The following is a 139,074-nucleotide window of genomic DNA, read 5'->3' on the forward strand; positions in this document are numbered from 1 at the left end:
TACAAAATCCAGCTAAGTCATTGATTCCAGATTTTGAAGTTGACTGAATAAGCAGTTGCACACAACTGTGTCTGCTCACACCCCTGGGAAAAAAACAGCTTAATTTTTAAGGGATGCAGCAAAGACACTGTTCCCCCAACACACACAAACACAACTGCTGTTGCAACACACACACAAGCACGCCTATTGCTGCTATTCCCCTTCTCTCTTCCATCCCATGTTGAACCAGATGCAATGCTGTGTGTCAAAACTGGGCCAGTCCTGGTTTTCATTTTTTAAAAGAAATGAAAGACAAAAACCCAACCTTCTCCCACATAAAAATAAAAAAGTTCCCTTCAAACGGCAAACAGGGACACAGAGAAATGGGTTAATTTATTACAGATGGTTTTTTTAAGATGTTTTTTTTATTTATTGCACATGGTTTTATTACAGATTTACGGGGGGGGGAGAGAGAAGGGTGTATGTGTGAAATGATGCCACTGTGCAAAATGCGTCAAATCATCTCTTGCTAACTTGTAGCACCATCTCCCGCTCGAAAAATCTCTCGCTCAAAGCAACCAGGGAAGAGGGGTTTTGTTTTTTTCCAAGCCCGTAAAGGCAAAGGCTGTTTTCCACCCGAACTTTCTGTCCAGTAAAAGTTGACCTTTTCTCCAGCGCCAAAAGTGTAAATCTCTCTTCTTCCCCGCCCCCCCCCGCCAGTTTCTGCCAGCAAATAGCCCCAAGATCAAAACAGCTCGCCCGTTGCCAAGTTCTCTCCCTCCTTTCCCGCCAAGGAGGACCAAAGCCTCTTATTGTCAATTCTCGGAGAACAAAAAGAATATCCATCTTGGCGGAACCCAGGAGTTCTCAGCCCGTTTCCGCAAAAGGGCCTTGGCCGGACTCCAGGCCACGTGACCGCAACCCGATGTTTTCGCTCCAAACTGAATTTGGGTCTCGGCTTCAATTTCTCAAGAGGGCTGGGGAGGCTCTTTGTTTAGGAAGGCAGCGGCGTGGAGAGCGGAGATTTGGTATGCAAACAGCAGCACCTCGGGCAGAAACCTGGCAGCCTCGCTGGGAGGGGGAGCGGGGCTTGGGTGGTCAGGGAGCCCCCTCGGAGGCGAGCGCTCCCTAGGAAAACATCATTGCACCTCCGGTAGATGTGCCCCGATCCAAGCCAGTTCAACTCTGCGTTTTGCCTTCGATGGGTTTTTTTTTTGAGAGGTTTAAAAAGGGGAACTGCCACAAAGAAGAGAGGGTCAGGTTGTTCACCAGAGCACCGGAGGTAAGGATGAGAAACAATGGTTGGAAGCCGATCAAAGAGAGAAGCAACCTGGAATTAAGGAGAAACTTCCTAACAGTGAGGACAGTCAACCAGTGGAACAGCTTACCTCTCCCCCCCCCCCCCGAAATCATGGGTGCTCCATCGCTGGAAGTTTTTAAAAAGACTGGACAATCACCTGTCTAAGATGGTATATATGTCCTCCTGCTTGAGCAGGGGGCTGGACTAGAAGACCTCCCAGCTCCCTTCCAGCTCTATTCTATTCTATTCTGTTCTAAATTCAGGGAGGATAGTTAAGGACCATTATGGGACTACAGGTAGTCCTCGACTTAACAACAGTTTGTTCCGTGACCGTCCAAAGTTACAAGGGCATTGAAAGAAAGTGACAGTTTCACAGTTAGGACCGTTACAGCATTCCCATGGTCATGTGATTTACATTTGGATGCTTGACAATTGGTTCACTTTTGGGATGGTTGCAGTGTCCTGGGGTCATGTGACCCTCTTTTGCAAACCTTCTGACCAGCAAAGTCATTGGGGAAGCCAGATTCACTTGACGACGGTGTTACCAATTCGACAACTGCAGTGATTCGCTTAATAAATGTGCAAGAAAAGTCGTAAAAAGGGACAAAACTCACTTAACAAATTTCTCACTTAGCAACATAAATTCTGGGCTCAATTGTGGTTGTAAGTCGAGGAATACCTGTAGTTCTGGTGGCTGTTTTCTAATTCCTGATTCATGGGAGCCATGCCTTAAATACAGAATCACAAGGCAGAAGATGTATTAGTTTATTTTCCTGCCCATCCTTGTCGACTTCCTGGATGCTCCTGATTGACACAAAATGGTGGATTAAATGCCACCTTGGGTTAATGGAACAAAGTTATGCAGTTAATGTTTTATGACACTTTGTATTATGTCATAAACTGTTTTATGATTTATATGTCATAAAATGTTTTCTAAGTTTGCCAAATTCTAAATCTGTGTTCTGGATTTTTGATGCACTCTGTAAATTAGCCCATCTGAGGTACCTTGCTTGAAAAGATTCTGTCCTATGGGGTACCATTTCACTCAGTTAAAGGTTACAAGGTGTTCTGTACCAGCCTGCTACCGGCCCTGCAGAAAAGGCAGGGACAACCCCTTTACAAACGGCAAGAGGCTGGAATTAAGCCTGCCAAATTTATTAAGATAAAACAGAGCAAAACAAGACACCAACCATGAAACAGGAGCTATGAAACAGGAACTAATCAAGAGGTTGCCTTCAGCAAACCAGCCCTCTCACGCATTTCCCTTTTATACAGTTCAGGGCGTGGCTTCTCTCTGCCTCCTTCCGAGGTGCCCCATTGCCTTCCTCTGTTTACTCCTGATTGACTGCCTCCTGCGTCGGGTGTCCTTGAACAGGGCCAGCTGTGGGTCATCTTCATCCACGCTGTCAGGCTCACACAGCTGGGTCTCCGTCATGACCAGGTGGGAGGGGCCTGGCTGAGGGCTCTCATCAGCAAGATCTTCAACCCCCTCAGCAAGCTCTTCAACACCCCCCTCCTCCTCTGAGTCATCCGACCCAACTGCCGAACCCACAGGCTGACCCTGAATCACAACACAAGGATTAGAGTTTAGTAATATATAGATTAAGTGTGTGGCCAAAGGACATCCAGTTGGGTGTGCACAGCCTGCCGTGCCGTTCATTCAGATTTGGTGTTGTGTATCAGAAAGCTGTTGTCATAATCTGCAGTGTTTCTATTGATATCTCCATCCAAATATATTCCTGTGTCTTGTCCCAATTCTTTACATGTCACTGTCTGCAACTGAAACTGAGCATCAGCTTCTCCCCACATACCCTTGTGATGCTAAAACTTAGGTTTTGTGGGGGGTTTTAAAAGAAAATTGGCAGAATTATTCACTAATTGGCTAAGTCCTTGTTAAGCAGGAGGCACACTTAGTGCTATGCCCTGACACATTAAACCATAGCACTGTGATGGCGAACCTATGGCACGGGTGCCACAGGTAGCACGCAGAGCCCTCTCCTCTTAATTGCTCCCAATACAACCCAAATCTTTTTTTTTATTCCAGGCTGGGGCGGTAAGGCTAAATTTCCGTTTGTTCTCTTAATTTACTCTCTCTTTACACAAAGCCTAGGAAGTAATCAAAAAGCCCACCACTTTCACCAAAAGCCCCCTACTCTCAAGGATAATCACATCTAAGACATGGCCTCAAACGTGACTGGATCAAAAACAGCTTTGGCACAGAAGATCTCTCTCCATTAGCAGCCTGTACCTCCAAAGCTGGTATCCATGGTGTGAACTATAACTGGAATCAATCCAAGCAGGCTGCCCGTTCCCCCTGCCATAACTGAGGGAATCCTGTCTTAGTCATGGTCCTTCAAGTCAATATGAGCTCTGATAATAAGGAATCGTACAATTAAAAATGATCCCAGAGAATTCTCCAGAACTGGAGCATTAGCTCTCAGGAAGGCTACAATGAGTCTCCAATCCATGTTTGTTTGTTTGTTTGTTTGTTTGTTTGTTTGTTTTTGGGACTTATATGCCGCCCTATCTCCCGAAGGACTCAGGGCGGCTAACAACAATAACATACAATAATACAGAAGTTAAAATAAAAATTAAATTAATGGCCCCTGTAGAATAAATTAAAATTAAAATAAATTAAAAATTACAGTTAAAAATTAAAAACATACATTAAAATCCCTGTCAGTCTAGGTCAGCCAGGTGGAAAAGGAGTGTTTTGAGGCCGCGGCGAAAGGACTGGAGATCTGGGGCCATCCGAAGCTCAGGGGGGAGCTGGTTCCATAGGGCTGGCGCTCCCACAGAGAAAGCCCTCCCCCTGGGGGTCACCAGCCGACATTGTCTAGCCGACGGTACCCTGAGGAGGCCTTCTCTGTGAGCGTACTGGGCGATGGGAATTCGTTCCCGGCAGCAGATGGTCCTGCAAGTATCCCGGGCCTAAGCCATGTAGGGCTTTAAAGGTAAGTACCAGCACCTTAAATCTCATCCATTTTTTTTTACAGAGAAAAACAGGGAAAGCATGCAACGCATGGATTAAGGATCTTTCTGACCCCCTTAAAAACATCTGTAAATCACATAGTTGGGGGGGGGAAACAAGTGGGCTGTAAGATGAAGGAGTCAGTGCCTAATTGCCTCTCCCTTGGCCAAGGAGAGAGGCAATTAGGCATTTAGGCTTCCTTTGCTATGGCTTTCTCACCACCCCAGATTTGGTCCAGTTGTTTCTTTTTTAAAGATTTTCTTTGCTGACAAAGCGTGTCCCAATTCCTTTACATAATTTCCTTCTGATGTTCCGCTAGTTTGCAAAGAATAAAAAGCAAGAATTGCCCTCTTTGACCATTCACTCAGCACCATCTGGTGGCCAGTTTCATATAGGACATTGAAAAGAGCACAATGGCATGAAACTCTTCCTCCGCTTCACCTTTCCATCCTCTTTAGGCATTATTTCCAGGTTTCTCTGGACCAAGAAGCATTTTGAAGCTTGGCCTTGACAATCCAGGAGATGGTTACACCATTCCAAAGGGGCTTGATTACAACTGAGCCCCAAATTTCCATTGCCAAAGTAAGATAGTTGTTAAGAGAGTTTTGCCCCATTTTGCAATCTTTCTTGCCACAGTTGTTAAGTGAATCACTACAGTTGCTAAGTTAGTAACACAATTGTTCAGTGAATCTGACTTCTCTACTGACTTTGCTCGTCAGAAGGTTGCAAAAGGTGATCACATGACCCTGGGACACTGCAACTGTCATAAAATATATGTCAGTTGCCAGGTGTCTGAATTTTGATCACATAACTATGAGGATGCTTCAATCATCATTAAGTGTGAAAAGTGGTCAAAAATTACTTTTTTCAATGCCATTGTAAATTTGAATGGTCACTAAATGAATGATCATAAGTTGAGGACTACCTGTAAGGCTGTAAATCTAAGGATACTTTCTATGTCAATCTGTGGACAGTGATCCTCTTAAAGCTTATTTGTGGAATGTACTGTACTTTTGAAGAAATGTACACACAAGTCTGAGCAGGAACTGGAAAAATGAAGACAGGATCCCATCTAATGTCTACATTTTTTGTAATGAGAGACAGATCCTTGGCTAGTCTTCAGAATGGTGGCACCTGGTGTATTATGAGCACCAGAATTAAATGGAAAGGAACAAGAAGTTCTTAGGTGATGAGCTTGGGAAAAGTTTAGAAGTACCAACCAAGAAAACAAATAATTCATTTCTGAAAAATAGAGATCACAATTGCTTTATGTTTATTAAATGTGGAGGGAAGAGTGGATAGATGCTCACTACAGATTGAGTACAGATCATCAATCAAACATGTGACGAATTTCTTGAAATATATTCCAATGAACATGGCAAGAAAAAGAGCCCTGGTTGTACAATGGTTAGTTAGAATGCAGTATTGCAGACTAACTCTGCCCACTGCCAGAAAGTTTGATCCTGATGGGGCTGACTCAGCCTTCCTTCCTTCCAAGGTCAGTAAAATAAGCACCCAGATTGTTGGGAATAATATGCTGACATTGTAAATCACTCAGAGAGCACTGCAAAGCACTATGAACAGTATATAAGTTTATGTGCTACTGCTATTGTTAAAGCATTTTATTTCAGTAGAAAAGTGTTAAAGTACTACAGTACTGAAATAATGTATTAAAAGTTTCTTAGCAGTCCAACTCTTATAAAGGCTATTGACTAGATAAAATACAAACTGTACCAGCTCTTCCTATGGAGTGGGGAGACAATTTAGGATCAACATATTGTTTCAACAACTATGGAAGTTTGTGATGGGCCACTGCTGTCTGCCGGCCATTAAAGGAATTGTGCAGTATGGATGTTTATTGAGTAAGTGCCAGCTTGATGCTGGTTGTCCATTTCTTCTCTTTACTTCCACCTTTCCCAGCATTACAGGTTTCTCCAGAGAACTTGGTGTTTGCCTGAGTGAGCCTGGTTATTTAGGTTTTGAGTGGGAACTCTGGATTTGTTTGGTAATCCATTTGTTTCCTTAAATATTAATGATATTCTCAGAAGTCTTCTCTGAAGTTTAAAAGTGTCAGGATCATGGGGAATACCATTGCCCACACATTTCTGAGCTTTCTAGATATAAATACTTCCTAACAACTGAATACAGGAAATCCTGGGGTTATTAACAAGTTCCATTCTTAACTCTATCTTTAACTCAAATTTGTACAGGTAGTCCTCAACTTACAACCACAATTGAGCTGAAAATTTATGTTACGGTTGTTAATTTTGTGCCCCATTTTATGACCTTTCTTGCCACAGTTGTTAAGTGAAACACTGTAGTTGAATGAATGAATGAATGAATGAATGAACCTTTATTGTCAAAGTACAACCATGTATACATTGAGATTGGCACTAATGTGTATTGCATAATATGCAACACATAAAACATGATAGAAAACAAATTCATGCCTGTACCTATACAGCATTGAGACAAAGGTTGTCAGTATATAAATGAGCCCAGATCATTTATCTTCTACACTTCACGCCTTGCTCTGCGGAAACATAAGTTACGATAAATTGTAAGTTATAATTAAATTAGGACATCATCCAGTAACATTGGCAGTTCTGGTTTATTGGCAACAAGATACAGAGCCCTCTGTGAACTCAAAAAGATCTACAAGTGGGGCACTGCTGTTCCTTCTGTGCATTCCCTAAAGACTAACACATATGTTTCTCCCATTTGAGGCTAATTGTTTTTCTATTTCCTGGCTAAGAACAGGGAAAAACTCAGACTCATTGTACTCATAGTACTCATAGAGGTGAGGCTCTTGGAATCCTGGTTGACCAAATCATAAATCTGGCTCAAGCCTACTCTATGTGGAATATCCAATCCATCACAACAGGAAAAGAATTAGGGTATCTAAGAAATGGAGTTTCATCATCTGTACTAGCCAATTCAATTCAATATGTTTTGTCCTCCAGAGTGTGGCTAAAAGAGATGATGGCATATATATCATTAAGGCTTGAACATTTCTCTCTCTCTCTCTCTCTCTCTCTCTCTCTCTCTCTCTCTCTCTCTCTCTCTCTCTCTCTCTCTCTCTCTCTCTCTCTGTCTCCCTCTCCCTCTCCCTCTGTGTGTTTGTGTGTGTGTGTGCATGTGTATATACACACATGCGCACACACATATATAAATATAAAACAGCCATACATATATACAAGCAAGCATGATTGAATTTTGAGAACCTAACATCTTCATGCCTAGAATTGGCATCTTTTGATATCCCATAGATCAATTTGACAGCTCAGAGATAAGTTTTGCAAGTGTAAGATGCAAGTTAATTCTTTTATCAATAAGCTTTTTAGTACAGGCCTGAATAAGAATCTGTAAGAAAAGAACTTCCAAAGTCAGTATGAAGAAACTCTTGTATCACTTTGAATATGAGGCACAAGTGTTAAAATGATGACTTTTTTTTCCTATGCCTTGTGGATTAAGATGTGGTAGATAATGAAGGATCTTCCAAAACAAGGGAACAATCCTTATTTAGATGCCAATCACCTATCGTCCCACAAACACAAAACATAATCATTTAGAACAGGTGTTTATTGGCCTCTCATTCCAAGGCCAAGGAGAACAGGCAGGTTTTCCAGGAGGCCCCACTCCACATCTAGTGGCTCTTATCGTAAGTCCCAGCTCCCTTATAAGCCCCAACATAGCCACTGTTGTCTGTCATCTCTGCACGCCCAGCTATCCCTTTGCCTTTGCCACTTTCGTCAAAGCGTTCCTTGTGAGAACCCGTGTATTTGCTGGTGTCCGTCAGTCTGTCTACTGCCCCAGCTGCAACAGCTTTCTGTAAGAGAATTAAACAAAGTGTTAGCTGCCTGTTGAAGGTGGATGCTGGGGAAGGGAAGATAACGGTGACAAGCTGATTCTCACACATGGGAAATTCACAGGTCTGTACAGGTGAGCTACAGGGATAAACGACAAGTGGGATGTGTGGCTTTTATTCACACCAAAAGGATCTACGTACTGGGTGAATTTTAGGTGGCTTAGATGAAAACAACCTATATTCTGTCTTTCCCAAATCTATTCTGGGGGGAAAATTAATAGAGAAATCATTCTAGATTATGGGTTTTTTTAAAGGGTTCTCACAGTATCTTAATGGTTCCTAGCATTGCACTTTTCTGGAAAGAAAAGGAGAAGAGAAGAGAAGAGAAGAGAAGAATGTGGTTACTGGTTATTTATTTATTTATTTATGGGATTTATATCCCGCCCTATCTCCCGAAGGACTCAGGGCGGCTAACAACAAAACATATAATAAGTACAGAAATGGTCAATATTGGAAGAAGGAGGAACTGCCGACTATAGAAGAATGGACTTTAAAGGTTTCTGACCTGGCAGAGATGGCAAAGATTTCGGCTTATTTGAAAGATCACTCGCAAGAATGTTACATTATGGAGTGGAGAAAATGGATTGAGTATATCCAGAACAAATATGGGACTAAAAAGTTTCATGTAGCATTTGAATAAGTCTTCTTTTCTTTTCTTTTTTCTTTTTTTATATTTAATAGTAATAGTGTTTGTAGTTATCCTATATGAGCTAGAGAGTGATAGATTTTAGAGTTTATGGTTGTTAGCATTTGGATGTTCATGATTGTTTTTTTTTGTTTTTATACCCTGTACTTAGCTCTGGGAAGTCGGGGGGGGGAGGGGGGGAGGGGTAGGGAGGGAAGGGTATGGGAGGGGAAGGGGGGATTGTTAAAGATAAAATGTATGTTAAAACTTTTTAATAAAAAAAATAAGTACAGAAATTAAGATAAAAATAAAATTAAAATCATCTGTGCAATAAATTAAAATTAAAAATTAAAAATAAATTAAAAATTGTAAATATAATTAAAATGCCTCTGTCAGTCCAGGTCAGGCAGGTGGAAAAGGAGTGTTTTGAGGCCGCGGTGAAAGGACTGGAGATTTTGGGCCATCCAAAGCTCAGGGGGGAGCTGATTCCATAGGACTGGCGCTCCCACAGTTACTGGTTACTTGACTAATAGCTGAAGGTGCAGAACAAAATCAGCGAAATGCACTGGAGGAGAGGTAATATGGTTTCTTGGGTATTGTATGGAATTTTTCCAAAAAAGATTTCACTGGTTTTGTTTCAGTGCCATTTGGCGAGCCAGATGTAATTGCCACAAGTGATGACCACAAGCTTGCAATCTATAGGAACCTTCCCTGCAGCTATGATGTGACCAGTAGCTTAGTCAGGAAAAAAAAAGAATTAGGAGAAGGAATAATAGAATAACAGAGTTGGAAGGGACCTTGGAGGTCTTCCAGTCCAACCCGCTCTTCAAGTAGGAGACCCTATACCATTCCAGATGAGTGGCTATCCAGTCTCTTCTTAAAAGCCTCCAGTACAGTAATGGAGCACCCACAACCTCTGAAGGCAAGCCATTCAGGGAGGTAGTTACTGGGAAGAAAGGAAGAGCGAGAAATGTGGGGAGAAGTCACTGTGGCATGATGGGCAGCCATATAAATCAAATGAATTAAAAAAAAACAAATTAGGTATGAGGGATAATGTAGTGTCTCTGAACAGATCTTGCTCAGCTCTCCCTGGCAGCATCATTGATTGGCTCATCCCTTATGTGTAGGGAGCTCTTCACTCACCGTCACCCCGACACTGCCTGGTTCCTTGCCCTCCATCAACTGGTGAGTGGACTGTAAAGCTTCCTCAGGGGACTTTCCTTTGAAGCGTTTAGCACTCAGCTCTTTTATTGCTTCTTGGAATTCTGGATATGTGATGTTGCGAGCACCCTTGGTCCTGCGGACACACAAACACATCAACTCTTACCCTCAGTACAAGACCAACCCTGAACAAGGCATCCAAGAATTTACAAAGAAGACAGCGTTATAAACAACAATTGCCGGTGGTCCTCGACTTACGACCACAAGTGAGCCCAGAATTTATGTTGCGAAGTGAGACATTTGTTAAGTGAGTTTTGCCCCATTTTACAACTTTGCTTGCCACATGTGTTAAACGAATCACTGCAGTTGTTCAGTTAGTAACACGGTTGTTAAGTGAATTTGGCTTCCCCACTGACTTTGCTTGTCATATGACCCCAGGACACTGTAATTGTCATAAATACGAATCAGTTGTCAAGCATCTGAATGTAAGTCACATGACCATGAGAATGCTGCGACGGTCATAAGTGTGAGAAATGGTCATAAGTCAGTTTTTCAGTGCCATCGTTACTTCAAACAGTCAGTAAATGAACTGTGGTAAGTCACGGACTGCCTATATTTCAAGACAATTATCCCATTAAGCATAAGGGAAAAAAGATCACTATCCAATTAATAAGCCCACAATTATTTACAGATGATGGCATGTCAGGAAAGTATTTTCTAGCTCTGATAACACTCTGCTCTAACCTTTACAGTAGGTTTCTGTTTGCATGAGGTTCTTTTTAAGCAGACAGTAGAATTAAAGGAGGACAGTGATCTCTTCCTGTAATGGTATGTGGGGATGACCTTGGAAAGACAGGAGAAAAACCTGCAGCCTAGACACAAGAGACTAAAATTACAAGGGGTATGAAATACTTGCAGTCTTGGGAAATTGATGTCAGAAATAATAGAAAATACTTGTAGCTCGGGTTTTATATTTTGGCAGTGGTTTGTTTGCCAGCCTTGTTTCAATTTAGTCTCTGAAGTTTTCGCTACCAGACTAAGTAACGTCATTCCTCTTTAGCTTATTTATGTCTTATGTTCCAGTGTGGTCAGTTGGTCATGTGATTGGTTGTTCGTTTGGAGCGGTATTTAAGTTCTGAGCAGCTGATTGGTTCTCTTGTTGATTGGTCATTCGAATGGTCTGGTTTCTTATGTATTTATAAATAAAATGTGCTTGTTAATTGCTCCTTTGGTAGAATACCAGGCTTCAATAAATTGACATGTGTGGCGGGCGCTGGCATGGCCAATGATTTTTGTTCCTTCCCAATCGAACTGGTGTTGTTCGTTGTCAATGTGGCTCACGATCAGGGATTTTTGGTCATGCTGTTTCAACCACTAGCCCAGGGGTAGGCAACCTCGGCTCTTTTATGACTCATGGACTTCAACTCCCAGAATTCCTGAGCCAGCATAGCTAGTGCAGGGGTAGGCAACCTCGGCTCTTTTATGACTCATGAAGTCCATGAGTCATAAAAGAGCCGAGGTTGCCTACCCCTGCACTAGCCAATCAATGTTCAAGCACCCTTGTTTTCAATTGCCTTCCTGTTTGTCCCACCTAGAGCTGGTTACAATTGTTGCAATTGATTTTGTACACTATGTTGCTGTTGTCTTCCTTCTGCACTGATGTCAGACTTGTGATGTAGTGCAGACAGGATGCACACCCAGATGAACTGAGCCTTCTTTATTGAAGTGTTACTGTAATATAATCTTGCAAAACTGAAGTTCCTCACCTGCTCTCCTTTTAGTCTCCAGAAAACTTCTCATGCTTTTCCCCCATCTGTGAACTGAGCTGCCTTATTACACTGTGGCCTAGGTTGCCAAGGTCATTCCCACATACCATTACACTTCTACACAATTTTACCGAATCGGGATACCACTTTATCTTGCATTATTTTGCTTCCCACATGTAGATCTGCCTTCAACTATTTATGATTACAAACATGGCTTCTGCCAATTCATACTGGCAAGATCCTAGGCACCTTCATGTCATCCCTCTGGTCACTTTCAAAGCCACACAGATTGTACATTTAGGAAGGTTTATATGGGGAGAAGAGGAACATGCCACTTTAATATTGGATCAAATAAATGAATTTAGGTGGCCTCTACTATAAGCTGGGGATGAGGAACAGGCCATGCATTTTGGACATGTCCTTAAGAAATGGCCACCAAGGCATCTCTGATTCATGACATGACAATGTGTTTTGAATGAATCAAACTATCTGGGTCACAATCTAAAAAGAAGAAGAAGAATGCAGTAATAATTATTTACACTTAAGCCTTATTGAGATTGGATGCCTGTTCACAAATATATATATGTACACACCAACCCTTCAGCTCACTTGACTTTATTGAAGACAATGTCCACATCAGTGCTGGTCACAGCTTTGCCATCCATTACACCACATTCCTTCAACATTTTGGAGAAGTTCTTGCCTGTCATGTCATTGCCTGTGGCAGCTGTGTCTCCATACACAGCAAATTTACGGAAGGCTTTTTCCAGCTCTGACATCCCTCTGCACTTGGGAAAAGGAAATAAAAGGAGAAAACAAGAGAACTTTCAGGACTTGCTTATAGGTTCACCCCATCATGACGAAAAGATGGGATGGAAGGAAGGAGTAGGATGAGCGAGAAGGAGATGGGATCTTCTATGTCAATCAATCAATCTGCTATTGGTCCATCAAGATTTGTTTGCTTCTTTCATGTTCAGAATCAAAAAACAGTATGAGTTCGTTCTTGCTCACAATTCCCTTTTGTTCTAGTAATACAGGCAGCCTGCAAGAATGTCCAACAGACCAAAGCTCTCCCACTTCCTCTTATAATCACTTTGATGGATAAATGTCATCACAATCGGTTAAATTAGAATACAAGGCATCAGGCTGAAGGAGCATCTTTTAACAAAAGGGATCACAAGCTATTTTGTTTTGGGTTAAAATATCATATGTATTAGTATTTGTATGTGATTGATTTCTAGTATTGCTTCTAATGTTTAAATAACATTTTTTCTGCAAGAAAATATGTAAAGGACACATTTTAAGGGCAGACAGAGAGTAAACCCAAGAAATATTAGATAGGAGAAAGACTGTACTTAAGAAGAGATTCTTGTGTGACAGTACAATTATTGAAATAATGATCAAATGAGGAAACATACATTTTAAACTGCCATATTATGGAAAATGTATGCTTATAAATAATACAGCTCAGAATTTTGTTCTTCTACTTTGCCCATTTATAAATGAACTCTGATCTACTCATGAGTGAAAAATACTGCCAGATCCTTAAAGTCATGTCTGCTTGGAAGGCTATCTTGAAATTCTTTTCAATAACTTGGGTCTCATGACTTTGACCAGAGTACTGTTCCTAAACTCAGCAACTTTAAGATAGGTGGACTTCAACTCCCAATTTCAGGAACACTGGATCAAAGTATTGAGGCTTAAGCCAAAATTGAGCCATTTAGGATGTAGTTGGGAAGGGGGCCAAATAAAAAAACGGGGAAACCAAATTCCATGCTTGATACCAGAAGAAGGAGTAAAACTAAAATAGCAAAATAGTAAAGCCCTTTTATCATCTATGGTGAGAGTACACGTCTCATAGTGTTCTGGTTGCCACAGCTAAAAAGAAAGGATATTGTAGTGCTAAAAAAATCCAAAGAAATGCAGCTAGATAATTTAGGGGCTACCACAATTTCCATAGGAAGAAAGACAACAGTGCCTGAAGCTTTTTAGCTTGGAGACAAGGCATGAAATGAGACTCCTTATAAGAGCTATACAGTATAGAAAAGTCATGCATGATATGGAAAATGCAGATAGAATTTTTTTCTCCTTCCCTTACAGTGATAATATGGGTTCATCTTTTAAATCTAAATGCAAGATTTAGAACTGATTAACGAAAGGTGTACCTTCAAGTATTTTACATACCTAATTTGTGGAATCTATGGCTATAAAATTTGGAGATTGTGTGAATTCAGCATCTTCCAGACAGGAGGATCAAAAAAAGGCAAGACAGAGAAAACAGCACTACAATCCAACCCATGATCTGCATATATATTTTAATTTTTAAAAACACTAAGATAGAGTAACTCTTCTAAGTTTACTCTGTAAATGGCAATTGGATTCTGGATTTCATCAGTCCTACTATTAATGGTCCAATGTGGCCATGAAAAATAATCCCTCCTCAAACAACTGGAGCAACACAGTCTATAATTAAAATCACTTTTCTCCTATATACAAATAGCCATCCCTTTCCCACTTCCTTAATCCTCTTAAAAACCTTTGCATAGGTGATAATTGCAAGTTGTACTACATATTTTTAAATAGAATAGAGGTTCCGAAAGCAATTACAGGAGTTCTGTGAGAAGAAGCTGGGCCCAGTCTACATATTTCCTGCCTTCATAACTGTATTAATAAGAATTTTGAAATAGCTGAAAATGGGAGTGGCACAAATTGTGATGCTCTAGCTTTGAAAGTTTTACTTCAAAACTCTTTGAGAAGAGTCAGAAAGGCACAGAGATTTTTCTTTTATTGTGTGTGCATTTTGACTTACTTTATGGGTTCATGCTGGTATCTTGCTTTTTTCCTATTCATAACAATGCTATAAGGTAGATTGGACAGGGGATGTAACCAAGAGAAAATGCCTTCAAGACCCTTAAACACGCTAGATTATATCTATCATTTCTGAGCAGCAAGGCTGTGAAATAAAGTCGAGGTCTTTCTTCCAATGATAATTGTTTTAGTTTAGTTTAGTTAATTAGACTTATATACCGCCCTTCTCCCGTAGGACTCAGGGCGGTTTGAAGATGGACTTACCTAAATGGCCTTGGGGCCCCCTGCCTTACTCTTTCTTGAGTATGTTCCTCCTAGGAATGACAAGGCCTGCTCTGAGTTTGAATCACCAGGGGCTTAGGAGTTTACTATACAGTGGGAATTGTGACTTTATCAAGTTGTCTATGACATCATGGCTGATCTCACTCTGGTAATCTGATTGCCTTTCAACTACAGATGGCCAGTGGTAAGAAGGTTGATTAGTTTCACACTTTCTTAGCATTTCAGATCCAGCAACACATCATTTTCTAGGAAGAAGCTGGAGAAAAGTCTCCATGATGAAATACAGTAACTCATCCATAATTGTTGCATGACCATGAGATAGCATTTTGACAAATTATACAGAGATCTGTATGCTAGCTTTAAAACTCCTTGAATATTAGCACTGAGGCAAAATAAACTCTGATTCCTTTTAATGTAGGAAAGGAAGGAAGGAAGGAAGGAAGGAAGGAAGGAAGGAAGGAAGGAAGGAAGGAAGGAAGGAAGGAAGGAAGGATGGATTTTAATCATCTGTGTATACAATTGTTTACAATGGTTTATTTTCTTTTATTAATGCCTGTAATAAGAAGGTTGGGGCAATTAACCTTAAAAAAGAGATGGGAGGTGAGGAAAACAATTCATGCAAACGTAATTTATTTCACTCTCATCTTTTTTTTTCGTATTTGCCAGTAAGGAGCCCAGTTTATGTCAGCAGTTGTCTTGCTCATGTGCCAGAGTTAAGACAGTGGACACCAGGCAAGAATATCCTCAGGACAAGTGGTGGCAGATTTAATTGGAAGCAGGAAAATGGGGGCAGAGATCTATTGATCCAGAGAGCCTGTGGGAAAGGAGGCTGAAAACCTGCATCTTGCAACCCTTATCTGTTCAGCCCTATTGCTACAAAAGGCTTAAACTACTGCTACCATACTTGCCTACATTCTTTGCTTCCCTCCAGAAGTTATCCAGATTTTTGAGGCCCAAAGCTGCATGCCCTACTTAAAATTTGCAAAGACTTCATGTTAATAAAATAACCCATTCGCTCCCACAAGTGTGTTCTCTTCTAAGGCTACAACTGCTGTAAGATAAGGAATCTGTTAAGCGCAGGCATTCTATGGCCCAAGTAACTGACTGGAGCTGCTGGAATTTTAACACACCAACATCTGAAGAGCCACTGATTCCTAAAGTTAAAGGGCTTGGAAGTTTCTCTATATTTCTATTGGTTTTCATATATAGTCATATTTTAAAGAATAGATAGAAATGAGCTCAGCTTCTTTCCCAGGGCAATCTCTCATTGCTTGCAAACCTGCTTGTAAAAGAAAAATTGATTAATTGATTAAAATATGATTGATATTCAGTATCTTCCATAAGCCCTCTGAATTCCCATTACCTACTATATTGATATGCAAGGTTCTGAAGACAAGAACCAAGTATAGAGTTTCCTCTTCTCTATGGTGGCCAAAATATGCCCGGTTGTCACAGTCAACATTCCTTATGTATGATCAGAAATCCTGACTCTTCCCTCCTAAAATACATTGAATATTCACAACTTCAGGAAGGAAACCCAAAATTTGGGTACCGAAATCTGCTGCTAATCACACTAAAATAGCATGCTGCTCTATTTGGCCATGGATCGTTCCAAGATTAATTGCACTGATCTCCCAGCATGAATTTCTCTGCAGGTTTGTGCTAGCTGAAAACAATTCTTCAGGATATAGTTAACATGGTTGGGCCAAAGGGGCCCAGTTCAGTGACCTGGTTGGGTGATCCTAAGCAACACATTCACCAAACACAGAGTGCCAGAGGCAAAGTGTTTCATAGGCTTCTCCATCCAAGGACAAAGGGAGGTTCTCAAAAGATGCTACAAGTTCTGCCTAACATCTGGGGATTTGTATAGTTGGGTGTTATAATGTACAGTAGCTCCCACTTTGGTAGATCGCCTGTATGTTCAGCTATCCCTTCAGTCTCACTGCCACTTGTCTCACTTTTCTCCAGAGAATGTGTTGCCTATATTCCTCAGTTTACCACAGAATTCCAGAGCAAATGCACTTGAGAGTTTTAGATGTGAGTTAGATCTAAAACTCAATTCAAAATCAAATCCAGATTTGTTCCAGGCCAATCTGCTGTAATTTCGGATTACAGCTCTCCTCATTTTCCACCAACAGGTTCAGCAGCATGCCGATTTGTGTACTTTGTGCAAAGAAAATGTTTATTTGTATTTTTTTTTATTTTGCCTAAAACAAAGGATATGGTTCCCTCATTGGAAATCTTCATTTATATGATTTCAGACATTTTAGTACATTCTTCTGCTTTTAAATATATCCTTGCAAACAAAACATTTTTTTTTCAAAAAGTAAACTTAGATTCTCAAGGTAGTGAATTCTGTGCCTAGCATCCCATTCCATACTTATTTCCTATATTTCCATAGAAAAAGAACAAGCCACATCCTTTTGCTCAAGTAATTCAAATGTAAAGTGTTTTGAAATCAGGCTGTCTCTTCTGGTGCAAAGGAACATTCACTCACTTGTTCCTCCAGGTTGGATGGCCTTTTCCCCTCCATTAGCTTCAATATGGCCTGTAGGGCTTCCTCGTGAGATTGTTCCTTAAAGCACTTTCTGCTCAGCAATTTAATGGCTTGCAAAAACTCAATATAGTTAATGTGGGTGGCCCCCTTAAACCTGCAGGAGAAAGAGCGGGGAATCAATTAACCATATGCTAGTGGATTTTTCATTCCCCACTAAGCTGTGACGCAGGGGTGAACCATTTATTCTTGCATGAAATTCCCATACCTATCCTTAAAGCTGGCCAAACTTTGAAAAATGCAAGGCAAGACTGGGATTTGGGACTTACAAGAGTGAAAATGGTGACGATTAGCACTCTTAAGAGCCTCCTGTTCTTTTTGCTACCTAAAACCCCAGAAACAGAATAAAAAGAAAATGAGAATTTTTGTTCCTTCTGGAAAACTAGGAGCTGAAATACACTATCTGTTCCTTCCAACATGGCCCCACCACTGCTGTAAACCAGACAGCTGAAATCATATAAGCCTCTAAGATTAAGGCTTTAATCTCTGGGATAAATACAGTATCCAGGGATCTGTGAATTTGGATGAGAAAAGAGTTTCAACTTTATTTTCACTAGTCTTAACTGAAATTTAACTTTTCAAATAGACAACACAGTAAATCCAGATGGCCCCAGACCTTCGCACCTTCCGGCGTGACTTAAAAACCTACCTATTCCAGCAAGCCGGCCTGGCCTGATAGATTTTGGGGTTTCATTTGTTTTACTATTGCTTTACTGTATACTTACCTTGCTCTGTACACCACCCCGAGTCCTTCGGGAGAAGGGCGGTATATAAAACAAACAAACAAACAAACAAACAAATAAATAAATAAATAAATAAATAAATAAATTATGGTCTCTAGTCTCCAAAATTTTTTAGTTTCAATAAATCTACCTAAACTCTAAAAAGTGGTATTGTCTTGTATTGAAACATGTAGTACATTATTACAAATATATGTCAATTAAAAAAAAATACTTGAACTATATTTTGAACATAATTTGTTTCCTTATAACTTCTACCTATGCATTTTATTTTATTCATTTGAATACATCCTTCTGAAAACTCTATTTCTCACCAGACTTTTAAAGATGTTTATGACACAACGAAGGAAGGACATCTTCTTAATATGGTTTGTTGGTGCAGAAAACTGTATTTGGGGGCTAAACAGCCTACTGTGAACAATTAGTAAGTAATCTTAGTGCTTTAAGTAGTCCCTGCAAGCTTGTTTGCAATGTTCCCACCACTATCATTCCAAGCTCACTTGACTTCATTGAAGGCAATGAGCACATCATTGCTGGTCATGACTTTCCCATCCATCACATCACATTCCTTCAACATCTTGTAGAAGTTCTTCCTAGACATGGTGTTCCTGTGAGTAGATGTGTTTTCATACGCAGCAAATCGGAGGAAAGTTTTTTCCAGTTCTGACATTACTTCTGCAAGAGTGAAGGGGACATGATGTCCTTAGAAGAGGACCTAAAATTGGGTCAAAAGGGGAGGAGGGCAACACCTTTGAACAGATAACAGAGGGTTCTTGCTGGAAGGCAGTAATGGGAATTGAAAACAAACTTTCACCAATGAATAATGGCTATAGCAGCTATTCTCACTTCTTGATGAAAAACCATAATTTTTCTCAGTGTACACAATCCTGAGCCTGAAGTCAAGAATACTAATTATGTTCTTAATTGGTAAGAAGTGTTCCACTATCTGAAGACATTTCTCTTATAGCTGGATAGCTTTATAAGGGAAAACATAAATGATGGTTCACAAAACAAAGATTGAGTTTTACACTTATCATGAAAGGTGCACCTTTACTGGCTGCTGGTAATCTTTGACAAAGTGGCAGTTATCCAGCTTCCAATGTATTGCCTAGGAAGGACACAACTGAGCAGTTCATTTCAAATCTCATTCTTAAAAGAACATTTTATTACAATTTAAAAAACATATTGCATTTCAAAAGTATGCACATTTTAAGTTTTGGAATGATTTGTCCTGGTATTTTTAGCATAAGATTGGAGATGACTTCAGAGATCATCTGATCCAATGTTTTTTCAAACTGGGCAACTTGTTTCCAACTTGCAACCATGGCTGGCTAGAGAATTCTGGGAGGTGAAGTCCACATATTTTAATGCCGCTAAGTTTGAAAAACACTCATCTAGCTTAACGAAGTACCAAAGCGTAACTCTCACCGTCTTTGACCTATTTTCCTGTTATTGCAGCCACTGGCAGAATTTTTATTATGTTGCAGAAAGTGCAGCCACATTAAGTCCTCTTTATACATTGCCTGAAGGCCACCTACACATATAATTTGAAATAGTGATTATGACCTTGTAGTTTGCCTATGATGTCATCATTAATGTAAAATTTCAATACCCTATCAAGAAATGAAGCTTTGTGGAAGGAAGATGCCTCCAGCTCCAAGTGATACAATGCACAATGTGATGCCTGCTATAGTAAAATTCTTTATCATTTCAAGAATTATATCATACACAAGAGTATTGACCTTTAAAAAAATGAGTTGTAAGTTCTGGCATGTCAATCTAGTGAAGAACTGCTATTCAAAAACTGGGATTTCATGAAGTCATTCCAAAACATACCTTCTTCTAATACTGAATAGTACATGTATTTCTGAGCAATTCTACTTTCTCTGAAAAGCAAATAGAGCTTAACTTATCTGCAATCCATTTTGAAAAATACCATATTGGGCTACATCCAAATGTCATTGTTCTTACTACAGATGAATTTATTTCAAAAGTAGTGAATGTGATCTGCTACTACAATAGTCTATTCAATCTGATAATATCTTTATGCTGGAAATTTTGGTAGTTCCCATCTAAAGCATAGGATCTGAAAGTCCAGTTATTTGTATACTAAACCTTTGTTTACTGGTCTGGATGTTTGCAAAGAATTAAGACATGACAAGTGTGATTTATGAATCATGAGTGCATGTGCAAATACAAAAATTGTATGAAAAATGCTAATTTATAATGTGAGCCTGTGAAAGCTAATGATGCCTGGATAGGTAGAAATGCTAGATCAACTGTTTTTTATGCCTGGAATTTCAGTATGGTTCTCTATCCAGTGTCTTAACAGGTGTTCAATCACTGAAGAGGCATTGAATCACTTTGGATAAACATATAGCCTGCCCTTCCCACAAATTGGCATGCTTGGTGAGCATAACAAAATAACTTGGGCAATGAGGCCACTTGGAACTCTTTTTGGCCAAAAATTAGGATTAACCAGGTGGTGGTAATCCAGCAAGCACCATCCTTCACAACATTCCTGGGTCTTCCAGTTGTGACACTTAGGACCACAGGTTTAATTTTAACTTATTCAAAAGAGTTCAGTATAGATTTCAAACCTGGTACTGTTTGTCAAGTTAACCCAAAAAGGAGACAATACTGTGCTTTCCCATCAGAGAGAAATCAGAAGCAATTCCTGTGTTTAATTTTATAAATCCTATCTTGGAGAGGCAGATTATGCTCAGCATCTGTAGTATGACTTTCACAAGTTGTTAGATGAGCATAAGCTTTGCAGTGCTGCACAGAACATGGTATGGAAAGACAGCACACAGAGCTGCATTTTTATTATCTAACTTTTTTCTCCTACTTCATGGCTTTTCTTATCAGTTTTTTGGTGCTTCAGCAGCTGTACAAAACATCAATGAGCACTCACAAATGGCATAATTTAGGTCTGCACTCCATGTATGCAAACATGAACATGTTTAGTCAAATAACGAAGTCAAAAGACATACTTAAGGACCGCACTTCTATTAGACAAGACCAGGACACCAATGTAATGTTTTTTCCATTGCAATTATATGTGTGTAGTTCCTCGAATTTGATGCATTTCTGCCTTATTTATTTAATAAACTTAGGTGCTCCCATCTCACCAAAAGTGTGATACAAAGCAGCTTACAAAACAACAAAAAGATAAACATAGAAAAGCATTAAAATTAGCAAAAGCAATAGCACTTAAGACTTACATACCACTTCATAGTGCTTTAAAGCCCTCTCTTAGCGGTTTAGAGTCAGCATATTGCCCCCAAATAATCTGGGTCCTCATTTTATCAACCTCAGAAGGATGGAAGGCTGAGTCAACCTTGAGCCAGTAAGGATAGATCTCCTGGCAGTGAGCTGAATTAGCCTGCAATACTGCATTCTAACCACTGTGCCACCACGGGTTTTTAAAATTAAGGTATTTTTTTTAAAAAAATGATAATATTTAAAATTAAGGTACGTACGGTAACTTATGTAAGAACTAAAACCAAGAAGGTGGATGGCATGGGAGTGAGGTCTTCCTCTTACTGGGTCAACCTCCTCCAGCAAACAGCACACACACACACACACACAACCCAGACAGCAGGCAAAACCAGATTTTAAGGCCCTTCTAGAAGGCCAAAGGGTGGGGACAGATATCACTGGCAGTAGAATATTCCACGTGGTGGGAGCCACAATAGAAAAGGCTCTTCTCCTCAACCCTGCCAACCAAAATTCCTTCACAGGGTCTGCAGCAAGCTCTTTCTGCTGGAGCAAGCGGGCAGGTTAAACCCATTATTTTTTCCTGGAACGAATCTGACAGATTCATTGTCAGGAAGCTCAGGCAACCATTGGAGACTTTTTTCACACTGAGGACAAATAAGAGGATTTCTGGAGCTTAATACATTTGTCATTGGCTAAGTGTATTTCTTTAGCATGAATCCTTTCATGGCTGGAAAAGACAGGACACGGGAAGCTTTGGTACATTTGCCTCTCATCAATTTTATTATGGAGTAAACATGGGTATGCTGGACTAGGTCAGGCTACACCACGGGTCGGCAACCCGCGGCTCCGGAGCTGCATGCGGCTCTTTGAGCCGTCTCCTGTGGCTCCCAGCTGCCTGGTGCACACGCACCTCTTCGGACGGGCAGTAGTGCGCGCGCACCTCTCCAAATGGAGAGTGGCACCGCCCGTTCCGAAGGGCGGAGGTGCGCGCGCACCTCTCCAAGCCGCCGCCGTCCCGTCCGGAGACCTGCCGCATTCGTCAAACATGGACGAACACGGCAGCTGTGCAAACGGGATGGCGGCGGTTTGGATAGTGCGCGCGCACCTCTCCCAACCTGCCGCCGTCCGGAGACCTGCCGACGGATGGCGGCAGCTTGGGAGAGGTGCACGCGCACTCACCAAACAGCCGCCATCCTGTCTGGAGACCTGCCGCGTTCGTCAAACATTGACGAACACGGCAGCTGTGCAAACGGGATGGCGGCGGTTTGGAGAGTGCGCGCGCACCTCTCCAAGCCGTCCCGTCCGGAGACCTGCCGCATTCGTCAAACATCGACGAACACGGCAGCTGTGCAAACGGGATGGCGGCGGTTTGGAGAGTGCGCACGCACTCTCCAAACCGCCGCCATCCCGTTTGCACAGCTGCCGCGTTCGTCAATGTTTGATGAACGCGGCAGGTCTCCGGACGGGACAGCGCGCACCTCTCCAAAGGGGACACCCGTCGCAGCGCAGGTGCCTCCCATTTTGCGCATGTGCGTGACTGGACGCACGCGCACGCACTTTTTGCAGCTCCCACTTTTTTGTTTGTGTGATGGAACCGGTTCTGAGTGGCTCTTTTCCTTTTTCCAGTTGCCGACCCCTGGGCTACACCATCAGTTTCCCAATGTAACCATAACTATACTGCATCATTTCTTGAAGCATTTCTACCTTAATATTTTTCTGTAATGATCGTGCCGATGTTCAGCAAGGGCTTAGAAGGCCACTGGAAACTTTTTTCTACATTCACAACAGATGTGCAGCTTCTTGAGCTTGGTACATTTGTTTCTAGTCATTATTTCCCCAGAATGAGAGCATTTAGGTTGAACAAGGGAGAAAACCCCTTGAAGTTCTTTTCACAGAGTACACCCAAACAGCTTTTGAAGCTTTATGCGTTTATTTCTACATGACATTTCTCTAAAATAAGTGTGTTCATGTCAGGCAGTCAGAGAGCCTTTGGAAACCTTTTCCACACTGATCAAAAATATGTGATTTGTTGAGGCATTGCTTCCCTCTCAGTAATTATTTTCTAGAATGAGTGCGTTCATGTCGGGCAAGATCAGAAGGCCATCTGAAGCTTTTTCCACACTGATCACAGATGCAGGATTTGTTGAGCTTGGTGGATTTGCCTCTCACTAATTTACTTCTGGAATGAGTTTGTTCATGTTTGGCAAGTTGAGAACGCCACTGGAAACTCTTTCCACATTGACTACATGTATAGCATTTCTTGAGTTTGGTGCACTTGCCTCTCAATTTTTTTCTAGAATGAGTGCGTTCGTGTCGGGCAAGATCAGAAGGCCATCTGAAACTTTTTCCACACTGATCACAGATGCAGGATTTGTTGAGCTTGGTGCATTTGCCTCTCACTAACTGACTTCTGGAATGAGTTTGTTCATGTTTGGCAAGTTGAGAACGCCATTGGAAATTCTTTCCACATTGACTACATGTATAGCATTTCTTGAGTTTGGTGCACTTCCCTCTCAATAATTTTTTTCTAGAATGAATGCGTTCATGTCGGGCACGATCAGAAGGCCATCTGAAGCTTTTTCCACACCAATAACAGATACGGGACTTAATGAGCTTGGTGCATTTGCCTCTCACTAATTTACTTCTTGAATGAGTGTGTTCATGTTGGGCAGATTGAGAAGGCCACTGGAAGCTGTTTCCACATTGACTATGTGTGTAGTATTTATTGAGTTTGGTGCCCTTGTTTCTCAGTAATTTTTTTCTAGAATGAGTACATTTATGTTGGGCAAGTTCGGACCACTCAAAATTTTTTCCACACTGTCCACAAATATAGGATATTTTGAGCTTGGTGCACTTACCTCTCATTTCTTTTGTTCTAAAATGAGTCTGTTCATGTTGGGCAAGTTGAGAAAGCGAATGGTAACTTACTCCACAGTGATCACAAATATAGGATTTGTTGAACTTGATGCCTCTCATTAACTTACTGCTAGAATGAGTTTGTTTATGTTGGACAAGGTGAGAAGGCCAATAGAAATGTTTTCCACACTGATCACAGATATAGGATTTGTCAGGTTTGGTGCCCTTTCCTCTCATTATTTTTTTTTTAGAATGAATGTGTTTATGTCGAGCAAGGTCAGAAGGCCACTTGAAGCTTTTTCCACAGTGACCACAGGTGTAGGGTTTGTTTTTCTGAGTTGACTGGTTTTTCTTCAGATGGGGAAGTTGGTCAAATTTCATGAGACCAGGTGGCAAACCATTTTGATCATCTACCTTTGATGGGCATTGTTTCTCACTAGCTTTCCCAGAGTGCAAAACTTCATATTGAGCCAGGTCAGAGGACCATGGGAAGTCCTTCCCACATTCCTTACCTATCCTCAGACTCTTGAAATGGAAACCTTGGTCTGTTATTTGATTTGATGGAGGTTTAACTGTTTCAGAAGATCCTATATCTTTACTTTCCATTTGAAATTGACTTACACAGCCTGCTTGCATTTTAAATTGGTCCTGTGTGTCTGCTTCCCCTCCCAAGGGAACATGTAGATGATGTTTGGCCAACAAACAATGACATTGGAAATTGTTCTTATCACAGTTAGAAGTGTACAGATTCTTGGCATAGTTCTTTTGGTCTATGGGAACATTTGATTTTTCACTTAATGTTTTCTCTGCTTCAAGAGGAATGAGCATTGCATTTTTGGGACTGTATGCTCCCAAATGGAACAGTTCATCTCTATCTGCTTTCAAATTATCAAGATGTTGTTGAGCACAAAGACAATGACAGCATCTTCCACATCGATCATTGTGTTGTTTCCCTGTATAAGGACTTGTGAACTTTGAGTTTAGGTTGCATGTTTCACAAGAGTCGACAAACATGTTCCCTGTCACATGGGGAACAAATGAAAAGGTACTAGATTTATTTATTTTTGACTCACCCTGTCTAGTCAGTTCCTCCCTAGGCTGTATATGCCACTTACGTACAGAAGATCTGCAGAAATCCTTTCCACTCCGATGGCAGAGATAAAGCATCTTGGCATGAATGTTATGATCTCTTGACATTTGTTGGAATGTTTCCCAAGAGGTTGCACACATACTATTTTCCTGCAAAAGAGTCGAGACAGGGGCTGAATGACTTGAATTTCTACCTTCCAAATAAAGCTGGTCTTGTCTATCTGCTTCTCCTCCCAAATATAGCAGCTGATGCTGGATAAGCTCAGAAAGCCACTGGTATTCCTTTCCACAGTGGTCACAGATATGTAGATCTTTACTTTCAGTCCTCTCGTCTGTCACTTGTATTGCATTTGGACCAACTGCTTCATCAACATAGTCTATTATATTTATTTCCTTAAGAGAAATGGGTACTAATGTGCTTCCATAGCATGCTTCTGGTATCATCAGACTGCTTGCTTCTGATTTGCAATTTTGATCCTGCCAAGCCGGGTTTTCATTTGGAGGCACATTCTTGGTTTGGTTGTTGTGGTTATTAATTTGTTTTGAACTTTGGCTATTTGCTTCCTCATCCTTTATAGAGAAGATCTTGTCCTGCTGTGGTACTGAAAGGTTGGTCACAATTTTGTCTGATTGCCCCCGATACTCCCAAACTGCTTCTGTCTTTGCTGAGTCCTCCAATGCTAGTTTCTCAGCAGTTGTCAGCTGATCAGTCGGCAAACCTTCATTATCTGCCAAAATTAAAAACACTAAAAATAATACCTGGATAAAACTGACCCCTACACTTTAAACATGTACTTTAATTGTAGGAGAAACAAACATAATTCCTTAAATTTAGGGAATTTAGGGAATTTGCTCTCGCAAGTAAGCTTGCCAAACTTTATGTGTAGCCATAAAAGCTTGACATGTTAAAACCATCATTATATGAGATTGTGGAGAATTAGTGATTTCATGATTTGGGGAAAATAGTAGTTATTCTGGTAATGGAAATGTTGGAACTGTCGGCATCTAACAGAATGACAAGAAAATTGGGCTAACATTAATCTTAAGCCTTAAATTACACAATCAAACAAGCTATATGGTATAGCTCCTTGGTCAGAACCATTCCAATATGCTTCTCTGAATATTTCTTCAAAATTACGCTGTACATAAAATACCAGGGAGACAGGCTGCACCCTGTTTGTTTTTTTTAACATTATAACTTGCCTCTAAACCTGCAAGTTGGATTGTTAGGCAAACTCAGTTTTTAAACCAGATTAGAACAGACTGAAGATAATAAAAACCTATTCTAAAAAAGAGCTTATACAGTCATGGCCGAAATTGTTGGCACCCCAGAAATTTTTCTAGAAAATCAAGTATTTCTCACAGAAAAGTATTGCAGGAACACATGTTCAAAGTAGACACTGTTTATGTACAAATAGTAATGATAGTTGCAGTTCTCCAAAATTTTAGATCCCTACAAAAGTTCATGTTATATTGTAACTGTATTATTCATATATTTAATATATGATTATGACATTACTCATATACATGAAAATGACAAGACATTTCCCTAGATGCCAGTTGTCTTTTGAGACCCATTCAAAATTTCAGCAAAGCTGCATGAAGATTAGCAGAATATAGCCCTGAGTCGTGGCAACCACAGAGGACATCCCAAAAATCAATCGTACTGCAACCTTGCAGGCAAAACTCTGCCTTTTTTGTTTACTACATGTAAAAAAAAACTGGCAGGGCTTTTTTTTTGAAGAAAAAAAAAGCCCCCTCTGAAAGCCTATTGCAGGGCTAGGCAATCTTGGCCCTTTTTATGACTGGTGGACTTCAACTCCCAGAAATCCTGAGGCAGCCATGATAAGGGGAAAGGGAAAGGTTTCCAAGCTAAGCCATGCTGGCTCAGGAATTCTGGGAGTTGAAGTCCTTTAGTCATAAAAGAGCCTGCACTAGAGGAGGACATTAAAATTATTTACAGGGTTACTTCTTTAGGAACTAAACTTTTAGAATCTAAAACAGCTAATTCAAAAAAGCCAACAGGAAAGAACCTTACATTTTTCAACTGCTTCTGTCTTTTGGAAGGTAAAATTAGATAACAAAATAATCTATTTCCTATGTTAACATCTCTGCAATGAAATCAATAAAGTAACAGGAAAGAAATGAGAAATATTTTTCTCAATGTAATATGTCTAATTTGGCTGATGCTAGAAAAAATAGTATATTTTGTACATACTCTTGAAAACTATTTTGAATCTAACCATCTATTACAACTAAACTCCGTTCATTCCGCTGGGACCTGAAGACCTGGCTCTTCGAGCTCTCTGGCCCAGGCTGAGAATTTTAATTTTAATTTTAATTGGGGTTTTTACTTTTTTTTCAGGGATTGATGTAATTTTTTTAATTGTTTTTAACTTTTGTATTTCTTGTTTTAAATACCCTGTAAACTGCCCTGAGTCCTTCGGGAAAGGGCGGTATATAAATCTAATAAAATAAAATAAATAAATAAATAAATAAACCAGTTTAAATTAAACAATTCTTAAGAATGAAATATTTGGACTTTACTTTTATGTTTGGACTGTTGTGTGTTTTGAAAAATAGATTATTTAGAATCTAGTTATGTTGCACTACAGTCTTTAAATAATTAACCTAGTATATACATAACAATATATGATGTTTCCATGGTGAGCTTAACATTAATAACAACATTTATTAAAAAGGCTAAAATAATTTCTGGTGGTATTGTCTGTACATTAAAATTTTGTTTAGTCACAATCTTTCACTTTTCACATTCTGGAAAAGCAGTGGTCATGTATCCTAGCAAAAGATGTTACATATGTGCATAAGTGTAGTCAGTAGCATATGCCTTTTTAAAAATATCAAACATGCAAAGAAACAAAAATAAGTCCAAAATATCTGTATTACACCCAGAAATGCCAACTTTGCAACCAATATTTGTCATCCAGAACTATGGCACCCTAAGGATACCTGCATACATGCAAATGCTTCTCTATGATCAGTAATGCAACAGGGATTGCTTTTTCCTTCCAGTAACAGATTGCTGGGAAATACCAAACATGGCCTTAAGAATTCAAATGTTTCTTACAAATTTTTCTGGATGTGGTTGGAAAGAGGCCTAGAAATGCCAGCAGAAATACATCACGCTTACTCAACGTGCACACGCAACTAATTACAATCTTCAATTATATGTGATATATCCAGGGCTTTTTTTCCCATAGAACGCTCAGAACGGTGTTCTGACACCTTTTTTTGCACACACACACACACACCTGAAGGAAACTGTTCCGGAGAGCCAAATTCTCTTCAGGCAGCCAGGCTGCAGAGTAGCAGAATGCATTGCAGCGACAGGCCTTCAGATGGCTCAAATTGAAGGAAATGCAGTCCGTACAGGCTAATTTAAAAGTGGGAGGGTAAGAAGGGCCAAGTATGAACAGGTTGCTTAGCAACCTGCTTAAACAGTCTCTGTAACTTTCAGCTCCGGTGCCTTGCCTTTTTTAAGCTGGGAAGTTGAAAAAAAGGCTAAAAAGAAGGCAATAGAGTGCTATCAAGGAAAATGTATAGATATAGCCAGCAGACATTTAGGGAACCTTTATTTTTCATACACTGTTCAAATTTTGTTTTAATGCCATGGTGACACACAATCAAATGTAGTCAGTCTTTTTTTTAATCCCAAAGAATCTGTTCGTTAAATACAGTATAACAAAGTTTTGGATGATGGAATTATTTTTATCTAAGGATAACTAATGATAACAGCTCTTAAATCTGTTATTTTGTTTTATTTTTGCACAAAAAATTGTATAATTTGCCTTTGCATTCATTTACAAATAGAATATGTTGTTAAAATGTATTGGTGTTGAAATAATTAGTGCACACATATACCTAAAACCAGTGTATTGCATTTGGCAATTGTACTAAAAAATCTCATTGTCAACCAATATAATTCATTTAATTTGAAATCAAGTGAAAAATTGATTTAAATTATTTTATTAAAACAAATTAATGGCAATTCTTTTATAAGAAGTTGCCTCAAACAAAATGAGTTTGACATGCCTGCTCTAGATAGTTGAATGCTCCAAAATAAATTCTAGACCAGGCCTGTACATGCAGCCTACCAAGCACCCTTGGACAGAACACAGACTTTTTTTTTAAAAAAAAAGTAATAAAATCACCACCATTGCCCTGAAAGTCATGTTGCCTAGTGCCTCCATGGCTTACCATGACCACAGACTCCAAAACTGTAGATGCTTCTCTAGTCACCAAAACATTGATTAGCCCACCAGCATTCCTTTGCAGACCACAAAGATTTTTAATTTATCAGTGTGGGCCTTTCCCTTCTACAAGTTGCACAGACCTCTTCTAGATTTTCCTCTTGCCTTTCCGAGTTAACTCCTTGGTCTGTCATTGAGCTAGAATTGACTTTGTAGGGAAGCATATTATCATTCGATGTATATTTAACATATTTTCTACTTTTATTTACCGATTATATAATATTTATATGCAATCCACATGGCGAGGTTTGGGGCAACTTACAATATTTTTAAAATCATAAAATTAAAACATAAAAGCAGGGCTTTTTTCCTCAAAGAATGCTCAGAATGGCGTTCCAGCACCCTTTTTTGCACACACACAAAAAAAGCTTTTGCACAAGCTATGCTACTCCCTCTATTGGCTTTCAAAAGCCAATAGGAATTGCTGCTGAGCGTGCCAAAAGACCTGGCTGGCAAACGTTGCACCAGCAAGTTGTCTGCAGCGAAGGCGAGTTGGCAGGAACTTTGCATCCCTCCCTGCTGCCCAACTACACCATCTCAACTAGGTAGGTAAGTAAGAGAGGACAAGGAGTGGAAGGTGGTTCTGCGGAGTCCATGTGCACTCCTTCCTTGTGCTCACCCGTGTCAGCCAGGCTGGTGGCCTACCTGGTGCTGGACCTGTGCCACCGTCGCCTCGCCCTGCATGCCTAAGTGGCCGCCCTGCATCACCTGGCCCACACCACCTCCGCCCCACACAGCCCCGCCATATAGAGCGGGTCCTGCTGCTCCCACAGCACCAGCCGCATCGGCTCTGGCCCTGGGGGGCAGCCCACCACCAACACCCCTTGAACCCATGACCACAGCAGCGCCGGCCCCCCTGCCTCCTGTGCCCAAGATGAGAGTTCCAGCACCTTTTTTTTTTTTTAGAAAAAAAGCACCGGTGACTGCTATCTTGACTTTTTGGCATGTCCCAAGGATAAGGCCTAGCTCCTAACAAGGCTGCCTACTTATGTACAGGGATGAAGTGACATCCCTAAGCCAGTTTTATGGATCCTTTCAGAAGGATATTTAATTCCAGTGACAAGCTTAGCTTTTTTGGTGGCAGGACCCAAATTAGGGAATAAACAGCCCTAAACACTGTCTTAGTATAGTTAAGGATTGGATTTAGTTAGTATAGTTAAGGATTAGATTTTAAAGGGATATTGTTATTGATTGTTGGTATTTTGTATGTATTAATGTTAAAGGGGAGTTAAAGGACATTATGAATTTGGTTAATTGTATATTATGTATAATTTTTACTTAGAATATGATTACTATAACTATAATCCTGTATTTAGCTCTGGGAAGTGGGGGGGGGAAGTGGGCGGGTTTGGGGTGGGGGGGATTTGGGGATATATTCTAAAAACTTTTTTTTGTAAAACTCTTTAATAAAAAAAAGGATTGGATTCAAAACATGTTATTTTCACAGGCTTTTTCATGCAGTACACTTATATTGTGTTTAATATTAGTTAATTTGCATGTTTCTATTATACTTTATAATCCATTAAATCATTTCCTAAATAAATATGAACGTTCTAGTATTAGGTTGGGCACTGTAATATATTCTGAGATAACAGAATGCAATATATCTGTGTGTATATAGCATTTTTAATATAAATATATACCAAAATTTCTGAACCAATCTGAGTCTTGAAAGAACACAGCATTTATGTTGTTATATCCTGTTCTTTTGTTTAGGAACTCAAGGTAGCGTACAAAGCGTTCCCTCCTCCCACTTTTTCTCATCACAACCCTGTGAGGTACGCTGGGCCAAGGGCAGACATGAGTGGCTTCTTCTCAGTCCTAGTCTAACCCTTTCACACAGTTCCTTTAACTCAGAATCCTAATCAAGTTACCTTTTAAGAGTGTTTGGTAGATTCATCTTTCTCACCTGTTGCTGCCGAGCTCTCTCTATCCAAGGAAGGATTAATGTCAGCCATAGTTTCTTCACCAAATGCTGATTCAAGAGAAGCCATTTCCTTCCCAAAGCCAAGTACAGGCCAACCAGTCTTAGGTGCACAGTGGATGCTCACTCCATAAGGTAAGGAAGTTCAGATGCCTGCTTAAGAGATTTCAGGAGTTTACAGGAGGATATTTAACTAGAGGCACATTGATAGGATTGAACAAAATCCTATTATCTGACCACAATTAAATCTTCCATAAGGTCAACAAAGCCAGATTGCCTTTCAAAACCTGTTTGTTATCATTTGCTTGGAAAGATAGAATTGAAGATACTTGCTAGTGATTCTACAGCATGGGTGTCAAACTCGATCACATCACGTGAAGTATCGTGACATATTGTGACTTTTTTGCCTTTGCAGAGCTGGGGTGGGAGTGACCTGCATGTGATGCATCCAGCCTGTGGGCTACCAGTTTGACACTGTTCTACAGAATCAGATAGCAGTGTAGAAAAACTCCACTAATCTGCTCTAAATACAGTGTTTGTAACCAGAGAGATAGTCCTTGGTGGCAAAGGTCACCAAGATGTCATCTTGCTTGATCAAGGAATTAGGGGGTCCCCATCCCCTATAATGGTATTAAATATCTGCTTCTATTTTATTTAGCAATAACAGATACATCTCTTCTGCAGCTATGCTGTTAGAACACATGGCTTGCTTAGCCACAGTTTACTGAATTGTTCACAGTTGTTTAAGTGTAGGCAACTTGCTAAATCACAAACAAGCGAAGCAGGCCATGGATTAGCATATTGGACAAGCCTTCTTTTTTGATTGCAGTTAAAATTGTTGGCTGATCCTGATCTTCCTCCATAAATTTTAAATGGAAAAACTATGTAATGAGTCACCTTTGTTTACTGACACCTTATAAGGCAGCAAATTTTTATTTCTGGCTATTTGAAAATAAACTTTAAATAAGTTTAAAAAGAGAGCCAGTTTGGTGTAATGCTTAGGGCATTGGGGAAGAAATGGGGAGACAATATGAGTTTGAGTCCAATCTTCAGCAAAGATTTGAGCCAGTCATTTTCTAGCCACCGTAGGAAGGAGGCAATGACAAACCACTTTTGAAAATCTTTGCCAAGAAAAACAGGGACTCGTCCAGGCAGTCTCTGAGAATAAACCAAGATTAAACAGGGGGGAAAATTATAGAGCTTAGTATGAGGTATTATGGGGATATAGAGTTTGAAGCCTTCCAAATGTCACTAAAGTACAATTCCCAGGATCTCTCTCTGCTGGGCAAGATACCAGTGACAATTTATATTCCACCTTTAATTCAGGAGCTCAGGGATGCCCCCCCCCTCCATTCTTACTTACAATGATCCTGTGTAGTAATTTGGGATGAGAGAGATGGCCCAGATTCACCCTGTGAATTTCCTTAGTTGAGGATATATTTGAATCTGGATCTTGCAGTGCCACTCACTACCATCTTAGCTTCTACATAGGCTTTGCTATGAGTCGCAGCTGGGCTATAGATTACAGACTGCATTCTAAAGTTTTCACTTTGTTAGAGAAATCATACTAGTATTTTAATTTTTCCCTCTGTAACACATTAAAATGAAAATGAACTTGAAAACAAAAGTAGCCAGATAAATGTGCTCTTAGACTTAGCTCCAGACTTTCTCCATTCTGCTTAAAGTTGGTCCAATGAAGATATTGAAATGGTAAATAATTTCTACTTTTCAGGATCAACCATCGATAACAAAGAACAAGCAATGACTGCCCAGAGTTCCTCTATGAGGAGATGGGTGGTTTTAAAATGTGATAAATAAGGAAATAAAATAAAAATATTTCTGATAGTACTTGTCCTATAGCAGGGGTCTTCAAACTTGGCCCTTTTATGACTTGTGGACTTCAACTCCCAGAATTCCTCAGCCAGGCGTCCTATAGACCCCTGCTATAGGGCGATTCTGTCAGCTCTTTGTAAGGCTAGCGCTTGTTGCTACGTTGTATCTTTTGCTAAGTGTTCTTGGCTAACTGTCCGGAGCTATTAACTGGAGCCGGGAGGGGGAGAAAGGCAGAGGAGAGAGAAAAAAAAACCCCATCTTCTCTAGAACTTTTATTATCTGGCTTGACTTTTCTAAGAGAAGGGAAATGGTTATTTTTTTTTTTTGAACAGTTTTCTGTATTTGTACTAGCTGGTTTCTGATACTAGGCTTTCTGCTTCTTTTCACTCTTCCTGCCTGTTTAATATTTCCAACATTTTCTTAACTGAATATGCTTAATAACTAATAATCTTATCAAAATGGTCAAACTATTTAACTTTTGCTTTCTTAAGAATGGTTCTTCTCAGCAGCTTTGGTGCGACTCGAAAGTTGCTATAAAAATATTTTAAGAATAACAATGAAAAAAATCCACCTTTATACCATGCAAGTTCGAGAAGACGCCCCCCCCCCCCACACACACACACTATTTCGAAGTGATTTGGTTCACCTTTGGTCTCCGGTTCATTCTAAAACCCGGAAATGTCGGCAACGATTGGATCCGAAGCAGAAAAGATGCTCCGGCGGTAACAAGAGCCCCTCTGCCTCTTTATTGGGCCCCTGCCTCTTCCTGGAACCGGAGCCAGCCCAGGACTGGCCACGGCGAGGCTCTTGGAGGAGACTACGAGTAAGCCCACGCTCCAATCTAAGATCCGGATCTTGCGCGCCGGATCCGAGTAGTAGTTGCTTTACCCTTATCCTGCAGAAATTCTGTCCTTCTCTTCCCACCACAAAATCCAAAATGCAAGTAAGATACATCAGGATCCAGCCAAGAATCATTCCCCCTGGCTTACCTAATTCTCCCGGCATCTTGGCCCCCGAGTTCTTCTCAGGCCACGTGAAATGCCCTAATTTCACCTAGAAACCAGAGCAGGCGGTAAGACCACCCCTTCCGTCTTACTCCACTTTTTTGCAAACCGATTGTTTTCGGATGATTATGTGATTGGATGCTTTCCAGGGAAGATGCCCCAGTGCTTTTCGGTTATTTCCTTTGTACCAAGTACAACAATCGTTGGTCAATTGGATAGCCACCGTCCAGCCAGCTTCTTCCTGGCTAAGAAAAATGCTTGCATAGATGGCTTGAGGCTATTCTCAATAACTGGCTATTAATGATTGCTATGGAAATTTAACTCAGGGATACAAAGGACTTAGATAATACAAGTTTTGTTACCTACAAAAACGATACTCTTCCCCCCCCCCCCAAAGGTACTGGATAAATGAACTCCCAGAACTTTCTGAGATTTATTGGCATTTATAGAAATTTCTATCCCACTATGGGAAGAATCCAGAGAAATATTTTGGGGGATATTAAAAAGGCAGAATATATTTCTCCAAAGGAATAATGGAGAAGATCTTTTAAAAGGCAAAACTTCTCCCTCCCGCCAGGCAGAAAACTCAGCAGAAACCAGCTTTTAGAAATGCAGATGTAACAATCAGAAAGCTAGAAGATTAGGAAGACAAACACACCTAAAATCTACATACCCCACCCAAACTCTAAAAGACATGACCTTTGGTGACATAATAGGATTACCGGTAACCCACCAATACCAAAAGGGCACACTGAGACTCAGGTCAAAGTATATGACACAGGAAATATAAAGCCTCGAACAGGAACAGGAAACAACCTCAAAAGCCCCAGAAGTATAAAAAACCCATCACACCCAGCAACATGGTCAGCTTTCCCAAAGCCATGCTTCTGTCTGGCTCTGCCCTTCAATAAATTATAACCTGCTTTCTAAAGCAGTCTCCATTTTTTTATTCCCAGCTTGGTGGGATGAAGATTTTTCTTTCGACACCACCTTCTTACTCATTAATGCTTGCATTACTGGTGCATGTATAATTATTCTGTTTTATCTGTACCCATTCTGTCATTTTTGTCTTCAAAGTAAAAAAAAACACTGATTGGCAGGGGAGCATGGGCTATGCTGTTTTGGAAAATAGCATATCAAATCAGGTGGAATTTGACTCCTGTTACCTATTTCTATCCCAGATGGCAAACAGTTACTATTATCAGTGACCGATTGGCACTGTCCTTTCAATGCCTCCTGATGAAATAAGCAAAGAACAGCATTTGCTTGTTTAAATAGTTGAAACATAGTGTAGGAAGCCAGCGCAGACGGAGACACACGCACATGGAGAAGGAAATATTTTGGGGGATATTAAAAAGACTATTATATTTCCCAAAGTAATAATGGGAAAAAAATCTTAAAAGGCAGAAACCTCTCCCTCTCCCCCAGGCAGAAACTCAGCAGGCCAGCTCTATAGAAATGCAGTTTTAATAATCCTATTCAGAAAGACTGGGTCACCTGTTCATAAGCAAAATGACTTCAGCCATAGCCCCAGAGAAGATTTGAGCTGATGGGATTAAAAAAACAAACATGACCTTTAGAAGGATTAATCTTCCACCACTAGAATACCAAAAGGTGAAATTGAACCCCAGGTCAAAGTTCATTGCACAGGAACAGGAAGAGCCTCAAATACAATACCACAGTAACAACTCCAAACACAAAAGACCAAGAAGGTATAAAAACCCACCAGTCCTAGATCCATTTTGTCAGCCACCTCAGAAACATGCTGCTGTCACTGAAGTTTCTGGTAACTAACTAAACAAGAACCTTATTTCTAAAGCAGTCTCCATTTTGTTTATTCCTGGCTTGGACTGGAGCCTGATGAAGATTTTTCTTTTAACAATAGTTAACAGAAGCTAACATTAATTGACTGAAATAGCAGAGTTCCTTGAATTAGAAATTACTATCAGCTGAGGGAAGGGGCACAGGAAGGATGAAATATTTTTTCCTTTCATTTTATCTGCTTGAATTAGTCCCCACCTAACTTCTGCCTTACCCATACTTCCCTATTGTTTGAATGTAGAAACTTGAAGTTTTAATATGATTATTTTATAAGGACTGGCCTAACAACAATAATATTTACTCAAATTCATGGAATGCACTGCTGTTTAAAATATATGAAGAAAAGCTCTCTTAGCAAAGCATAAATTGGAAAAAAGATATAATGGGGAAAGAAGATTGTATTTCTATAGTATTGCCTTTGTGTTCACAACTTTAGATCACAGCAAGCTTTAAGACTTTGTTCCACATATTTGAGAGAACAAAATCTAAGTGGGTGGAGGTGTAGTACCTGTGAGTTCCTTAGAAAATTGGTGGGATATACATATGCAATTACATAAAAACAGTTTAGATAGTCCTTGACTTATAACAGTTTGTTTAATGACTGTTCAAAGTTACAATGGCACTGAAAGTAATCTAAGACTGTTTTTCACACAACCGTTACAGCATCTCCATGGTCATGTGACCAAAATTCAGATGCAACTGGTTCATATTTATGTTATAAGGGTGGAACCTTAACAATTATAGCTTCACATTTGGCATCTGGAAAGGGACTTACAGTGCTAATCACTTTTTAAGATACAGCTTAATTGCAGTTTGAGCATAGCTTTTCTAGAGATGTTGGCTCCAACGTAAATCCCATCACGTTTCACTCCAAATAAAGGATTGCAGACTCAGTGAATTCTCCAGTTGTACTAAGATTTCATATGGTTGGGATAGCTTAAACCAGACATGCCAAACTCGCGATGTCACATGATGCCACTCAACGTATCGGGACGATTTTGCCATTGCCGGCCATGGGGTGGGCGCAGCTTCCGCATGACGCATCCAACCCACGGGTCAGCAGTTTGACACCCCTGGCTTAAGCTATGCATACCATTTGTGTATAATTTTTGTGGTTTGAAAAATACACCTTATGACTAGTTCTACATCAGAGCTGCAAAAAAAATCTAGCAGAATCTTCTACAGTGGTACCTTGGTACTCAACTTTGAAACTCATCAAATTTGGTACTCAGCACATTTTCACAAGAACATTTTGTCCCAGTAGTTGTTGCTTCTTTGGTACTCAGCGTCCAAGCTAGAACTTGTTGGTGATGGTTGCCTTGTGACTTGCTATCCTTTCAGCTATCCAGTCAAAACAAAGGGTGACACATTAGTCACATGGTAGCTCTTGCCCTATGTACATCCCCTTGCTATCTTGTGGTCATTTTGTGTATTTTTGCGCTTTTTTTCCTCATCAGTACAGGTAAAGTGAAGTTTTTATTTTGTTTAATCTAAGTATTTATTAATGTTTAGGTTTATTTCTCATGTAAAGTGATGATATACAACCCTATCTATTTAATATTGCCTTAAAAGTGTGCATTGTCTTTGGTTTGGGAATGCATTAAATGTATTTACATTATTCCTTATGGGGAAAGATTGTTTGGTACTCATTGTTTTTGGTACTCATCGCACTTCCCAGAACCAATTACCAACGAGCACCAAGTTACCGCTGGATATCCCTTTGCTGCATCTAGTGGTTGCCTGGATTTTTGCTAGCCACATGTGGCAACCCTGTTTGTGACTTAGCTCAACGAGAACATTGAAACAACTTGTGATTTTGTCAGTAAAATATGGTTTAATGTATTAAGTGAGTCAAATAATGAGTTTCTATGGCCAGTTTTTCAATCTGTTTTTTAATAATATAATTAAAAACATTGCCTCCAAGCCCACAGAGAAAGCAGCATATTGTAATTTAAAGAAATGCGTTCTGTGCTTACAGAACCAGAATTGGGAAAGGAGTTTTGCTCTAAAGCAGGGCTTTTCCACCAGTGGTATGGGTACCACCTGTGGTACATTGGCACCTGGCAGGTGGTACGCGACCATCCTAGAAAAGTGGTAGTGGGGGAGGGGAACGAGTTGAACCGGTGGTAGCACCGCAGAAGCTTGAGTGAGAGATGGTTGGAGCTGCAGGGCTGTCAGGGCTCAGCGGAAGTGCCAGGATCAGCCCCAGGCTCCAGCTGGAGCTCGGCACTGATCCTGGCGCTTCTGCTGAGCCCAGAAGCACCGATCAGCTGGAATGTTGCAGCATCTCCAGGGTCTTGTGATTTACATTCAGATGCTTGGCAACTCATTCATATTTATGACGGTCACAGTGTCCCAGGGTCATGTGAAGTGACCAAAATCTGCTGCAACCACCCAGCAGACGGGGGAAATAAAAACCAAACACCCCCACCCTGCCCCCGCTGCCAATCCTAACAATGAAAACCTCAGACAGGAGGAAGAGCGCCGCTGGGCGTGCAGGCAGATGTCTTGCTCAGCTGTGGCTTGGGGAACACTTTTTTCAGTGCCATTGTAACTTCAAACAGTCACTAAGCGAACTGTTGTAAGTTGAGGACTACCTGTACTTCATCACTTTTTTACTTTTTTTTTTATTTTGGTCATCAGGTTTTTGATATGTTGCTAGACAACTGGTGGTACTTGGATGTTGCCATATCCTAAAAGTGGTACAACGGGTGAAAAGGTTGAAAAGCCCTGCTCTAAAGACCTAGGTTTCACATGTTTCATTTCTTATGATGTGGATAATACTGCCCATACACTTTTTGGCAAAAAGACTATTAGAAGAATTTAGTAATTCAGCATTAAAAAATAATATCCCTTTGAATCAAGTTTCAGCTGGCCTCATACAAGCTTTCTCGGTAATGGAATGGGACCAAGCAATTTGTCATCCCCTTTCTAATGTAACTTACAGCCCTTCTATAAATACTAAAGGCTGGTTTCCTCATTTGTCCCAGTCACTCACCTCCATCATGGATACCTCTGCAAATTTTGTGCTTGTTTGTGTGGTTTACAGGAAAAGGGTTTAAAAGGGGGAGGATAAAAAAAAAAGAAAACCTTACATTTTTTCCCCCAACCCAAAAGAATGTGGGGGGAAAATTAAAAGTAAATGGGGCTGGGACACTTTTCATCCATCTCTCCTCTGAAAACTGAACAGAATTGGGTCATATTTGGTCTGAAGAAAAAAAGGTGGCAAAAGAAAGACCAGGCTCAAAAACGGGCCCAATCTTCAAGACCTATGGAGAAAAAAAACACATTTTTGCTCCTTGCCTTTACGAGAGCTGTTCAGATGTTACTACAGATAGTCCTTGACAATTGAGCCCAAAATTTCTATTGCTAAGTGAAACAGTTGAGTTTTGCCTTACTTGCCATAGTTGTTAAGTGAATCACTGCAGTTGTTAAGTCAGTAGATATGGGTGCTAAGTGAATCTGGTTTCCCCATGTACTTCACTTGTCAGAAGGTCGCAAAAGGTGATCGTATGACTGTGGGAAACTCCAACCGTCATAAATATGAGTCAATTGTCAAACGTCTGAATTTTGACCTTGGGGATGCTGCCATGATTCTAAGTGTGAAAAACAGTCATACGTCGCTTTTTTCAGTGCTGTTGTAACTGAACGCTCACTAAACGAACTGTTGTAAGTCAAGGACTACCTGTACTCTGTTCTAAGCTTCCCTCCCTCCTGGTCATGTGACTCAAAGCCGAATGTAGGCAGCCCTCCTTGTGCTTCATGGTTTACTGTGCAAGCCTGAATCTAACAGGAGGGGAGAGCAGAAAGACACACAGATCACAGACGCAACGTTGTTACACAGAAGAAAATACAGGCTCCTCCTATGGCCACTGCTAATTAAAGGATTCAGAAAGCATTGCAGAAGCAACGCTCTGCACGGCTCCCCTGCCTTGTTGCAATCCTAAACCCTTTCCTCTGCTTTGCTATACAGCTAGAAAATGAAGAGGAAACATGTAATAGGGAATGATGCATTGTAATGGTTTGGGTGCTGAATTAGGAGCAGGGAGACCCATGGAAACTCACTACGTGGTTCTGGGGCCAGTCACACTCACTCAGCCCCAACTCTCAAGGAGAAAAATCAGAGGACCAAATGCTGTGAACTCTCAAGTTTCCTCCTTCCGTTATATATTTAAGATGGACAGGGTTTAATATTCATGTTATGTATATGTAGGGGTGTAGGTCTATACATATGTTGTACATAGTATGTATACGTTGTATGTAGTATGTTTAGGTGTGTCATGCATGTATTCACTTTGAGAACGGGCAACTGAATTTCATTTTTGATGTGTGTCGTTGTGCCCACAGTAAAAAATGACAATAAAGGTTATCTTATTTTGTTTTGTCTTACCTTAAAGGTAAAAAGGTAAAGCTTCCCCCGCACATGCGTGCTAGTCGTTTCCGACTCTAGGGGCCAGTGCTCATCTCCGTTTCAAAGCCGAAGAGCCAGCGTTTGTCCTTGGACGTCTTCCGTGGTCATGTGGACGGCATGACTAGATGCTAAAGGCGCATGGAACGCTTTTACCTTCCCACCGCAGTGGTCCCTATTTTTCTACTTGCATTTTTACGTGCTTTCGAACTGCTAGGTTGGCAGAAGCTGGGACGAGTAACAGGCGCTCACTCTGTTACGCGGCACTCGGGATTCGACCTGCCAAATTGCCGACCTTCTGATCGACAAGCTCAGCATCCTAACCCACTGAGCCACCACGTCCCTCTGGCTTACCTTACCTTATCAGTATATGCTATTGTACTCTTGGAGGAAAGATAGTATCTAAATCTAGAAAATACAATACATAAGTAAAATACTTTTTAACACGGTATGTACTTTTCACCATCACTTTCCTTGGTCATTCACTATTTCCCTTTATTCCCCCTTTTAAAAGAGCACACATTGGCAATGTGCACATTAGCAGAATGTGTAAAGACTGCATATGTTGTCACAATATGCCAAGATGGTGCTAACCTTAATTAGATGGATGTGTATGTTTTTGTGACTTACTGTGTGAACACAGCCTGTTTAATGCGTGAATCTAAAAAATGGATTAAGCAACAGGTTAAATGTATTATCTAAGCAACAGGTTACATGTATTATCTAATCAGAGCCATTTACTTTTGTCAGGCTACTTTGGGTTAAAATATAGAGTACAAAATTAATATAGTTCTATATGTCTGAGGAATCAGGATATAGAAGCCACTACTTTGTTTTTATGTTGTCCTATTTCACTTCTAAATGAATAGAATCAGGCTACCAGAGTTCAACAGTTAGGAGTTATTATTTAATAAGTTTAAGTCTTAAAAATACTATTAGAATTTATTGAGATCTTTATATATTTTGACAGGTGATTTATTGTAGATTGGTTAATCTTTGGCACCTATTTCCAGCTATATTATGTCTGTAGTGTAATAATATAAAAATAATGGTAGATTTTTTTCTATTGGTAAGTTTTATATACAGTACATGAGTAGCTGCTTTGATTTAAGCTTGCAATTTTTTTAGTTCTTTGCAAATGTTATTTGTTTTACTTCTGTCTACTTTGCCTTGAGAGTGTAAGACAGAGCATAAATTATTTTAGTGTACAAATGAGAGATTTAGAGGAAGAATAAAATTATCATGAAATTATGTTCTGGTGCATATAACGAGTTTTACAAAACTTGGTTATGCTGTTTTTTCACCTGGTTTCTAGGATTAGAATCTTATTTTTCCTACATACCCAAACCCATGTAGTAGCCTTTCATATTTATTCTGCACATATTTTCAAGTGCCATTAAAATGTGCAATCTTAGAACAAAAGAGAAAGGACCAACAACTCAAATAGAAAGAGGCGGCAGCTAAAACAAGTGGAAGCTCCATTATGCTATCTTCTTGATTATATTTATGGTTCTCAGGGAGTTTGATTTAATCCTTCAAAGGAAGCGGGGGTCTTTTTTAAAAACCCAAACGTTTCAGGAAATTGCAATTCACCTCTCACAGCACACTCTACTGCTGCTTAAGACAGTGTTTTAAAATGCAGACCCATACAAGCTATGCATAATTTTTCAATGTAATTTTTATTTCCAGTTTCAAATTTTCTACAAGAAAACAATAAAAAAATAGAAAACTCTAGAAGTTGTCAAGCACCCTGATGTGCCAGGTCACTACAGAAACACAGCTCTGTTGCTGGGTCGCTACGGAGATAAGATACTGGCATCAGGTAGCTTGCTAAGGGGAAACATGAGAGGCTGAAGCACCTGGATTTGATGAGACAAAGCCGCATCCCAGGTGCTCAGGCCTTTGGGCCAAGAATGGCTGGTGAAGCTTGCCCTGCCTCTAGGAGACATGGCAAGGTAATGGGGACAGGGCTCCTGGGTTATGAACAACTGGAGAATGCAAGAGAATTTGGACAAGCTCAGCTTCTCCCACCACAACAACACTATGGTGAGAAGAGCTACAACTGCAGAAATGCTCCCCTTAAAAAAAGAAAGAAGGAAAGAAAGAAAATTTCCAAGAACTACTACAGGAGTCTTGTCCCCATGAAGCCCAGCAACCCTCCACGTCCCAATAGTAGGATCCCCAAGGGGCCAGGTCCTCAAGACGGCGGCACCTAAAAGAAGCAGCATCAAGTTCAGAACTGAGGAGAAAACAAGGGGTTGAACTCTTAATACACCCCAGTGATTATCACCCCCAAACCCTGTTTTGACTAAATAGAACTGCTACGGCAGCCCTTTCAAATATCCAGTGCATGGAGAGCAGACAGGGACACCAATACCAGCAGCGTATCCTTTAAACCTGTCCTCTTCATGTTGATGGGGAGTTTCTGCAAGGAGTTCATTGGGGTGTGTTTGCATTTGGGAGTCCCCAGCAAGCAGCTTGCTTGATTGTGCAGAGGATTATAACCCCATTCAGCCGAACTGCAATTTTCCCCGTCAACTCAAGGCATGAATTGAATCTCCTCGCCACGCTTTCCCTCACCCTTAACCAATGCTCCACTGCAGCTATAGCTTTTATCTTCCAGGGTCAGCAGTTGGTTGTGTTGTAGTTTTGTCCTTTTTTTTTCTTTTTCCCCCTCCTGGAGCTCTTGTGCTGTTATTAGCTGCTTGGCAGGTAATACCTGTATCTTGCTATGTTTGTCTTGCTGCTGTTAAAAATATAGAACTATTTCAAAAAAATAGTCGATAACTTTACTACGTCTTATTCCAAAACTTCTTGCAGCTGGCTGCATGACCCTGTCATATGTGAAGTGACCACTCACAAACTGTCTCTGCAAATCTATGCTACACATGTAAACAGGTCTGAAACTGCTTTCACTGCCTTATAGAGCTGCTTTTTCTTGAGACAGACATTGGTCCATCTAGCCTCTTACTGCCTGGTCTAGGTCAAGATCACAGGCAGGGACTTTTTCCCGGCCCTGATATTTTTTTTTGTTTTGTTTTGAAGATAGAAAGCAAATATCGAACCTGGAACTTTAATGCATGCAAAGCATGTGTTCTACCACTATGCTATGGGCTCTGCAAAGCCCCTGCCTATGAACTTTGGGAAATGTAGCTTTGTATGCGTTCTTATTAATTATGGTTTTGTTACACAGTCAGCCAAATCTTTAGACTGGATTTGGCATTTTTATCTGCCCATCAAGTCCTTCCCAAAGACCTTAAATTATTATTATCCAATAGATAGAACAGAGCTACAATTCCCATCTCCCTTGGTTGAGAGTCATAATGACAGCTAAACAGATTCGGAACTGGTTTATGTATGCAGAATAGACTCAGGCCTGTACTGGCTCCAATTGTAATTCCATGAGGCCTTGGCCTGTCTTTGAAGCCTCCTGATGTGATCCTTTTTGGACAGACAATTCCTTCTGAGGCCTTGGCTCTTCAGAGTCTTCTGATAGGTTCTCCCATCCTTGCTGATTCAGTGCAGCTTCAGAAGAAAGGCTGGCAATTATTGCTCCCTCAGAACTCTGTTTCCCCTGAGGCAACTTGAGACGGCGAGAGTCTTCATGATCTTTAGAGGACCAGAAATTGTGTGACTTGGAAATCTCCCCCTTTGGGCTTGGGGATTCTGGTCCTTTCAGCTCAACTATCTCTTCCTCCAACTTCACTTGGGCTTTAGGAGCTGTGTGAGAGCAGCGACGGGTACGAGCTTTCCTGCTGTGATGGACTTGAAGGTGTAATTCCATAAGCTCAGGAGCTGAGGTGGCAAAGGGGCAAAACTGGCAACGGTGGAGGGCTCCTCCTGCCAGAGCTGGACGTAGGGAAAGATCCAGTGGCTGGAAATCAGCCTTCCCATTTAGCAGTGACTTGCGGCGGGACTGGCGGGACCGAGCTGTCCCCACGCCACCTAGGGGAAGGAAGGACCCATGGCTCTTGGTGAGCTGTGTAGGGGGAAAGGCAGGGACTGCAGTAGGGGCCAGGGGCATGTGGCACTGTTCCATTGTTGCTGCAGCAGCAGCAGCTGCAGCAGCAGCAGCGCTCTTTTGCTCCCGGTGGTGGCGCTGCAGGTGATACTTGAGCGAACCAGACTGAGTGCCGGCATAGTCACAGTGAGGGCACTTGTATGGGCGCTCACCTATAGGAAAAAAAAGGGGAGAAATCAATTGGCACAGCAATGATGTGTAATTATTTTTCTTTAGGATGATTTTTTTTTCCTGGTTGGTTGCAACATATGGCAAAAGAGTCCATTTAGGTGTCTGACTGATTCAGCTTTCCCAGTCTATGAAACAGGGAAAAAAAGTCACCTTCTTGACCATGAACAAAAACAGCTTCCTATATTACAACTTTCGGAGTGAATTTCTTCTCTGTAATCTTCTCTGTAATAAGTCTTGCCATAAACCCTCTCTGTGCAATTAACTGAGCAAAGGAAAGAAAAACAATCCATAGTGTGATATGCATATGTATGTATATATATGTGTGTTTATAGGCATAGGTGTGTAGAGGTGTGTGTGTATATGTATGTTGTTCAAATCAGAGCAGCATACTTGGGAATTATCTTTCTCTTCATAATAGTGAGGTAGGAAAGGGGGAGAGTGAAATACTGTCTTAAAATTACCTAGTGAGATTAAGAGGGATCCTGCCATGAGACAAGTGAGGACTGTAGAAAGACCTAAACATCCTCATAGACGTTTTCTTGCAAAACCTCTGCTAGAATGAACAAGAGTATTTTGATACTGTACATTTCAGTTGGGTTAATGCATAGTGATTTTCGTTTGTGTGATGCTCAGTGTGAAGAGGCCCATAAACAAGGCAGCTTAACTTGCTGGCAGCATTTTTTTTATAGCTTGCCACTGCCTCTGGGCCCAGTATATACAACCATTGAGAGGGAGAGTACTAAAAAAAACTACCACTTTCTGGCCTCAGTCTTATCACTGATTACATGCAGAGTGAGAGCACAAATAAACCTGCAACAACTGTGAAGAATCTCAGAGCAGGACTCAAGAGTTCCGGTCCTTGGAGACAGCCCTGGTTATGTACCATGCTAATGGAAGGAAGGGTGTTGTTCACCCAACTTGGAGACTGAAATTTGTGGTCTTCCTGTAGCATACCTTCAAAAGGATCAGTTTCAGAGACTTAACCAGAGCTGGTTAAATTGTAGGCAAACGAACCTTACCACCTACTTCCATACTTACGTACTCCACGTTGCCACTCCTGAGTCTTACCTGTGTGGACACGGAGGTGAACTTTGAGATGGTGGGAAGATCTGAAGGACTTCCCACAGAATGGACAGTCTTTCCCAGTGCCTCGTCGGGATCCATCCAAGCGTGACTGACCCTGTATTTCTGCGAAAGGCAAAGTGAAGACAAAGAGTATTTTTTAATATAAGTTGAAGATTGTTTGTAGGTTCTTATTTCTTTTCCATATTGTTTTCTCGTAGTATTTTGCATTATTTGCTTGCTATGACCAGATTCTTTTTCAAAAAAGCTTAGAAGCACAAATGGTACAAGTGCTTTTCTGATCATGGAATCATAAACTCTTATCTTTAAACAAAACAAGTTAGGCTGACAAATCCTTAGATATTGTTCTGGGGTTCTATGTGACTTCATTGACAATGTTATATTGAACTTGGGAGTGATTTGACAGAATGGTAATTCTAAGAAAGATTCATTCTTCACTACTTTTTCCCTTTCAAGAAGACACTGTCTTTGAGGATTATAGAGTTCCAGAGCTTTTGCAATGGTTCTGCAACTTTTCCAGATTAAAGAACACTAGTAATTCATTTATGTAGAACTTCAGAAATTTATTTTGAAGGAACCTAATATGACTTTAAATCTGTGCAGTGGGAACTTCAATATAATGAGGGGAGCCAAAGTTTGTGAGATTGTTATGGGACTAGGATGACAGCTCCAAATGTTCAAAAGAAGTGCAGGCCCTACTTATCCCAGTTCCTAAAACATGGAAAGGAACATTATTTTCCATACTGGCAGACCTCAGATGTTTTTGTTGACAAAATAAATGAACAACATGAGACTTCAGTTTTCTCAAAGTTCCTTTATATATTACTAGGATTTATGAGTTCTGTTCAACATTCAGTAGTAAAGATATGCAAATATTCAGAAAACCATAAAGGGGGCAATTACATTTTCACCCCTGACAATCAGCTTGTGAATGAGCAAATCTTCTCCTTCAGCAGCTTCATCCAGCAGCAGAGATAAAAAAATTCAAAAAAATCTGGCAAAATGTTTTAATGTGCTTTATACTGGTCTTGAAGTAAAGATGAAATGCACATATAATATAGACAGATGAGGGAGAGGACACTGAACTACATTTTTGTATTAATGTTTTGTTAAAGACAGCCTCGGGGAAAAAATACCAGACTATATCATGTCAAAGACTAATTCCTAATTATTGTCTCTAGTGTGAGAAATTCCAGCTCTTGCCACTTGAGGGCATAACATATCCACCATACAAAACGCCATGACCAAATTCTCTTGTAAGTAACCTAACGTGATTTCAACCAGGGTATAAGGTTTTTTTTCCCAAACAGGCAAATAGTATGAAAATTAGTCCATCTCTACACCACAGATTTAACCTCATTTAATAACAAATTATTTCTCATCAAGAAGACTCAGAACTGTAGGTGAGGGGTCCTTGGTGCTCTCTGAAGTTGATTGTTTTCTTGCAGATGTTTCATTACCCAAACTAGGTAACATCATCAGTGCTTCAGAGAGCACCAAGGACCTGTCATTTCAACCCTGAGCTACAAATATTCTCCATTATTAGAACTGTAGGTCTCTGTGGAGCTTGGAAAGTCTTAGAAAAGTGTACAGCACTCTCACCAAGATGTATTCCTTGGATTTTCTAAGAAAACTCAGAATAATGAAATGAATGAAACTGGAATGCCTGTATGAAATAAAACATGTACTTAGAAGCAATGTTATATCATGCCATATTCATTTGCATAAATGTACCGTATGCTTTCACAACACACTTTGAATTTCCTTCATGAATAATTTGAACTGGGAGAGGCAGACAACATCTTTTAAACTAAACTTCTTGTAACTAGGAAGCAAAGGTAATAATGTCAAAGCAGTAATGTGTTGAAGGACAGGGAAAAGCAATGGAAGAGGCAATTTGAGAAGTGCATCAGGCCGACTGAAATATATCTTCTACCTGTGCGGAAGAGGGGTATTTTATTTCCTTGGCACATGTATTACCTGGTACATCCTATCAAACCAGTTGGCATGCATGGAACACGGAAATCCAAATTTTGCTTACTCAGAGATCTTTACAGGTCAGGAACAAATGACAGTAGTCTCAACTGAAACCCTGAGGATTTTTACACTGTGTGAGGAGGTTTTGTCCCCCTTCCTAAATATCCTATGCCCAAACACACATTCTGTTTTCCTTTGCAGTAATTTGGAAGGCACAGAAAATGGCTGCTTCCCAGCTGACTCTTGATCATGCAGTGTACAGGATGAGTAATCAGGAGACCAGCTGGCTGGGTCAGCCACATTGTGCAAACATGTCTAATATCTTTATTTCTCACTTCATTATTTGGGGAAAAAGAGTTCTTGCACAAAGACTTGTTTGTGGCATTTAAAGCACAAATCAGTTTAGATCTACAGACACATGTGCCCTACAAAGTAGGAGTTTTTGCCATTATGATAATATAAATACTTCCAATGTGATTTTCCACCACTTTGAGACTGGAAACACAAAATAATATTCAGTGAGCTTTTAGTAACATAAGTTGCATGCAAAAGTTTATGCATGCCTAGTCAAATTGCTTATTTCAATAATTTCCTTAGTGAACAGAAGATGATACAACTTCTACATGGAACCAAAGTTCTGCAAATCTGAATTCATGTTTACTAGTTATGTGCAGTTGCTTAAGAATAACCAGGAACATTTTAGTTTCAAACACCAAATTCATTGTTATTTTATTATCGTCAAATTGTTAAAGCTCCAAAAAGTGAGTGATTTGTTAGGCCTACAGTTACTCAAGTAAAGATAACTCCACCGTTAAGCAAATACTCTAATCCTAACCCTAACTTCTCAAGTTGTGACTGTTCTATTTATTTTCAACAACCAACAATTCTTCTAAAGCAGCTGCCTGCTTGGAATATTTGAAAAGGAGTATAATTTGCTCATTAAGCAGGGGAAGGCTATAAAAAATATTTGAAGTTTCCATCTAACAACTTTAATTTTTAATTTTAACTTTCATTTTGAGAAATACTATTAAGTAATGTACATAAATTGCTAGAATCAAGATCTGGAAGACCAGAAAAAAAATCTATTACAATTTCATGAAAGCTGGCTAGGTTCTGCAAAAAGGCCTGCTGAAAAACCTAGTTGACCTTGGATTAAGTTATCCACAGTATAGAATGTTGCTTATGAAATAATGATGTGCATGGGAATGTTATCAGAAGGAAACTTTTTCTCTGATTGCTTCACAAAGGTCACTATTTAAGATAGCAGAAGAAAACCTTGACAAGCTTGAAATGGTTTTTTTAAAATCCCATTTATATCCCGCCCTTCTCCGAAGACTCAGGGCGACTTACAATCTAAGCACAATCAATGTGCTTAGCAATAGCCTTCATTCTATGTATATATGCCTGCTTATTAGGGCTTTTGCCCCCCCCCCAAGTGGCATTATTACAATCTGGGTCCTCATTTTACCTACCTCAGAAGGATGGAAGGCTGAGTCAACCTTGAGCCTGGTGGGATGCGAACCTGCACTAATTGCAGGCAGCTGGTGTTACTTAAGGAGGCATTAGCCCACTGCTCCACCAAGGCTCTTTTGGTAGAAAGTGCTTTGGATTAATGACCACATTCACAAGATACATTTGGAAGTCAAAAAGATGAATCATTTGTGAAGAAAAACATCATCCAATAAGAATGGAGCTGGCTCTACTGTATTTGGGGTTGTATGACAGCAGCTTATGGGTGGAATTAACTAAATATCCACATCTCGTACAATCTCATGTTCTGTAACTCAGAAAATTGAGGCTGAAGAAAGTTCAGATATTTCATCGTAGTTATGACATAAAAGAAGCTTCTAAATCATCTATGAAATACAGGAAATAAAGATAAAAGGTTTTGGGGTGGCTGTCACAGCTCTCAAATTTTCAAATATTTTTTATCAGCCCTAGGAAGGAGATAAAATGCTTCCAAGAATAGGAAGAGGAGATGGTGGAAGGAGGGAAGGAGGAGGAGAAGGAAATGACTCTTCTCTGGCTTCACAAAATGTTTGTTATTTTTGTCAAAGAAAGAATTACAAAGTACAGTCTGAAGGGTATCCAGATTCTTGTCCTAGTTTTCTTATTCTGAATCTGTAAACAGGTGCACATAAACAGTAATTATGCATTCAAATTTGCAGCAAGATGGCCTGTTTAGGTTTGTACCATGTAGATGTTGTGTCAGTTTCTGGTTGCTTGGGGATTCACTAAAGCATATAATTTCACTACAGATGCCTACGTTCATGCATGCAACGATAGGGTTTTTTTTTTTGAAGAAAAAGCACCACAAAGTGTCTTCCAAAATTCAAAACAAGACTTAATTCTATTAATTGAAAATTCAATTCTGGCCACGTTAAATGCAGCCCAGAGCCACTGGTCTGCCTCAAACTAAATGAAAGTCTTGCTTCTTATTCTCTGTGACCAGAGTCAGCCACCTCCACCCAGCTCATTCCCATTAAATTGCTAAGTGTGGTCTGGACTCCGTCTGTACTTGCCTTTTTCCTTCTGGGTCAGCAGAGCTGAGCTGGTGTTGGCTGCAGTAGAAGCTCTCACATTTGTTGGAAGCCAATGTCCACTGAGCAGGTGAGAACCCAGTGACTGTCCCTTGTTCCATTCTCTCTCACGGGTGAGGTGGCTTTGTCGGTGCAAGGCCATCTGCTGGAATGTACTAAAGGTCCGGTTACAGTCTGGGCAGCGATGGTTCCCTCCTGAGTCTTCTCTCACAAGCTTGGACCCTACTACATAAGAACGTTCCCTCCACTGCTGACTACTCTCCACGGCACGAGCTGTGGCCTGCAGCCGTTCAGCACAGCTCGCATCACTGTAACCCAGGAAACTGCCCGTACTGGCTTTGTCTGTGGGGCGAGGAGAAAGGAGAGATGGATATAGGGCCTCACAACCCACGAGTAAGCTCTGTGCTGACCGACCTGGTCCTGGTCCTCTTTGTTCACTCTGGAGGCCCAGCTTGCTGAGATGAACCTTCATGTGGTTTTTCAGGAACCATGGTTCCTTGAAGCCACGCCCACACACCTGGCACTTATGGTCAAAGGAGTCTTTGTGCTTCCGCATGTGACCCTTAAGGAACCAGGACTGAGTGAAGGCTTGACCACAGACCTGGCAGCGGAACTCCGTAGGGGTGGAGGCAGAGGAGGAAGGGGTGGGTGTGGAAGCAGGAGGGGTGGGTGGAGCTGTAGTGGTGGGCACAGGGGCAGGAGGGGTGGGTGTCCAAGTTGCTGGGGAGTTATGAGCCTGTTGGTTGTGCCACTGCAGTTCTGGCTCCTGTGCGGCAGCGAAAGAACATTGCCCACATTTGTACGGCTGATGGAGGATGCGAAGGTGGCGCTCGCGCTCTCCTGCAGTACGAAACTTGCCCTTGCAGAAAGAGCAGTGAAAGGTGGGTAGAGGTTGTGGTGGAATAGGAGCAGCCATCTCCTCCTCCTCCTCCTCCTCCTCCTCCTCCTCCTCTTCCTCTTGACCCCGCAGAAGTGCCCGCTCTTCCAATTCAAGCAGCAAGCGGCTCTGGTGACTGAGCCGGGTGTGGGCCTCAGGACAATGGGAGCGCAGGTGGAGACGTAAGCTGGCACGCTGCCCTGCCTGGTGGCCACAGTAGGGACAAGTGAGTGGATAGGAGCTGGTGTGGATGCGAGTGTGCAAAGCCAGGATGCTGTTGAAGCGGAAACGCTTGCCACAAATAGGACAGGGATAAGGACGAGCCTCCCCTCCGGCCACCCCTGGTCCATTAGAGTAATGTTGTAAGTCCAGCTCCCCATTGAAAGCCATAATGTCAGCTTCATCACTGGAAGAGGAAGAAGGAGAAGGAAGGGCAACACTGGCTGAGTTGGTAGAAGGCAATTGGTAATCTGCACCCTGCCGGAAGGAAGGAAGGGGGAAAAGAAGAAAGTTAGAACCTTTACACTGAATCATTTCTTTTCCTAAGTCTGTTTTTCAGTCAATGGTGTAGCATTAACAGCTTGTTGGTACAGGAAAAGAAGAATGACATTAATGTCCTTGCAGAATGAGACAAGAGCTCTGGATTTCCCACGGTGTAGTTTGCAAACTGGTGGCTGGCATGCGGTCTTTGTACAAAACCAACAGAAACCCTTCTGTCCTCAGCCAGCAACCTTTCCACTCAGCATTTTGCAAAGCAGAGGCTGAGAGAAAAGCAGCCAAATAACTTTCTTTCCTATGACTGGAAAGCAGAAGCTTTGCTTAATTGCTAGGGGAAATAAGAAAATGGAGACTCCCAAGAGCAGGTATCCCAATTTCCTTCACTAAGAGCACTTTGAAAAAATCTATCAGCACTTATAAATCTGTGTCTCAACAAAAACAAAGATTGAATTTGGTGGCTCAGTGGGTTAGGACGCTGAGCTTTGTCGATCAGAAGGTCAGTAGTTTGGCGGGTCAAATCCCGAGTGCTGCGTAGCAGAGTGAGCGCCTGTTACTCGTCCCAGCTTCTGCCAACCTAGCAGTTTGAAAGCACGTAAAAATGCAAGTAGAAAAATAGGGACCACTACGGTGGGAAGGTAAGTGTTCTGTGCGCCTTTGGCGTCTAGTCATGCCGGCCACATGACCATGGAGACGTCCTCGGACAAGTGCTGGCTCTTCGGCTTTGAAACGGACATGAGCACCGGCCCCTAGAGTCGGAAACGACTAGCACACATGTGCGGGGGGAACCTTTACCTTTATCCTGTGATAAGACAGTAAAACATGGTTGTGAACCAAAGAATGGGCAGGACCCCTTCAGACCAGTAAGTGGAACAAAAGAGAGACACAAAACTAAAGTGCAAAACCAATTTAATGGGATTGTAAAATCTGCCTCAAAGGCAAACCTCAGGAATCATTTTAGGTGTATAGCAAAATTAATATTAGAGAAATATTGTTGGGATTTCTTGCTTCTCCTTTTATTTTCACTTTGAATAGACTGAAATTGTAGCATTACATTCAAGAGTTCTCTAGTGGAGAAGGGACTTCTGTTTCCTGCTTGTTACTCATGAAAACTCCTATGCCAAGAGTTCTATGTGTCAGGCGTGAACAGCCAGATCCACACGTGAAGAGTTCAATTACCTGTTTTATTGCTCACGCCTATAACACAAGAATCTTCTCAGACTGGCAGTTTGCACTTAGGCCAGGCTACATAAGGTTCAATGACATTCAAAAGGAGTCAGACCTTGCCCTCTTGTGCATACTTAGAGATTCCAGACTAATTCTTTGTTTGGTTCCTCTGCCAGTCTGTCTCCAACATGAGAAGAAGCTTGTGGCAGGCAAGTTGAAAAAAGCTTCTGTACTTGCTGGCCATGAATTGCAATGGCAGTATTCTGTTAAGTTGTCTGCTCTTTGTTTGAACATTTGATAGTAATCTAGTTGTTAACCATCCTGGAAAGAAGTGTATCCATAAAAGTAGGATGTAATAATTAAAATCAATAATACATAAATACATCTTCTCCATCTTGCACCTATTAAAAGTGTTTCTTTTTCCAGTTTCAATGGATTTTGAAATTCAGTATTTAACCAAGGGGGAGCTGAGAGGATAAGAGAACTTGGACCATTGCAGAGCTTAGAAGAATATACTTTGATAATACTCTAGGGAGGAGGGGGACATGATTTCAGGAGTTCCCCATCCTGTTATATTCATCCCTGGTTTTATGATTCAAGCCACTCACCTCCATGGTGCTCCTGATCACATGCTTTAATCCTTGACTGGTGATTGAACAGCCAGTGAAAGCCAAGTTGACATGTCACCCTTGTTAGGTAGATGCATCAGCTGCAACAAAGAGGGTGGTGGAAGTTATGATAGAAGAAAGATAAGTGTTTTATCAACAAAGGCTGAGGCTACTTTGAAATTAGTAATTATGCTCATACTACAATATTAGTTCACGTTTGGTCTCTGTGTTGTTTGACCCAATCAACAGTGATACATTCTGTAAACTATAATGATCAAAATATGGCTTAGAATGGTGAGCATACTAGGCCAGTATTTGATAAATATGAATTTTTATCCACACATGCTCCCCCATAACTTAATTTGTTCTATAGTTATCTTAAACCCTCCAATGTATGTGGAATAAAACTAAGTGTCCATGAAATTGTTTACAGTGTAGTTTCTTTGCTACTACAGAATTGAGGAAGCCTTCACCTATTGGGCATAAGTCTTCCAGTAGAGTGCAAGGATTGTTTCTAGGCAGAACTGAGGTCCAGCATGATTTTAAAAGCAGAAGCATGGTTACCTACTTTTTTTGGAAACCAGCTCCACTAGACTCCTTTCTCAACTATTGTCCAGCAGCAACAAGACATACATGGAGAGCTGTCAACTGCCCTGAAAGATCAAGTCCATCAGTCTCTTCCCTGAACCATATGATTTCAGTACTATTTAATATAATGGATGCCTGGCTGCTTTTTTTCCACTTTCCTCAACACCTCTTTTCCTTTTTTTTAAACTGTAAATGTGCAATCGGAGCCTGTTCTTTCAATAAATAAATAACATTTTGCCCTGATGTTCTGTAGAGACCTCAGAGAAAAATGAAAACATTTTAAATGCTAATGTGACACAGCCTGACAATCTTCAATTTATTGTCACAAAATAAGTAATTTATAGAAAGCTGGCGTGAATTTTATCTGCAGTGGATCTTTGACCAATATTTCCTGAGTTGTCAAAGCAGGAGTTCAGCAGTAAGAAAAATGGAAGAAAGACATCCAAATAAAATATTTTCATATTGCAATTGAGAAATGTTTGTCCATTGCAAGAGTATTCCAGTCTTTGATTTCCACTTTCCATAACAATTTTATATTTGCTGCAGACAAGTTCAAACCAGGCAGAAGTAGGAAGCAGATGTGAATAACAAAGCAAGAGAAGCCAAGATGTATCACCTTTCATTATTCTCCATCTCATGCAAATATTAAAACATATGTAGGAAAAGACAGCATCTCCAGTTGTCTTAGTTGCAGTAATAATTTGTTACATTTAATCAGATCCATCAAAACTGATCCCACTGAATTTTCCAAAGAAAAACTTGTGAGATATAGGTGAACATTTTAGTTGAGTTTGTCCATGGAAGGAGAAAAATCAACATTTCAGTTTATGGTCATGAAACTCAAGTGACTACATTGGGCAAGTCACTATTTGCATAAGGAAGCCTGTTTGAGTAAAACTGGAATACCAACAGGACTCTATGTTAAAAGCTTTGATGTTACCAACTATTTCCCAGTATCAAAGAATCTCACAATACAAGGTTTTGCATATATAATAGCCCATTACTTTGCAGAATTCAACAGAGCACACCCCCCCAGTATTTTTGAGTAACAGAAAACCTAAGTTTCCCATATTAATGCCAGTAAAGCAGGAACCCACAAATTGGGAACTCAAAAAGAGGGATATAAATTGTGTTGATGACATCTGTTACTTGAGGGCCTTCCACTGAAGTAATATATCCCTTCTGTTCCAGAGATATTCTAGAATATTTTATGTAGGTGTGGTTTATAATGCCTTCCTTCTACTCTTCATGTTAGCGTACCTCAACAATACCAGGGAATAGACACAAGCAAAACCATTACCAAGAGAATGAAATAATAAACAGAAGCTTTTAAGAAAATATTGTTTTGGCTGTGAAAAACATTTATACAAAGTTACAAGCAAGAAGGAATAGGGCAGCTGAAGGAAGGGAAACAGTGAGCTGGCAAGGATGGTCTATGTAAGAAAAAATAGGATAGCTAGAACTAGAGATAAATTTAAGGAAGCAGCAGATGAAGATGGAGGATTGTTCAAGGAACAGAAGAAATTGAACCAGCGCTGCTGCTATGTGGGTCTCTTGCTAACTGCTTTCCCCAAACCAAGGTTTGATCACATAAAAATAAATGCCACAAAAATCTGGGCAGTTACATATATATATGATACGCCTCAGTTATGTATCATATGCAGGTGTGCTCTGATTGAAAGGCAGTTGCATCTCAACCCATTTTGCCTCAGGCAAAGCTGTTATCTTTACAATTATATTTATGTGGATCTCAATCTCCAAATCTTGGCAAAAGCTTTCTGGAATTCTTGAGGCCTCTACTTATTTTGTGACAAATACTCTGATTGTGGTGAAAGTCTTAGCTAGCCATGCTTTAGCAAAACTGCACTAAACATATCCAGTCTAAAATCCCAACTAGAGTGGGGCAGGAGCAATACAAAAAAATTAAGATCAATTTATATTACTGAAGAAAATGGGTGTGGTAGACACATTTCTTTATGTATAGTTTTGTTACCTTCTTCCACTAAGCTGGAGATGGCATACAGTCATGTGAAAAAGAAAGTACATCCTCTTTGAGTCCTGTGGTTTTACATTATCAGGACATAGCAAAAATCATCTGGTCTTGAGCAGTTCTTAAAAGTAGGTAAATAAACCTCAAAGCAGAAACAACACATCACATGTTACACCATGTCATCATTTATTTTACAAAAAGAAAAGTAAAATGGAGAAACCATATAGATATAAAACTAAGTATACCTTTACTGCTTCCAGAGGTACGAATAGGTTATGTACCAGCCAGGTGCTGCTAATCAAGTGTCCTTGATCAACTGATCATCAGCAAGTGTGATTAACTCTATAAAAGCCGAAGTTTCAGGAGTTTCCTGGTCTCCAGCATTGAGGTGTGTGTTAACACAATGCCAAAGAGGAAAGATATCAGCAATGATCTTAGAGAAGCAATTGTTGCTGCTCATCAATCTGGGAAGAGTTATAAGGCCATTTCCAAACAATTTAAAGCGTATCATTCTACAGTGAGAAACATTATTCATAAGTGGAAAACATTCAAAACAGTTGCCAATCTTCCCAGGAGTGGACATCTCAGCAAATTCACTCCAAGGTCAGATTGTGCAATGCTCAGAAAAACTGCAAAAAATCCAGTATCTTAGACTCTACAGGCCTCAGTTAGCATGTTAAATGTTAAAGTTCATGACGATACAATTAGAAAAAGATTGAACAAGTACCGTATATACTTGAGTATAAGCCGACTCGAGTATAAGCCGAGACCCCCAATTTCACCCCCAAAAACTGGAAAAAGTTATTGACTCGAGTATAAGCCGATCCGCCGTTCTGCAAGCCTCTGCCGCCAGCAGAGGCTCGATCCGCCATTTTGCAAGCCTGAATACACAGGAATACCCTGTGTGGCCGCGGCTCGTCGGCAGGTCTCCGTTCCTCCTGCCGACCTTTGGGGAGGTTTGGGCGCCTCCCCAAACCTCCCCAAACCTTGGCAGGTCTCCGTTCCTCCTGCCGACCTTTGGGGAGGTTTGGGCGCCTCCCCAAACCTCCCCAAACCTCGGCAGGTCTCCGTTCCTCCGCGCAGACCTGCCGACCTTTGGGGAGGTTTGGGCGCCTCCCCAAACCTCGGCAGGTCTCCGTTCCTCCTGCCGACCTTTGGGGAGGTTTGGGCGCCTCCCCAAACCTCCCCAAACCTCGGCAGGTCTCCGTTCCTCCTGCCGACCTTTGGGGAGGTTTGGGCGCCTCCCCAAACCTCCCCAAACCTCTGCAGGTCTCCGTTCCTCCGCGCAGACCTGCCGACCTTTGGGGAGGTTTGGGCGCCTCCCCAAACCTCCCCAAACCTCGGCAGGTCTCCGTTCCTCCTGCCGACCTTTGGGGAGGTTTGGGCGCCTCCCCAAACCTCCCCAAACCTCGGCAGGTCTCCGTTCCTCCTGCCGACCTTTGGGGAGGTTTGGGCGCCTCCCCAAACCTCCCCAAACCTCGGCAGGTCTCCGTTCCTCCTGCCGACCTTTGGGGAGGTTTGGGCGCCTCCCCAAACCTCGGCAGGTCTCCGTTCCTCCTGCCGACCTTTGGGGAGGTTTGGGCGCCTCCCCAAACCTCCCCAAACCTCGGCAGGTCTCCGTTCCTCCGCGCAGACCTGCCGACCTTTGGGGAGGTTTGGGCGCCTCCCCAAACCTCCCCAAACCTCGGCAGGTCTCCGTTCCTCCTGCCGACCTTTGGGGAGGTTTGGGCGCCTCCCCAAACCTCCCCAAACCTCGGCAGGTCTCCGTTCCTCCTGCCGACCTTTGGGGAGGTTTGGGCGCCTCCCCAAACCTCGGCAGGTCTCCGTTCCTCCTGCCGACCTTTGGGGAGGTTTGGGCGCCTCCCCAAACCTCCCCAAACCTCGGCAGGTCTCCGTTCCTCCTGCCGACCTTTGGGGAGGTTTGGGCGCCTCCCCAAACCTCGGCAGGTCTCCGTTCCTCCGCACAGACCTGCCGACCTTTGGGGAGGTTTGGGCGCCTCCCCAAACCTCCCCAAACCTCGGCAGGTCTCCGTTCCTGTTTGGGGAGGTTTGGGCGCCTCCCCAAACCTCCCCAAACCTCGGCAGGTCTCCGTTCCTCCGCGCAGACCTGCCGAGGTTTGGGGAGGTTTGGGGAGGCGCCCAAACCTCCCCAAAGGTCGGCAGGAAGAACGGAGACCTGCCGAGGTTTGGGAAGGTTTGGGGAGGCGCCCAAACCTCCCCAAAGGTCGGCAGGTCTGCGCGGAGGAACGGAGACCTGCCGAGGTTTGGGGAGGTTTGGGGAGGCGCCCAAACCTCCCCAAACAGGAACGGAGACATGCCGAGGTTTGGGGAGGTTTGGGGAGGCGCCCAAACCTCCCCAAAGGTCGGCAGGTCTGCGCGGAGGAACGGAGACCTGCCGAGGTTTGGGGACGTTTGGGGAGGCGCCCAAACCTCCCCAAAGGTCGGCAGGTCTGCACGGAGGAACGGAGACCTGCCGAGGTTTGGGGAGGTTTGGGGAGGCGCCCAAACCTCCCCAAACAGGAACGGAGACCTGCCGAGGTTTGGGGACGTTTGGGGAGGCGCCCAAACCTCCCCAAAGGTCGGCAGGTCTGCGCGGAGGAACGGAGACCTGCCGAGGTTTGGGGACGTTTGGGGAGGCGCCCAAACCTCCCCAAAGGTCGGCAGGTCTGCGCGGAGGAACGGAGACCTGCCGAGGTTTGGGGACGTTTGGGGAGGCGCCCAAACCTCCCCAAACAGGAACGGAGACCTGCCGAGGTTTGGGGACGTTTGGGGAGGCGCCCAAACCTCCCCAAAGGTCGGCAGGTCTGCGCGGAGGAACGGAGACCTGCCGAGGTTTGGGGAGGTTTGGGGAGGCGCCCAAACCTCCCCAAACAGGAACGGAGACCTGCCGAGGTTTGGGGAGGCGCCCAAACCTCCCCAAACAGGAACGGAGACCTGCCGAGGTTTGGGGACGTTTGGGGAAGCGCCCAAACCTCCCCAAACAGGAACGGAGACCTGCCGAGGTTTGGGGACGTTTGGGGAGGCGCCCAAACCTCCCCAAAGGTCGGCAGGTCTGCGCGGAGGAACGGAGACCTGCCGAGGTTTGGGGAGGTTTGGGGAGGCGCCCAAACCTCCCCAAACAGGAACGGAGACCTGCCGAGGTTTGGGGACGTTTGGGGAGGCGCCCAAACCTCCCCAAACAGGAACGGAGACCTGCCGAGGTTTGGGGACGTTTGGGGAGGCGCCCAAACCTCCCCAAAGGTCGGCAGGTCTGCGCGGAGGAACGGAGACCTGCCGAGGTTTGGGGAGGTTTGGGGAGGCGCCCAAACCTCCCCAAACAGGAACGGAGACCTGCCGAGGTTTGGGGACGTTTGGGGAGGCGCCCAAACCTCCCCAAAGGTCGGCAGGTCTGCACGGAGGAACGGACACCTGCCGAGGTTTGGGGAGGTTTGGGGAGGCGCCCAAACCTCCCCAAACAGGAACGGAGACCTGCCGAGGTTTGGGGACGTTTGGGGAGGCGCCCAAACCTCCCCAAAGGTCGGCAGGTCTGCGCGGAGGAACGGAGACCTGCCGAGGTTTGGGGACGTTTGGGGAGGCGCCCAAACCTCCCCAAAGGTCGGCAGGTCTGCACGGAGGAACGGAGACCTGCCGAGGTTTGGGGAGGCGCCCAAACCTCCCCAAACAGGAACGGAGACCTGCCGAGGTTTGGGGACGTTTGGGGAGGCGCCCAAACCTCCCCAAAGGTCGGCAGGTCTGCGCGGAGGAACGGAGACCTGTCGAGGTTTGGGGACGTTTGGGGAGGCGCCCAAACCTCCCCAAAGGTCGGCAGGTCTGCGCGGAGGAACGGAGACCTGCCGAGGTTTGGGGATGTTTGGGGAGGCGCCCAAACCTCCCCAAACAGGAACGGAGACCTGCCGAGGTTTGGGGACGTTTGGGGAGGCGCCCAAACCTCCCCAAAGGTCGGCAGGTCTGCGCGGAGGAACGGAGACCTGCCGAGGTTTGGGGACGTTTGGGGAGGCGCCCAAACCTCCCCAAACAGGAACGGAGACCTGCCGAGGTTTGGGGAGGCGCCCAAACCTCCCCAAACAGGAACGGAGACCTGCCGAGGTTTGGGGACGTTTGGGGAGGCGCCCAAACCTCCCCAAACAGGAACGGAGACCTGCCGAGGTTTGGGGACGTTTGGGGAGGCGCCCAAACCTCCCCAAAGGTCGGCAGGTCTGCGCGGAGGAACGGAGACCTGCCGAGGTTTGGGGAGGTTTGGGGAGGCGCCCAAACCTCCCCAAACAGGAACGGAGACCTGCCGAGGTTTGGGGACGTTTGGGGAGGCGCCCAAACCTCCCCAAACAGGAACGGAGACCTGCCGAGGTTTGGGGACGTTTGGGGAGGCGCCCAAACCTCCCCAAAGGTCGGCAGGTCTGCGCGGAGGAACGGAGACCTGCCGAGGTTTGGGGAGGTTTGGGGAGGCGCCCAAACCTCCCCAAACAGGAACGGAGACCTGCCGAGGTTTGGGGAGGCGCCCAAACCTCCCCAAAGGTCGGCAGGTCTGCGCGGAGGAACGGAGACCTGCCGAGGTTTGGGGAGGTTTGGGGAGGCGCCCAAAGCTCCCCAAACAGGAACGGAGACCTGCCGAGGTTTGGGGACGTTTGGGGAGGCGCCCAAACCTCCCCAAAGGTCGGCAGGTCTGCGCGGAGGAACGGAGACCTGCCGAGGTTTGGGGAGGCGCCCAAACCTCCCCAAACAGGAACGGAGACCTGCCGAGGTTTGGGGAGGTTTGGGGAGGCGCCCAAACCTCCCCAAACAGGAACGGAGACCTGGGGAGGTTTGGGGAGGCGCCCAAACCTTCCCAAACGTCGGCAGGTCTGCGCGGAGGAACGGAGACCTGCCGAGGTTTGGGGAGGCGCCCAAACCTCCCCAAAGGTCGGCAGGAGGAACGGAGACCTGCCGAGGTTTGGGGAGGTTTGGGGAGGCGCCCAAACCTCCCCAAAGGTCGGCAGGAGGAACGGAGACCTGCCGAGGTTTGGGGAGGTTTGGGGAGGCGCCCAAACCTCCCCAAAGGTCGGCAGGAGGAACGGAGACCTGCCGAGGTTTGGGGAGGTTTGGGGAGGCGCCCAAACCTCCCCAAACGTCGGCAGGTCTGCGCGGAGGAACGGAGACCTGCCGAGGTTTGGGGAGGCGCCCAAACCTCCCCAAACGTCGGCAAGTCTCCGTTCCTCCGCGCCCTGCCTGCCTGCTTCTTTCCGCTGCGGAAAGAAGCAGGCAGGCAAGGCGCGGAGTTTGGGGAGGTGCGCGCGCACCTCCCCAAACCTCCCCAAACTTCGGCAGGTCTCGGACGGCGGTGGCTTGGGAGAGGTGCGGGCGATCCCGGAAGCACCAAAGCCTCGGCCGCGCACAAGTCCTCGGTAAGTTTTTTTTGTTGACTGGAGTATAAGCCGAAGTGGAATTTTTCAGCCCAAAAAGTGGGCTGAAAAATTCGGCTTATACTCAAGTATATACGGTATTCTTTTGTTTGGAAGCATTGCCAGGAGACAGCCTCTTCTCTCTAAAAAGAACATGGCAGCATGGCTTCGGTTTGCAATGTTACATCTGAACCTAAGTATACCTAAGTATTCTAGAGTCAAATGGGTGGCCATTTGTCCAACAGCTAAAGCTGGACCAACATTGGATCATGCAATAGGACAATGATCCCAAGCACACTAGTAAGTCTACAGAATGGCTGAAAAAGAAAAGAATCAAGATGTTCCAATAGCCCAGTCAAAATTCAGACCTCAACCCAATTGAAAAGCTATGGCAGGACCTCAAGAGAGCTGTGCATTAACTAATGCCCACAAACCTCAATGAATTGAAGCAATGTTATAAGATAAAGTGGGCCAAAATTTCTCCACAATGTGAGAGGCTGATAAAGTCATACAGAAAACAATTACTTCAAGTTATTGCTGCTAAAGGTGGTTCTACAAGTTATTAAATCAAAGCTTTTCACACATGGCTTCTCCATTTTGGCTTTCTTTTTGTAAAATAAATGATGGCATGATGTAATTTGTCATGTGTTGTTATTCATCTGAGGCTGTATTTATCTATTTTTAAGGACTGCTCAGGACCAGATGATTTTTACTAACTACCTTTAGCAGCAATAACTTGAAGTAATTGTTTTCTGTGTGACTTTATCAGCCTCTCACATTGTGGAGAAATTTTGGCCCACTTTTTCTTACAACATTGCTTCAGTTCATTGAGGTTTGTGGGCAAGTATAAGAATGGAAAGAGGGGCAAATAACTAAGTCAGAATATCAGCAAATAGCCCGTGCCTGCAAAGATGAAGTGAGGAAAGCTAAGGCTCAAAATGAACTAAGGCTTGCGACCAAAGTCAAAAATAACAAAAATGCTTCTTTCAACATATAAACAAGAAAAACGTTAAGGAAATGATTGGTCCGTTAGTGGGGGAAAGTGGCAAGAAGGTGACAAGCAATAGGGAGAAAGCAGAACTATTTAACTCATTTTTTCATCTGTCTTTACACAAAGGGAAAAAACAGTCCAACCTACCAAAACCAGTGCCATAAAAAACAGAATAGAAACGCAAGTTAAGATAGGCAAAAAAATGGTAAGTGAACACCTGTCCAGCCTAGACGAGTTCAAATCACCAGGACCAGATGGATTACACCCCAAAGTTCTCAAGGAACTGGCAGACGTGATCTCAGAACCACTAAACTATATTTTTCAAAGATCCTGGAGCACTGGGGAACTACCAGAGGACTGGAAGAGAGCTGATGTAGTTCCCATCTTCAAAAAAGGGAAAAAAATAGATCCAGGAAACTACAGACCTATCAGCCTGACCTCAATACCTGGGAAAATTCTGGAAAAGATAAACAACAAATCAGTGAACACCTTGATGCAAACAAAGTCATCACTAAAAGTCAACATGGATTTGTCAAAAACAGATCATGCCAGACAAATCTTATTACATTCTTTGACCAAGTGACAAAATTAGTGGACCAGAGGGATGCTGTAGATATAATTTACTTGGACTTCAGTAAGGCATTTGATAAAGTAGATCACAACCTACTACTTGATAAGATAGAAAAATGTGGGTTAGATAGCATCACCACCAGATGGATTCGTAGCTGGCTGACAGGCCGTACTCAGCGTGTGGTCCTCAATGGAACTGCATCTACATGGAAGGAAGTGTGTAGTGGGGTGCCCCAGGGCTCTGTTCTGGGCCCAGTGCTCTTCAACATTTTCCTCAACGATTTGGATGAGGGGATAGATGGGGAACTCATCAAATTTACAGACGACACCAAGCTGGCAGGAATAGCCAATACTCCAGAAGATAGGCTTAAAATACAGGAGTATCTGGACAGACTCGAACACTGGGCGCTATCTAACAAAATGAAATTCAATGGTGAAAAAAGTAAGGTTCTACATTTAGGCAGGAAAAATCAAATGCACAGGTATAGTATAGGTGGTACCTTGCTCAATAGTAGTAACTGTGAAAGGGATCTCGGAGTCCTAGTAGACAATCACTTGAATATGAGCCAGCAGTGTGCTGCAGCTGCCAAAAAAGCCAACACAGTGCTAGGCTGCATTAACAGAGGGATAGAATCAAGATCACGTGAAGTACTAATACCACTTTACAATGCCTTGGTAAGGCCACACCTGGAATACTGCATCCAGTTTTGGTCACCACGATGTAAAAAAGATGTTGAGACTCTAGAAAGGGTACAGAGAAGAGCAACAAAGATGATTGGGGGACTGGAGGCTAAAACATATAGGGAACGGTAGCTGGAATTAGGTATGTGTAGTTTAACGAAGAGAAGGTTGAGGAGTGACATGATAGTAGTGTTCCAATATCTCAGGGGCTGCCACAAAGAAGAGGGAGTCAAGCTATTCTCCAAAGCACCTGAAAGCAGGACAAGAAGCAATGGATGGAAACTAGTCAAGGAGAGAAGAAGCAACCTAGAACTAAGGAGAAACTTCCTGACAGTTAGAACAATTAACCAGTGGAACAACCTGCCTCCAGAGGTGGTGAATGCTCCAACACTGGAGGTTTTTAAGAAGAGACTGGACAAACATTTGCCTGAAATGGTATAAGGCTTCCTGCCTGAGTAGGGGGTTGGACTAGATGACCTCCAAGGTCCCTTCAAACAACTACTACTAATTATTATTATTATTATTATTATTATTATTATTATTATTATTATTATTATTATTATTATTATTTATTATTATTATACCATAGAACTCAAGGAGAACCTTCTTTTTCCAATGACTTCAATAGGTCCTTTCCCACTTTTTATAATAATAATAATAAGTTGGAATAATAAGTATTCACATAAGCCACATTGGATCCAGAAATACTCTCTAGCTCAAGAGTTGCCCAGTGAATTTTACACAAATGAGTGTGAATTTCCATTAAGATCATAGCAAATCTCCTCCAACATACTAATATATGCATATTAGCACATTTGCGTCACTTTGTTTTCAAGAGAAATAAATGGCTAAGAATCTCTAAGCATGTCTTTTAGCAACTTCTTCTCCAATTTGGCGATCCTTTAAGGCAGGGGTGTCAAACTCAATTTCATTGAGGGCCGCATCAGCATTGCGGTTGCCCTCAGGGGGATGGGTGGGTATGGCCAGGGTGGGCGTGGCCTACTGGGTGGGCATGGCTAGAGTGCGTATGGCCTACTGGGTGGGTGTGGCCAGCTCTACATTGTTCACATCAAGGGTGCCTATAGGGGCCTGGGCAGGAGTGGGACAGATCTGAGGGTCTCTGGCAGAAGGAGGTTCTCTGGGCCAGGGCCAAGGCAGTGGGGGCCGTTACCTCACTGTTTCCAGGATGGCTTTGCGGGCCACATGAAACCACTTCGCGGGCCGGATCTGGCCCCCGGGCCTTGTGTTTGACATGTCTGCTTTAAGGAAACTAAAGCTATTAAAATTATAGACTCTACTATATTTGATCTTAGCCAAAAGGCCAAGAAGCATTTAAGAAAATTACATATAGAATGTTGAACTGTTTATTGTTACAACTTATTATACTCAGTATCTTTTTTCTCTTGCATTTTTTACTTATTTTTAAGCATTTTGTGTTTTTATAGTATTTCTTTGTGATTTGTTGCTTTTGTTTTCTAATTTATTATTGTATTAAAAGCAATAAACATTATTTTAACAGATCCTGTGAAGGGTTCGATCTTAAAATGACTATAGCTATAAAACCAAATTTCAAAGAAGTCAGAATTCTGGGTTCATGCATCATGCTAAGCATGATTTGTCTTAACCTGGCACTGATGATCAAATATAGTAGCTGGGTTCACAAATAATGCTAAACCGTTAAGTCAGGAGTCTAAAACCTCTGTTGTATCAAGGGCTTCAGTAGGCTTTCCAGAACTTCCTGAAAGCCATACAATAAAAATGGGTGGGCCAAGACTGTTTTTTGCAAACATTTCAGAAGTTAAACAGACAAAATGGATGTTTTAAACCCATGCAAAGGGGTCTACGACAACTTGCTATGGCCAACCTGTTGGAGCCAACTCACCATGGTCAACTCTCCAAGGCCATTTTGCTATGGCCAATTCACTGCGAGACAACTCACCACAGAACAAGAGTTACACTAATATTGAAGAAATAGTCGAATAGAATCATTAAAAAAGGATGCCAAAGGAGGGACAAAATAAAATGTGAATGACAAAAAATATTTTTAAAATTATTTGAAACAATTACATTGAATTGTCCTGCAGCGAGTGGTCCTGTGACAAGTTATCCATGGCGAGTTGTTCCACGGTTAGTTGGCTATGGTGAGTTAGCCAAGATGAATTGGCCATGGCGAATACACCATGGTGAGTTGGCCATGTTGAGTTGTCCCATTCCACATGCAAAGATATGTGGGCCAGCTCACTTTGGGCAATGCAAAAAGATTATGGTGTGCTGCATACCACTTCCAAACTACATTTTTTTGCATCTCTGTCTTAAAATATAGTTTATAAACTGCAAAGTCTACATCTACATACTAAGCAAACTACATTAAGGTTTAATCCAATATGTGAATTGTCATACAAATTTAATTATGAGCCCAATTTAATTCATCTTTTCTAAGAACGCAGGAGAGAATGTCCACTATATCTAATGGAGTCTGTTTGTAGGCCTCTGAGCCAACATGAATTACTTTTTTTCAGCCCGTTTAATTAACTTGAAGTAAAAATTACTTGGAGCATTAATATATAAAAATTAAAAACTTCCATTAACCACTGTGAGTTATAAATACAAAGGGCTAGCTGATGTGATAGATCTGAATAAAAGTTCTTATTTTGAATGTATGCCTTTACAATCTTGCACAAGGAAAGAATCTGCTGTGTGACATTTTACTCCTTATGAATCTTGTCTTAGAAGACAAAGGATTTGTATAATATGTGAAAGCTAACTATGAGAATGTAAGCAGCAAGGTGAAATGAGGTAATCTCCTCTGCATTCAGAGGATTTGGCAAGAGGAGAAACAGTTGGAGGGCAGAAATCTAAACTTACATTCATAGCAGGGTTGAGCATGAATGAATCAGAACTGTGAACTCATGCTGTTATCATATGACATACTTGCCCTGCCCCCATGTAGCAACAGACCTCACAGAAGAACTGAGAAAAATTATGAGAAATTATCTATCTAGAGGTTATATTCACTATAGTAAGACAATACCTTCCACAGAACTGACTTTTTATGTGTATGGCTGAGTGCCTCATGTTTCATTTTGTTTTTCAACTTCCTGTGCTTACAGAGCCATAGGATCAGAGAGGCTAGACTTAATCTAATCGCTTCAGCCTTACATCTGGGAAGAGCATGTATTTTTCAGCAGAAGAACCATCATGCCAATCCCAAACCCTCAATTGAAGTGGTATACATTTCAGGTATTGTTTGAGCAACATATCCATATTAACAAAATAATTCACAATTCTAAAAAGAAATGTCACAACTATTAACCACTCCTTTTAGAGTTATAGAAAGTTGATTATTTATGATGACTTGACTCATACACTGCATTAAATCAGATTCACTTGGTTGTGGTTTATTGAATAAACTATGATTAAACACACCATCATAAACCCTGGTTTTGAAATCAGAAGGGATGGGTTGCAGCACACAGTAAACTAAAATCAAACCATGACGTTACAGTTTGACTATTCTATGAATTCAGCCTATCACTTACTACAAAAACAGATCTCATTTCTTGCTGTTTTTATTATGTACAGACCGTATCTGTGCCTTCAGAATTATAATTTAAAATAATGATATACATATTCCTCTGGGCATAAGCTTTACCCCGATGTGCATTGCATACTTACAATGCACTTTGAAACGTACAATCAGCACAATTTTGCATATTTCAAAGGACAGTTTTACAGGAAATATAAATAGTATTGTGAGGCCCTTGTTAAACATAGTCCACACTCTATATTTGCACCTCTTTATAGCAATATAACCATCAGCAGGACTTCTCTTTTTCCCCAGGAAAATCATGGGAGTTGTATTTAGCAAGAATCTTAAAATTTTAGAGGAATCTAGCCCTCCTCAGACGCAGAGTTCTAAGGAAGAAGTTGTCATTTAAAATTATTTACATTTATGCTGTATCTATTATTATAGATATCTGTATGCATATCTATAAATTTGTCCCAATTCTAGGAAGGCAAGACTTGAGTTTTCAATAAACTCTGGATAGATTGAAAGAACACAAAAATATTTGACAACCAAAGAAAAAATTGGGGGAGGGTTTTTTGACATTATTTGTCTACATGCTATCCGAATCTCAGCAGCTCTGGGTAATTTAATAGCATATTCTTTGGAGTTAATCTTACTTCTTTAGAGTTGGTGCCCTTCAAAATATTAAACTATTACAGCTTCTATTATCCTAGCCTTCATGGCCATTGCAGTTTGGTAAGATGAGCATTATAGCCTAACCAAATAGATTACAATAGAGGAATAGAGGCTGTAAACTGAGGAAGATCTGTGACCACTTGTAGAGTTCAGAGTCCTCACTCATATGGAGCACCTTTGAATGAACAGGACAGTAAATAAGTGTGTGGCAGAATCTTACTCATATTTTTTTACTTGTAGAGACAAAGCTTATTCTTTTAATATAATGATCTTACAATGATATCACAAACTTGTACAAACAAGCCCCTGAAGAAACAGGCTAAACAACGCATCAGGCTTCCAGGATACTCAGAAGCATTCTATAGGCAGTAGGGGCACTGCATAATTTCCTTTTCATTACTGTCTGAAGAATGGCTCTGTGCCATTTAAAAGTTTACAATCGTGAAATAAGTGCAATTTGAAAACTTACAACTTATCTAACAAAAAGAAAAGTTAGTCTCAGAAAGAGGAGGCTCCTATCTAAAGCTTAGTTTTTAATAAAATTGGGGGGGAGGGCTCAAACCTGACTGGAAAACAGTCAATTTTGGAAAATCTGTCCCAAAATCATAGAGTGGGAACAGCTAGTTTTTGTTAGCAGGAAAGGGAGAAGCCTACTTGTCCTTCAACTCATTTTTATTTTATTTGTTGAAAAACTTCAGGATTATGCTCTGAAGCTAAGCTCTGATTTAGGCACTATACATCAGATGTTATACTGCCACCCTTATTAAGGAATATCTGGCTGCCTAAAATGGTGGCATAGTTTGCTGCACGAAGGTATTGCTCAAATCAAGCAGCAATGCTGGTGGTATTCATAGGCCTGGAGAAAAGATAGCTGATTCATTTTGGCATCATGCCATGCTGGGCCTATGACAGTAGCATCCTAATGACGAATGTGTTAAACACACACACACACACACACACACACACATAAGGTCCTTTGGGCCCACTCAGTGCAAAGGCAGATTGTCCTGTTTTGTTTATACAAAACACAGGGAGAGGTTTAATTTTCTTAATGCAATGTAACGGTACTAAGGGGTGCTGAGGATAGAAAGTGCCAATTCATTTCCCCCCCACCCAAATAATCAAGATGGCTACTTCTCTAGAAAAAGACACTCTTTAAGAAAGAAAAAAAAAACAGTGGCAATTTTCAAGGGACCCCACTGCCAGGCCTCAAGCCAACTCCTGCCAACCTCCAAGCCATGAAGGAGTAGGGGGAGGAGGATATATGAATGGGAACAGCCAGTCTCCACACATCATAGCCAGGCCTTGGCCTGTGAGAGAGACAAGAGAGTGGACTGTCCCAGCAAGACACAGATCTTCCCACCCTCTTCCCACCCCACACGCCCTAAACAAAGGGAGCAGCTGCCTCAGCAAATGCTCCAGTGCACATGGGGAGGGGGGGAATGGGAGGATGAGCCAAGGGAGCTGTTCCCAGTGACTAAGAGCTACTGATCTCCCCACCGCCGCCCTTCGACCCCACCCAACATAGTTTTCAATCTTTGAGCCTCAACTTAGCGCTGGGTCATTAGACCACCAACCTTCCCACCCCTCACCCTCTCCTTGCCGTGCCCCTGAAAGGGCTCAAAAGCTCTGGGACTGGGGAACAGAAACCACCACCTCCAAAGTGTGCGTGTTGGGTGGGGGAGACCAGAGCCGAAGGGGGAGAGGTCTCCCCTCTAAAGCATCGGCCGTCCTGCGCTACTTTCCCACCCCACCCCGTCCGTCCACCCTCTTCCCGCCGCCCCCCGTGGCTGCAAACCACCTGCTCTCGCAACCCCTTCCATCCCTCTCCGGAGTGCTTTCACCCCAAATGTCCTCCGCGTCCCCCTATTTCCTTATTCTGATTTCCGCAGAAGGGATCAACCCCCCCCCCGGCAATTTTAGTCATAGTCACGTGGATGGGGGGGCGAGACGAGGAGCGGGGGGGGGGCGGGAAAGGGATATAGAAGAGGAAGAAAAAAAAAAAGAGAGAGATGGAGGAAATCGTCCGGGTCATTCGGGGATAAGGAAGCCCGAGGCCGAGGCCAGGCGATTTCTGTGCGCCAAAGCGCTGCGCGCCCAGAGCGTGGCCCGGTGCAGTCCCGCGGCCGGGCTGCCTCCCGCCCCCGCGAGAGGAAAAGTAAAGCCCGGCCGCGCTTCCCCTCCTGCCATGCACCTGCTCTGGGTGCCGGGCGAAGGGTGGGGGGGGGGGGGGAGAAGAGACGAGCGGCCGGGCGGGCGGGTTTTCTGGGGAGGGGGGCGCACGGTGGGCGGGCGGACGACACGGCGCAGCGCAGCTACTCACCAAGGCGCACGGCGAGGCGGCGCGGAGGAGGGGGCGCTCCGGGGACCCGCCGCGTCGTCGGGGCTGGGCCGGGGCGAGCAGCCTCCCCGCCAATGGGGCTCCCCCCTCTCCTCTCCTCCTCGCCGTCTCTCGCTCGCTCGCTTGCTCCCTCTTCCTTCCTCCCTCCCTCTCCCTCTCTCTCTCTCGCTCCCTTCCTCCCTCCCTTCCATTGTACGGAGCCGCAGGCAGCGGCGGCGATTTGCATTTCTGAGCCTTGCGCGGCGAGGGATCACCCGGCTCCATTGTGCGCTCCGGCTCGGCCGGGGCAGCCCTGCCTCGAGGGGAGGGGGCAGCCTGGGTTGGAAAGGAGGGGGAACGAAGGAGAGAAACATCGAAACACGGCCTGCTCTGCTCGGGCACGGGGATTAAATGGTGGTGGGGAGGGGGGGGGAGAGACAAGAAATATTCGTGCCACGAAAGTGGGCACTCTACTCGGGGGCATCCAAAACCTCTCCGGCCAGCTTTGTCAAGGCGGCCCAGGGAGTGATCGGAAAGAGTGCCAGAGAATAGTAGATTGCCATTTACCTCATTTCTTTCCCCCACACCCGACAGAAAATGGAAATATGGGTGGCACTACCGTGGCACAAGTTATTGTTTGCACTCCCGATGGGGGCCCGCGGAGGGACACAGCCAGTTCTGGGTTGGTATTTCATACCAGAAAATAGCACCACCGTAAACCAAGAAGTCCCTGCCGCTGTTAGAGCCAAGCAAACAGTAGTGCAATTGAAGATTACAGAGCAGAGGATTGGAGAGGCAGGATCAGCCTGTCTCAGCCTGCTCAGTTGGGCCATGAAGGGGGGTAGGGGGTGGGCAGAAGAGCTGGTAACTTGGCACAAGCAAGCATTGTCTGCTTTGTTGTACATTAGCGGAAGAAATCAATGCGAATTTTTGGGATGACGGAGTGTCCCTGGCAGGAGGGAGGGGAAGCAGAATGTTACACAGACTGGCTTTGTTTTGCTGCTCCCTGACTGAAAGCACAGGCCAGGATGGGCATCACTAACTGGTACTTGACCACACAGTCATTTTCATATCCCAAAGCCTTCTCATCTTTAAGGTTGATGCTGTGTGGCTTCTGAAAGGACAAGGAGGAGCAGGAAGGCAAAATTCCACTCCGACATTGCGCTCTGCTGTGGGCAGCAGCCAAGTTTGTGAGCAGCAGCAGCAGCAACAAGTAGGTTGTGCTACCACTGAGTAAGAGTCAAGCCCTGTTTGCTTTGTTACGCCACACTGCTGACAAGCAGACCTGAATGGTCCTTCCAGGCATGTGGTCTGATGGAAGGGCCTCTCAGTGCTGCTGCTCAGCCACTCAGGTCAGTCGAGGAAAAGGAACATTCTGGTTGCCAAGCAACCACAAGTCAGGTTTTTATCTACCTCTTATGTAGCTCTCTTAAAGAATGGGAAAGTGAGCGCACCAGCCAAATATCTAAGTCAGGAAAACAGATGGGAAAGAGGCCAAATCAGCTTGGCATTGTGTTCCCCCCTAAAGGGGGAGGGGGGGCTATTCAGCAGCCAGGGCAAGTAAATGGATAAATGACAGTGTGAGCTGAAAAACCCTGCTTTGCTGAGGGAGGGGGTAAAAGCAGGTTTAATAAAACTGCAAATACAGCTACACACATTAGCAACATACTGTATTTGTAACCTCAGAAGTCCCACTGATTTCAATGGGATTTCTGCCCAAATGAGTACTTAATTGCAGCCTTGTAAAACTAACCACTATTTAGACTTGCTAAAAATAGCCTTTTCTCCATTAGAGACCCCTCCAAGTGAAAGAAAAGTCTAAAGGATGATAGAGTTGATGTAATAATAAAAGCCACATATAAAAACAAAACTACCCAGATCTAAGAACAAACTAAAGGAACTTGGCTGTTTATATTACATTTAAAGTTGATAGAGAATCAAGATAATGTGAAGAAAATGCTAAATTGACTTTGATCAGAGAAAAGTTACTATCTGTTTCTTGTTGACTGAAAATCCCTTAGACTTTTTGGATGAAATAGAAAAAAATGAACTTATGATTTATGGTTTTGATTAGACAGGATAGATACAGAAAGAAGAGTTATGTAGAATAAGAGGTAAATTTATAATATAGTTATAACTGGTAAATAAGATTGGAAGCTATTTCTTTGAATCTTTTTTCATACTTAGTTTTTTTCCTTTCTTGCACTTCTAGCTTTTTCTTTCCTCACTTTATCTTAGTTTTTTATCTATCAGAAAAAAACAATACAGTACTATAACTTTTAGAGCTGAAGAACAGAAATGATTATTGTTTCAGCATGTTTTTCTAAAAACTATAATATTGTTAGGCAACTCTTGATGGAATATGAGCTCTCTGTTTAGTACTTACAATGCCTTGCAATTATAGTAGGTAATAACTATAAATCACTTCTTAAATAGATTAAAATTTGCATGATAGCCCCATATTTTACTTTTCCCATGAAAATTGGGCCTGAAAATGCTGAACATTCCATTCCAATATTGAGTTATCCATTCTGATTTTTCTAAACCAGAATTAAAAGCCCTGCCCATCTTTACCGCCCACAAAGCAACCACAATTTCCATCAAATGAGTCCCCATCTTTTCTCATTTGTTGCTCAGTAAGTAGCACTGAAACACAATGTAGAATTTGAGCCTAGTATATGTGTAACTTTGCAGATGCCACAAAAATCTGATCTAAATGGACACTAATGATTGGATGTTAAAAGTTTCTTACTCCCAACAAAACCTTATTTCTCACTTTCCCATTTTGTTTAGGGAGGAAATATTTAGAGGAGGGGGAACAGGAATATTCTCAATTGTATGCTGCAGGCCCTTCCACTTAAGCATGGAGTGGCCCAAATATGAAAGAGGAAGGGAACATCATCTGATTTTAGCAGCAAAAAGGAAAGCCATGGTAAAATACTGAATCCTGTCCCTTATTCACTATCACTTCCACCACTGGAGTTACTCAAAAACTCAAATTAGGCATTACTCTTAATTGTGTGTTAATAACCCAAATACTGTTTGTATTTTAACACTAGCAGGGGGGCATGGAGGAAGAGAGTCACTGAGACTAGATTACAAAGGAAAGACAAACAGCCTGAAGGGAAGCAGTTGCAGCTGCTACCAGGAAGAACTTTTTTTCTATAGTTAATTGGAGAAATAGATGTTCTCATTGAGACTATAGCTCATAAAAAGATTAAACCTCCTTCATGTTGCTCCTATTGAGTAGGTGGGTGTATGCACAATAAAAAGATGTCCTTGTTTCCTATTTGCTTCCTATATCTGCCTGTTTTGGGCTCTAAGCAGGGCAATAATACAGGAAGTGATTTGCCACTGTCTTCCAGGATGTCTTTTGACTTTCCAGTCTTATCTATATCCCTGATATTTCCTGGTAGCCCCTTCCAGGTTTCCTAACTAGACCTGAATTAGGTTAGTTTAGTGTGGTCAGCTAGATCTGCAATTTAAAACAAAAACAAAACAATTATGAATGCAACTGGGTTGACCTAGTGTTGACCATTGAAGAAGCAACTGCATACAAAAAGAATATACAAGAATATATAAACAGTTTGCAAGAGACAGTTTGTATGTGTCTCGCCCACCAGTTGGCAGAGTTTTAAGTGTCCCATCTAGTTGCTCTTCAAGTTGCATAGTTCTGATATATCTTGCAACCTTATGGACAGCATGGTGAGAATTAAACCTCATTGATATGCCACTTTAACAAGGTTTAAGTAAATTTTCAGCACCATAATTATGCTGGTCAGTTATGGCCAAACATAAATGAGTACCAGGCCCATGCAAAAGTGGTTATAAACAAAGTAAATAATTCTACTCCAAAAAAGGAAAAAGTATTGTAGGACAACCTCATTAATGAAAATGAATAGCAAGAGGTACTTATATACAATCCTTTCAGTTGAGGGAACTTGACAGCTTAGTATTTTTAAAAAATGGAAGAAAAGTCATGGTGCAATATATTTAGTGGCATTTATAGCAATATTCAAATGTCTACTAATACTGTTCAGACTCGGTGCATTATACCAAAGTTACAAATTTATATTCTACATTACATCTTCTTGCCTCTTCTTACAATTTGTTTGCTTTTGAAGGAATAATATCACAATAGATATGACCAATACTGAATTGTTCTTTGTTTCCACTGAAAATCATTGAGACAAGTGCAAGTATCTTTATATGAATTCACCTCAGTTATATTTATCACCTTTTCCATATGGGCATAAAAGAAAGTCCTCTATTAAATTCCTAGAGGACATATAAAAAAGGAACAAATGCCAAATAACTCAACTTACCAAATTAAGAAAATTAACTGTATCCAATAGTACAGTCACAGTGTTCCCCCCTCAAAACTCAGAAACTCTTGCTCAATTCTAAATATAGCACCATTTGTACTTCTTTATCAATTACTTCCTCCAATCAGAATTACAGTATACCGCATGTGAAAAAAAGCAAGCAGCAAGTAAGCCAACCTTATGCTACAGGAAAAAGCAACTATCCCTCTCCCCCAGTCTTTGATATTTTCACTCACACTGTAATAGATTTTCACATGGGAGTTGGTTTTGTACAAATCTTGTTCCTTAAACAAGCCATGTGGTGATATTATTTAACCATCTCAAAATTAATGTTGAAGATTAAAGGTGTATATATGCAGTTCAGGGATCTCTTCCTTATGCTCAGCATAATCATGGAACAATGATGTGTCTTATGTCTCTTCACATTGCAAGAATGTAGGAGCATAGCTTTAACCAAGTACTATTCATCAAAACTCCCTGCATAGAAATATTAGCAAACATAAAATAGATATCTAACATATCTTAACTGTCCTTGCTGTGCCAGTTCCTCTACCAAATAAGATGCAAAATAAAAAGCTCAAAATCCCAAAATTAAATTGACAAGCACCTCCATTGCATTCTAAAGTGTCACAGTTCCAGAAAATGGTTATCTTGCGAAGATCTATGGCATCATGCATACTGTACATCATTCTCATACTGTTGTATTACTCTTCTGATCTTGAGTAACTCACCTGAAGCTATCTGATCCTATTTTAGAAGCGTGTACTTCTATATATGACAGTCACATAGCCCAGATGCCCTTTTTTTTCTTTTACTCTAAAATTACCTTGGAGAAAGTTCAGGAAATGGATGCTGTAGTTGCCTAACAACTGTAGCCTAGATTCTTCCTTTTATTACCACTGGAGAGAATAAAATACCAATCGATCTTAAGACTGAAGCTGTGATTGGTGATAGGTCAACCAATAAATACACAGATCCATAAACTATGGATATTACCACATCTGATCCTCAACAGAAGATGATTAAGCCCACCAAGTTCCCTCTTTCCCAGCAACTTTTAATTTGGATGAACCTGGGAATTTCTTGGTTGAGCTTCCTTACTTGGTAGCCTCTCTTACTATCAATAGTATGAGCTTGACCAAAACTCTCCAGGAAATTCACAATCCAAGAAAATGGCAGAAAAGGCACTCAATGAGTAGTGATCAGGCAGGACATGGACATCCCACAGTAGGATATGACCGATTTAGATGCTTCTGTGGAGTGGTAACAGAGCCATCAGGAAATGGGTGGGAGCAAGTCACAATATTGTTGAATATGACCATCCAATCCCCAAGTTTCTGCAAGGATCTCAAACTGTCCTGTTCCCAGAGTCCCTAGGAACTGATTCTTGCCGTCCATGGCTTCCTGGAGAAAAGAGTTTCCGATGCAGGCTCCATACCCAACGCTAAAAAGAAACAAAAGCAAATCAGACTTTAGAAAGTCATCAACAATTTTAAATAAGTGTTGAATACCTTCCCTCTCAATTATTCAATCCACATATCTCTACTTTATATTTGAATCTTTAAAATCCATCCTGACCTTATGAAAATTAATTTGAGGTTTAAATCTTAATACCATTATGCATTAATAATACATAGCACTGACCAACATGCAATTAGAAAGCAACATTTTATAGCACATTTTGTTTAGTATCCATAGCATTTCAGCTTGGTTGCTTTCTAACTTGATCGCCTGCATATATGTTCCATTTCTACTCTCATCAACTCCAATCAGCATGGCCCATGGCAAAAGATGATGAAACACACAGTCTACAATACTGGAAGGCATCAAGTTGTTCACTATGTTATAACAACTGTGCAAGATTGGTTGATATTTCATTATCCAGACGGAGGACTAGAAAACTCAGCTCACACTGTTAGGCATTATGTTAGCCAGCTGTATAGATATTAGAGGAATTTTAAATAGCAGTAGTAATATAAAGACAACTGCGTGGCGGTGGCACAGAGGACAGAGAAGCTATAGGACAATAGAACACAAAAGGAAGAGCACCTGGACACAGAATCACTCATTTAACAGGGATGAAGCAGACATCCTGAAGTATCCCTGTAATATAGACTGAAAGAAAGGCTCTTGGGAATAATATGTGCTGCAGCTTAGGGAAATGGGGATGGCAGGGAGCAGATACACGAACGGAGTGGGAAGTTGCACAAAGGCAGAAAAGTTTGGTGGGGGGGGCTGTACCTGGCCGCCCCAATCTCAGAGTGGGGTCACTGGTTCTCCGGCAATGCCAAAGCTCTGGCAAATAAAGAAAAAAAAAACAGAAGCCATCAGGGATGGCCTAGTGAACCCTGGAGAGGAAGGATAGAATAGCTGAATCATACTATTTGGCAGAAAAAACACATAACTGTTGAAATACCTACAAGGTTACCAGCAACTGAAAGATGGTCTTTCATAACTTTGTTACAAGGACAGAATTGCCAGTGGTAAGTAAAAAGTCTTGGGGCACTCTTCCACTCAGGGCAGCTCATATCCTTAATAATGAGCCCTATAATCAACAGATTCAACTGCTAACAACTTCCCCCGATTCACAGCATTTCAGGTCGCAGGCACTTCTCCCCAAGAAGTGAGGGGTGTCACTTCTAAGAGATGTTGATTATAATAATGAAATATCTGGGTTGAGACCCTCCCTCTGTATGTCTTTGAAACAAAGTTAATCCAAGTAGAACCACCCATCCAGCACCATTTCCCTTTCCTCAGATAAAACCTGAAATAATACAGTCAAGAAAAGGCATTATATGAGGTTAATAAAAGAACTCTATTACAAACTCTTATCGCCAAAGAACATTTAAAACACTGAATAAACTCACCGACTGATGGTGTCCTAAAGCAGAGCTGCTGCCAGGCAGTGAACTTCTCCCCTGCCTAAGTGGTTCATGGTGGCTTGGGGAGGCTCCCTCTGACCCGGAGGTGTGAGCTAAGAGGAACACAGAACACAGTTAAGCACCAGCAGAAGCAACTGCTAGTCTCTTGAGAGGGTTGATAGAAGAACAGTGATGCTACCTCTCGGGATGGGCTTGACATCTAAGTCCCATTCCTCTTCCTCAAAGTGGCCAGGGAGTGACAAGCCAGGAGGGGGACCAGGGCCAAGGCCCAGAGGAGCTAAGCGCTGAGAAGGGCAGGAGGACAAGCTCATTGAGACACTTGGCTGGGCAGCTAAAGAGAAGTGAGGAGGGAAAAAAAGAGACAAACATCGAAGGCATTTTGATTCATACCCCTGTCCCTGAGAACACCTCTCCCTCCACAGTTTGTTCCCATCTCACTAACAGATAACATTATTTCAACCACATTTTTTGTGGCCTTTCTCCATCTTAAACTCATGGGGGCCAAACAAGGTGGGAGATTATTTTGGTCCACTCTTGGCTTTCTGATTGCAGATAAAAAGGTTCTGAGATTGATCTACCAGTTTTCACTGTTTGCAAATCTATTTCCTCTCTTCCCTACAGTTTTTTTTTGTATAGTAAAGGCAATAAGGCTACATTTACTTAGAGTTAATGCATCACTGCATTGTCGGTTCCAGTCTGCTCATTACTGTTTTTTTTTCTTATCAGTTCTTAAGCAGCCAACTGCCTGAAATGCAAGGCTCCATCCACAAACATACAACCCCCTTCCCCCCCCCCCCCCCGCCAAAAAGACAAAACAGAAAACCCACCAATGGGAATGTACCAAGATTAGGCCTAACTAGAAACTCTGGTCATGATGATGCTAGTAATCAAATGACATAATCAAAACTATACTTTTGTTTTGAATTCCCTGGATCACACAAAGTAGCATTTGCTTTGTCTGACAGATCTAGTTCTGTAAACTTAACGGGGATAATGACACTAAAAAAAAACACTTGATTCTTTCTTTTTCAAAATAAAATTAATGTTAATCTTTGACATAGATTTTATGCAACTTTTCTTTTCTTTGAAGAAAAGAATAAATAAAACATTTTAAGAATTCCAATCCTCCCTCAATCAAAACATTCCCCTGTTGACCTGACCATCCTTGCTTAGACATGCTCATACCTTGTCTCCAGAGCAGTTGGGCTATAATATTTGTCCACTGATGCTTGACTTCAGCGGAAGCTGCTTGCAATGTATACGCCTGCCGGGCTGGTCCCCTTCCAAACCAAAGCTCAAAACGTAACCCACTAGAACCCACACTCTCTGTCAACCCCATGGAAGCAGTCTGTATGAAGAGAGGAAACAACAAAAATGTGACACTGTTCACGCTTCATAATCAGCTGCAAAGTAATTTGATTTTCACTTAACTGTTCTGCAGCCTCAATCAGTTATGGCTTATGCAGTAAATCATTATTAAACCCATTGCTCACTGCAATATATGAACAAGGTGTCTGAGTAAATATTGTTGCACCATCTGCAATAGGAAGTAAGTTTACATGCAAAGCTGAGAGATGGGTGATCCAGGAGAAGAGAGGGCTTTTTAGTTGACAAGATTTTTCACCAAGAATTGTAATTTTATTCCCTGATGTCAGCTGAGCTATTGGTGAGATAATCAATCCCTTCTCCTCTTCCCCAAATTTTAATTTTCTTCCCAATCCTTTTTTCCACACTGCATTTGCAGTGGCTTTCAGCTGTTTGTCATGTGCAAGTCTGACAATCATGTTTATTTATTGAACGGATAACTAAAGCAATCTCATTTCAGACAATAATTTCACCAGTATGGATTAAAATAGCCCCAAATTACACTTCTAGCCCCTAAAGCCTGGGAAAATATTCAGGATAATCACTTTACCTACCTGCAAGGCCTGTTTGCAGACATAGCTACCCTCAGCTCCTTTACATTTGGTAAAGAGTAGCAGCTGCTCAAACAGGAAAACATGTCGCTGGCATTTACGGCGTCCAGACAACAGAATGAGTTCACCACGCTGAAGCAATGGCCCTTGTTCTGACAGTTTCATCTGCAAAGGAGCAGGAGCACACATGAAACTCAGGTTGCCTTTCCCTCTAGTGCTGAGAAGAGTGGGAGACTGTCGGTGCCCCCAGTTTGCCCACCAGTATTTTTGTGTTTGCTGTTGTAAGTATTCAGAGTTTTGCACATTTCAAAAAGATCAGAGTTTGGCAACAGCACAGAACTTTTGCAAGTGTCAGAAAAGATTAAGCTGGCGGGTTTAGACAAGTGGCATGGGAGGAAACAGCACATGCACAGTAAGCAGCAAGAAAGATGCAGCACCATACGATGGGAGCGCCCACGCGCTCACCTCGCAGCCCCGGATCTGCTCTGTGGCCAGCAGGTCTCTGCCTCGCTGCTCCTGTGCCTCCAGCAGTTGCTGGGCCTCCTGTAGGGCTTGGCGGTCAGGCCCCTGCTCGAGCTCACATTCATGTAGCAGCTCACCCAGGAAGCGCCGGTACCGCTCCAGTTGCTCCAGAGGCACCTGCAAAGTGTATGCTAGTTGTCCATCCTCACGTGGCTCCATCAGACCTTTCTGCAGGAAGGAGAGGATAAAGACAGAAGGCTAGAATGAAACAACGGAGACAAACCACTCAGATGTTACCTGTTACATCACCGTTTCCTGGATATCCCATAATCCAGACATGTCAAACACAAGGCCAGGGGGCCGGATCCGGCCCACGAAGTGGTTTCATGTGGCCCACAAAGCCATCCTGGAAACAGTGAGGGAACGGCCCCCTCTGCCTTGGCCCTGGCCCAGAGACCCTCCTTCTGCCAGAGACCCTCAGATCTGTCCCACTCCTGCCCAGGCCCCCATAGGCACCCTTGATGCGAACGATGTAGAGCTGGCCATGCCCACCCAGTAGGCCATGCCCACCCTGGCCATACCCACCCGGCCCCCTTAGGGCAACCGCAATGCTGATGCGGCCCTCAATGAAATTGAGTTTGACACCCCTGCCATAATCCATCTCTCTACAATGAACGAAACTACACAAATATTCCAAAGTTGAGCTTTTTGGGGGATGGCCAGCAGGCTGCACATGATCAAACTCTCAGTGCAACTCTAAGTATGCCAATCTCAGGGAGACCTAATCTAATGAGTAAAAAGGGCCTCTTATGAACAGAAGCTGTTTTCTTTAGCAGTTGATTCATCCGGCCTTTCAAGATCAAAAGGGAAATTCCATCTCTGTCTGCCACGTGGCTGCAACTCATTTACCTTGCCAGTGCTTCGAAGCAAAGCCAGGGCAGCCTGGAACTTGTGGTGATCTTTGGCATAGGTTGCATACAATTGAAGCTCTTCTTTCTGAAGTAGGAAAGAGAAAACTCATCAGTGGAGTACAGTCAGGTAAATTCCAGGAAAACTGGCTACTGGAACAGAGCAAAATCACCTCCTCTCTAGCCCAGGGGTAGGCAACCTTGCCTCTTTTATGACTCGTGGACTTCAACTCCCAGAATTCCTGAGCCAGCCATGCTGAGGGGAAAGGGAGCAGTTTCCAAGCTGAGCCATGCTGGCTCAGGAATTCTGGGAGTTGAAGTCCACAAGTCATAAAAGAGCCAAGGTTGCCTACCCCTGCTCTAGCCTATGGGCAACTTATGCTCATTTTTACTCCCTCCATTCTTTTTAACAGGACAAGGCAAGCTCAAAAGACTTCCATCTCTTTCTTTCAGCCTTGCTGCTTTTGAATTCCATGCACTAATTATGGAATTAATATTCCTTATCAATTTATTTCCATGCTAAAGCAAAGCTTGTCCTGATAATTTGTATTATCAGACTTTTAAAGAAGCAGGAGAAAACACAACATTTTAATAAGGTGATAGGCTCTTTGAAAAAAAGAGGTCTTTTTTATTAATGGAGAGAAGCAAAAACTTTGTAGCAAGCATGTAGGTGAAGGTTTCTTATAGTAGAGCAGGTAAACAAAGAGCATGGATTACTCAAGAATTAAGGCAAAGTATAATTCTGACAAAACAGAAGGGCAGAGCTGACCAGAAGGAAAGGCAGTTTGGCCATTACTGTGCTTTCTGCATAGTCTTTAAAAAATGAGGATAAAGAACCACAAGCTTTTTTAAAAGGGGAGGGAGCTTTTACCTACCTTTTTAAAGATGGACAGCCTGCATTTGCTGTGAACCAGACTGACATATCTCCAGGAACAGTAACTAGCTATCCTGCTGCTATATTGAAGACTGAGGTTGTTTATGTCAAGCAATAACATATGTTATTTCATATGTTAAACTTGTGTATTGCTTTAAGAGATTTAGTTTAAGTTTGGGAGGGGGGACGAGTAGGATTGCACCTTTCAAGGCCATCTCTAACTAGAGAAGATAAGACCTTGGTGGGTTTTCTAATGGAAGGGAAACGGATTCTTTAAATTAATTGGAGAATATGATTAATGACAAAATTAGAAAGGTGGAGAATTGTGTTTTAATATATTGTGCAAGGGGCGGAGATTTCAGATTCAAGCTTCCTTCAAGCAAGCATTTGCTGGTGTATTAGGGTAATAAAGGACTTTTAAGGTAAACAATGCCTCAGAGTCACTTGAAAAGCCCATGCGTGGGAAACTTGACAGTTTACTTTTATTAGGTAAAGGTAAAGGTTCCCCCGTACATGCATGCTAGTCATTTCCAACTCTAGGGGCCGGCGCTCATCTCCGTTTCAAAGCTGAAGAGCCAGCGCTTGTCCGAGGACGTCTCCGTGGTCATGTGGACGGCATGACTAGACGCCAAAGGCGCACGGAACGCTGTTACCTTCCCACCATAGTGGTCCCTATTTTTCTACTTGCATTTTTACGTGCTTTCGAACTGCTAGGTTGGCAGAAGCTGGGACGAGTAACAGGTGCTCACTCTGTTACGCGGCACTCGGGATTCAACCCGCCAAACTGCCGACCTTCTGATCGACAAGCTCAGCGTCCTAACCCACTGAGCCACCACGTCCCTTTTACTTTTATTAGTTAGAGATAATTTATCCTTGCAGCTCTCTCTGGATACAGAAAGCAAACAAAGGTTGGATCTACTATATCTTGGATGCAAAAATTAAGATGACCACTACATGGCAGCAAGGAAAGAGTTTTCTGTACTTCTTTACAACCATTTAGTGGTTAACTGGAGCTTTGCAGCCCAGATCTGGTAGCCTTATCAAAGATTAAAGATGGAAGTAATAAAAGAGAGAGAAAGACCAGAAGTTGAGAGAGCAATGACAGTCAAAGTTGTGATATCGGCCAACCACTTACACACAGGTACTCCCGATTTACGACCACAACCGAGCCCAAAACTTCTGTTGCTAAGCAAGAAAGTTGTTAGTTTTGCCCCATTTTACAATCTTGCCTGTCACAGCTATTAAGTGAACACTGCAGTTGTTAAGTTAGTAACACAGTTATTAAGTGAATCTGGCTTCCCTGTTGATTTTGCTTGTCAGAAAGTCGTGAAAGATGATCACATGACCCCGGGATACTGCAACCATCATAAATATGAATCAGTTGCCAAGCATCTGAATTTTTATCATGTCACTATGGGGATGCTGCAATGGTCATGTGAAAAGTTACTTTTTTAGTGCCATTGTAACTTTGGTCACTAAATGAATTGTTGTAAGTCGAGGACTGCTGGGAGTCATGCTCTACTCAAAGGAGATTTTACCTGATTAAAGACTTGTGTATGGGCATTTTGAAAGCCAGGGTGATACACTGGACTGGCACCAAATGCTCCCTGAGCTACCAAAGTTCATTGGGTGACTCTGGATGAATCACTCTCGTCAATCCAATCTACCACCAGTTGTGGGAAAAATAGGAAGCAATGCTATGTCCCCCATTTTCAGCTCTTATACAAAGGAGGGATATCAATTAACAAATAAATAAATATTGTCAATTTTTAAAAGAATGGGCCTATACACAAAAGCTATTGGGAAGCTATGCTCTCTTCCCTAAAACCCTGGTATCATACCAAGAGACTCTTTAGTTATAGGGGTGGAGTAAAAGGCAACTCTATATGCTCAAGAGGAAATCTCTGCTTCACTGCTTCTTCACATATGCCAGAACATTTTTTTTTTTAAAAAAAAGCCTTTCAGAACCAAGAGATGGTCACGTGGTTGAGGAAGCTCTGTCGGTGGATGGGTGAGAAAGGAAGGAAAGAAAGGGGTGGAATTCTGACACAGGAAATGGGTCCCAGCATGCAGCAGGTGGAGTAGCAGCTGAGGAAAGGAAGCACTCACGTGGCGCAGGAAGCAGCTGCCAGCGCGTGACGGGTGGTTCATGCACCCCTCCAACTCGCTCAGGAGGCAGCTGGAATGGAAGGCCAGCAGCTGGTCCCGCGTGGCCCGGAGGGCACTGCCCAGGCATCTTAACTCAGCTGTCCAGGCCTGTCCCCCGGGCTCCTGAGACAGAGAGAGGGGCTGGCTAAGGGCACCCACGTACTCCCGCTCGCACTCCAGCAGCTCAACCAAAAGCTGCTGTTGGACCCTGAGGAGAAAGAGGGAGGAATGGTCACATTCAAAGTTGCCCAGCCGTGCTTGAACCATCTGGTGACAGCCAAGTCTGTCAAGCAAGGAATGTTACAACACATTGGGCAACAGAACATCAGCACAAGGGTTTATCAGCTGCTTCTGCTCCCCCACCAAAAAAATGTGTGCGATCAGTGTTTTGAACCACATTGCATATCTGCAAATGTACAATTTTATTTTCATTGGGTATGATTCTGGTTCAAGGTGGCTCCAGGTTATTTTATATGTTTTAAAATATTTATGTATTACCTGTCATATTATATTCCATACAGTCTTTCTCTAGGCACGATACAAAATTTAAAATGCATTTGATTGCAGTGGGATGTAGTCAAAGCATATGCACAATAAAGCAGTGCAGAGACCGGGGCTTCAGATCTTGCACAAGCACAATACCTCACTGCTGCTCATTAAAGCAGACCATTTTTTCAGATTTCTGTGCCAGGCTAGGATAAAAGATGTAGTTGCTTCAAGATTAGCATTAACTGTAATGAGTCAGCTCATTAAGGTAGCAGCATAGTTTTTTTAGGTTTGTATAGAAATCCAAAATGCAACTCATTGCTTTAGCGAATAGCATAGAGGTTCTGCTTTCATCAATAATTTTCTAAACCTGTACAATCCTAATGCAGAATAGGAACACACACGAACACCAGGAAATAATATAAAGGGACAGTACTGTGAAATGTTTATTACGTTATGATGTGACTGACCAGTGTGCTAGCCGATTAGCTATTGATAATGGATTTTGGTCACCACAGACTTGGTAGAGGGAAGGATTGCTTATCTCGTCTCTCAAGCACAGCTCGGTATCTACTCTGCAGAGCAAGCTTCAACAAAAACATGTGTTAATAACTGAGTCTATGACAATGAGCTTTTTAGAAGATAATTTTCTAAGAGGACTGACTAGGCCTCATGTAAATGACAGAGTAACCAAAGTGCAAGAAACCACTTAGGCCATGACGCCCAACTCCCCTACTTAATGCTAGAATCCAAATTAAAGCCCCCCCGATAGTTGTCTAGCCTTTGCTTGAACATATTTAGAGAAGGGGGGGGTCACCATTTCTCTGTGCAATTGTTTGTGTTTGAACTGTTCTATTAGGTAGTTTTTCTCTAACATTCAATTGGAATATGCCTTCTTATGACTTGAATTCATTATTTGGTATCCTGCATTCAGGACTGATGGAGCATAGGTCTTACGTTTTCTTCAGTGTGATAATCCTTTCAAGTAATGCTATCCTACCCTCCCCCACATCCTTCTCAATGCTAAACATTTCCAATTCCTTCAATGTCTCTTCATTTGTTTGATTTCCACAAATAACCTTGATGCTCTTATCTGAATGTGTTCCAGTGTGTCTTGTTTCTTAAATTGTGGTGCCCAGAGCTGGATACAATACCTGAAGCCTGACTAACACAAAACAAAGTGATGTTCATATTGAGGTAGAAGGAACCATTTAGCCCATCAGGGCCTAGTAAAACTTCCCCGACAGATATCTATCAAGCTTCTGTCTCCTACCTAGGAAGCTCTCTAGGTAATTGGTTCCATTGCAGAATTGCTCTTATTCTTAGAGAATTTTCCCAACTAATATTCAGTCCAAATCTTGCTCCCTGCAGCTTAAAAGCCATTACTATACTACCCTCTGAGACAACAAAGAACAGGTCCTGAAGGGAAGAATCCATTTAAAGTTTCTGTTCTGGTAACAGAATGTCTCGAGTCAAATCTTCTTGTCTATCTAGATTTTTTTTAGGAAAAAAAAATGACACCTCCAGGCAATCAGCAACTTCATAATCCTTCCATTCTATTGTGGAACAGTTAGTAAAAGATAGCCACAGACTCTCTTGGCCCCTTACTCACCCAAGGCAACGCCTTCTTTCCATGCGAGGTGTGGCCCCCCAGGGTGCTTCAGCAACATGAGTTCTGCTGCGTCCCAACAGCACATGTTCACGGGGAGAACAGCTCCTGTCTGCCAGTTCCCGGCTGCTTACTTCCAGACCACGTATATGCACACTAGGGCGACCCGGATCACTCAAGGCTCGTAATGCCAGGTTATTAGCTGGAGATGCAGGTGTTTTGGAAGTGTTGAGAGGCCCCTGGCTCTTCTTCCTGCCGTCTAGGGCATTGTTTCGGGCAGGAGAACAACAAGGGGAGGCCTTGGGGCTGGTAAGTGGCTGGAAGAGAGAAGTTAAACTGCAAGAGGAACCAAACTTGGATCCAAGCCCCAAGCCATGCTTAGGTGAGGAAGAAGCACTGATGCTGCATGCACGGGCTCGAGGAACAGAACTGTCTTCGAGTGTGACCTGTGACTTCCCTGAAGATCTAGGGTTTTGTAACAGTTTCTTCTCCAAGGATGTTCTTTCAGCTAGCCCTTCAGCTGGTCTCTCGCCCTCTTTTCTTTTCTTTCCTACACTGTTGTCACCAGACTGAAGGCAAGTTTTGCCTTCTTGCTGAACCTATGGAGAGAGATCAGAGGAAAAAATGGCTTAGGCCCAGGATACTTGCAAGACCACCTGCTGCCAATGTCAACCTCCCATTGCCCAGTTCGTTCCCACAGAGACGGCCTCCTCAGGGTTCCATCGGCCAGGCAATGCCGGCTGGCGACCCCCAGGGGGAGAGCCTTCTCTGTGGGCACGCCGACCCTCTGGAATGAACTGCCTCCCTTCGATCCTTCCGCCGTGACCTGAAGACATGGTTGTTCCAACAAGCGGGCCTGGACTGACCATGGTTTTCAATTTGGTTTTTATTGTGTTAAATTGTCCCGTATTTCTTAAATTCATTGTTTAATTCTTTTTATTTTTTGTATTTTATGTCTCTTAATTTTTATTGTTGTGAGCCGCCCTGAGTCCTTAGGGAGAAGGGCGGCATATAAATTTAATAAATCCTAATCCTAAATCCTAAAATGAAAAGGCAACCTTGGTCAATCCCAGGCATTACATTCACTGTTTCTTTAAGCCACTCTACTAATCCACTGAAATATTTAAGGTCTCCTCGCTTGAACCAGGTGCCTTCCAATTTTGTGGACTGCATTTTCCAGGATAGTTAGCAATGGCTAGAATTGGGAAAGGCTGATTTGAACCTTTTTCAGCTTTTGAGGAAGATAGGTAAGTTCAATACATTCTCCCGTTGTGGCATTTCAGCACATCACTGGGAACACCTATCCTCATTCACTAACTTCAACATAGGTTTTTTTTTCCTCAGTCAAGTCAGCTAACTCCCAACTCCTCAGAGCCACTTTACCTCCCACCCATCTCAAATCTAAAGAAAATTCGGCTTTTGAAGTGACAGTCTCCACAGCCATTCATCTCATTCAACATTCCCTAGCAAGAAGGCTCTGGTTTTCAAGAAATCCTAAGTCTTGACTGCTCATGAGTGTATTACCAAGATTAGAAAATAAGGAAGAAAGGAAAGTTTTGAACCTAGAATTTGTCCATTCCATTTTGGGAGAACAATTGCCTGGCTTCATTTTTATTTTTATTTTTTGAAGCTCCTGTATTGGGTACAAACTTTAGGTCTAATTAGTTTCTTTGCTTAATGACATTCACTACTGCCAACTCTTCCTAGAGTAACAAATCTTAGAAATTAGTTACCTGTATGTTTTTCTTCTCTTGCTGCAATACCTCAAGACACCGGTTGCTGAGTTGGACAAGTCCATGAAGGGCTTCATCCACCTCTTGATAGAGTCTTGTGGCATCCACAGCTTGTGTACTACAAGTTGGGGGGGGAAATATTACTTTGTGGTAGCACAATATAAAAAGAGCATTTGCTCAAAAGGGACAAATTAATCCCAGAGAAGACCCACTTAGACATAATGAATTAATTTCCAAATGCTGATGAACTACAATTCCCAGAAGTTCCCACCAGAGTCTCCAATGGATCGTCCAATGGATCGTAGGAATTACAGTTCATAAATTACTACAGATAATCCTTGGCTTACGACCACAAAAATTATGTTGCTAAGTGAAACATTTGTTAAGTGAGTTTTGCCCCATTTATGATCTTTCTTGCCACAGTTGGTGAGTTATTACAGTTATTAAGTTAGGAACATTGTTGTTCAGTGAATCTGCCTCCCCCCCCCCCCGACTTGACTTCGTTTGTCAGAAAGTCACAAAAGCTGATCCCATTATCCTGGGACACTGCAACAGTCATAAATATGAACCAATTGCCAAGCATCCGAATTTTGGTCATGTGACCAAGGGGATGCTGCAACGGCCGTAAGTGTGAAAAATGACCTTAAGTCACTTTTTTCAGTGCCATTGTAACTTTGAACACTCACTAAATGAACTGCTATAAGTCAAGGACTACCTGTATCATCTTCTAAAACTGTTCCTCACCTGCAAGGTCCCAACGGAGGTAGCCGGGCCAGCAAGGAGCCTCCACGGCACTGGAGTTCCAGTAAACGAGGCTCTGAAAGCAATTTCTGCATAGTTTCCTGGTGCAAGGTGATTTGAGTTGACAGTTCCTGCAAAGATGAAAAGCTACAGATGACAACAGAGCAAAGGTGATAGGCAGGAATGAGAAAAGTCCCACAAAGACAGACATGGATAGCAAGTATTTTAGTATGCCGTGAAAAATTAACAAGTCTACTACCACTACAAAAGAAGCCCACTGACCCTCTGAACATTTTACGCTTTAAAGATCAATGCATTTGCTACAGTTTTATTATTTAGCTTGCTTCTCTTGGTCACAGAGAACAACGGAAGTCTATTCAAATTCCACTTGGAAAACTACTTCCGATGAATGACCTAGTTCTTATGAATAACAGGCTTATTTTTCACTGAGATGGTAAACATTAGTTGGCTTGTACCACTTCTAACTGAAAATTTGGCTCTTAGTACTGACTGCCTCTTCACTCTAAATAAAAATAGTCCTTCCTTTAAGACAACTGGAAGACTAGAATTTTATACGCCAGACATCTTTATCTTATTATGTTTCTGGGAAGAATGTACCGCATGATTCTAAGCCATGAAAGCCAGCCTGGTGAATTTGGGCCAGTCATCTCTCAGCCCAACCCAACTCACAGGGTGGTTGTTGGGAAAACAGGAAGAGAAAGTTGTATTGGATATGTTTGCTATCTTGAGTTAGGCCATGCAAGCAGCAATTGAGTGAGCAAAGCTTCATCGGCTCATGTACAGATTTAGGTTGCATGTGAAACCATCCCCGCCCTGCCCCCTCCGTCTGTCTTTCATGAAACTGGTCCCCAGTGCCAGAAAGGTTGGCACTGCTGCTCTAAGGAATATATGTGTGAGACCCATTGAATGTAAATGATTTACAATAGGCTCCAGTACAATTTTGTTCAGAAACGAGTTACACTACGTTCAGCATGATTTGCTTTAAGGCTGAGGTCCCCAACCTTTTGGGCACCAGGGACCAGTTCCATGGAGAGAGGTCTTTCCGCATACCGAGGGTGCGTGGTTTTGTGTGCTGCCTGCATCCTGTGGATGGGGCTTTGCTTGTTTGTGCGGACCGGTTGCTGGCATGCTGCGGCCTGGTACTGGTCCACAGACAGGGAGTTGGGGACCCCTACTTTAAGGTAATATGTATCCAGTTGCAAGCCCAAGAATGTATGATTTATTTATGAATTTTTGAGAGCAAACCCTACTCCCTAGTAGCACTGCTACTGTTACCTAGTTAGGTAATGAAACAGAAAGAAGAAGGCCCAAGTTCAGAGAACACCAAGGACCCCACAGTTCAACCTCTTCTAATGGTATTCATCGTAAGGTCATAAGTAGATACTTGTATACATTCAGAAATCTATTATTGTGCATCATTAAAATGAGTATTTGTGCTGTTTCTCACTTTTCATTTACTTTGCCTACTTTTAGCGAAACACACAGCCTTCCACAAATACGTATACTGCCGATTTCAAATGATAATCCAAAATCCAGCTAAAGTGTCTTTTCTTAAAAATCAACTATTCAGGTCCTTAATTACTGTGTCACTGTAAAGAGAATGAAAACAATTTTCCACTACACATTTTCATACAGTATAATGGAGAGAAAAACAGAAGAATCCAGCTTAGGCCGCTTCTAAAGGTGTCCATGATCACAAAATCTCTGAAATCTCATACCATTTGGAGCAACATTTTGGAAAATATTAGTGGTCTCATATGAGATGTGAAAATTGCTCAGGACTGATTTAATGATATTTCAGTAAATTTTAAAATAGTATTGTTTTCTTTGAATTTCCTGGTATCCCATAAGCTATTTACAGTGTTGGTAAATATCCTGGTCCTGGGAGGTGTTCTTTGCCCACTTTTTAAATGCATATAAGTTCAGAGCCTTCAACTAACTGAGTCCTCTAGCCAGCAGCCCCCAACCTTTTGGGCACCAGGGACCGGTTCCAAGGAGATAGATTTTTCCACAGACCAGAGGGGGTGTGGTTTTGCATACTGCCCGCATTCTGCAGACGGGGCTTTGCTTGTTTTCACAGACCAGTTTCTGGCCTGCCACAGACCAGTACCAGTGCTTGGACTGGGGGTTGGGGACCCCTGCTCTAGCCCTTACTTTCACTATTAGCCTCTAATGAACTCCCTCAACTGGGGGATTAATCAAGAGCCAGAAGCAAGAGTTAAATTTTTTATCCTATGATGACCAATGCTGCAACTCTACTCCAAGTACTAGCAAAAGGAAAGGGTACTTCTCATTGCATAATTCAATTGCATAACCTCATAACTTCTATATAAATATCACATGTATTTACCTCCTGACTTGAAGCTGTTCCCACTGCCTTGAGGTGGTCGCTGGCTTCACACACAGTCTGGAGAACACTATGGCAGAGATCTTGTAGTTGTTCAAGAGCCTGGGTGCACGCACACACGGGGGGGGGGGGGAGGCATTGATCAGTGTTATAAAAGCAGAGACTTACAATATATTTTAATAAAGAACTTATAAGAATGTCCAAGTTAGAACTACATTCTGAAATGGATGATTCTTGTAAATAAAAGGGATGTGCTGACATTCTAAGCACCCATAATGTAAAAGCTATCTATGGGAGATGGAAATATTAACTACATATTTTTGAAGGAAAAAGGCAGGAAAGTTTCTTGCAGAAAACGCAGGAGGCTGCTTTAGTTCTCTGGATAAATTCTTTGTGTCAACATAATGCTCATTCATTACTATTTTTCCATACCTGATGTTCTCTAACCCATTTGGGTGGCGTGTAGCTCAGAGTCCCACCTAGTGCTGGGGTCAACTGATCCAAGGCCACATAATGTGGAAGTTCATGCAACAAAAGAAGCCGGATTTCCTGCAGAATAAGGAGACTGCATGAGATACAAAAAGTCCCAAATTATTTTCAGTAATACCCAATACCTTGTCATCACTCCTCCTTATCTCAGCCTTGAACCCTAAGTCAAGGCTAGACCTAAAGTGATACTAGAAATAGTCACTACTCGGTAGTAGCTTATCATAATCTTCAAAGGACAAAAATACACAATGAAATGTTTATTTTGTCCAAAGGAAAAAAATGTATTTTTCCTTTCTGCAGCATCTTGCATGATAGAAACAATACTTTTTCTCCTCCTCACCCTAACCCTATTATTATATTATTATTTGCATGCTTACATTTATTTGCTATATTCTCCAGATTGTTTAAGGGAGTATATACACAACTCTTATCAATCCATTGATTTTATCGAGGAACGTATTAAATAAATTATACACATGGATCCTATGATCTAACTTTGGTTAATAATACCCAGCTCATACAATTAGTCTAGAGCAGGGGTGTCAAACTCAATTTCATTGAGGGCCACATCAGTATTGTGGTTGCCCTCGGGGGGGTGTGTGGCCAGGGTGGGTGCAGCCTACTGGGTGGGCATGGCTGGAGTGCATATGGCCTACTGGGTGGGCATGGCTGGAGTGCATATGGCCTACTGGGTGGGCATGGCCAGCTCTACATCATTGGCATCAAGGGTGCCTATGAAGGCCAGGGCAGGAGTGGGACAGATCTGGGGGTCTCTGGCAGAAGGAGGGTCTCTGGGCCAGGGCCAAGGCAGTGGGGGCTGTTCCCTCACTGTTTCCAGGATGGCTTTGGGGGCCACATGAAACCACTTCACGGGCCGGATCCGGCCCCCGGGCCTTGTGTTTGACATGTCTGGTCTAGAGAATGTCCAGAGGTTTATGTAATCACACAATTATAAGCTGCCTCCTTCACATATCAGTTGGTTTCATTGTGATTTTAGCCAAAAATGTACCAGCAGAAAACAATACCCTATATAGCTTTTTCTTCATTATCAGATAAAAGCATTATTGACTAATGTCTCAGCTGATAGAAAGCTACAGCTGAATAAACAGTAAATGGCATCTCAGATGGCCAACAGTGTGTAAGTTTCTCTCATCAGTTCAGTTTTTCTATAATGGACTTGCCTCCAGTTAACATGTAGATGGATTCACTCCATCTCAAACCATGCATTAACCAGGATTACTGAATAAACTACAGTTAGCTGGACTGCACAACATACTAAACCACTAGCCTGTTTATCAACCACGAAGATTTGTACCAAACTCTAAACTAAAAGCCAATCAAACCACATCACAGTTTAGCAAAATGTGTGATTTCACTCAGTGTTATCAATTATCTTGTGTAACATAGATACATATATAAAAAGAGCAAAGCTTCAATCACTCAGTTGTGACTGCCATCTTGATATTGATCAGGACTCCCGGATGCTTCCAACCATGCCCTAGGTACCTCACTCCCCCTGCCCCAATTCTCTCTTCTTCTTCAGCCAACTTTCCTCCAGGAAATAATTTCCAACACAAACCCAGAGTTCTTACCACAGCAGGTTCTAAGATCAATTCCTCTTCATGGGGTACAAAACGATTATCAGAAGGTAAGACCACCAGCAGCTGACTGATGGGAGTTGGCGTGGTCTCCTAAATAATAAAAGAGCTTGCTTCACAGGCTCATAAAAGTTGCATACAGTAGTCAGAAGCAAAAGGGAGAGAATTCTGTTCTACTGGCCCAAAAAGTGAGGAATGTTCTCTAATATATGAGAAACAAAAGAAGTTACAACAAAGCACTCTCTGCCAGAGTCCAGGGTTCATCTAAGGCTTAGCTGTGGTTTCCATTATAGAACAATTAAAACTTTTGATTTTTTTATCTAGCAACATTTGGTTGCTTATTTTGATGATATAAATCGTATCAAAATCACTCTAATCTATACAGTTTATATCCCATCCCTCCTGAATATGAAATTTAGTGACAATGTGCATAAACCATGCTGTTTATATTCATTATAATGGCTTGTAATTTGGGGTTTTGCAGGATAGAGACTGATTTTTCCAAAAATGTACGATTGTATTTTATTGAAACAGTAAATAAAAACTCAGCTGCTTATTGTGAGGCCAAGGGAAAAAACATCAGGTTCACTGTCCCCACTTTGGTGTCCTTCATATGCACCTGGCTGCATCTCCCATCATCCCCAATTAGAACTACAGGGAGAAGGGGAAGGCAACTGAATCAGGATGATACCTGGAATGCTCTTAAAGCTGGCAGCAATACAGGGGCCTGGAAGGCCCAATCATCCACATGGCTTAGGTCCAACAGCACTGTCAGCCCAAGAATCTTTAGCTCTTGCCTGGAACATAGGTGAAAAAAGCAAGACATGTAGAGTTGTCTATTTTTCAGCATCAGGTTTGCCAGCTTAGCATAACATACACTCATCAAAAGAGGCTAAATCATAGGAAAATTGGGCAGAATGGTTTCTTTGTGTTAGCCTCATAACAATCCCACATTTGGTCCTAACTGTACCTTTCTAGAAAGACCCACACATTTCTTAATATTGCTTAATGTTTTAAGCAGCTATCTGTATACCCACTCCTCATTTAGCAACCAAGTTCTGTCCCAACTATCATCAAAAAAATGGCTGCTAAGCAAACATATGACAACGAGACAGAGAGAAAGAGATTAAAAGAGATACACTGTGAAGATCACTGCTTGCTGCCCTCTTATTCAAGCGTAATTATCTTATACAGCTATGGTAGCATTATTCTCACTCGGTAATGTTTTATGTCAGGTGCATAAAATTTGATCATAAATGCATGCATTGATCAGAAAATGAATTTTTATTACCATTTATTACCACTGTATTTGTAAATAGCCACTAACTGAAGTAGTCACTAAATAACAGAGTGTGTATAATTATCAAACCTATTACAAAGTGAAAAATCAACAATTGGATATAGAATTATAAGGGTGATAATAAATTTAACAAATATGGGGTAAATCATATCAAATCAGAATTTTCAATCCAATAACAAATATGGTAGTCAGTGTACTCCCTAAAATTTACAATAATCTTGAATATTATTGAATATTGACTATATAATCTTGAGTATTACTATAACTGTACTGTGGATAGTAATAACTGTTTATTTGAAAATTTTATATCACTGCCTACTATATTATGCAACATAATCTGCGAAGAAATACATAATAAAAACACAAAATTAAAATTCCAGTTTAATTAATTAAAAATAGTGGAGCAACCTATGCAGAGGGAGAAGATTTAGCTCATTTCCATAACTACTATATTATACTAGCTGATGAAAATCCTCTTCCGAACAAGAAAACTCAAAGGCATATTTAGTATTTGGGGTCAAAACAACCATCCTTTGCAATCCAGATGCTTTTAAGCTAATTGGATTCTTAATGGCTTCCCATGGCAGCTTCCTGACAGTTCGGATTTTATGAGAAGAATTTCCTGAATTCTTCACCTGCCTCAATGAATTACTTCAGTCTTTTGGAAGGGAGCCTTGACTGCTTCATCTGAAGGCACTTTGATATATAGTAAAACTACTGCATCAGTTAGGCTGACCTAGTGGATTTTTAGCTGGACTTTGGCAAGGCACTTTCTTTAATAAACTAGTCAACTTTGCTGCTTGAGACAAGGGACAAACAGCATTCTGACAAAGCAGGGAGCTATGTATATCTCTTGGTTACAAGTTAAGAATTAAAAGCCTTAAGACAAGCAACTAGGTACATACAGCAGCATCCTTTCTATATATCTGAGCATTGATCATTTACCACACTATCATTTCTGGCTTGGCAAATGCTAGAACATAGCAGAAGCAGATCAAAGTATATTGTGAGCAACTTGTCAGTGATATGTGTGGTTTGAACTACTTTAGTCTCTAAATGTTGACATAGGTAATGATGACAAGAGAAGATAATGAAGCTAGACTGCAATATAGCCACTGTCACTACGACTCAGGAGGAGCAGTTCTGGATGAACACTGACAGCAGCATCCCAGCATTTGTTCCTTGAGGCGGTTATCTCATTTTGTCTAAATAATAGGTTACCTGAGAAGTGAGTGCATGTATCTTAAGGTATTAACCAGATCCTCTTGTCCTGGAGGCAACTCATCCTGAAGAGGCTGGGGCACTATGGTCAGCAAGGAATGGCCAGCCTTGTCTATTCCTCCTGGTGTGGAGAGAAACAGAAGGAAAATATAACTTTATTCCACTTTGCAATGCTTCTGGTATCTACTCCAATAAATACAAAACTTGAGCTGGCTTCTCAGCGATCAAACCTCATAGATAGGGCCAAAACAGTCTGATTTCAGCAGCCATTCACATAACCAGTCTGACATTCAGAATTTTCAACAAAAGGGTGCATGGACAGAACCATCTTTCTTCCAGCCACACTTGGTGAATTATGATCTCTAGTGCTTTATAAGATTTATACCACTTGTAGATTTTTTCCTAATTCTCCAGAAACATGTCTTTGCTGGGTGCATCTGCAATTTTATCAGAATGCTGCAAACCACAAACAGAATTGCACACCAAATGGAACAGCACCACATGGGTGTTTGTTTTATATGACTTAGGTCACCGCCTTATAAAAAGTGTGATGCGTTATCTATCATATTTTATTAACATGGCTGAACTCTCCAAAGTAAAAAAAAATCCACTTGAGCAATTTATAATTTTCATAAATTAACATTTCTCTTGTTTTCCACTGCCTTGCCTAGAAAAGTGAAACAAAGCGACTTCAAGCTCTGTGGTATAAAATATGGGCAGTGTGAATAACCCATGATATTCTGACATTATTGGACTATAATTCCCAGCCTCATGTCTGTCTTAAAAGTATGTATTAAGCATATATTATGTGAACAATATAAACCCCCTGGTCTCCTTACAAAGTCAATACTAACGGCAGCACCAGTATTTTATAAGCATATGGAAAGCTGAAATGCAATTACTTTCAAAAAGAAAGAGGCCTGAACTTTTTATTTACGCAGATACAAAGCAGATGTGGAAGGCAGATCTGAGGACAGACCACTGGAGTTCATAAGTTACAGCAACCTATCAGACCAAAATAGATTGTGTCTGCATATGTGTGCGTGTGTGTTCTACAGGAAGAACATCTGAGATCATTTTCTCCATTAAAAAAAACAACTGCTTCATCTTCCAATTGGTATGTTGCTGGGAAAAAACTGTAACATTCCCCCCACAGATCCAGTATTCCATTTCCTACAGTGTATCGTGTTGCAGCAAATATAAAACACATAAATTTGGAGTCTGGGAGAAGTTAACATAAGGTCATTTACAGAGGAAAAATTCCCCATGTTCTCCTTCCACCTGTAGCCAATTGTGAATCCTAAAAGTTTCAGGAGAAGTTGAGGAACAGGCTCCCCTGAACCATCGGGGATAAGGGGACCTGCTGGAGGACAGAAGTACCCTGAATCAGAATCCCATTTTATGCTAAATTAGCACAATATAAAGTTTTGTTTCCAAATTTTTGTGGGACAATAGGTTACGGGGTGAGAATAAGATGGGGGACACCTTCCCATTAACTTCCATAAGATTGCTGTTTTATCCCAAATGGTGTTTTCCCATTAGGATGGATTAGCTTCCATCATCCCCAGTCAGCAGATTCAATGACTAAAAGACAAATCTGTTTATAGATGTGTTTGTGTAGGGTTGAGAAAGGAAAGAGCAGTTATCTGGCAAGATTCCTTGCAAGTGTTGTTTATGTGCTACTCTTGTCATTTGTAATTGGATTGCAAGGGAGTCATATCATGATCATTTGATTAAAATTAAGGCTGTTGAGAGGACATTTCATTTCTTCTTTTTCCCCTCTCCCTTCAGGTCCACATGTGTCCTTGGTTTAATCTCATAAACTTTCTAAAAGCATTGATTTAACAACAGCCATTTTTTTCTTCATTGCAAGAAAGAGAGGAAAGGACATTCCACCACAGTTGACATCAGCTTCACCTTCTATTGACATATAGATCTCATCTAAATTAGATAAATGTAATAAATCCTCAGTTCAGTTACTTATGATGATGTACGAACTCTTAACCAGGTTAACATAAAAACCTAGCAGATGCACTTTACATATCTTAATGTATGGGTGGGAATTGCAGGCTTGTAGACAAGACAAGGAAGTAGGAAACATGCAGAAAGAAAGCAAACACACTTCTATGGTATTGACAAGAAAACTGCCATATGTTCATGTAAGTCACCATAAATCAACCTTAACCCAAGGGCATCTTTATCTTTTAAAAAGTTTAATTAATGTTAACCTGGGCAAAGTCTCATAGCTAAGCAGCCTAGCATGTTTTATGGTTCATGATTTTATGGGTTAATCGGCCATTCAGAACTATATTGTGAGTTGGAAGTCAATCTAAAACTTAGGGAATAAGTAGCAGAAAAGTTCACTACCCTCCCCACAGGTTGGGTTTCTGATGACAAGTAATGATAGATATCTGCACTGTGAAAAAACTTCACGCTTACAGGCAGTGCTTTTTTTGTACAAGAAAAAGGTGCCGGAACACACACGTCATACAACCCGCCTTGCCTATCCTATAAGGTTCCATCCAAAAAAGGTTCCGGAACTCCGTTCTGAGCGTTCTATGACAAAAAAAGCCCTGCTGTGCTTTGGCACTACCTAAGCCTAAACTTTGTACAATTTCAGGCTTGCAAGCAAATCAGCACGTCTGCAACTGAACACAATGATCTATACAGCATAGAAATCTAGATTATCTACAGATCTCTGTGGAGATTCTCAGTCATCCAGGACTCAAAGGTGCTTCTTCAAAAGGCAACTGGGCTATTTTCTTTCCCTTGAGGAAGATGTTTCACTTCTCATCCAAGAAGCTTCTTTAGTTCTGACTGAATGTTGGAGAATGGAAGGATTTATATTCCTTGCAGTCATCTGGTTGTTAGCACTTTTTTCTGAGAGTCACTGAGACCACTTGGGGCACATATAAACCTCCAAGTGGCCTCAATGACTTTCAGAAAAACTGCTAATGACTGCAAGGAATATAAATCCATTCTCTACCATTCAGTCAGAACTGAAGAAACGTCTTGAATGACAAATGAAATGTCTTCCTGAAGGGAAAAAAACCCCAGTCCAGTTGCCTTTTGAAAAAACACCTTTGAGATATGTACACAGATGTCACTTCTAATCTGATTATCAGAGCTGTGAATTATGGAGGAGTAGGATAGCTCTCTTCTGCTTGTGTGATGAATTTTACAGTTTTAATAATACCTCATTAGTTCCAAGTGCCACTAAAGTTCCATGCTATCCCTTTTCCTTTGGTTTGTGCTAAAATTACCCTATGCTGGAAGAAGCAACTATGCACAATTCTTTTGCAACTGAACATTAGGTTCCAACATATGGGAACTAAACTCTAAAACAACTGAAAGGCAACAGGTTGTTTGCTTGTAAACTACATAAGCAGTATGCATCAACTCTTTTCAAATGACTGCAGTATTTCACAGGAGCAAAAAAAGAAATACATTCACAGGGGAATCCAAGAATTATATCCAAAGGTTCCTTCCTCCAATGGAAAGAGTCTTCCACTGATAGAAAATAACCTTTTGTCAAAGGAAGTCAACATTTGGATCTAATCCCAAATGTCTCAAACACTTCAGTTGAAAGGAAATGGCATTTCCCTCTCCAATTTAGAAGGTTCTTACAAGGTATTATGGAAAACAGGTCAATAGGGGGTTATATTCGTTGGTAACTAAATGTGATTTCTATTTTGTGATGTTCTTTTTAATAGCAGATTCTGAGGATTACTGCTAACTATAACTTCCATTTATCTAATCATCACTATCATCTAATTTAACCATTTCCAAACAGGTGTCCTGCAACTGCAACAGACATTCTAGGGGAGGCAGCCCAAATACATCTGGAAGACACCAAAAGGCTGCTCTATCAGAAAGGAGATCTGTATGAAAAAGCATGCTGACAAGAGACTGATGCTTGGCTAGTATCAACTGTTGGTTTCTAAGCATAAGAAATACAAAGCATAGATCACCTAATGTCTATATTGTAGTATGGTAGTGTGGTATATCTATATAAACTATAATCTTCTAAATCTGGATCTACACACACACACACACACACACACACACACACACACACACACACATATAAGTTACCTTGGAGATCTGCTAGTCCAACTGCCTGCTCAAGCAGTAGACCGTACTCTACCAGTGGCCCCCAATATTTTGGGCACCAGGGACCAGTTGCATGGAGAAAGGTTCTTCCATGAACCAGAGGAGGCATGCTTTTGCATGATGCCTGCATCCCACAGATGGGGCTTCTCTTGTGTGGTCCAGTTGCTGGCATGCCGTGGACCAGTACCAGTCCATAGACCAGGGGCTGGGGACTCTTGCCCTATACCTTTCCAGACAAGTGATTGCCCAGTCTCTTCTGAAAAGCCTCCAGTGATGGAGCACCCTCAACATCTGAAGGCAAACCATTCTACTAGTTAATGAGGCATCCAAATGACTGGAACACTAGCAACAGAACATTGAACCTAATCAAGCAACTGGCCTGTTTTTAGTATTCCTACAGCATCTCCCAGACCAAAATGGAGAGGATGAAAAGAATTGGAAAATTCTGCAGAAAATAATTGTTATCAGAGTCTCCTTGTTTAAAAAGCATTGTCTCTCTGATCCTGGAGGCAATGAACAGGAATGACTATCTGTTCATCTCTAATTATGGATCTTCTAGTGACAGCATACTGGATGTTATTATAGATGGCCTTCATTTAACAACATTTGAACTCATACCAGTGTTGAATGACCAAAATATAACTAATTCTCATATTTATGCCAGCTGCAGTGTCCCCATGGTCACATGATCAGTATTTGCAATATTATCAACTTGTTACAAGCAAGGTCAATGGGGATGCCATCAGGAATTCACAAAAAGCAACCATGTGACATCATTGGTTAACAACCCAGTGATTTGCTTAATAATGGCAACCAAAAGTGCCAAAATTTCCACTGCAAAGCAGCACTGACATGTAATGTCACACTTTACGATTGTGTCACTTAGTGATGGAAAATCTGATCCCAATTACTGTTGTTAGGTGAGGACTACGTGTATATACAGGTTTTAGGAGCGATGTTCATAAAACTGAAGGATTCTAATAGGTGACATTAGCTTACTCATTTGGAAATGGATTCACCAGCCTAGTGCTTCCTTTTCAAGTTTTCTTATATTTTCTTATTTTCTCTCTCTTTCCAAATCTCTCTTTGTTTACACTTTCCATGTAGTACCTCTTCAGGGAGGCCTGCCTCCTGTTTTGAAAGCCAGAGGCCTTCAGTAACATGATCAGACACTGGTGTCATTCTGGGTTGTATTTGGTGGCTTGAGGCAAGAGAGTGGTTTCTGCAGATTGTTGTGATGTGGCGAGCACGGAGGCTTGCCTCATTCAGTCCTCGTGATGTTTAGTAAGATGGCAAAAATATTGGTTAAAGGACAAGTTTGTTGGAAGAGCCTGCGGAGGCTCATTCTGTAGTGTTGAGACTCACAGGAAAGTTTTAGGCTGCAATCTGAAGACATGGTTGTTGAGCTAAGTACAAAATTCATAAAGTTTCTTTATTTTTCATGTTTTTTTGCAGGCCCTCTAGGACTTTCTGGTTAAATCAGGTTGCTGGAATTGCAGCCCAGATTGCCTGAAGTTATTTTACTGCTCACAATGGAAAAGGCAAATGGTTAATTGCACCATTACAGAAGTAGTTACCCTTTGTATGTTGCACCTGAATTATAACTCCCAGTACCCTTCACTTCTGAACATGCTATTTGGAGTAACAGCTCACAACATCCCCATGAATAGAAGGCAGAATCCATTGGAATGTCATCCTGCACAAATTCTCCTATGGAAACTAGAACTGAATAATGCATTTACACGTCAGCCTGCATTAATATCAGCAAGAAATATTTCTTGCAGTGCCATTTTATGCCTCCTGAAATCAGACCATCTATCAATAATGGCATCCAAAATCTATTTCTCCATTGTCTTCACCCATTATCTCCAATTAACTTCACCACAGTTGGTCAATGTTTCTTAATTATGACATCCAGTTCAAGCCTACGTAATGGAGCAGGCAGCCAGACAATAGAGGGCTGCTTTGCCTTGAAAAGTCAAAGAAAATAAGCATATTGGGAACAAAATCTGCTCCAACCTCAGTATTTTGAAATACACAATATCCAAAGGGGGCAAAAAAAAGTAATTTTAAAAGTGCGGATACTTCTTAGGAAGAAGCATTAATACTCTTTCTATCCTCTGAATACAAAGCACTGTACACTCTACTGATTTGCCTAAAGTTAACTAGCTTTATGGAAATTGGCGAGTTAACTGGCTAATTTGTGGAATTAAGAGATGTGAAAGTCATAAGAGAGCAGACAAAAAGTGTCATGGTGCAAGCCCCACACATCTGAACTTCCGTGAGAGATCAGGGCTTGCAAAACAATGCTTTGTCTGTCATCTTGCTGCTTTGGACCCCCCTTACAGATGCTGCTAGTGCAGGCATGTCAAACTGCCGGCCTATGGGTCGGATGCATCACAACAAAACCACGCCCTCCCCATTGCCGGCAATGGGGAAAAAGTCGCAATACGTCGCGCGACGTCACATGACATTGCGAGTTTGACATGCCTGTGCTAGTGGAACCCTCTGCAATAGTCACCAATTTGGATGTGTAAACTACAGGTCCTGTCATTCCCCAACTTTGTCAAACACAATGTTGGTTTGATGAATGTTAAGTGCAGTTTTGGACATCTGAATGGCATCATGCCAAAGGAGACTGATAAACAAGCTTCAGGTTCCACCATAACTTATTCTGACTCTATACGGCCATACTGTTGTGCATAACCATCAAAACACTAGCAAAGCATTCGTCAATCTGGAGCTCTCCAGATATATTGGATTAGAATTCTCAGAATACCCAATCAGATGACTATTGGTCCCAGAGGTGAGGATTTTTGAGAAAACTTGTCCAAAAATCGAAGCATCCAGATTGGAGAATGCCACATTAGAGATTAAATTTTCTACTACTTCTTTTTGAAGATTTATTAGAAGAGAAAAACAAATCAACTTCAACTTCTCCAAATGATTAGCTCAGCCAAAAGGTGATGACTTACCTGTCAAAGCAAAAACTCCTGATAGAAGAAGATTCCAGTTTACAGATTCCCCAAGACGAGCCATCTTGGGTAAAAGGGAATTTTGTATTTCCTCAGGGCCCTGATCAGCTGCTATGCAGACGGCTTCTTCTCTCCCATCAACACTTGCTAGTTCATTCTTCCTTGGAAAGTCAGTAAGCACTGGTTCTTTGATGTCAAGACCCTGTTCCACCATACCTTGGTCTTCAGAACTGTCCACTTCTTTTTCTTGGACACTCACCTCCTCAGTTCCAGTTCTTAGCTCACTAGTCTTGGGTCTAGCATTTGGCTCTTCAGTGTCAAGTTTTGGGCCTTCCATGCTTCCTTCTCCAGAGCTGTCTTCATTGTCACCAATGCTACATTTTCCTGTGCTGTCTTCTGGCTTTGTAGCACCTGCAGTACAGTCTCCAGTGCTGACAACCAGGTCCTTATTGTTGGCTCCCTCCCCTCCAGTTTCAAGGCTTTGGTTTCTTGTGATTCTACTTTTCTCTTGGGTGTCATCGCAATCTGTGGTATCAACACATGAAATTTTGATGCTGCCTGGCTCTCTGATACTAACATGAACGCTTCCAGTCCCCAAATCCTGTTCTCCTGGACCAGTGCAGGCCTCCTCCTTTTCAGCACCCATTTTAAGATCAGAACTTCCTGTTTCTTGGTTCACAGAATCTGTCCCCTGTTTAATCCGACCACCAGCTCCTCTCCCAGCATTTTTCTTTTTCCTCCGGTTTCCCTTGGTGGTACGTTTTGGAGTTGCTAAAGCTGGAGAATGGCTTTCCTTGCTGTCCTCCTTAGGAGGAGTTGGATCTTGGTGAATGGAGTCAAGCAACAAATCTTCTTTCCCCAGAACTGTGTCTTCAGCAACATCATCACTACCACTCAAAATGGGTGGTGGTTTTGTTTCAACAGGATCTAGGTTTTCCTCCAGTTGTTTAGGATTCAAGTTCCCAACTACTCCAGGAGTATCTAAGGCTGGGCCCAAAGCTGGGCTAGGGTTTGGTCTCGGCTGAGCTACCTTCTCATCTTGGACTCCCTTCTCTTGACTAGACTTCTCTGCCTCCTCAGTTTTGCAAGCCTGTCGCAAAGCAAAGTTCTCCCCGCAGCCTGACTTATGATGGAGCCAGGCCCGGTGGCGCCGACTCCTATTTTTGCTATGTCCCTTGCGAGCAGGCATTGTCTGAATCTGGGCACTGCAAGGTTGTGGGATTCTGGGTGCTTGATGCAAGGTGGGGCTGACCTCTAAGAGGTGAACATACTCCCCCTCAGATTCCCGGTTCTCTCCACCAGAATGACGTCCGTCACCCGGACTCCTTGCTCCCAGGACCTCGGGAGTCAAATCCGGAGGGCAGTGCTGCCCCACAATAAATCCATCTTTGTGGACAAACTGAGGATACACAAGCTCAGCCCAGGGCAAGCTCAGCACTTTTTCTCCAGCTGCCAGCAAGCAGCGTTCCAGACGCCCTACCCGACGTTCTTTGTTGATGCCATTGAGCCATTCAATGGTGAACAGGAATCGATAGGAGTCTGGAGACACAGGCAACTCCTGCACTCCTCGGCCCTCTAGCGAGAGGCATTTCAGGACTAGGCGGGGAGCACATTCACGGTGAGGCACCACTTGCAAGTAGAAATCCCCAGGACACAGGCGTTGCCACGGCAAGGAGCCCAGCTGGACAAGGACTTTTTCATGAAGGCACAGGGGCCAACCTTCATGACAAAAGACAAAGCCACTATATTGAGCCTAAGGAAGAGGGAAAGAGAGAAGAGGAGAAAGGGAAGTCAGATAGGTACATTAAGAAATACAGAATACTGGAACCTATATAAGGGCAGTCCTCGATTTACAACCGTTCATTTAATGGCCGTTTAGAAGTTACAACAGCACCAAAAAAAGTGACTTGTGGCCATTTTTCACACTTATGACTGTTGCAGCATCCCCAGGGTTACGTGATTTCCATTTGGACGGTTGACAGCTGATTCATATTTATGATGATTGCAGTTTCCTAGGGTCCTATGATCAGCTTTTGTGACCTTCTGATAAGGAAAGTCAACGGGGAAGCCAGATTCACTTGATAATGATGTTACCAATTTGACAACTGCAGTAATCCACCTAACAAATGTGGCAAGAAAAAGTCGTAAAATGGGGCAAAACTCAACAAATTTTTTACTTAGCAACAGAAATTTTGGGCTCAATTGTGGTTGTAAGTCAAGGACTACCTGTAGACAATACAAATATTGCATTAATGGGTAGTATATCATTCTTTTTCTTCCCACCATGTAGAAACAACAAGCATCTCCTAGCTTAGCTCAGCTCTGGCATTTCACCACGATGAACAACGTGATTAGAATTCTGCACAAAAACTAAAATTGCCAAATAAGAGAAGAGTAAGGGGAAAAGGGGGATCTAGTTTACACAACATTAAGACTCTCCAACCAAAGAACACTAATATCTATATATCCCACCCAAAAATCACTTTGCTAATACTTGCTTGCCATATAAGTTTACTTATGAAGGAGTTGCTACCGTAAGAAAATGTGGGAACATGATACAGGTAGTCTTTGAATTACTACCAGTCATTCAGCAAGCTATGACAAATTCAAAAAGTCATTCACAACTGTCCTCAAGATTGTGACTGCCACACCACCCCTGGTCTTGTGACTGCACTTTGGGCACTTAGCAACCGGCTCACATTTACAACCAGTTACAGCATATGATCACATTGGCCAATTTTATTTTATTTTATTCTGTTTTCCAGAAAAAAAACACCCATTAGGTAAGCTGGATTTGGACTTACAACCACATGATTCACTTAACAACCATAGAGGCTCTCTTACTGACCATCATAAAAATGATCATAAAATCAAGCCTAGTCCTTCATGGTGACTCAATTTATGACAAGTTACAAAGAAAATTCTGGGCCCGTGGTCATAAGCCGAGGAGTACCTATAGAATTAAAATTTTAAAAATACCCAGGAACTAAAGAAAAAATTCCTATACTTCAATTTAGATTAGAAAAGCTACGGCCCTCCAGGCATTGGATAACATTTATGGGAATTGATGGGGAATGGAATTCAACACCCTTTGGAGGGCCACTGATATCCTAGCTGACTCCCACACAGAGAGCCGCTATGGGATTCTGGCACCAGCACGGATTGTTTCTCTATTGCCCAACACTGCCAAGCTAGATTTCCTGTTCAGAAGTACTCCAGACAAACAGAGAGCCAAACCGAAGCAGGAGCTCACACAGGCTTCACTCTGGATGCGAGCCAAGATGTGCTTGGCAGGAACAAGGAAGTCAAGGGTGTAGCGTAGTGCATCGTGTTGGTACGTCCGCTCCAGCACTTCGAAGACCTGGCTCAGAAGAGTGGGGGCCGTGGCTTCGAAAGGAGGGTACAAGGCAGCCAGTGTGCTCTGGACACATTCTTCCACAGGCTCAGGTTCCTGCAAAAACAAAGCATATGCATGGGGAGGGCGTGAGCCTCCAAGAGCCTTTCACCAGCCCATCCAATCCCCCTGAAACTATGCAATGAAACAAAAGTGCTATTTCCTTTACCTAGAATTGCAACTGTTCCCTCCTTGCCCAAGTGCAATGAATGAATGCCCCTCGCTCATTTGTGGTTTCTGCATAACTCATACCTCGTGATGCTGCCCTAGGACTAGGACCTCTTGCCTTCAACCTTTTCTATTTGATGTCCTTTCATTGCCTTGTTCAGCCAATTAAAGGGAAGAGCCAGGTTGTTATGGTTACCTGCAGCAATGAGCAACTGGTCACATTTTGTGCCTGGAGGAAGACCACTGCCCCCTAGTGATGTGTCAAAAGGAACAAGGGGCAGCCAGGAAATTGCTCAGGGCAATGTGCACAGAGACCAGCAGTGTGTAAAAAGAGCAGAGGGCATGAGGGGGCAGCAAGAATGAAAGGGTTTGGGAAAGTGCCAAGGAGTATGGAGAGCGGAGGTTCCATCTGGAATACATTAGCAGCTGTGAGCTCACTCCTTCCGCAGCTCCACCCAGCAAAGGAAATTGGGGGGAGGAGAGAGAGAGAGAGAGAGAGAGACTGTAAAAGAAGGAGAGTGCAATAGCAAGAGAAACAGCCATTGTGCCTTAAACCTTCCAGAGTACCTTCCAAAGAGACACAATCTTTTTTTTCCCCCACAGGCATACCCTGGATTCAAATCTCATGCTGGAAGACGATGTGAGGCAATGACAAGAACTGTGCATCCTTGCCTTGTCTCTGAATCCAGATTAAATAACTTTATTAAATCTTTCCTGACTGCTTCTTTGTTTGTGAGCATTCCAAAAGCTGCAGAGTTAGGCTGGAACTTGATGTGGCAATTAGACAAAGAAAATCTTATTGAACTAAGGGCATGAAAATGTGTGGTTGTCTTTTGTAGCAATTACTCTTCTAAACCCTCCTTTGAGAGAGGGAAGCAAAACAAGTGTTAATTTTGACTTACTTTGTACCCTTTACTGCTATCTGGTAAAACTGCATGATGGTGAATTAGAAGGGGATATTTGGGGTCATTTTGTAGCAGCAGTCCTTTCTTTATGTCCATTATTTCAACACTTTACCTAATATCCTTTAACAAGGCTTTAAAAAAATACAAAAAATTAAAAGGGCCAATTTATTCTAATAGTAGAACCAGTTTGGCCATTAGGAAATAGTAAGAGCAACCTCAAGCAACTGATTTGATTTTTTTTAAAAAAATAAGCTAATTTAAATATTTTTGTTACGTACTGTTTTGGGGGAGGAGGGAACATTTGTTATTATTTTGCCATGTTTTTAGAAATAACACAACCACTCTTGAGTAACTAAGCACCCTATTTGTTGAAGGAAGGAAGCGTCATTATTCTTATGTCTTAGGCTACAAAATGCGTGTCCAGCCTTGTATGGGAGACTGGAGTACCTTAATACCTATCACTTTCCAAAATAAGAAATGTTGAACTAAAATTCAGTCTGAATATCCTTTCATCTATCAGAGATAAATAGAAATTGCTTAACTTCTGCTTACAGAAGTTACAGGCAGGGATATGCCATATATCAGGGATATACAGGAGTAAAAACATCATTTAGTGGATTGAAGCCAATATTCAGATATCTGGAAAGCCCAGTAATATTCCTGAAACAAATGAAGTTTTCTTGACCATAAGGGGAAAAATCTGTAATAAAGCAATATTTTATCATTAAACCAGTCGAATCTGTACAAACTAGTATGGCAGAGCCAAATCAAGGTTCACAAATCATAAGCAAGCTTTCAAGTTTCCAAGAACTTTTTCATCGGGCAGATGAAATGATTAAAAAACATTGGAGATAACAGTATGGCCAATGTTAAGCTATATCTGCTGCACCTGAAGGTATTTAATGCAGTCTGGGAATAATCTACTTTTGAAATGGCTTAAACATAAACTACAAGATGAAGAATCTGAGAATTTGCACAGTACAGGTAGTCCCCAACTTACAACCACAACTGGGACCAGTTAAATAAATCATGCAGCCATTGTGTCATCTGGAAAGGTTGGAAATGGCAATCACCAGTGACCCAGGGATGCTGCAGTCTTCATAAATACATGCTGGCTGCCAAGCTCCCAAATTTTGATCTTGTGTCAGTGGGGATGCTGCAACAGTTGTTAAGAGCAAGGACCTATCAAATTCACTTTTTTTTCAATGCCCCTGTAACTTCAAACAATGGCTGAACAAATGGTTGTAAGTCAGGGACTAATTGTATTTGGTCAAGTCTGAATTGGCCTGATGTAGAGTTTGCTGTTCCCAATCAGACAGCTCAGTTCTTGATATAGAAAGCTCTTGAGGAACCTTCTGCCATTTCAGATTGTTTAACTGGAAGGCAAGGCAATACTCCAAGGCGACACTACATGCAAAACAGGTGTTCTGCCATGGGGGGGGGAGAGAAGGGAAGCTCTTTCCCCAAGAGCCCCCCCCCACACACACACACACACAAGTGCAGGCAAGTGGTCCTCTTCCCACAAGGAAGTGTAAAGTCAAGAAGCTGGTTGCTTTTCTGGGATTCTCCCTCCCCTAACTGAAACTTGAGTTGAAAGCCAAACTATTTTGTAAAAAGACGGAGGGCACAAAGGTCCCAAATTCCACCACCACCACCCCAGACCAACGCACACACGCACAAACCTCTCTTTTTTGCCACTTTCTGGCCAAGGGGAAGGAAAACAGAGACTTGCAGTCAGCCAAGCTTGAGTTTTATATCCTTGACAGGAAGAGGCAGTTCCCCTCCCCTTCAGACCCAGACACTGGCAGGAAGAGTGGGGAGGCCCCTTCTTGGCTCTGGGTCCTGGAGGGTGTGCAAGGCAGACAGATCCACGTGAGAAGTGTGGCTGATGGAAACACAGACAGATCTTCCCTAAGCATTACTGCCAATATTCAGCCCCCGTTCACTCACACAGAGAGAAACAGATGCTCTGTATTTCCATATACTCTCACCAGTGGTTATTCCCCAAGTGAATATCTTGGCAGGCAAAAGATAATACCCCTGCAGAGGAGAAAAGTTCTGTGAAACCTGAAGATGTGCAGGATTAAATTGTTGGTGGGGGTAGAGGTAGGGGAGGGAAGAGATTAGGACTATGCATGCTCAGTAGCAGGCTGTACGTCATATGGCAGATCTCACCAGAAAGCCATGCTCAAAGGAGTTTTCTTTCTATATCCTGGACAAAGTTTTGGAGGGGGAAGCCTACAGGTGATTTTCTTACCTGAGCCACTGTACATATTACAGGTAAAGGTAAAGGTTCCCCTGCACATGTGTACTAGTCGTTTCTGACTCTAGGGGCCGGTGCTCATCTCTGTTTCAAAGCCGAAGAGCCAGCGCTTGTCCGAGGATGTCTCCGTGGTCATGTGGCCGGCATGACTAGACGCCAAAGGCGCATGGAATGCTCTTACCTTCCCACCGTAGTGGTCCCTATTTTTCTACTTGCATTTTTACGTGCTTTCGAACTGCTAGGTTGGCAGAAGCTGGGACGAGTAACAGGCGCTCACTCTGTTACGCAGCACTCGGGATTCAACCTGCCAAACTGCCGACCTTCTGATCGACAAGCTCAGCGTCCTAACCCACTGAGCCACCGCGTCCCTACTGTACATATTAAACAGATTTAATTAATTGGATATCTACGCTGCCTTTCCTTCAAGAGTTCAGCCACCACCCATTTTTCCTTTTAACAACCCTAAGAGGTAGTTTGGGCTAAGAGTGTTTCTGACCCCTAGTCATCTGATGAACTTCCATCCTGGAGGATGGTGGATGAGAACTTGGCTTTCTCTGATCTTACTCAGAGAAATAACCCACTATACCACTATACTTTTTATTAGTGCACGATAGTGTCATTATAGCAGCTAGCTTTTGAATGACACAAGATCTTGCCTGCCTTCCTGGAGAAAAGTTTTGGGCCACTACCAAATACAAAATGAAATGCTTGATGAAAAAAAAAGCTTTTGCTGAAAGCAACTGTCTTATTTTAGAATAATTATGTTGGAATTATGGCCACACACAGACAGACATACGTATTTCTGTCAGTATGATTATTAATATAAGTCTCACTAGCTTCTCCACACACGCCTGCAACACAAGGACTGATCTGAAGTCATAGTCTTTAGCCTGCAAGCTTGTTTCCTACTTGTTAGAGATTGTTCAAAGACATTTTACTGTTTGAAATGAAGGACAAAAAGACATTCTCCTCATTCCCCATATAGACATTCTTTGATAGCCATCCTGGGAGGCAGTTTTATCTAAGAGAAAAACAATTACTTGAGTTTGCACATGCTGAACTTATCCACTGTTTGCTCACCAATTCAAAGGACCGGATTTCCATAACATGCATGTCTGGAAAGTAATCACACAGATTGTCATTGCACAAGCTGCTAGGGTAAACTATGGTTGCTTTGTATTTATATAGCTCAGTGTGCTATGCAGAGCCACAAAATGCTCCAAAGCAAACCAACATGTTTTTTAACTAGTTCTCCTCTAATTTATAATCCAACACAATTTAAGACATTACAATGCAGTATCTCTTACACTGGCAAAAGGTAGTGGTATAGTTACAGCGAACCATATGGCACTTAACAATTGTATGGCATTTGCGGTCTTCCAAATGTCACTGAATTGTATCTATTGAAATATTAAAGGACACTGTTCAATAACTTCTGGATAGTCACCAGTTCCCAATACCAATAGCACTTAGATTTATATACCATTTCACAGTGCTTTACAGCCCTCTCTCTCAGCAGTTTACAGAGTCAGCATATTGCTGGGTCCTCATTTTACTGACCTCAGGAGGATGGAAGGCTGAGTCAACCTTGAGCCAGTCAATGTTAACCAACACTTTGTCCTTTTCTAATAATGATTTCAAGACATCGGGGGTAACCTTTCCCATAACTCTTAAAGTTACCAATTGCCACTGGACTATTACTCGTCTCTGCATACAGGTAATTCTCAGTGCACTACCATTTGTTTATTGACCATTCAAAGTTAGGATGCTGCTGAAAAAAGTGACTTATGACAAATCCCTGTACTTAAAACTATCACACCATTGTCACAGTCATGTGATCAAAATTCAAGTGCTTGGCAATCAGCCTATATTTATGACAGTCTTGGGGGGGGTGTTTTCCACGTGATTCCCTTTGTGATCTTTCCAGGCAGCTCCCAAAAGCAAAGTCAATGGGGAAAGTGGGATTCACTTAACAACTGAGGCAAAAAAGGTCATAAAATCAGGCGCAGCTCACTTAATGACCACCTCACTCAGCAATGGGAGTTGCTCTCCCAATTGTGGTCATAGGTCAAGGACTACCAGCAACCAACTTCAGGAAACACTACTACATTAAAAGGGGGGGTACATCTTTAGTGTGGTTCCCAGAACATTCAAAGACATTACCTCAACAACCTTCACAACAGCCCTTTCAATTATTATTCCCATGACACATAAGCAGGAGAGGCTGAGAGAGAACCTCTTAATTAGAATGGCTTGCTAGTGAACTTGATTGAATGATAGGCATATTATCACTTTACCTCCTCAATGACTTCACACAGTGTGTTCATTTGACACTGATGAAAAACCACGCACATAACCATTGAAAAACTGCACTGCTGGTTTGCTAAAGAAACATAGATTACTTCAGATTTGCAAAGTTTACTTGGGGTTGTTTTGTTTTTTTAAAGAAAATACCCAAGACCCAGGTCCAAAACACATGCACTTAAAAAGAATAATTTCATGTCCACAAATTGATTACAGAACTGAATTCTGTTTAGCTTCCTTCCACACACACACACACAAAATGTGTTTCTGATTATTTCCAGCTCTGTTCACTGTAGTTTAAAGTACACAGAGTCAATTTTGTTTCTGCAAATCAGAAATTCTTCTTGATCTCAACTCTCTCAGAGGTCCACTTCTACCACCCATTTCTCAAACTTAATGCCATTTCAAACAGTAACAATTTTCAATGGAGGCAAGGCACTGTAAACTTTCCGGGATGGTGCAAAGCTGCTCAAAGCACGATGATCCTTCACTTCTTTTATCATCTCTTGCTCACTTCTTCTTAAATATCAACAGTAACCATGAGCTTTTTTCTAAGAACTGCCTGGTTTATTCAGATCAGGATTTTACATCTGCACTTTGTTCTTAAAAGCAATCAGATCTTAAGCCCAGAGAATGACACTAGTGAGCAAGCGGGCATCTTATTCTTTATTTTTATTACTACCAAAAAAATTGTATCTTTCATTTGACTTAAAAGTTGCAAACTATTCTTTTTTTATAAATCAGACTACTGCTGATTTAGCTTCCTAGCCTGACTTTTGAGAACAACTTTCTTCTTACTCATAAATACTGGCTGCCGTTCTAAACAGAAATTATTTAAATTGCTTATCTCCACGGTCCTGGAGCTCAAAAAACAATGTAGGCTGTCAGCCAGATGTCCAGGTAAAAACAATTCCTTTCCACTCTTACAAACGCTAGAAGTATTGCTAGTCAATCATATCTGACTTCATGAATTTGCTTTGTAAATGTTTCTCAGAATGTAATAAATTTTACAAATATAAAACCATGTTCATTTTTAATTATTAATATATTCTTATTAAAAGAGTATTCCTAATGAAGAGTTCCTTTGTTATAAATGCAACGGGATCTGTTATTTTCTCTTTAAATTACTCTTTATTTCCATATATATTTCTGGCTCACTCATCTTTGGAAAGCCTTAACTTAAACTTAAATATTGTTGGGTTATTCACACACCATTGGTTATCATAATTACACTTCTGCAAATGTTTGCATACTCAGGAGTGGTTTCCATGGTGAAAAAGAAACCTTGAAAAATTACCTATGAACTGTCCTTGTTGAATAATTGTAGTGCTTTTTTCTTTAATAAATATTCACAATAAATTCTATCCCTTAAATACTTTGGGTTGCCACCATAATGGCTGAATTATGCACAGAATCATTGGAAATTCTTTTATATCTGGCCAAATATACAGTGGGTTCATGCATTATACTAAGCTATAATACATTTTGTTTAGTTTGGGCTTAGCATTCTGGATAAACTCAGTCCCTGTGGTTTGCAAAATAGGCATGCTTCACTACATCATGGTATAACAAACCAGCGATTGTGTTTATGCAACAAGCTAATCACATTTTAGCTAAATATGTGTTAACCCATATTATTTATTAGTTTATTCAGGGTTGTCTTTCCTGACTTGAAATAGCATTCTCAAACCTCAGGTATACACATTGCTTTTTCTACGTGTTGTCTGTCCTCTGCTCCTTTTCACTTTGGTTGCAACTTGGCCCTTCCTTCCTTCAAGACCTATGCTCTGCCATAAGTTATGGTTTTGTTTTTTGACATCTCAAGCACTGAAGCAAGGTGTAGTCCTGTAAAGAGTCTATGAGCACAGCCTAATCACACAAGTCACAATATGGGTAGCTGTACTTTTAGTGTGCCTAGTTAACCAAAGAGAATCTGGCTAGTAGGACCAAACTAGATGGTCTACAAACATGTGAAAGAAAACTTCAAGAGTTAGGCAGCTTGGTCCATGCGTATTGGGGTGAAGAGAGTACAAACTGGAGACAAAGCAGAGTGAAGACATACTTGATCCATTTCCCCACTACCCATTTCTGGGTTCTAGCTCTTTCTCCCCAAAATATTTTCTTTCCCATCACTATTAGACCCCCAAGATTACCTCACCCATGCACTCCAGTTCCCAGAACTAGGAAAACAGCTGGTGGGGATCTGTAATAAAGAAGTACCAAATGAGGGGGAAGAAAAAATGTTTCTGTTTTGCTTCCAAAGTACTCATTTGAGATAATTTATGTCTTTTCCAGAGATTTGTTCCTTTTTAAAAAAAATATTGAATGAAAACTAACTCCACCTCCAGATCAATTTTCTTGTAATTTTTTTCAAAAGGACTTGTTTCCCCTGGATTATCTACATCCTGAAGGGCTTAAAATTATTCTGTTTAAAACAATCAACTTTAGTTCAACTAAAAGAATAGCCTGATCCAGACTCAGTGGTGAGATCATCTCTCTCCTAAAATCCACCTTTTCAGATGCTTGATTTACCCCGCTCTTCGAAAACAGAAAAGTATTTTTCTTCATGAGTGTAATCAATAAACTTAAGCATGCTGTTAAGGGACAGGGGAGGAAAACACAAAGCCAAATGAAAAACAAAGCAAAGCTCAGCATTAAATCAAATCAGACAGCATGGTGTTTAAAGGGGGAGAAACAGGCTGAAGATCCATGAGCTCACTGCCATGGTCTCAGGCCAGTCATTATCTTTCAGCTCAATCTACCTCACAGGGTTGTTGTTGGAGACAAAAAACGAAAAAGCATGCGTTCTTGGGCTTCCAAAGTAGAGGCAGAATATAAAGGCAACAGGCAAATACTTAATAAATAAAAGCTATAGCAGATTTCATCTGATATTAAAGATGCAGAAACACAAATATTGCTTGCTAATCATCAGTGCGAAGAAAAAGCTTCAAAACAGCTCACAATTATATTTCTGTATTCCATGTTAATTAATCCAAGGTAATTTCTAATTCCCCATTAAGAACTACAAAAGACAGTCCGGGCTTCATCTTTTCATTCATATAAGCATGCTCGGGGGGGGGGGGAGAGGAATCCATTTCTTTGATTATTTTGATGAAAGAGCAGAATCGCTACATCCGCTTGAGCCAGTTCCATCACTAGCCCTTACTTACGATTAAACATGGTTAATTAACCTTCGGCGGTACATTGCCCCAAGATAATAACTCCCTCCGATTCCCTCGGGAGTTAATGGTTTCTTACAACAAGCGAGACTAGAACACCCGCCCCGCGTCTCCATTCCGCACCAACGAGGTCCCACAGCTCTTGTCCAGCGCTCGTGTCAGTCCTTGAAGGTGACCGGGCGGAATTCCTTTCCCATATCTGCCATTCCCCACAACAAGGCATCACAATGCCCACCCCTCTTTTGCGATCGCCAGCAGGCCGTGTTACCTCTCCCCGCCCTCCCCTCTGCCCGGGAGAATCGCGCAAAAGCTCAAGCTCACCATGGCGCAGGCAGGCGGACGCACAGACGGGACGGGCTCGCCTGATCTGTGGCTGCCGCCTCCAGTCGAGATTCCGCGCGTTGCGCCCCCCTTCCCCGCCTCGGCCTGCTAGCCCAGCCTGGAGCCACCCCCTGGCAAAAATCCCGGCCCCCGACGCCGCGTCTGCCTGCAGCTGCAGTCCCCGCCGGAGCCCGGGCAAGGGCACGTGGAGACGCGACTGCGGCAGCAGCACTGAGTCGATGGGGGGGGAAAGGAGAGGAGGGGGAAACCAGGCTCGGACGTCGCTCTTGCTCTCCGCCTCCTCCAAGTACCCTTGAGAGCAGAGCCGCGAGTCCTTCCCAGAAGATCTCAGCTCGGTTGGGAGCCGCCACTCCAGACGGTTCACTCGGCGCTCCACGTTGCGTCGGAGGTAGTTAGGGGGAGTGCCTCTGAGCTTGTGCAGAGCGCATTTCTCTCGGATCAGAGGAAACGGTGGTCCACGCTCTGTGTTTGGCAAGCAGGGTTAAAAGACCTGCGTCACGCCAGGCGGATTACATTCGGGCAATTTTCTGAAACCCAAACTTAACTGTCTTTGTTTTCTTTGTGAAAGAAATTTTTAAAAAATGTTTTAGGTAAACCCTATCTTTGGAGAGTCAGTGTGGTGCAGTAGTTAGAGGATGGAATTTGGAGGGGAAACCAAATCCACAACTTGTTGCAGCCAGTGGCTGGGCTCTCACAACAACTTAACCTGGTTACTTAGTTCATTTTGTGGATTTCTGCAATGAATCGTGACTTAACTGAAGCCAAACCCAACCTGAGTAATTAAAACACCTGAAGTGCACACATAATAGCTTCTCTAAAGCAGCAGCCAGGCCTTTATATCAATTGGTTGTGAGCAAAACCCTGAGGAAAAACTGTGATTCAGTTGTTGGAGGCTTAGTGTGTTGTATAAACCCACTGGTTTCTAAACTACTATTGTTAAGGTGTGTGATATGAACCATTTTTTTGGTGAATCCCAGCAAAACCACGATTTAGATTTTGTGTAACAAAACCAACATCTCTCAGTCTAATCTACTGTACTTTGCAAAGATGTTGGGATGATATAGTGGGGAGCAGAACGTGTACTCTGCATTTAGTTCTTAGGAGATGAAATATAAATGTAATTGTAAAGAAATGTTCTTAAGTGGAGCTGCTTTGAAAATTGCTCGTTCCGTTGCTTTTAGGTAGTGTTTGAATTACTGTAAGCCAGAGGTGGCTGTCTCCTTGGTTACCGTTGTTGGGCAGCAGGTAAAAAAGGACAGGTTACTGCACTTTTAATAGCTGTGTAAAAAAAAAAATCAGGAACACTTTAACATGCTTGCTAAATGAGGTTAATGCCAGAGTGTACAAGCCAGGATTTGCTTCTAAGCACCAAGAAGCATGCTGAGGACCATCCACTTAAACAAAAAATATAATTTGACTTCTTTTAAAATGCAGGATCAATAATATGACCACTACCATGATTATTTAATCAGTGGGTTAGGACGCTGAGCTAGTCGATCAGAAGGTCGGCAGTTTGGCGGGTCGAATCCCGAGTGCCGCGCAACAGAGTGAGCGCCTGTTACTCGTCCCAGCTTCTGCCAACCTAGCAGTTCGAAAGCACGTAAAAATGCAAGTAGAAAAATAGGGACCACTCCGGTGGGAAGGTAACAGCGTTCCGTGCACCTTTGGCGTCTAGTCATGCCGGCCACATGACCACGGAGACGTCCTTGGACAAGCGCTGGCTCTTCGGCTTTGAAACGGAGATGAGCACCAGCCCCTAAAGTCGGAAACGACTAGCACGCACATGTGGGGGAACCTTTACCTTTACCTTTAATCCCATTTATCAGTTTCATTCCTAAAGCTGGACAACACAGGCAGTCCTCAAGTTACAACATTCATTTAGTGACCATTCAAAGTTACAACAGCACTGGAAAAGGTGACTTATGATCATTTTTTCACTTACAACTGTTGCAGCAGTCCCCATGGTCATGTGATGAAAATTGAAACACTTGGCAACTGACTTCTTAGCTGTGGCAAGAAAAGTCGTAAAATGGGACAAAATTGTCTTAACAAATGTTCCACTTAGCGATAGAAATTTTGGGCTCAATTGTGGTAATAAGTCGAGGATTAACTATAATGTTTGGAGGTACTCTGGGAGGCAAATTTATTGGGGTCAAAACCTTTTCACTCCTCAAATACTAAACCTGCCTGCTATACTTCAAACTAGTGGTTCTCAAATCTGGGTAAATTATCCAACATTGGGTAAAGGTTGTTTTTTTTCTTTGGGTAAAGGTACTCAAACCCATTAACTCGAGGGTCTTCAAACTTTGCCCTTTTATGACTTGTGGACTTCAACCAGCATGCCTGGCTGAGGAATTCTGGGAGTTGAAGTCTACAAGTCATAAAAGAGCCAAGTTTGAAGACCTCTGCATTAGCTGATCACAACAGGGACATTTAAGCTGATTTAAAGTGTTTTACCTACATTGGGTAAAAATGACTTCTGTTATAGTTTGGGACAATGAAGGAAAAGGTTTGGGAAGCAGCACTTTAGGTTTTGATCTTCAGACTACTAAAGCAGGGATTCCCAAAGAGCTATCAGGTCTAGGGAAGTGGACCAGATGGTTGGCTTGCTCACTACACCTCTCTGCATGTACCAAGAGACAGGTGGATAGGACCCATTCACAAGGGTGTCAGGATCAAAAAACACAAGACTGCAGTCAAAGTCCTGCCTCATTTTTAGGTATACAATTTTCAGTAGTGCAGTTGTAATCATCATGTAGATTTTGGGATCACCCCTTTGCACCCCTCAGTCTCTTCCTCTGGGTGCCCAGCAGTCAGTTGGTTGGTGAAAAATGGATCAAGGTTTTAAAAGTGGATCATTGAAGCAAAGGAGTGCTACTGGTAGTAGCAACATTACCAACACTCGGAGAACTGAAGTACTGAACAGATCATGAATGTGCGTCTACATGTGTTGTCCCAAGTGTAATCCCATACCACAATTCCCCAAAGTACAAATAGGAGATACCATGATAAATATCTAAAAATGGGTTTTCATGAGGAATGAGGATCTCTTGCTTCAAAGCCTTTTGCACTTCAACCAGTAAGTCTGTTAAGGAATTATGGTTTATTATGGCATGAAGTACATAATTCAATTAGTAAGTAAATAATTTTCAAGGAATAATTTAGTTTTAAAGGCTCTTTAAAAATGAAAGGAAGAAATACACAAATGCAATCATAATTAACATTACTTATTTGTGGGGGGAGAACTCTGGAAGGCAAAAAAAATGTGTGGGAAAGTGTTTAACTGGCTGGAACCCACCTTTGTTCAATGTTTATTTAGTCCACGGTTACAGGATGTCTGAGATACGTTGCACTATGGTTAAGTGGTTTTAATGAACATTTACAAATCCACAATCATACCACATTTATTTATACCAGAACTATTAATACCTGGGTGACATCCAAAGCATCAACCCTGAAGGGTGAAGGCACGGGGTTTCTTTTGACCAGGCATTTTGTCCTAAAAGTTGCCAGCTGCCTTTTTCCAGATTGTCTATAAATTTCTTTTTTGTTTATCTTAAATATTTGGCAGAGATACACTTCCTCTGAACGTGGAAGTTGGTTTAGAAAAGGTGTAACAAGTGCAGAAGGATTTGAGTAAAAAGAAATAAAATTCCAAAATTGTCTTCTAGGTGATTTAAGTGATTGTTATCCAAAAAAGTAAATTAACTTCTACAACAGTTTTTAATCTTTTTAAACTTTCCGATCTGGGTTTGCCAATGCAGAATCACAACTAACCTACATAGCTATAGGATAAATGGTACAAGTTCTAAATTAAATTTTGTTCTCCAATTTCTAGAAATTAACTGCTGGGCCACACACAGACACTTTTATACAGACCAACACTGTTTCAGTATATGTCAATAGGAGGGAGGGGCTACTTTTTTCAAGGTTTTTCTTTTAGCGTCTGTTTGGATTGGGGTGGGGGGTGGGAATATAAAGCAAAGGAACTAAACTTTCCAGTCTATTTGGTTCCAGCTGGGCTAAGCCCAAAATGAAAGGAGGACAGGGTGGAATAAGGATTTTTATACCCAACAAGCTGGCAGTTGCAGAGAAAGTCAAATGACTTTGCTTTTATCAGAGTCCAGACTTTCAATAAGAAGAATGAATACGTTTAAGGAGTATTTTTGTTTTATTAAAATCCTATAGGCAGGAAAGGCAGACGGTGAAGTAAAGCCAGCTTTCTGCCAACCCAGTTGGGCCTCCTAACCTTCCCCCTTCCTACAGCCCCCCTTGCCTGCCCACTCATTTCCTGCCAGTGACATGTAGCCCCTTCTGTATGTAGGTTCTGCATGGAGGTTTTTTGCCTTGGTTCCCCTTTTCAACACTGATTCCCTGCTGCTCAGCTCCCGTTCACCTCCATCCCCATAGACTGTACCACTTACATCCATTCTTCCCTTAATTTAATCTTAAGGAATACGGAAGAAGCTGTTCCTGCAAACAGTATGAATAACAGGGTACATGAAAACCACATTGCCAGGACCTACATATGATTAGTGTCATGATGGTTGTAGCAATTCTAATGCCTACTAAAATTGTTGTTTTTCTTTTGCTTGTCTTCCCCTACGACAGAATAAGTTAATTCTGCTTACTCTGCACTTTGGATGTTGGCTGTATTCATATTTCCACTTGCTATTCACTGCTTGCTTTAATGACATTTGTTTTGAAAGGGGGAGGGGAACCTAGATCCATTTTTTTTCCTTGCAGTGGAATCCAGGGTAGACTACAAGTTGGAAATCTAGGCAGCTACAGATAGTCCGTGACTTAATGACTCCAGTTGCAACCAGAATTTCCATTGCTAAGCAAGGTGGTTTTTTAAGCAAGTCATGCCTGATTTTACAAACTTTTTTTGCCATGGTTGTTAAGCAAATCACTGCAGTTGTTGAATGAATCATACAGTTGCTAAGCGAATCCAGTTTCCCCCATTGTTGGAAGAGAACTGGGGAGGGCCCAAATGATAATCACATTTTTGAGACATTGCAACTATGCAAATACATGCCAGTTGGCAAGCATCTGGATTTTGTTCATGTGGCTGTGGGGATGCTATGACAATCTTAAGCGCAAGACTGGTGGTAAGTTACTTCTTTCAGTCTTATTGTAACTTTGAATGGTTATAAATCAAGAACTACCTACACTGACTGTGCTATACATTGTTTAGCTCCTTCAAGGTTCTGTTGTAAATGCCCTTGCACAGGTATGTCATATGCATCCTTGTGTCCCTCACATTCCGTTTCCTAAACAACCTATTCCTCTGAGCATATTTAAACTGTTTTTCCTTAGTCTTCTGAGTCACTGTTGTAGCAACAAGCCATCAGGAGTAGAGAAAACATCTTCTCATAGTAAGAGGTAAGCTCCAACATTTTTAAGTTCAAGAATCAAGTTTTCTTCCAAAATTGCTGTCCGCTCTAACTTACTCCCAGGGGAAGTTTTCTTCTCTGCATCTTTTGTTGGTAAATCAAAGAATTCAGACTGTGCCATGGTAAAATGAGACTTCCAGTCTCCACAAATACCTGGAAAATAAGATTGGGGGAAAAAATGCACTAAGTGAAAATATTCTTGATCCTGAAGCTCTTTATAAAGGTCCTTCAAACTGAGTTACACTTGTGATGGCTATATGGAGATGTCCCTCTAGTCTCCTTGGCAACAAAACAGAACAAAATAGTCTGTCTGCCTTCTTGTGAGATGCTTGAGAAGTGTAACTATAAGATCTCTTCATAAGCATCTCCAGAAATAAGTCATATATTAAAATTTGATTTGCACCATGTGCAAGACTGAAATGTGGTTGGTTAGTTTGTGATTTAGTATGTTATGCAAATCCAGCCTGTAGAGTTAATTTATGGTTCAGTATATTAAGGGAAACTAGGGAATGAGTTAGGTCAATAAACCATGGTTCAGTTAACCTTGAATTATTATGCCATATAAACAGCCTAAAATGTATCCAAACATTGTGCTTGTTAGACCAGAACAAAGCACTTGCCTACCAGCTCTCCTTGTAAATAAATACAATATATTGTGCAAAACCACCATGTTTATAGAACTAGGGAGTCAAGAGTTTTTACTTGGATATCTTATTTAACATTAGACAGTGCCCAAGCAGTCTGAAACTCCTGAATTGGTTTGTTTTGCTGCCCTATTATCACTTATTACAGTGCTGTTCCCCACCTAGATTTTAATGGTTGTAGTTACATCTAATCTTTCCTCCATTATTTAGTCTGGCATTCATAAAGAGAAATATTTTTCAATGATATTTATCTCCTCTTCTTGCTGACTTGGTGAAGATTCTCCAATGATGGTACATCCTGTTTCTGCTCCCCTGCCCCTAAATCTAATGCCCTGTGATACCAGAACAGGGTAGATAAAACAATATCCTTCACAGGTTTCAAATTTCAGCTCCTATCAGTTGGGTATAGCCAATGAAAAGACAGTCCCAAAGAGCTGGAAGACACTTAGTTATCTACTCCAAATATTCATACACAAGGTACATGCAACACATTACCATGTCCCCCTTACCCCTGAATATTTTGCTGCATAATTTTTACACTACATTGCAGCTCTGCACTGTGGCTTACTATTGGTAACTGCAAAATAATATATAAAATTATTGGTTGCCGGCCTGGCCTGTTTCTGTTCATGCTCCTTCTCCAGTTCTTCAAGTTCATGAAAACCTACAACATAATTTCTCTGAGGGAGGTCCCCTTGTCTTGGTCCATAACATCCTTAGGAAACATTGTTCAGTTGTACATGTTGTTCCTCATGGCTTCAGAGGAGGCTTTTTGCATTACTAAGGTGACAGCTGTCTTATCCAGGTCCTTTCCCAGAAAATGGCAAAGGTGTCATTGCCACATAGCTGCTAAGACAGAGCAAGATAGGAAACTAGACGAGAAAACTAGGTAGTAGAAAATGACTGACTTTCTGGGAAGTCTCAAGTCTAGAAATTTGGGTATTTTTAAATGATCATGAAGTTTTCACTCAGTACAGTATTAACAACTGCACTGTATAGATGTAAAATTATACAATTTACTTATCCTGATTAAAACTGATCTATTAGATCAGCAGCCCCCAACGTTTTGGGCCCCAGGGACCGGTTCCATCGAGAAAGGTTTTTCTGCAGCCCAGAGGGGGCATGGTTTGTGCACACCGGTTTCTGGCATGCGGGGATTGGGGACCCCTGTATTAGATAATGGTCCGTCTTGATCCAAGGCAACTTTCTATGTCATCAAATAGTGAAATCTCTTATTTCCAGGAAAACATTTTAGAATTCTATTTTTTACTTTGATAAAATATACTTGGTTATTTATGTCAATGAACCAATTCAAGAGGTTTACAGGTGAAACTCGAAAAATTAGAATATCGTGCAAAAGTTCATTTATTTCAGTAATGCAACTTAAAAGGGGAAACTAATATATGAGATAGACTCATTACATGCAAAGCAAGATAGTTCAAGCCCTGATTTGTCATAATTGTGATGATTATGGTGTACAGCTCATGAAAACCCCAAATCCACAATCTCAGAAAATTAGAATATTACATGCAATCAATGAAACAAGGAGTGTACATAGAACAATATCGGACCTCTGAAAAGTATAAGCATGCATATGTACTCAGTACTTGGTTTGGGCCCCTTTTGCAGCAATTACTGCCTCAATGCGGCATGGCACGGAAGCTATCAGCCTGTGGCACTGCTGAGGTGTTATGGAAGACCAGGATGCTTCAATAGCGGCCTTCAGCTCTTCTGCATTGTTCGGTCTCATGTCTCTCATCTTTCTCTTGGCAATGCCCCATAGATTCTCTATGGGGTTCAGGTCAGGCGAGTTTGCTGGCCAATCAACCACGGTAATCCCACGGTCATTGAACCAGGTTTTGGTGCTTTTGGCAGTGTGGGCAGGTGCCAAGTCCTGCTGGAAAATGAAGTCAGCTCGTCTGCGGAAGGAAGCATGAAGTGCTCCAAAATCTCCTGGTAGATGGCTGTGTTGACCATGGACTTAATGAAGCACAGTGGACCAACACCAGCAGATGACATGGCTCCCCAAATCAACACAGACTGTGGAAACTTCACACGACTTCAAGCATCTTGCAGTGTGTGCCTCTCTATTCTTCCTCCAGACTCTGGGTCCTTGGTTTCCAAATGAGATGCAAAAGTTGCTCTCATCAGAAAAGAGGACTTTGGACCACTGAGCAAAAGACCAGGTCTGTTTTTCTTTAGCCCAGGTAAGACGCTTCTGATGTTGTTTGTTGTTCAGGAGCGGCTTAACAAGAGGAATACGACATTTGAAGCCCATGTCCAGGATCCGTCTGTTGTGTGGTGGCTCTTGATGCACTGACTCCAACCTCACCTCCCCAAACCTCCCCAAACTTCGGCAGGTCTCCGGACGGCGGTGGCTTGGGAGAGGTGCGCGCAATCCCGGAAGCACCAAAGCCTCGGCCGCGCACAAGTCCTCGGTAAGTTTTTTTGTTGACTGGAGTATAAGCCGAAGTGGAATTTTTCAGCCCAAAAAGTGGGCTGAAAAATTTGGCTTATACTCAAGTATATACGGTAAGCCATAACACCTGCAAAGGGTTCCTGAGCCTTTAAATGGTCTCTCAGTCTGGTTCAGTAGGAATCACAATCATGGGGACAGTTGTGCAGAAAACCATCATTGACACCCTCCATAAGGAGAGAAAGCCTCAAAAGGTAATTGCAAAAGAAGTTGGATGTTCCCAAAGTGCTGTATCAAAGCACATTAATAGAAAGTTATGTGGAAGGGAAAAGTGTGGAAGAAAAAGGTGCACAAGCAGCAGGGATGACCGCAGCCTGGAGAGGATTGTCAGGAAAAGGCCATTCAAAAGTGTTGGGGACTTTCACGGAGATCCGGAGACCTGCCGACGTTTGGGGAGGTTTGGGGAGGTGCCCAAACCTCCCCAAACGTCAGCAGGTCTCCGGATCTCCTCCCCAAACCTCCCCAAACGTCGGCAGGTCTCCGGATCTCCGTGCCTTGCCTGCCTGCTTCTTTCCGCTGCGGAAAGAAGCAGGCAGGCAGGGCACGGAGATCCGGAGACCTGCTGACGTTTGGGGAGGTTTGGGGAGGTGCGCGCGCACCTCCCCAAATCTCCCCAAACTTCGTCAGGTCTCCGGACGGCGGCGGCTTGGGAGAGGTGCGCGCGATCCTGGAAGCACCGAAGCCTCGGCCGCGCGCAAGTCCTCAGTAAGCTCCGGGCGGTCACTTGCTTCGTGTCTCCTGAGGGAAGGGGGGGCGACTGGAGCGGGCGTGTTTCCTCGCCTGCTGGGCGCCGCGATTTGCCCGGGGAACGCGTGGGCCCCGAATGGCAGCGTGGAGCGAGGAAGCGGACAGCCAGGGCTTCCCCGAGAGCCGCGGCCACACAGGGTATTCCTGTGTATTCAGGCTTGCAAAATGGCGGATCGAGCCTCTGCTGGCGGCGGAGGCTTGCAGAACGGCGGATCGGCTTATACTCGAGTCACGAACTTTTTCCAGTTTTTGGGGGTGAAAATGGGGGTCTCGGCTTATACTCGAGTCGGCTTATACTCAAGTATATACGGTAATTAGCTGATTAGAGTGGGACACTTTGAGCCTAGAATATTGCACGTTTTCACAATATTCTAATTTTCTGAGATTGTGGATTTGGGGTTTTCATGAGCTGTATGCCATAATCATCACCATTATGACAAATCAGGGCTTGAACTATCTTGCTTTGTATGTAATGAGTCTATCTCATATATTAGTTTCCCCTTTTAAGTTGCATTACTGAAATAAATGAACTTTTGCACGATATTCTAATTTTTCGAGTTTCACCTGTAGCAATGGTCCATCCAGAATGCAAGATTGTAAATTTGGATCCACCTCATTAGGTAAAAAAATGATGAACTTTCCATCCTGTGCAAAGTTACATGTTGAAGATGGAGCTTGATATTCCCAGCCAGATGCCAGGGTTCATCCAGAGAGATAGTACAAAGACAAAGGCAGAAAGTCCTGCCATAAAGTATGAAAACTCCACCCACTTAACTAGAAAGCATGGTATTCACTATATAGCTAGACTACAATTCCCATAAGACATCTGTTGAGGAAATAACGTTTAAGCCTGTAAATGCTACATGTTCTTACATACAATGCTGCTAGGGTGCTTTATTAACCCTGTAAATGTTGTGTACATTAACACAGTTCTTAATTCCTAAACTAGATATAAAATGAAGTAGCTGAATGTATACTGGTCCAGCACAAAATCCAATTTCCCAACTCTAGCTAAAGTGGCCAGTAGGATCACCAATTGGTTTTTCTATATAAGGTTAAAAAAAGATAAAGAAATCTCTCTGAATTTTACTCCACTAGGGCATGATGCTCATCTCCATTTCAAGGCCATTAAGCCAGCACTGTCGGAAGACATTTCCATGGTGATGTGGCCAGCATGTCATGGAGCACTGTTACCTTCCCCCAAAGTAGTACCTATTTATCTACTTACATTTACATGCTTTCAAACTGCTAAGTTGGCAGGAACTGAGGTAAGAAAAAGGAGCTCACCCCGTTACATAGAGCTTGGGTCTCGAATCTTGGCTGCTGGCTTTCTAGCCAACAAACCCAGTGTCTTAACTACTGAGCCACTGTGCTGCCCCTTCTATTTCAGGAACAATCTGTATATCATAAAATGAAATTTGCAAATTTTAGTTCTAACATGTCTTCAGTTAAAATAGTCTTAGGGTACAAAATTATTATTTGTGCTGAAAAATTATGGATGCATTCTGTAAGTTAGCCCATTTGAGGTATCTTGACTGAAACAAAATTGTTCCATGATGCACCGTTTCACCCATTTAAAGGTTACTGACATGAGAATTTTAGCAGAATACAGAAGGCATATGGCTATAACTTCATGACACACATATCATTTCTCTCCTCCTGCCCTCCTGTAGATGCCTACACTGATATCCAATTACCTTCCAGTATTGGCAGGGAATATCACTCATCCTTTCCAAATTGGTCAGGAACTTTGGCTTGGTTGCCACAGTTTCACAGTTAACAGGACTCTAGTTTTCATTTCCACTCATCTGCAGCAGTTTTTCAGTCTAATTAATTAGGATTTTAGAACTGCTCTGCATTTGCCTGGATTCTAGTGTTTGCACATCATGGCTCATCAGATGAGCATAGTATAATCCAAATAAATTCTGGCCATTTATGTATAAAAAAACTAACCTTCTTTTGCCTCACTGCTGAGTTATAGCATTTATAAAAATCCACCACTGATCCAATTAAATGTGCTGTGGGAGTCCAAACTTTCTTTCTTTTTCCTCCTTTTTCTTTTTTGCATGCATCCATTTTTAAATTCGAAAAACTTGTCTGAAAAATTCCTTTAAACGCCCCAGTTTAAAGACAGCTCATGGTTAAACACAGAGCTTGTTGTAGCAAAATTTGAATTAAACACAGAATGTGCAAGTTCATTACAAGATACTATTCATACAGTATAATGCAATAATATTGTTCCGGCTTACATACAAATTTAACTTAAGGACAGACCTTGGGCACTGAATTTGTTCTTAAACTGGGGGCTAGCTGTATTTCAGTTCCATAACATCTATTTAAATGGCACTAACATATACAAACAATATGAAAGTCCATCTCTAGTCAATTGCAAGGAGCAGACACTTTCAGCCCATGGGTCCAGATTATGTTGCCACCCTATTTGATCAACAGTACTTTAAGCAAATCTCTCTCATGACAGCATCTAGTTGACTTCTTTTGGGGGCTAATGTGTGAAGTGATTCCAGCATCTGCACTTGTAAGCTATCCAGTTAAAGTGCTCATGATGTCAGTTCTGTCATGATATACTGTTGTTGTTTGTTGTTAGCTGCGAAGTTGTGTCCGACCCATTGCGGCCCTATGGACAACATTCCTCCAGGCCTTCCTGTCCTCTACCATCTTCTGGAGTCCATTTAAGCTTACACCTAGTGCTTCAGTGACTCCATCCAGCCACCTCATTCTCTGTCGTCCCTTTCTTCTATTGCCCTCAATCTTTCCCAGCATTAGCTCTTCTCCAGTGAGTCCTTCCTTCTCATTAGGTGGCCAAAGTATTTGAGTTTTAGCTTCACGATCTGGCCTTCTAAAGAGCAGTCAGGGTTGATCTCCTCTAGGACTGACCGGTTTGATCGCCTTGCAGTCCAAGGGACTCGCAGGAGTCTTCTCCAGCACCAGAGTTCAAAGGCTTCAATTCTTTGGCGCTCAGCCTTTCTTATGGTCCAACTTTCACTGCCATACATTGCAACTGGGAAGACCATAGCCTTGACTATACGCACTTTTGTTGACAGGGTGATATCTCATGATATACTATCAATTGGTAAATAGAAAATAAGTTGCCTTATATAAATTCCCCTTCTATACCATCTAGCTCTCAGGACTTTGGAATGTGGATTATGGTCCTCATTAACCTTACACTGAGAAAAATGCCAAGGATTTAGTAGAACATACAACATCTTTGACCTGGCTATTCACTAAAGTTTTAAATCAAAGGGGCAGAGTATTAAGCTTGTACACCATATGCAGTTTCTAAATTCTTGGATTAGTTTACAAAGCCCTCCCAGCAACTGCCACATAAATTTGTAGTTTGTTTAAAATGGAAAGAGAAAATTACTAAATGCACAAGAGGTACTCATATTAAGCTCAATTAATCTAAATTTAAATGACTTAAAAGTCAAATTTAATTTTTGTCCTGGCCCCACCTACTTTTGAAATATGGTTTCTGGCACACCACTCCAAGATTACATGCAGCCCTCAGGTCAGAAAAAAAATGTGCAAGGCTAAATATTAGGAAGAGATTCAAATCAAGGCTGTTCACCGTACTATTCCAAGGATTTGAAAGTGTAGGCATAAGCCAGAATGATGGCATGTGCATTATAACATAAGCATCAAATATTTTGAATAACACAACTTGCATCAGTTATATTGAGATGTCATGATATGCCTAAGGAAGTATATGTCATTCATGTCATTTGTGTGTTGATGTCATAATAGATTATCGGGAGTTGTAGAATATGCCCTTTGCTGATCCAATCCCTTAACCAGTTCCTTCTTTTACCAGACTTTGGGTGTTTGACATTGAGGATACCATTATCTTGTATTTGAAAGTTCTCTTTAGCAAAGACACTCCACAAAATTATATCCAAGGGAAATACATTCAATATACTGAGAAACCATCTCCTGTGAATGATAGTGGTGGTTCTTATGAGTTCTTTGAAGTCAAATAGGTAAAGGTAAAGGTTCCCCCACACATGCGTGCTAGTCGTTTCCAACTCTAGGGGCCGGTGCTCATTTCCATTTCAAAGCCGAAGAGCCAGCACTTGTCCGAGGACGTCTCCGTGGTTATGTGGCCGGCATGACTAGATGCCAAAGGTGCACGGAACGCTGTTACCTTCCCACCGTAGTGGTCCCTATTTTTCTACTTGCATTTTTCACGTGCTTTCGAACTGCTAGGTTGGCAGAAGCTGGGACGAGAAACAGTCGCTCAACTCTGTTACGCGGTACTCAGGATTTGACCCGCCAAACTGCCGACCTTCTGATCGACGAGCTCAGCGTCCTAACCCACTGAGCCACTGCGTCTCTGATTTGAAGTCAAATACAGATGATCAAATTTAGGGAACTGAGTTGCTAGATTTACACATTGCACAAAATCATCACTTGTTCAACCACAAGTTATTGAATCATTTATATGATTGGGCTCACATAATAAGCTAAGTCATAAATTATGGTTTTCCAAACTACAATGAATTGGTTTAGCCCAATAGGCTAACCAAAACCAAACCATATTAAGGATTAATATGTGAAAATGTGAAAATGTCAGAGTGGGATGGTCAAAGATGTGCTTCTTGAAGATTCATGCCAAAGTCAAGAATTGGAAGTCTCTTTACAAAAAAAAAACCAAAACATAACAAAAACGATGGAACAAGTCACAAAAGCTTTGGAATCATGCTTTCACAAGACAAGAGTCTCTGCAAGAAAGAAAACAGTTGCTGTTAAACTAAGCTGCTAAGTGTCTGCAGCTGTTGCCTCAGTCCTGCTTCATCTGCACAGGAGACAGAACATATTCAAGTTACTGTTTATACCATTTTTCTCTGATCTTTCACTTCGTTGTTCACCTCTGCCAAGTTATGTACTTTATCCTGAGTCCATGCATGTGACAAAATGGTCTGTATTCTCAATAGCCAGCAATACATTTTATGGTATTTTTAACACACAGTTGGTATATCTAACTAGAAGCATGCTTCCTTTGTAAAGCAAGAAGCAATAGAAAAACCAAGCAAAATGGTGTCACTCGCTTTTCCCCCTTGTCTTTATTCAAGTGCATGCATAAAAATATTTAATATTATCAAAAATGCATTTTTGCCTCATACACTATGGCTATTTTCTATTTTTTCCATTTTAGTATTTATATACATTCAAGCATCCACAAAAAAGAGCTATGGAATAACATCACCACTTTCCTTATCTTCCTAAGAGACAATTTACCTTTTTAAAATAACAAATGAAAGTTAAGAGAGGAATATAGAATATATCCAGTTGGGGCAGATACCTCTTATGACAGTGGTTAGGAACTTTGTTTTTAGCTAGAGACCACACATTTTCATGAATGAAGGCGAATATACGTGTCCCAGGATAATGTTGCAGGATCCAATCTGGGTCAGTCATCAGGACCAGTGGGTTTAGTCTTCTGAACTTTTGGACTCATTTTGGACCCCATCTTCAGGGAACTTCTCTCTAGCCTAGGCTAGGATCCTACCACATATTTTCCTTACTGTTACATGCAGCCTTTGAATAGCAGATAACCTACTCTTGCCTTAGAGCTATGACCTTTTGCCTTGCATATTGTAGGTCCCAGGAATGCAGAACAATGGAACATGAGCAGATTTTGAGTCAGCCTTAAACATGAGATTATATTCATGCTTTATATCGTTTTTCAAAGTTGGCAACTTTAGGATGTGTGGACTTCAACTTCCAGAATTTCCCAGACAATTAGATGGAGAATTTTGGGAATTGAAGGTGTGGGGAGTCAGCCCCCCCAGAGAAGGAAATATTAAAAGAGCAGGAAAATATATTTCCTCAAAGGATCTTAAAGAGGCAAAAAAGCATGCCCAGTTTTTTCTTAATAGCCCCAAGTCTCCCTCCCCCAAGCAGAAACCAGCTGTGTAGAAATGCAGATGTAAACCATTCAGGAAGGTTGAAGCTAGAAATTTAAGAAGACAAAGACACCTAAAATCTACCTACCCCACCCAAACACTAAGACAGGATATAATAGGATTAACCCACAGATGCCAAAGGGGCACACTCAGATTCAGGTCAAAATACATGACACAGGAAATACAAAGCCTCAAACAGGAACAGGAAACAACCTGAAGAGCCCCAGAGGGTATAAAAACCGACTCCCTACATGTGCTCTCTCTCTTTTCTTCCAGAGCCATCTTTTTGTCTGGCTCTCCTCTTCAATAAACTGCAATCTTCTTTCTAAAGCAGTCACCATGTTATTTATTCCCAGCTTGGACTGAACCATGATGAAGACTTTCCCTTCAACAAAGGCCACACAAAGTCACCAACTTTGAAAAACACTGCTTAATACTATACATGAAAAACAGAGGTGGCCAAAGCTATCTATTTGGTCCATTACAGATGGAGAATAATAAGTAGGGGATTGTGGACCAAGCCACAGCAACAAAAAAGGCAGAAACTTAAAAAGAAGTAAACTAAACTGCTATTGCACATACATACATACAACAGACATGTTCGAGGTAGTCCTTGAGTTACAAATGTAATGGAACCTGCCCATTCCATTCATAACTCGAGAATTCGTGGGATTGAATCTCGTACCTCAAAAGAAATCACTCGCTACTCATTAAGACACATTAAGTGCACATGAGGTATCTCGGGGGGGGAAGGCCACAGGGGGCTAGTGATGGAACAGCCCCCCAAGGCCTCCCTGACCCACTAAGATACTCATGCTTCCCCCTCCCTTCCTGCCGCACCGGACTCACTTACCTTGAAAAATCTGTCTCCTCTCCCCTCGCTACATTTTGAAGCTTGTGTGACTGCCATGATCTCTTTTCCAGAGAATTTGTGTTTGAATTTGTGCGATATTACGGCACCCAAGAGCTTCCATTGTTGGTGCAAAAAGCATTTCCAAGCTGACTCTCCTCTCCCTCAAAGGGAAAGAAACCGTGGCAGAGAGGACACAGATTTTGCAAGGTGAGTCTGGCACAACAGGAAGGGAGGGGGAAGCAGTGGGCAGTGTGTGTGGGGGAACAATAGGGTGAATGTTGCAGAGCTTCTGTGGTAGTTCATAAGGGCAAATGACTGCCGGGGTTTTGCAATATCCGTAATTTTGGGACTTGCTCATAAACACTAGGAGGCGCTGATCGTGTAACTTCAAACGAGCGTTAAATGAACTCTCGTAACTCGGGAATTACCTGTATTCATTCACTCACCTGTATAAAATGTCTCTTACAGAGGAGGGAAAAACTGCTATACGGACTTATCACAAGGGAAGCAGCTTCAAAAGCTAATAATTAACTAAACAGTTTGGCCAGAGTCCCTTCAGCCTAGCTGGCCTGATTTGAATAAAAATAAAAACAAAACAAGGCAAATGTGTGGGTGGAAAAACATGCATCAGATATTTTGAATCCCATTTGTAGGCAAGGCTTGTTGAAAGTGTTGCTTTGTCCCACCCTTTATGGTTAGAACTTGTGTTATTATTAACACCATTGCCGGACCTTTCTGTCCCAATCCTTCCTTATCCTACTTAATTCCCCCTCTATTCAACAGTGTACAATCTCCCAAAACAAAAACAAACTTCTACTTAAGTTTGCATTTTTGTAAATACAGCCAGTAACTCGAGGGCTTCAAAGACAACTTATGGATGTCTTCCCAGAGGTCCTACTGAATTTATGGTAATAAAATGTATTTTTTGGTAAATGGAGGAGATAAAATTGTATCTCCATTTTTTTCCACACATCCCACTAAGCTGTTTTGTCCTTTCACAATTTCTTAAATATGTATATTTTCTTGGTTTGTAAACCATCCACAATTAATAGGTTCCATCGTAAGTCAAACACAGATAAAACACATAGGTGGTTAGTCTTTAAAAGCAGTCTCATTCAAAAAGTACAAAAACTAGTAGAAGCAGCATCCTAGTAGCTGCTAGGACCATTTAAAGAAATGTGTAAATGTAAATATGTACCATAAATATTAGAGACATATGATTTATCTTCACAGGTTGCATATTACGTATCAAACTAATTTTTCTTCTAATTGGGAGGGAGGAATTTCCAAAAGGCACTGTGATTGTCTGCAAGGAATAGCTTTATGGTTGTCCTCCTATGATAAAGTTTTAAAAAAGTATTTCCAACATAGCTGAGAAACTTTTTGCCTTTGGGACTTTACACCCACATGCATAAAGGAACCAACAAAACAAAAGCTTCTTGTGATGAAAAAATTCTCCTTGAGGGTATAAGACTTCCCCTTAGCTCTTGGAAAATAGGAGATATTTGTGTTTTGAGTATGAAAAGATCACCATTTACAAGAGCTTGCTTTGAAATATCAAGGATTCAATTTCCGTCAGAAATATTTGTAGTGTTATAAAATTAGACTATTTCATTATACAATAATAATCCTTGATGGCTGCCACTTTGTTGGAAAATGTTATTTTGAATGTTTCTGTTTCCATAAACATTTCTTTCGATGTTACTTCCTCACATGCTCCTAATATCTTGATGTACTAAACACAATACATGTCTAGGGTTTTCATTAGAACACATTCCAATGGGCTCATTCAACACAGTAGAAGCCTTTCCCACGCCTGAGTGGAAATGTTCTCCACCCATCCTTCAGTTGACAGAAAAATTATATTGGCATGAAATTTTCTAAAGCCACTGCCAATCCCTATCCTGCCTCTATTGCTAACGCTTCAAGTCAGCACCAGTGCCTTTCAAAATAATTGGGGATAAAACTGAACAGATTTTCATGAACTTTGAGGCAATAAGGAGATAATTCTATTTTAACATTAGTACACCCAATGCTGTTTCTTTCATGGACTCAGTAACTTGAAGATGGATGAATGCCCCAACCAGTGTGCTGAGGAATTCTGGGAACTGAAATCTACAGCCTTAAGGTCACTGTGGTTGAGTAGAACTGGTTTAAGATGTACCCTTGATTTTTGGTCTTTGTAGGCTGTTCCGGAACCTTCTCAGCTGGAGTGGAATAGAAAACATTTGGAATTATAACCATCTGAGGTTAATTTACCCATGTTTTAATGGATACTTCTGTATCCAGTCCTTATTCCATCTTATTGTCTGCTCCTCCTCCACTCTCCAATAAGCAGACAAGTTATTATTGTCAGATAATGGTCTGCAGATGGTCATAAAAAGAAATTTCATGTTTAAGAACTTAATCTCCATGCCCTCTAGAGGAAAAATCTTGCATGTGTCTCATCTGTGACTGGAATACAGACACACCCAGCCGTACAAGCTAAGGGATAAAAGAATTTTAGCTCTATAATTGTGATGGTTCCATGTGAATACTGTTTTAGTATAACTATAGCTGAGTATGTTCAAAAATCACACTACACAGTTAACTTACTACCATTTATTTAGTGACTGAAATTACAATGGTACAATGACTGGTTTTCACACTTAACAACTTTTGCAGCATCCCTATGGTCACATGATCAAAATTTGGGTGCTTGGCAACTGGCATGTATTTATAACTGTTGCACTTTCTTGGGGTCATATGATCACTGTTTGTAACCTTTGCAGCAGGCTTCCAACAATCTGGGAAAGCCAGATTCACTTAATGACTGTATAGTTCACCTAACTGTTGTTTATAAAATGGGGCAAAAGTCATTTAACAACTGCTTGCTTGGCAACTTAAATTTTGGGCTCAATTATGATTGTAAGTCAAAGACTACCTGTAATCATCACCTTTTTATCTTAGTACAAGGTATATAGCTGGCCATTGTAACTTTATCTTACCAACTAAGGTTTAGAGCAATGAGTAACCTACCCAATGGCTTAATGGTTTGCTGTTATAATCTGCATACATATAAAACACACACAAAGAGGTGAGCTTTAGACTTAAACTGCCTCTCCTCTTCTTCTCTTCTGTGATAGATTATGTAGCTTCTAATTAGTCTGTATTTTTTAATTATAATAAACTTTTATCTGTGCTCAATAATAAATTAGTCTTTCCCAACAGAATCTCTTTCAGATGTGTGGAGCATCAACTTTTGGTCATAGTGATTGGGAATTATGAAATTTGAAATCTAATATATTGGAAGTACAAGAAAGAAAAAAGCTACCATGGATTATCTTCAAATAAGATCATATTCTAGATTTCTCAACCAAATGTGGTGTAGATATTGCAATTTATGAGTGGATCACAAGGACTGTCATAAAATGGCTGCTGAGAGGTACTGTTTCTTCACAAAGTAACTGCCACTAAGAGAAAGCAAAGCTGTGCAGTGCTTCAGATTCAACAGGAAAAAAAAGAGCACATAGTGGCACTTATGGAGCACCTGTTACCAATTCCTAAAGAAAAGCCAAGGCTATTTCCAGGATTGGGTGGTTGTCTTCTCCAGCATGTGTGAGAGCCTAAAAAAAGATGCCGTTGGTTTAATAAGTTGTTGAAAGCAGTAATGTGCATTTGTTAAAGCTCTGCATTAGTTTAATAGTGTTTTTTCAAACTTGTCAACTTTAAGATGTGTGGATTTCAACTCCTAGAATTCCCCAGAAAGCATGTTATGTTGTCTGAGGAATTCTGGAGTTGAAGTCCGCATGTCTTAAAATAGACAAGTTTGAAAAACACTGCTTTAATACAACCTTCTGAGCAGAATGCTATTTACCACCTTTTAAATTACCTCCTGCAAAGCACCCTTCATTAACTTGGTCCTAGAAGGGTCGATAAGAAAGCATTGTTCTGAATTATTTTGATTTCATTTGAATCATTTTCATTTTCTGAGACAATTTATGGGGCCTAGAGATATATTCCTTGTAATGAAGACAACATGGAAGGGGAGCACTTCCCTTTGTAACATGCAGGATAGAAAAAGTTTCAAGTAACATGCAGGATAGAAAAGAGATTCAAGGTACTAGTAATGGTGTATAAAGCCCTACATGGCAGGGGTCCGGAGTACCTCAGGGAACACCTGCTGCCGGCATCAACCTCCCTGCGCCCTGTGCGTTCCCACAGAGAGGGTCTCCTCAGGGTGCCACCGATCAGAGAATGTCGATTGGTGGCCCCCAGGGGGAGATCCTTCTCTGTGGGCGCTCCGGAGCTATGGAACCAGTTACCGGTAGAGCTCTGGATGGCGCCCAATCTTCGCTCCTTTCGCCGCGATCTGAAGACGTTTTTGTTTGCACAAGCCGGCCTGGCCTGATGGGAGATTGGTGGGGTTTTTATTTTTGTATTTTTATTGTTGTATCTTTGGGGTTTTATAAATGTAGCATATTAATTGTTTTAAAATCGGGCAATTATTTAATCTCCTTTTAATATTTGTAACTTTGTATTTTATTCTTGCCCTGTGAACCGCCCTGAGTCCTTCGGGAGAAGGGCGGTATAGAAATATTAATAAAATAAAAAAAATAAAAAATAAAAAGGATCTACTATGCAAGTTAGGAGGGGCAGAGGTATTGATAAATGCCAAAGGAGATGTCTTTACTTTGGCTTACCCCAGATGCCATGTTTAAGGTTCTGGATTATAATCGGCTTGAAACTGAAAGTGGATGCTTTTTGTTGCATATAGAAGAGTAAGGACACAAGAGTTCAAAAATGCAAGGGCCTGATGTTGCACATTCCTGACCATTATATCAAAAACCAAACTAATATGTATGTAAACTGCTGTGAGTTCCTGAAAAGTGCTTATTACAATTTAAGTATGTAGTTCCACTACATATAATTAGCATAATTGGAAGCTTATTTGGGTAGATGTAACGGCTAGACTGGCTCCACCTGATGACCTTAGGACTTGAAGCTTCTGATCTCTTTCTTTACAAAATGGCTATTCCTCTTAATATGGGTAGCAAAGGTCACAGACATTGTTGCATTCTAGAAACAATGAAATGCACATACACCATAAAACACAGCCTTATAATTAGAGAAAAACTTTTCAATTGCACTTCTTGAACTATGAGAGCTGTTCATGGCATTTTGCTTTAGTACTTGAAACACCCTTCCTTATTCAATGACAGCAAGGAAAGATCAGAATTTTTTAAATGTTTATACACACGCATTTCTATTACCCTGCTAGAGAGGTTACCTATTCATACAAAAACCTCAAATGCATTTTCCTCTAAGTTATTTAAGAGGCAATCAATATTCAATAGAATTTGAGCTGAATAGAGTTTGTGCAAATAGATTGCTTTTGCAAATATAATGGACACAATTAATTAAGCCAATGTATATACACTGCACTTGAGAGCCAGTTTGATATAGTAATTAAGGCATCAGGTTAGAAAGTGGGAGATCATGACTTCTAGTCCTGCCTTTGGTACAAAGCTAGCTGGGTGACCTTGGGTCAGTCATTTTCTCTCAGCCCTAGAAAGAAGACAAAGGGAAACCACTTCTGAAAAATCTTGCCAAGAAAACTGCAGAGACTTGTCTTGAGAATTGGACACGACTGAACAGAAGGAAAAATAATACATTGGACCCAACTGAAGAAAAGGAGAGAGAAAAAAATACACTGCATCAGAACACTGTTTTCAACAGGCCAGGTTTACAGAGAACTGAAGCTCTTGTATTATAACTAACAAAATCCTTGATCAACCGCATGCTTGAATGTCCATATTTTGACTTAGCAAGAATAAGCAATCTTATCTGTGTGCTAGAAACTTAGCTGCAAGAAGAAAAACAAACCCAGCAAAGCAGCCCATTCTGAATATTATGTTATTTGCTGTTCACGTAACTTAATTTTCAGAAAGAGTTCCTTAAGGACCTGGACTAGTGCAGGAGAAACATTGAATGAGTAATATATCTGTGTAACCACAGAGCAAAGCTGGAGCATCATTTGTGGTTTGTGCCAACGGAAGTACAAATGAAACTCTCAGTCCATTACAGTGGAGTAGTGCTATCAGATGTCTTTTAATCAAGGTCACCTTAATGTAGATCAGGTGACAAACCACTTTACCTATGCATCTGGTGGCTTTACTAGTATTGAAGCAGACTGGATGGATATCCAAAGCCCTTCTGACAGGCAGGTCATTTGTAAGGGGTTTCCCTTGCGTGCACTTTCTCAGAAACTGATAGGTAGGCCAAATCTTTGCACACTTATCAGTATTGGCATGGGTGAGATTGTGTAGTGCCGTAGAAGCTGCAACGGGAAAGGAGATTCAGGTGAAAGGTCTGTAGCAGGCCCCATAACCATAGGGCTGCTTGCTGATATGGGAATGATAAGGTGGCTCTATTGTTCATAATCTGATGCTCTCTATTAGCCTTTCCATAATTGTTTACTTTTTGAACATTTTAATTTTTGTATGTGCTTGTATGCCACCCAGAGTTACAACACATGCAATGGGTGGTGATATTTATTTATTTATTTATTTATTTATTTATTTATTTATTTATTTATTTATTTGGTTTATATACCGCCCTACTCCCGAAGGACTCAGGGCAAAATTAAAAACAATACAATATAAAATTAAAATAAAATTAAATTAAGTCTAGCCCCCAAAAATTAAAATGACAATTTAAAAACATTAAAACCTCTCAGTCCAGACCAGATAGCTCAAAGAGCCAGGTTTTTAGGTCCTGGTGAAATGAATGAAGGTTGGGGGCAGTCCGGAGTTCCGTTGGCAGTTGATTCCATAGGGCAGGCGCGCCCACAGAGAACGCCCTCCCCCTGGGGATCACCCGTCGGCAATCCTTGACCGGCGGTACCCTGAGGAGGCCCTCCCTGTGGGAGCGCACAGGACGATGGGAAATTGACGCTGGCAGCAGGTGCTCCCTCAGATAACCCGGACCCATGCCATTTAGGGCTTTATAGGTCATCACCAGCACCTTGAATCTCTATATGATAGATAGATAGATAGATAGATAGATAGATAGATAGATAGATAGATAGATAGATGATAGATGGATGAAAGAAAGAAAGAAAGAAAGAAAGAAAGAAAGAAAGAAAGAACATTAATAGCTAAATAGGATGATTACTTAAATGCTTTGCCCCGTGTTGAACAGGCAAAGGGCCATTCTATGTGAACATGCTTGTGAGAAGCCAAAGCACTGGACAGGTGCATCTGTTTATGGACACAAAGGCTGTCTCTGTAGACCAGGGGTGTCAAACTGCCGGCCCGCGGGCCGGATGCATCACGACAAAACCGCGCCCACCCCATTGCCGGCAATGGGGAAAAAGCTCCAATATGTCGCGCGATGTCACGTGACGTCGCGAGTTTGACACCCCTGCTGTAGACACAGTGGTCACCACAGATGCCACCAATGTGGTGCTTGGCATCACTACACTGCCTCTTTTGCAGGAAGGAGGGTTCCTGCCACTGCAAAATTGATGCATCCACTGCTCCAAGTAGATGTGGCGATGTTTGGCTTGATTGGATTGCCTCCTTGAAACACTTTCCACAAAGCTCACAATAGTGAGACCAAGCTTCTGGATGCACAAGGGAGTGGCTCTTGAAATCAGAATGGGGTTTAAGTGATGCCTCAAATGGGAGAGGGGAAGCAGGACAGAAAGCAACCCACTGAACAAGCTCCAGAGATCACCGGAGGGACAGAAATAAACAGCGGCTAGATCGTACAAATTACCAGCAGCTTCATTCATTTATCCAACTGCCATGACAGTGTAAATTTATAGGGGGCTTGCTCTTCACTTTAATAAGAAAAGACCTCTGCTTGTTCAAGGAATGCTGATGGCTTTTGGGTGGCTGGTGGCTACTAATTATTAAACAAAATGGGGAAAGGATGCTGAAAGACTGAACAGCCACAAAAAGAATGAATGAGTCTGTATGTACAAGTGAGTGGAGGCGGACAGCTTTGGGAAAATTTATAGGTAGGGCATTTTATAACTTTTTTTCCTGCATCCTTGCAATTTCCCCTTCTTGTACTGAATACACTACACTTCATTGTCTAGCTGCTAGCAGCTAAAGGATGTAGTCAGGCAGCCTTGAATGCAGCTGCAAAGGGGAAAGCTGAGTAGCTGCTTCCAAGAATGAGTAGGATGAGGGAAAAGACTCCA

The 139,074-nt window shown here is 41.9% G+C and overlaps 3 protein-coding genes across 3 annotated transcripts; all 3 read right to left on the reverse strand.

The window, feature by feature from the left end:
• Positions 1-7,896: 7,896 nt before the first annotated feature.
• On the reverse strand, positions 7,897-18,724 carry LOC310650363 (tubulin polymerization-promoting protein family member 2-like; the record flags this gene model as incomplete). Its single annotated transcript, XM_083379279.1, has 4 exons — positions 7,897-8,079; positions 9,887-10,040; positions 12,280-12,453; positions 18,555-18,724. The coding sequence occupies 4 exons, from the start codon at positions 18,722-18,724 to the stop codon at positions 7,897-7,899; spliced, it is 681 nt and encodes a 226-aa protein (XP_083235405.1).
• Positions 18,725-42,150: 23,426 nt separating this feature from the next.
• ZNF219 (zinc finger protein 219) lies at positions 42,151-70,278 on the reverse strand. The gene is made up of 5 exons (XM_083379281.1): positions 70,144-70,278; positions 53,422-53,522; positions 50,257-51,628; positions 45,743-45,862; positions 42,151-44,655 (listed from the first exon to the last, which is right to left on the reverse strand). The coding sequence occupies exons 2-5, from the start codon at positions 53,425-53,427 to the stop codon at positions 43,853-43,855; spliced, it is 2,301 nt and encodes a 766-aa protein (XP_083235407.1). The 5' UTR covers positions 53,428-53,522; positions 70,144-70,278; the 3' UTR covers positions 42,151-43,852.
• A 3,866-nt stretch (positions 70,279-74,144) lies between these two features.
• ARHGEF40 (Rho guanine nucleotide exchange factor 40) lies at positions 74,145-114,926 on the reverse strand. Its single transcript, XM_083379189.1, has 19 exons — positions 114,823-114,926; positions 105,542-105,739; positions 102,289-104,041; positions 95,201-95,321; positions 93,371-93,476; positions 92,674-92,772; positions 91,025-91,141; positions 90,596-90,694; positions 88,228-88,355; positions 87,484-87,601; positions 85,754-86,349; positions 83,617-83,863; positions 80,635-80,721; positions 79,729-79,953; positions 79,267-79,428; positions 78,533-78,695; positions 77,526-77,678; positions 77,333-77,439; positions 74,145-75,909 (listed from the first exon to the last, which is right to left on the reverse strand). Exons 1-19 carry the CDS (start codon positions 114,823-114,825, stop codon positions 75,814-75,816), a joined length of 4,578 nt encoding a protein of 1,525 aa, XP_083235315.1. The 5' UTR covers positions 114,826-114,926; the 3' UTR covers positions 74,145-75,813.
• Between the last annotated feature and the right edge of the window lie 24,148 nt (positions 114,927-139,074).

This window comes from Vipera ursinii (genome assembly GCF_947247035.1).
Source record: "Vipera ursinii genome assembly, chromosome: Z".
NCBI lineage: Eukaryota > Metazoa > Chordata > Lepidosauria > Squamata > Viperidae > Vipera > Vipera ursinii.

Coding starts and splice junctions, on each gene's coding strand:
- ZNF219 (XM_083379281.1), bottom strand. Junction 45,863..50,256: donor GCTGACCCAGAAGGAAAAAG/GCAAGTACAGAC, acceptor TGCCTTTCGCAG/AAATACAGGGTCAGTCACGC. Junction 44,656..45,742: donor TCACCTCCGTGTCCACACAG/GTAAGACTCAGG, acceptor TTTTTCCTATAG/GTGAGCGCCCATACAAGTGC.
- ARHGEF40 (XM_083379189.1), bottom strand. Junction 93,477..95,200: donor TACATGCACTCACTTCTCAG/GTAACCTATTAT, acceptor CCTATGTTCCAG/GCAAGAGCTAAAGATTCTTG. Junction 87,602..88,227: donor CCTCCGTTGGGACCTTGCAG/GTGAGGAACAGT, acceptor CCCAACTTGTAG/TACACAAGCTGTGGATGCCA.